Source organism: Barbus barbus, assembly GCF_936440315.1.
Source record: "Barbus barbus genome assembly, chromosome: 39".
Classification (NCBI taxonomy): Eukaryota; Metazoa; Chordata; class Actinopteri; order Cypriniformes; family Cyprinidae; genus Barbus; species Barbus barbus.
In genome coordinates, this window is record NC_136717.1 from 17251585 (window position 1) to 17395763 (window position 144179).

General features: G+C 36.2%; 5 protein-coding genes across 7 annotated transcripts; 3 read left to right on the forward strand and 2 right to left on the reverse strand.

Annotated features, from left to right (window-relative positions):
- Positions 1-3126: 3126 nt before the first annotated feature.
- Positions 3127-15101, reverse strand: LOC306858269 (NUAK family SNF1-like kinase 1). The gene is made up of 7 exons (XM_079398712.1): positions 14571-15101; positions 10157-10277; positions 8689-8840; positions 6979-7044; positions 6788-6907; positions 5001-5133; positions 3127-4908 (listed from the first exon to the last, which is right to left on the reverse strand). Exons 1-7 carry the CDS (start codon positions 14802-14804, stop codon positions 3872-3874), a joined length of 1863 nt encoding a protein of 620 aa, XP_079254838.1. The 5' UTR covers positions 14805-15101; the 3' UTR covers positions 3127-3871.
- Positions 15102-20102: 5001 nt separating this feature from the next.
- Positions 20103-31935, reverse strand: LOC306859009 (prolactin-like; the record flags this gene model as incomplete). Its single annotated transcript, XM_079399822.1, has 6 exons — positions 20103-20294; positions 20993-21172; positions 21539-21646; positions 22611-22789; positions 22918-23014; positions 31618-31935. The coding sequence occupies 6 exons, from the start codon at positions 31933-31935 to the stop codon at positions 20103-20105; spliced, it is 1074 nt and encodes a 357-aa protein (XP_079255948.1).
- Positions 31936-38820: 6885 nt separating this feature from the next.
- LOC306858209 (protein kinase C-binding protein NELL2a-like) lies at positions 38821-85046 on the forward strand. The gene is made up of 20 exons (XM_079398632.1): positions 38821-39145; positions 39975-40103; positions 47472-47622; positions 48740-48913; positions 49015-49111; positions 49206-49278; positions 49369-49451; positions 50169-50297; positions 52774-52876; positions 53428-53519; positions 54884-54986; positions 56107-56241; positions 60514-60639; positions 65812-65934; positions 66717-66812; positions 77442-77582; positions 77754-77947; positions 78034-78210; positions 82304-82531; positions 84321-85046. Exons 1-20 carry the CDS (start codon positions 39094-39096, stop codon positions 84360-84362), a joined length of 2448 nt encoding a protein of 815 aa, XP_079254758.1. The 5' UTR covers positions 38821-39093; the 3' UTR covers positions 84363-85046.
- A 41915-nt stretch (positions 85047-126961) lies between these two features.
- LOC306858232 (twinfilin-1-like) lies at positions 126962-138320 on the forward strand. Its single transcript, XM_079398661.1, has 9 exons — positions 126962-127080; positions 127778-127855; positions 128506-128684; positions 131126-131221; positions 131319-131423; positions 135288-135413; positions 135664-135814; positions 136445-136566; positions 136722-138320. The coding sequence occupies exons 1-9, from the start codon at positions 126966-126968 to the stop codon at positions 136887-136889; spliced, it is 1140 nt and encodes a 379-aa protein (XP_079254787.1). The 5' UTR covers positions 126962-126965; the 3' UTR covers positions 136890-138320.
- Positions 138321-139185: 865 nt separating this feature from the next.
- Positions 139186-143489, forward strand: LOC306858463 (pseudouridylate synthase PUS7L-like). Of its 3 annotated transcripts, none has more exons than XM_079399026.1 (9): positions 139186-139230; positions 139476-140244; positions 140326-140485; positions 141488-141683; positions 141772-141870; positions 141949-142030; positions 142207-142499; positions 142778-142831; positions 142927-143489. In XM_079399026.1, exons 2-9 carry the CDS (start codon positions 139485-139487, stop codon positions 143242-143244), a joined length of 1962 nt encoding a protein of 653 aa, XP_079255152.1. In that variant the 5' UTR covers positions 139186-139230; positions 139476-139484; the 3' UTR covers positions 143245-143489. The 3 variants fall into 3 exon arrangements, with proteins under 3 accessions (XP_079255152.1, XP_079255153.1, XP_079255154.1); XM_079399027.1 differs by having other exon boundaries at positions 139484-140244; XM_079399028.1 differs by having other exon boundaries at positions 139202-139236.
- The last annotated feature ends 690 nt before the right edge of the window (positions 143490-144179 follow it).

Consider the following 144179-nt stretch of genomic DNA (forward strand, 5'->3'; position numbering starts at 1 on the left):
CTATTTGGATTTAGATGTTCTGTTTGGTTGGACCACACACAAACCTAAACATCAACACATTTTCACAAAAGGAAATACGAAAGAGTGAATCTCTGCTCTTCTTGGCCTTTGTTTTGTGTAATTCTGTGCTGCCTTGGTTTCCATGCGGTCAGGATTCAAAGTGAGGCTCAAGTTGTCCGACTGGAAGCGCTTTCACCTTTTTTGTCTATTCGTCCTTCTTTTTTCCATCCCTTTTCTCCTTTTTTTTCTGTGGCTTTGTAGTGGTTCTTGCGCAAAGGCCAGACATTCCTAAGAGACAAGTAGCCTAGACTTCCAGAGCAGCTCATGCATTGATGCAAACTGTGGGCAGACGCTGAGCTAAAATTAGTTGAGATTTATGGGATGTGTGTTTGTATGTTGAGGAGGTGCCGACACGGAAGATTTTTCACAGATTCTTGCACAAACCCGCAAACATAAACACGCACACACCTACTTAGTCACAGATGGGAGGCATTAGGACGTAAATAATGAGTTTCATACCATGCATCAGGGTGAGTGTCCACTAAAACAATCAAACACATACACACCAACTGTGCTCTGATGGTTGTTGATTATTTTTCCTGCCATATGAAGAGACGGCCCAGTGTTCCTTCAGCCTAGTCTAGCCCATTATTTTAAATATATATATTTATATAATAAATATATATTTTTTTGTTTTGGAAAAAATATGGGAAAATGTTAGTATTTTTGTGATTTATGTGATTTATATTTGTGTGTATTATTTTATTGTGTTTTTTTTTATATAGTTATTTTTAGGTAGTAGTGTAGTTTTGGATAAAATATGTAAATAAATGTTCTCTTCATTCTGTGTAATTTATATTATCTATTTTTAAAATATATTTTTACACTATTAAAAACTATTATACTATTATACTATTATTATATTATATGCATCCCGGTTTCCACAACAATATTAAGCAGCTAATTTCTGAAGAATCTTGTGCCACTGAAGACTGGAGTAATGCTTCTGAAAATTCAGCTTTGCCAACAAAATAACATTTTTAAAATATATATTAAGGTAGACAATTTGTATTTTAATTTGTAGTAATATTTCACAATATTGCTTTTACTATTGTATTTTGATCAATAAATGCAGTCTTGGTGAGCAACAGAAACTTCTTTTAAAATATCTTCCCGACCCCAAAATTTCATTATTGTATTTATATGAAATGCATGTGTGTGAGAGACAGAATTATATTAAGAATAATGTCTATTGTAAAGCATAGTAAAAGTTGGCATAAGCTATTCATGTTAAAATTATTTTTACACTGATGTAGAGGGATGTAGCTGTTTTGGAAAATGTCACATGAGAAATGCATTACTTTGCACTGTGATCATGCGGGCTGAGGACCAAACAAAAAACAAAACGTACACTGTATGTGGCCTGACACGACAAGGTCAGCACACTGCAGCACATCACACAGCCATTGAGACCAGCAATCTTGGTTTTATAAATAAATATATATATATATATATATATATATATATATATATATACACATACACATTTCTTTATTTAATTACTTAATTTATTTATAGCACTGATCGTATCCTGGAACAGCTGGTTTGTTGAGTGAGAGGCTTTAAACTTTAATGAGTACTTTGTTTTCTACATTTAATGTAATGAGTGGAGACACACACACACGTCTTATTTAGATCAAGACATTTATTAGAAGAAGTGACAATGTTTTGCACTGAGCACAAACAGCTCAAGGTTTAATACACCATCTAACTGTGCTCATAACAAACCATACAGACAAACTTCTTTTCCATGGCCTATTTAAAAACATTACACAATACTGCAAATTATTTAAACTGAGAATAACATTAACATTATCAGGACAATCTTATGTCAATGAAGGCACAAATCAAGACAATCATAAGTCAGAGTTAAAAAAAAATGTACAGAGTAACAAATAACCATGGCAATGTACAGAATATAATATACAAGACACATTAAATAACACAATTTAAATATGTAGTATATCCAGTCAAGTTTTCTCAATGACCTATAACAGATATCCTATAGGATAAACATTCTTTTCCAGTTAATTTCTTATATATATATATATATATATATATATATATATTTAAATGGTTACACTGTACTTCATATAAAACTGCCACATTGATGCGTAGGTTTACAGAAATGCCTTGTACTATATATCTTAATGCAGATTTTAATATTGAGCACATGCTTAAAGTTTAAAGCTAGACTATAATAGTTCACGCTTAACCCACAGTAAAAATGCCGAATGCAACCAATGTTTTGAAAGCCTGTGTGAGCAATTTAGGAAATTAAACTAGAGGAACAACCAAAAATGAACAATGTAACAGAAAAAATGGCATAATATGTTCATTTTATTTTGACATGCCATTGTATGTTAAACAATAAAACAATTGCACATGCACAATATATACCACTTCCTGACGATTTTACAGTTCGAGACGTGACCTTTTGATTCCCATTTTTTAAGTGAAAACTTTTCATTCTTAATCTTTGTTTTCATAATCTACTGCCTTAAGAATATGTGTCTTTTAACACTCCACATTGTGAAAAGAATAGTTTGGCATCTCTTTCCTGTCTTTAAAGCCATGTGCTGTTGAAACGCGGGTCATTTCTGGACCAGAATTACACCGTAGGTCAAAGCTCGTCTTTCCACACTTTCATGCTTCAGTGAGCTCATATAATTGCCCGTGTGTGCTAGCATTGTGTGTGCGTGTCTGTGTGAGAGAGAATGTACGGTATCATAACACTGATACAACCTTTGCCCTTTGACCTTTCCTGTGCTTTGTGCTGCACTAGTTGCTCTCTAGCTGATCTCAGAGATATGTCAACATTTGCGTGGCTGTCTCTGTCACAACATTACAATGAGCTCTGGGATCATGATATCCTCTCAGTGTATTTTTGGTACCCTTTATAACATCTTATTACTTCCCGTACCATGGTACAGTGAAGGTAATCTCACTGCACTTTGATATATACCATAGTACATGCTGAAATTAACATTATACTCCAGAGTTTTTAGAATGTGGAATTTCATTGTATTTTGAATTTTCACGTTTGTTTAGTTTTAGATTTTTTTTCCGCATTTTTTAAATTAATTGGTAGTCATTATTTGTAGTATTTTAGGGCTGCCAAAGTTAACTAACTTTTTTTTTTAATAATAATAAATTAGCATTTTTTTACCAACAATACCATGGTAGTACCATGATACATGTTAAAAAAACCCCCCAAAAAACATGGTGGTACTGTAGTACCTTTTGGTACTTTTCTGTAAGTGTAGTCAAAACAGTTTACAAAAGATAGCCTAATAAAGACAAAATGCTCTTATTTTTTGTATATTAACCATACGTCAAAAACTTTAAGTTTTAGCATTACTAATGTACTGGTGTGCATGTACTTCGCTGAAATTGCTGGTATTATACAATGAGAATTTATTATACAGATGTTCAAATGGCCTTTATCTAACACTTTTCATAATGCATGACCTCTATCGATGAAAACGCTGAAATGGCCTTTCAAAATGGTTTTCAAAATGTCCAAACCATGAATGACAGATAAATACAGTAACTTAAATAACACAATCCCAGCTGTCATTACGTGCTGCATCTCGGAGAACAGCCGCTTTAAAGTGCTTCCGTTGTTCCCCCTCGACTGTCAAGTCTAAAACGAGAATATCATGAGAAATGCTCATCAACACGAGTTGGTGAATGGAGATTTGAAATGTCCCGCTTCTCGACCTGTAAACATTTACCCAGCAGCACTGTGATGAGAAGGACAAGCTGGGAATCATTCCCTCTTCCAGTCTCTCCGCCTTTTTGTCCAAGTCTAGCCTAGCTGGCTGCTGATGTCCAGGGCTTTCTGGTACACTTGGGTAACATCATCCAGATCGCCCAGCAAGGAGAAGCTCCCATTGTCTCCAGGGGAACCAGGAGGGCTGCGGACGCCCTTTCCACCAGGAAGGGGCGCCACAGTCTGAAGGCCCCTGAACCCAGCCATTTGCAGCAGGTCTTCGGCCGACAGCGAGCCCCGGATGTTGGGTTTCGGAGAGGCCGGCGGCCAGTCCAACCCCATGCTGGAAAGACCCGTCTCCTCGTACAAGATGCTGGATGGTCTGCTTTGACTCCGCGAGCCAGTTGAGTCTTCCTGGGCTTCTCCATGGACTCCCACGGCACTGTGTGTGGAATATTTCCCATTACGCTTCAGTATACCTTTCCTCCCGACAGTCCGTTTGGGTGGGGAGCTATTCGGAGGCTGCACATTAGTGCCCCCTATCAGTTCGGAGGATTCGCTGCGCTCCGGCGAGGAGTAATAACCGGACTCACGCTGCTGATTGTTTTTCAGAATGCCTTTCTTGGGTAACATGGACACCATTTTGGCTGGCGAGCCACCCAGGGTGTCTTCTCGCTCTGGACTCGAGCTGGACTCGACATCTTGGTAGCAAATGGACCTTCTGAGCTCTACTTCGCACAGACTCTGGGACCGCTGGTCTCCACTGGTCGCCCGAGTCTTCAGGATGCTCTTTGGTCTCTTGAGGCCTGGCTTGTCCTCTGCAACACCCCACATCCCACCATCGTTCTCCTTCATGGACTTTCTCAGACGCCGGGCTGGAGTCAAGGCTGTATTAGTGCCATTGTTAGTGTTACCAGGCTCTGGGCATTGAACTTTGCCAGGACGGACCTCAGTGCGGTTCTGCCAGTCAATGAAGCGGGCCAGCATGGGTGAGCTGTTCTCCCTTTGCGTTTGGCAGTCGCACACACTGGTCTTCCAGCCCCAGTTCACCCACCAGTGATTTGCAATGTCCTCAACTGTAGCCCTGCGATCTGGATTTACCATCAACATCCAGCGGATCAAACCACGAGCGTCTGAATGAGATGGAGAGATTTGAACTCGGTCAGGTATCTTAGTGACATTTGGGCTTAGATAACTTAGAAATGTCTAGTGAGATGAGACATACCCGATGACTGTGGCGGTTCTCTGTATTCTCCGTTACTGATCTGACGAATGAGTCTTTGGTGGTCTCCTCCATCGAAGGGCATTGTTCCGTACACAAGAGTGTATAGTAATACGCCCAGTGCCCAACTGTCAACCTGTCAAAACAACACCACACTGATAAATTGGAATACTGGGAGATAAAGTTTTGGAAAATGGTTTATGGAACATTTAAAATGAAAGTTGCATTTAAATAAATAAACACCAGTGTTAATTCTTACAGGGTTTTTTGTTTGTTTGTTTGTTTAATTAATAATATTAATTAATTTGTGAGTTTTAGTCAAACTATGATACTGTTTTAAAGTACTATTTTAGTTGATGAAATTACACAAAACTAAATATTATATAATACATATTTGCAATATATTAAAAATTAAGTCATAAATGTATATTCATTTTTATATTTAAAATATATATCTTATATTTGATATAACATTACATTTATATAAATGTTTAGTGCGTTATTAATTTAAATGATGATATTAATAATGTACTAACAATTATATATATATTATATAAAATGTTATATAAATGTTAATAAATAAAATACATAATGAAAAAAAATATTATATTACACAATTTATTATATTTATGTATTAAAAAATTATATTTTACATTTATATATAACATTTTTCAAAAACATATACCATTTATATTTTTACTCATTTTTCATCAACAGTAACTTTTAATTAAAACTGTTAATGATGCTCTTGTTTTTCTATAATTTTATATAAAATAACAGCTTCACAGACTGGTTAACCTTTGTATTAGTTGAACATTTGCCGGTAAACAGTTGTCGCCATTTAGCAATCGATTAAAAGGTTGTGTTATTTTATTTTCCTGCCTGGGCCACAAAGTCAACTCCACCTATATTTATGAACATTTAATCAAGCTGTCATTGTACACCTAATGTATGAGAACAATAGGTAATCTCACATATATCTGCGAAGTAACTGCCATCATAATTCCTGCTCGTTATTTAATCATTTCTCGTGCCGACCTTGTCTGACCCTGCTGCACCTATGCTGATTAGCCAAGGGTGCAGGCCAGGAATGAGGAGGTATCGAGGGGAAACAATGGCTGATTACAGCGCAGGAAACGTCCACTCCCCGAACTCCAGACCTGTCTGACCCTGCGTAGATATGAGGAGCTATGTGTTTGTTGGCCTTCATCCACTGATCTCTGACCAGCGAGAAGAAGAACGCTGCCTTTCCCATGGTCTCCAGTTATGTAAGGATGATTGAGGGACCAGGGGGATCATTGTGAGTGTGTATGAGTCTTGCATGTGTCATCGTAAAATAAAAACGGGAAAAAGTATGGTAATTTTGATATATTCCTGTGTTCCAGACAGGCTTTGTGTTTGGCTAAAAAATACTAGCAACCATGAAGGGGCAATAATAATGTTGGATATTCTGAAAATAGCTCTGAGATTAGTCCTCGTTCGTTTTGGCAAAGTCTTTGTTTCTCATTGGATTATGGAAGATGTTGGGTACACTGACTGACTTGGCCTGTTAAGCGATTCCTGTGGGGAGTAACTGAGTTTGGATGTGGAATGAGGGGTGGTCTCACCTCCCTCAGATAGGAGTGGAAATGCTTTCTCTTTGTTATCTGTGTTTTGTTCTCTCTTATCATTTCGAGACAGGAAAGATGTGATTGTGTTTCCTAGCCCACATTTTTTAAAGGTGAAAAATTAAGGCCTCTTCAATGCCAATATAGGGTTGCATAACTGGAGAATATTAGTTCATAATGTACCTCCGGGCCTCTATACGGTCGTCCGTTCACAATCTCAGGGGAGGCGTACAGCGGGCTGCCGCAGAACGTTTGAAGAAGCTTGTCTTTTTGGAAGAGGTTGGACAAACCAAAATCTGCAATCTGGAAGAAAGAACCGAATCAGAACAGGCTGATATTGAGTAATAAATCACTAGAGGAAAATCAGGACGTACCTTAATGTTACCGTTGTCATCTAGGAGGATATTTTCGAGCTTGAGATCTCGATGTACTACTCCGTTCTGTAAGACATCATCAAAACCATTGTTTTCAGATCAATTTCTGTCTCATAGGCATCATAGAAACATCACATTTTATGCTGCCACCTAGATTTGTCATAATTGATGTCCTACAAAACAGTAATGAACAATAAATACATTGCTATTCATTAAAGACAGCAATATTTAATGGAAGGGAAAAGTGACATTTCCCTTCATCCGCTGTCAAATGGCCTGATCTGTGTATCTCCTCCCTCCTTTCCGGGATGACCTCCTCGGAATCCCCCAGCTGAGTTGATGACATCATCAGCCCAGCTGTATAGAAACAAAGGCCAAGCCCAGGCTGAATTGCCCCGGGGCGTTTCATTTTCCAGCTGACACGGCCCCGGGTACCGGCTGACCCTTTGTACTGATCTAGGAATGGGATATTCTGCTTAAATCCTACCCTTAATCTTTATAAAACTAGAAAAATATGCTCTAAAATGTGAAATAAAAGGGAAAACAATGAAGAAATATGTGCTGGATCAATGTGAAAGGTCAATTTGAAGTATATCACGTTTGGAAAGTGGGAAAAATGGGAGACGAGGAGGGGTTTGGCACCAGGACAGAAGAACACAGCTGCTCTCTGGCTCCACAACCTTTCGCATTGAGACGTTCTTGGAAGTTTAGTTTATCCTTCTCATATCATGTCAAGTCCTCCATCATGCAGTAAATCATTTTATTTACTCTATAGAGAGCTCATGCACGACTGGACGTGAACATTGCACAGATGTCAGTTGTTTAGTTTGAGAGGTTTTAAGGTATGACACTGCTATAATGTAATTGTAGTTAAAGGCTAAACCACCTTAGCTGCATAAGGTTAAATGCAAGAAATGCAATAGAGCCTATACTTACAATATTCCAGTTGAAAACCAGTTTAAGCTATTTTGCCAGTTTTAGCTGGTTAAAGCTAGTCCCCAAACCTGCCCAAACTGGTCTGGCTAGGCTGGCCAAGCTAATGTTTATCAGCTCTATTCCCCTAAAACCAACTAAAAAACAGCTTAGACAAAATAAGACCAACAAACTGGCTTTGGTTTGTTTTTTCTTTCACCAAACAATAATTACATAAGTATCAAGGACACTTTTTTAAAAATAATAATTTAAGTAAAAATTTTAAACTAAAATAAATTTTTGTGATCAAACATTAAATGGAGAATATAAAATTTATAGTAGTATCATTCACGGCTGAATCTAGTTGTTTTATTATTTCTTGTTCTTCCATAATACAGAAAAACGCTGTCTTAATTTTTTCACCTAGTTTAAAAGATCATACATTTTGCATATGCACTTCAGTTTGCGCTCTGCTAACATATCTTCTATATGAATATATAGTCCAACCAAAAATGACACTTCTACCATCATTTACTCACCCTCATGTAATTTTAAGCCTGTATGACAAATGACTTTTTTATTTTTTTTTATGGAACACACAAAGACAGAGTTATTCAGAAGAATGTTTCAGATGTTTTTGCCTATATAATGAAAGTCAATGGGGTCCAAAACAACAACTTTCATTGTATGGACCGAAAAACCCACAATTTTCAGAATATCTTCTTTTGTGTTTGATATGATATATGAAGGTCAGCAAATTAGTTTTTAATTTATCTCATCACACATCTACACCCTCACCTTGTGGCAATAATGAACAGCAGAGACAATCTGTCTGAAGAAGTGTCTGGTCTCCCTTTCGCTGAGCCTTCGGCGCTCGCTAATGTAATCGTAGAGCTCGCCCTTACTGGCATATTCCATCACGATCACAATCTTATCCTTATTCTCGAACACTGCGAATAGAAGCAAATGCAACAGTGGTTGATTAGATTACTCAACATCATTGCATTATAGGCATTTGCGTGTTAAAGCTACAGCGCATGGAAATGAAAACAGCATATTTCCATTATATCCGGCTCTCTAGCTAAATCTCTCTGTCATTGACTGTTAACAGTTTGGCTTGAGCTTTCGTTGGGCTGTTGCCAGTATGTAGGAGTCAAAATCGCCAGCGAGTCTGGCTTTAGTCAGGGTCATGGCGATTAGAAGCTGTCTTTGCAAGTGAGACCACAACTGTTAACAGGTGTTAAGTGCAGAGAGAAAGCGATATTTGGTGTACGTGATCTTGGATGGGGGCGTAAACATTCCCGTTCTAAGAAAAGGTACGTGTTTTGCACAACACAGTATTCTTAGTAGCAGCTCTTAGATTAATAGCCATCATTTAAGCCAATCAGAGAAATGTTTATCTTGCGAATCTCGATGGAAAAAATGGGATCTCAGCAAATCTTTGTATTTATTTTGCAGGGGAGTGAAGCTGTTGCTCCATTCAGATCCTCCTCCACCTTCTGTTGATACAGCAGGAGCATCTCCATAGTGACTCTTCATTGTTTACCTCCCAGAAGCTGGTTGTCACAGTGATGGTCAGTGGACCAAATAGACAATGAAGGTGGGTTTCCTTTAACTCTCTTGGTGTCACTCTCAACGACGTGTCTTTGGACACCTGTTGACTGTGTAGGGCCCAGGACTAGCCAAGCTTGTTGGAATAACCTTTGAAAACCAGTTAAGTTCACGTTCAAGACATCCAAACCAGTGCTAGAAGCTAGCACTGAGTAATTACCTCTCTCGGCTAATCCGTATTAGACACAGCAGACTGAGCGCTCTCCGTTTTGGCACCGACTCTCAGACCGATCCAGGGTCAGTAATAATGACCCCTGGCTGAGAGCGCAGTGTGAGTCCACAGCCGTGGCGTCTCCCTCTGTCAGCGTGGAGATAAAGCAGCTTTGCTTTGAGTATCGCTGCATTCGGGCCTAATTTAATGGGTTTTTTATTTATGTTTTGAGAAGCAAAGCTACATGCGTGGGACATTTCAAACATGCTGATTGCTGCAGGACTGTAATAACTTCAATGCATTCGCTTCATCTTCATTAGAGAATTTACACCCCCAACAACGTTGTTGCCTGATCAACACCCTTGGGCTAGCAGGGTGCGGTCAGATCGCATAAATAAAACGTGAGGGCAACTGATCTAAAGATGATTGGATGTTGATACATTAAGTGGAGTTGTGGCGTCTCAGTGACGGTGTTTTACGACTAGCAGTGAGAAAAAGACCTACCTTCGTATATAGAGATGATGTGTGGATGGCGGAGAGAAGACATGATCTCGATCTCTCTGCGGATGTGCACCATGTCTTGTTCATCTTTAATCTTCTCCTTTCGGATGGATTTAATCGCCACCTGAGAACCAACAAACAAGTAGAATCAACTATGTGAATCCTATTTGTAGCACGTTAGCGTTTAGGCAAGGTACTATTAGTTATTATTTTGATTGGAGAAACTAAAAAACATTGGATTTATGGTTTAGTAGCTTGATTTTTCAGTTTCATTGAGCAGTATTGATGAAGATGAGGGTCAAAGGTTAAAAAACTCTGATTGATTATATTTGTTTTCCAGTGGCATCTTGACTCGGGGGTCATAGATCATAGAAACAGAAGAGCCTACTCCCTTTTATGTAGTACTTCCTGTCTTAGGCGGTCAGGTGACCCACAAATTTGCTGAACTAACAAATCTAGAAGTAGTAGCACTCTTTTTATTTAACCTGCAGAGCAGTTTAATATAGTGGGCTTAAACATGGACTTGGGTTATAACAGTTAACTAAAACTAAAAAAATACAACAAAAAAGTTTTCATTGCATGAATTAAAATAAAATAGAATAAAACTTAAACTTATTCTATTTCAGTTAGTTGCTATGTCAACATTTATCATTTCATTTAGTTTAACTTGAAGTACTCAAATAAACTAAAATCTATATAGACCTATTTAAAAAATGACAAAAATACACAGCAAAATTATAAAAATAAAATAAATTTGAATTCAAAATATTAATAAAAACTACAATAGTGTCTATTTTATAATAAAATATAAATTTTTCACAATAAATAATTGGCTAAACAACATAGATCACTATTTTATCTCAGTAGTGGGATAAAATACAATACAAGTAATTTAAATAAATAATGTAATATGATATTCTATGGTGATAATATGCTTTAATTATTATGAACTATGTAGATTTAAAAGATGTATAAATCATATAAATTATTTTATTCCCTATAAAGCCATAAACATTATTTCAGTACTTTCCAGTACTTTCAAAGTTCTGGAGAGAGATGTTTTTTTATAAGCTAAAGGCAATGACGGTCTAGATCTGGTGTTAACGGCTTAACCTTGAGCGAAAATGGGTTTCTGTGAAGGTGAATGGCTTTTTTGGGAGAAGGAGCACCACAGGAGTTATTTTTAAACGTCCCATTTATCAGCTCCCAAACAGGCTCTATCATAGAAATGTGTCAGCGCTCAAAGGCCTGCTTTCAAAGAACCTCTTTTTTAAATAAATTTTTAATCAATTTTTTAAGCATAAATTTTTAAGTTTTAGTGGCTAATGTTATTTACTTAATATCTTAAAGCCTTATCTTTTATATGCATGCTTGAGGATGCTGAGAAGATTTCAGCCTTGCTAAGTCTGAGTGGTCATGAGGAGGGATTAAACTTGCAGGAAGTTTGCAGCATGTTCCTCCACTGACTCATAAAACACGAAGAAGGGGAAGTGGCACTGACAGAGCTGACTTCCTGTCCACCCAGCGCACTGAGCGCAGTTCACAACCCTGCCAACCCTAGCCTTTTAGGGACAAAATGGTGTTCATGCAATGCATTGTTTTCTTGTCAAATGACATCTACAATGCATGCATTGCATGTTACAGCCTTATCAGTGACTTATGTACGACTCAGTGCAGCACTTGTGATAAATGTATTTAACGCGCCACTTGGATATGATCTGTCTGGTTACAGTCTGATGTTTGTCACTATAGGCTGGTGGATGGTTTTAAAAAGGCTGTAAGTTAGAGCCAGAATGAGTGTGAGTGCATGTGTTAAGAACCACTTTAGGACCTCAATGTGATATAATGTCTTATCCTTTCAAACTTTATCCTAATTACACTGAAAGCATAAACTCATTAAAATTGCATCGCAGCAGATGGCCACGCAGGTGATTTTTTGACCTCGCTGAAGGAAGCGCACATGGTTGAGCGGTGTTGTTACCCTGCCTGTGGCTACAGATCATTAAGCCAACCTGCGTTTGATGCCTTTGCCAGCTGGCTGTAGGCTTTGCTCTTCTCTAACCCCTGGCTACAACTGAAGCCTTCTTATTGTCTCCTAGACATAGACCAGTCCATTGTCTGAGCCTCACACAACAGCTGTGTTGTTTTACCTGTCCGCCGTTTAAGGGGGAAAAGGGAGCACCTTTACTCACCAGAGCACTCGTGCGGAAACAAAGTTTTTGAAAAATGCATCATAGAAAACTGAACACAATGAAGGAGCAAAAAAAGAAAACCAGTCATTGCATTTGTTGTTTCTTTGCAACTTCCAATGCCTTTTCCATTTTTCTATGTCTCCAAACGTATATGTCAGTGTCCTATCAACAAAAAAAAAAAAGAAAGAAAATAAATACAACACAACTCTTGTTTTCTTAAAAAAAAAAAAAAAAAGGAAAATTATTTTTTTAAGAAGAATGGAGCAAGGAATCCATAAACAATAAAATACAGACTGTTTCATTGGCATAGCTTGTAAAAATTATTTTAGTGTGTGAAAAAATGCTTCCAATATCCAATTTTACTTAATTGCCATGACAACGTAACTCCTAAACCTGTAAAATGACTACAAAAATTACTTTTTAATAATATACAACTTTTAACAGTGTTTTCACAAAATTTACATTTCCACTTTTAAATCATCTAAATTTTGGCCCCATTTGCTTCCAACTATTTCATGCCATGACCTAACCTAATTTTTTAATTTTTTATTTATTTATATTTTTTGGCGACTGTCTAAACATGTATTGTATCTAAATTTGTACTGAACATAATATTCCTTTATTAATGGTAAAATCCTGGTTTATGCCTGAGATAAAGTGTTTATGATTAAGAGGAAGAGCCAAGACTACACGGTTATAAAGAAGCACAATCAAACAGTAAATATATATGTTCTGGTTTAACTCATCCCACAAAGTTATGAATTCTTTCCTTTGCTACTAGCGTGAGTCATGCATTCCTCGATTCAGCCATTAGTCCATTCAGATAATGAGCATGACTGTGACCCCAGAATTTTTTCAGTACGTACGTACATGCTACTTTATCATCTGCCCCAGTCAACAATGTCTACCTGTATTTTTTTTTTCCATCACCAAACCCCCATTTAAATAACAAAGCAAATAACTAAAGCTCACTCACATGTGTTGGCAGGGAAAGCTTTTAAATGCACATGCTGGAACATTCTTTACTGGTGCCAAAGTCATCACCATACAAACACTCGAGTTTATCTGCACTGAGAACACAACCAGTTGTGTTGGTCTCCACAGAACCACACTGTCTAATGTTTCTGTTTAGTCGGACAGTGTTAATTCTGAGGAAACGCTCATAAGTGGTTTCCGTTATTAGGTTACCAAGTCCCGGACGTGACTCTGAGAGCATCCTGCGCTCAAGCAGCTGTTGACATCAGGCCACATTTTTCGCCCAGAGCTCTGACCCACTAGGTCCATATCTGCCCCACTCAAGATGCAGATCTCTCTCGGGATTAATGCATTGACCTAGTTCCAAAACAGAAGTGGTTTATCCTAGTTTTTCCAAGTTCCAATCTTGCTCTACAGATGTTACGCATTTCTTAGCAATGGTGGCGAGGCCAAAGCGATATGTAAAGGAGCTTAGGTTACTTGCGACATAAACATACCTCTCATGCTTTGAAACCTTTGACCTGCTCAACTTCTAGATGACCTAAATGAGCTGACCCCTGTTACTCATGGAAGGAAGACAGCACTTGCCCTGTGAAATTGTGCATGTAATGATGGCCATTAAGGGTGTATTTACTTTCACCAAAGTTTCAAAGGAATGTTTAATCAGGTCAACTGATATCAAGTGAAACCCACACAACATCTCCCACATGAAAGGATAATCACAAATGAGATCTCTTTAATATCTCTGTTCAATCCAATAGGACAATGAGATGAAACAGAAACATTCTCTTATCTTCTACTTCTCCATGATCACTCTTAAAAATAAAAGTTCTTTATTGACATTGATGGTTCCACAAAGAACTTTTAACATCCATGGAACCTTTCCATTCCACAAAAGGTTCTTTATAGTGAAAATGTTGTTTAGATTATTAACATGTTCTTCACACTAAGAAAAAAGCTCTTTGGGGAGGCAAAAATGGTTCTTCTGTGGCATAACTGTGAAAATCCCCATTTGGAACCTTTATTTCTAAGAGTTATGGGGAAAAAACACCACATTTTTCAAGACTTCAAGAAGCAAAACTCATTTAATTCTTCCAAAACCAAATGAACTGGTTCAAGCAACTCATCTGCATTTTATAGCTCTGTGTTTGAATGTCTGTTTATCTTAAAGAATTTCAAAGTAGGAGAAACTTAAGATCTTTTGAACTTTGAAAGAGCAATTTTGGGTCATTGCATGTTGGTCAACTCACCACTCGTCCAGTGTGCCTCTCTATGGCTTTCTTCACTTTTCCATATGTTCCTTTCCCGAGGGTTTCGAGCAGCTCGTAGCGGTGCTTCAGGTTGTGTTTGTGGTGATGTTTCTTCACGCTGGAACCTCTCCGTACACCGAGAGAGGCTGGCATCTCTCCACCGGGATAGTCCACCGGTAGAGGCTCACTTTCATTCGCTCCGTTACTCGCTAACTGGGATGATTCCGTCTCCATGGTTTCCTCACCGATGTGTCCCAGATGCTCGGTAAATCTTAAAGTCTTCAGCCGTTACAGAAAGTCAGAAATATCCCAGACTCGGTGTTCCGTCGTTAGTTAAGCTAATGAGTGGGGTCTGGGATTTGTAGGGGGCGTCTGAGAAGAGCGACCCGTCAGTCATTCATCGGTGAAGTGCTCGTCTCGCCTCTGGCAGCTCAAATATGCGCGACTCCATGCTTTACCCGTCCATCCCACTACCGGCGAGTTCCTCCTCCCCTCCTCTTCACTTTTCTCCAGAGTAAAGACTACAAGAATAAAGAATGCAGCCTGGATGAAGCCGGAGGCGGAGTTATAAGTGCAGGTCTCTCTCTCTTCTCTCTCTCTCTCTCTCTCTCTCTCTCTCTCTCTCTCTCTCTCTCCTAATGGAATAATGGCGTAATGGAGAACACTTAATAGCCTTTTATTAGGTTTGGTCAGTGCTTTCCCTTCATCACTCTTTCTCAATTATACTTCAATTTAATGTGCTTTATTGGCATGACGAATAACTGTACATTTCTAGGACTAAAGCATTTCCAGTTGCATGTAATAGCCTATACATGTTTTGCATCAATTTAGTAAAATGATTACAATATAACAATAGTTAAAAAATTCAAAGAAAGATTCAACTGAGTAGAGCAACACAGTATCGCTTATTATCTCTAATAAAAGCTTGCTATCATTGGCATAAGTATTTTAAATATTTAAGTGCTCAAGTACAAAAATAGACAACAGAAAATAAGGTGAGGTGAAAAAAACCAAAGTGAAAAGAGCGTCAAAGCAAATAATTAATAATAATGTCAAATAATGGATTTTTTTAAACAATCAATCAAAAAACAAGCAATGGATTTATTGCATAAATAAACAAATACAAAATATAGCATAAACAAATAGCCCAAAACAAACAAATAAAAATACATTAATGAACTTTAAGCACATTGTACTATATTTATTTCTATGTAAGCAAGCTCTGTGATAGATATTTGTGTACTGCATTGGGCAGGTGCAGTAATGGCTTTTGTAATGAAGAATCTATGGTTTTTATTTTCTTGAAATCCACCAGGTTTGTTTTTGTTAGCGTTGTGATCCTAACTTTAGCTAAATATGGCTCAACAGCGCCCTCTAGCAACAGCACGATATTTCTGCGGCTGTCATATACTGAGATCATTGGGATGTACTGCCACCGTACGGAGAATTTAAAGTAGCACTAAAATAGGCTTTGTTTTGATAACAACGCTATACCACTTGTTCTGTTTCTGAAGTATGTAGCCTGTACTGGATACTTACATTTGGCAAAACGTTCAGTGTGCAATAGTTCAACTTGATCTTAATTGGACTTCTGTTAGACATTTTACTCAAAACAGTAGTTATTATGCAGTATTTTATACGGTTTTCTGCCCTGTTATTTAAAAAAGCAAGTGTACATGAAGACATTGTACACAAAAGTATTTGTTGTCATATGACCTTACTATATTTGTCACATGACTTCTTCACATGATTCATCATCCATCATACAGCAAATGGAAGGTCAAGTTTAGCTCAAGGATTGTTCATGTTAACAAGTCATCTTGATTATATATGCATGCAACCGTATAAACATACTGTACTATATGCTTCAGCAATATTTAGAGTAGTACAATAGCCATAGATTTTCAGGGATTTTGATTTGTCACTTGAGGGGCTGGGGGGGGGGGGTTGTATTTCATCAAGTCTGCTAAGTATAATAAACAATAAGTGCATTAAAGATAAATATCAGACCTGAAAAACTTCTAGTTTACGGCTTAAGTTCTAGTTTTATTTAGTAAATGCTTACACAGTACTCTGCCACAGAAGTGGATCATTGTTCTTTGGTATTCTGGGCTATGTTTTGATGGACAGGCCCTAAAATCAGAAATGATGGCTGATGTGCAGCTGATGTTACCCACCAGAGTCAATCTGAGAGCTGAGCATTCTGGGATTGACAGTCAGATAGCCAACAGCAAAAAGACGAGTATGCAAGATCTTTTCTACCCTAAAAAGGTTAGTGAAAGGTCCTTGGTTAGAAGTCAGATCTGCATGATTCAATCCTGGTGTACAGGAAATGAATAATCATAGTATCTGAATGTACTGTGACTGTCGCTTACTGTCTTGCCTGTGGCGTAGCACATGCTGTACTGTACATTACTATGACATTCTTGACTTTCCTTTATATTTTCAATTCTGTCATCCTAGATTAGTGGTTTGTCTCCAGGGGTTGTGTCATACACACTAGCCGCACAGTCAGGCAATCTGGAGTTGCGCCATTTTATTTGATGTGACATGAAAGCCAAAGTATTCAGTTGCATATTAGTGTAAATTACATGATTGCATATACCATATATTATCTCTGACCGTGTTATGAATGGGAATGCCCTCTATGCTAGTAATTATCAGATTTCCTACATTACTGGTCAAATTGATTGGACATACTATACTTGAATTAATGTTTCTAATTCTGAAAAGCTTTGTAGAAAAATAAATAAATTATATATTTTATATATTATATTATTATTATATTCTACATATTCTTTGTTTATTAGATCAAAATACAGTAAAAAACAGTTATTTTGTGAAATGTTTTTACGATAAACTGTTGTATATTTTGCTTTGTGTGTGTTCATATATATGCAGTGGTGTGAAAAAGTGTTGGCCCCCTTCCTGATTTTTTATTTTTTTGCATGTTTGTCACACTTTAATGTTTCAGATCATCAAACAAATTTAAATATTAACCAAAGATAACACAAGTAAACACAACATGCAGTTTTTGAATGAAGTTTTTTATTATGAAGGGAAAACAAAATCCAAACCCACATGACTCTGTGTGAAAAAGTGCTTGCCCCCTAAAACCTAATAACTGCTTGGGCCACCCTTAGCAGCAACAACTGCAAACAAGCGTTTGCGATAACTTGCAATGAGTCTGTTACAGCGCTGTGGAGGAATTTTGTTCCACTCATCTTGGCAGAATTGTTGTAATTCAGCCACATTGGAGGGTTTTCGAGCATGAACCGCCTTTTTAAGGTCATGCCACAGCATCTCAATAGGATTCAGGTCAGGACTTTGACTAGGTCACTCCAAAGTCTTCATTTTGTTTTTCTTCAGCCATTCAGAGGTGGATTTGCTGGTGTGTTTTGGATCATTGTCCTGCTGCAGTCCCAAGTTCGCTTTTTCACACAGTGAATGTGGGTTTGGATTTTGTTTTCCCTTCATAAAAAAACCCTTCATTTAAAAACTGCATGTTGTGTTTACTTGTGTTATATGTGATTAATATTTAAATTTGTTTGATGATCTGAAACATTAAAGTGTGACAAACATGAAAAAAAAAAATCATGAAGGGTTCCAACACTTTTTCACACCACTGTGTGTGTGTGTGTGTATATATATATATATATATATATATATATATATATATAGTAGTCAACTTTTGTGGATCAACAAATTTGTCCTAAGATAAGAATGGGTATTGTTTTGATTTTTAGTCCACTTCAAATGTTGACTACTGTGTGTGTGTGTGTGTGTGTATATATATATATATATATATATATATATATATATATATATATATATATTTATTACTGTATAACTGCATCAGTATTGTAGTGTTACTGTAGGAAGTGTCCTCACCCTTAAAAGGAGGCTGTGTTTTGCCCTCTGACCCAGAGTCCCCTGAGTCACTGAGAGGCAGGTGAGACCTGAGCAGTCTGTCAGTAAGACGAATGGATGAACATTGCGCAGTACACACGCACAGGCCTAACTCAGCACCAAACACACTCACACACCCTCCTGACACACAGCAATATCCAGATGCGCTGATCTACATTTCTTCTATTCTTAGATTTCAAACAATTTCTTACATCATTCACATACGTCAGCAATCTTGCATCTTGCTTTAAATTCCACTTGAAATGACTTGTCAAATGCAGTTTTTCTTTCCTGTGTGTGACGTATTTCCTGTTGAAATTTGGGCAGGGCATGTCAAAAAGCTGGTTTTTATAGGTGGCCAATAGGCTCAAGCCACAAACCCATGTCATAAGTCACAGCCACAAACCATGTTGTGCTACTAGCTGTTACATGGTATTAAAAAGCATTTTATATGACAAAATCATCCCAGAAGAGAAGATCTCAAATCTGCTAAAAGTTTCATGCATATATGACCTTAAAACTAAAAGACATGGACTAAAAGCCACAAAAGTCCAGTTTTTGGTTCTTGTAGTCTTTACTGTGTTTCACAAATAATGCTGTTTTTCAAGGCAGAACCATTCTGTTGTTTCAAAGCTTTTTCCTCCTTGAACATGACAGCGCACCTGATTCTGTGACACATGGTCTGGTAAAATGGTAAAGTTCAGGCGGAAACATTGTCCCCAGGCTGAGACTGAACTCTAGCGTAATTGAAGGCCTTTCTGTCCTACTGTATGAAGATGAACCTGTCATTACATGCAGAGGGCAAGATAGAAACATACCAACAACTCCCATTCAAATTTCATATAAGAAAATAATTATTTAGCCCAAAACACGTGTAGTTTTGCCCAGCCCAGATTAGTCATGAGTGAAATGTTTGCTCAGCACATTATTGTTTTTTTGTTTAGTTTTTTTTTTTTTTATGGGCATAACAGAGATAATGAAATCACAAAGATATAATGAAATCAGAAAAATAAGAGATAATGAAATCATAATATATTTGTATGTGTGTGTGTATGTGTATATATATATATATAATTTTTGAAGCTCCAGTGTTGTGTGGTGGGAATTGTAGTTGTGATACCATTTAAAAAAAAAATTCATTCAAATTCTTTAATAAATACAGCAAACATTGCATCTGTGCTGAAGAATCTAGTTTTATTGTCATTTTGTGTTGTCAGCTCAGTTCATTCAGCGAAAATTTGCTTTGCCACTGATAAAATTTGAAAACATAAAATGAAAATATGATTCAGAGGAGTTTAACTTATGTGGAATTATAAATAGTAAGCACTTGGTACATAGAAAAATATTTTAAAGAATGTATTGACTTTTAAGGTGTTTAAAGGCAAAACAGTTCCCCCCTCTCATACTATATGCACATTTTTGATAATTACAGCAATGAATTGGTTTGGAGTGCTGGAGTATGAAGCAAAAAGATGCAAAAAGTCAGGTTTATTTACTGGGATCTGGTGAAGTCTTAATTCATGGCGCAGAGTCAAACATGCTTGATAAGTGTGGACCAGCACGTGTCCTTTGTGCTGTCCAATAGTGCAGGTGAAAGGCCAATGTTTTTTTGTTTTTTTTTTCCTAACAGTCATGTTCAGGTACGATTCTGCACTTAAGGATCTTTAAATAGTTCTGGACTTTGTTTGAATCACGCCGAAAGCAGTACAGGAGCTCGTAGTCGCTCATGGCCTCTCCGCTGTCAGAGAGAGGAAGCATGGCTTCTGCTGCTGACAGACCTGTCACAGAGTTGCCGAGCATTCCCAGTACTCGCATCTGACAGAGGACAAGAGAGAAACAATGACTTAATCACAGCGTTTCAGGCATTTTACACAAATAGGCTACAGAAAGTTCACAAACCGTTTATTGTTAACCACAGCAGGTCTAATGAAAGTTAAATATTTTGAGAATGCACTTTTCTCTCCCCTTAGATTCTGGTAATAGTCATAATTTGCAAGTCATATAGCCTACCATTCATTTTGCAATGTGATCATACTTATGATATATGAAAATATGTGGGAAATGCATATTTGCATTACAAAATTGAGATATAAAACAGTATTTAAACCTAATATTTAACAGAGCTGCTAAAGTAAGTAAAACGGATTTAAAATGGTTTTGACCATAAATGATGATATATTAATTATAATACAAATATATATATATATATATATATATTTACATTTTTTCTTAAAGAGTGTCAAAATGATCACTTTCATTTATCGCTTTAACTGTTGCTGCATGAAAACAAAAAACAGATCAAATGTGTTACCAACTACTATTTATAATGTTATGTTCAATGATAGTTGATCCAATATATCTAATACTCCAAAACATATACTACTCAAAACATCTCTAATGCTTAGAATAGTTTGAAAACCAAAGATCTTGTGGAAAGTGCCTGCAGTAACTCATAAATGCAATCACACAAATGTCTTACACCTTTTCTTATCACCTGATTTGATGTGACTCACCTTCTCAGCTACTTTCTCCACCCCTTTCCTCAGCTCATGAGCCATGTCCCCCATCTCCAGGGCTTTGTTACTGCTGAAGCTGTTGAAGTCCTGCTGGTGAGCCATGCTCTGATGCAGTTGGAACAGGGGGTCCCTCCAGGCCATCAGCAGTTTAAGAATCACCTCTGTTAACTCTTCACGCTGACACACAAGAGTTTAAAGAGTTAAAAGCTACAGGTATGCAGGAACAGTAGTGTTGATTTGTCTGAAACTATATATAATATACTAATGAGGTTTGAGAGTTTGAGGAGATGGTTGCTGGGTTACTTAATTTAGCAGATGTGACTTTAAGTGCATTAATTGATGGGACAGTTCTCTTGGGACGGGCTGCGGTTAAGTGCTTTGTGCAAGGGCACAGAGGTGATAAGACAGCAGTGGGACCAGAGAATACAGTCCATTAATGACTAGCAATGGCAGCAGAATCACAGATGCTCTGTGATAAATGGAGCTGAACTTGGGGATGTTTTTTAGGAAGGGGTTGTTGGCTGATTAGGATGTTATACTCACTGCTAGTTTCTGTGCATTCTCTTTGCCGTTTGGAGTCAAAATGTTGGAGGTGTGACACTTGCGGTAGATCTTTCCAATATGGTTTTTGCTGGGCAGGAAATACTGTTCCTTCAGACAAAAAGAAAGAGAGAAGATGAGAGGGAAAAACCTGAAACTGTTTCAAGAAAAGTTTATTTCAGTTTGCAGTCAACATTATTTAGTTTATTACTTTTGCAATTTTATAAATATAATTAATTTAAATGTTAGTCAACTTTTAAATTGTATAAATTAATCATATAGATTTTACATTTAAATAATTACAATTTTAGTAAAATGCTGTTATGCAGTTTATGACAATCAAATATTTAAAAATAATCTGATGCACTTTTAAAATATCTAAAATGTCTATTATTTAAATTCATGCTTTGTATTAGCAAAAGTAGATCATTTCAAATTCATGCATTTTAAATATCTGAAAGGATATTCATATTATTTTTATTCACACTAGACATTAACAAAAATAGTACATTTTGTTGTTATGCTTTTTATTATGCACTATACAATATCTAAAATGATATCCTGCATTTCTAAATGTCTATTATTATTTATATTCATACTGTTATGCTTTTATGCACTTTTATTATGCATTTTAAACATATAAAGTCTATTACTTTAATGAATTATTATTTAATGAATTAATATTCATTAAAAAGAATGAATTTTGTTTCTATGCATTTTTAATATGATAAATATCTAACTAAATATCTCAAAAGCCACACATGATATTAGCAAAAAGAGATGATTTTATCTGTATTATCAAGAAAAAAGTTTAGTTTATGCAATTTATGCATTTTTTTGTGCAAGTAGTTTTTTCTATTTTGAGATAAGTAGATTATTTACTTCAGATAATAGCTTTAGGTAATAGTCATACATATTTGCAATTCATATAGCATGGATTTTGATGTAAAAAAAAATACATTCTTTAATGCATTCATTACAAATACTGTAGCTCATGCAGAACATTTTACAACCTCCTCACTTTACAAAGACAGTTGCATTAGCACATTTAGAAGAAGAGATAGACGCGACTCACAAACTCTGAGTGCAGATCGTTGGAGAGGCTGTGCATTCTGGCAGAGTGCTGAATGACCCTGTCGAAGAGATCTGCCAGGGACGGGATGTGGCATCCTGATGGCCCGTGTGCACAGATGGGTGCGGAGCCGACCCGGCCGTGAGGATCCAGGCACAGAAGTGCCACAAGCAGCACAGCCCCTGCCGGCAGAGACAAACCCAAAAACAGAGAGAGAAATAGAGGAGCAGAGGGTTAGAGAAAATCTGAGTTCCTCCGAGAAAAACAGGAGAGTACATCCACAGATGGAGAAAGAGATTTGATTTCTAACTGTAGACAGCCACATGGGCTTCAAAAGCTAGCCGGTCTCCTTGAATCAGAGCCTCTGTCAGTTCATAGAAATACCTTGCTTCAGGCTCCTGGACATTCTGAGAGGAGAGGAGAGGTTGTGGAAAAGCAAGGGGTCGGACTGCTATTTAAAGTGCCCGGAGTTTAGGTGCTGAGGGACGAATCTGCCCATTAAAGAGAAGGGAAGAACAGAGGGGGCGGGCATGAAAAGTGTGCGTGCTTGATGATGCCGTGATTGTCGTAGTCCATTGTGTCCATTCCTTCAATCAGGTGGTGACTAATGCCTATTCCCCCCTACCCAAGTCCCTGTAGGCTGCCCGCTTCGATTTTGCGTTACCTTTTTAACCCTCTCTCTGTCCTGTCATCTGCCCCACCAGAATAACCTGGGTGATTGGTGCTCTTGACTTCTGACCCAACATGACCCGAAATGCCAGTAAGTCATGCACTTTAAATAGTCATCGTAAAGAATAAGTGGTTTACAGAAATGGACCGAGTAGCTTTTAGAGTTTTCAATTAATTCTGCCCTGTCAGTGTTCAGTAAAGAATTGGTGTACTTACAATGACTGGAAAATGTTATACATGAAAATAAAAATCAGTTATAAAATAGATGCATTTTTCATGCATTGTAACTTTAAATGAATTAGACCAAAAATTGAATTGAGATTTATATTCATATTCATATACATAAAAGTTAATTAAATTATTATATTATATGTGTTGTATTATTCATTATATTATTATTATTATCTTTTGCATATTTTGTATTTTGCAATTAAAACAATATATTAAATGTATGAATATATTATAATTACATTAAAACAATAAAAAAAAATTCAAACTGATTGGGAGAAAAATAAAATATATAAAAATAAATATTTAGTAAATAAAATAGATGCAGTTTTCCTGCATTGTAACATTAAATGAAGTACTTAGAAATGTATATGCATTATATTATATTATTAATTAGAAGACATTATTATAAATTATTGCATATTTTGTGTTTTACCATTAAATGAAGTGGTTAGGGGAAAAAAAAAAATAATTTATACATTTATACATGTACATATTATTACATTATACTGTATTATATTATATTATATATTCTATTCATGAGCATTCTATTAAAATATATATGAACTATGTTAACTATGTATATGCTGACAACAAAATAGAGAATGTTCATGAGGTATGAAATAGGAAGAGAGTGAAAATAGATTTTTTTGTGTGTGTTTTTGAGTCACAGTGAACACCGTTTCTGTTTTTTAAGGCTCAGTGCACTTGAGGTGAACACACCGATCTCACAAAAGCCAACAACCGTTGGAATTTGATGTTTGATGGGGCAAATATGATCTTGCTTTTTTCCTTTATCCCCTTTGTGTTTGAATTCAGCATGTCTTGCTGCATGTGCTTGATAAGAGACATTTGACCTCAGACATTCGTGTTAGTGTGGTTGGATGTTCAGTACCACTGTGACGGCCATCGTACTCCACCCGACCCTCAAGGCACGTTATGTGTAGCTATGACAAGTCGACGTTAAACTAGATGGAACTTTGTCGTCAGACAGCTGGATATGGGTCAAACACAGGGGAACTATTATTAGATACCAATCCTTACAAACTGTCATAAAACAGTGAGTTGTTTTCTCAAATGCAGGGATGAAAATAGTATGCGGACAGAATGCCACTTTATATGATGATATGCTTGAAACATGCTGACAGAAGCGATAGAGATCAGGTGACTGGATAAAACTCTGTCTACAACTAAAAATAGTTTTCTTTACTCTTCCATTCAAAAGTTTGGGGTTGGCAAGAATTGTTCATGTTTTTAAAAGAAGTCTCATTAATTTGATCCAAAATACAGTAAAAAAAAAACAAAACAGTAATATTTTTAAATATTCTACATTAATGTAAAAAACAGTAATATTGTGAAATATTCTACATTAATATATTTTAAAATGTAATTTATTGCTGTGATGGCAAAGCTGAATTTTCAGCCATTATGAAAGTAATGAGCTCTGCCATCATTAATGTGTTTAATTAATTGATCCATAAAACATGATTTTTGCCTGTGGGAGAAAAAAAAATCTTGTGAAAAATTTCTTAATTAGGTTGATGTCAGCTTATATGTCAACTTATTTCATTACTTTCATAATGTTCTTGAACAGCATTGAAAAACACTGTATAGTTTGGGGTCAAAAAGAAGTATGAACAAGATCTGTTTTTTTATGCTGAAAAGTCCTACCCAGTCTTTTTTATGCTGACAGTTGTTGGGTTTGGTTATAGAGGTCAAAGCATATATATTTCATGTATTTTGTCTCCACGTGAGGTTAAGTAGAAATAATGAGTCAGTCTCTGTTCACACGCAACACAACGTGGCTGTAAAATCAGACCCAAACACCCGGCAGGGCTCCACGCGGACTATTCAGGTTATGCAACATTTGTTTAATGCAAGACAACATTCCACATATTGTCTGTCTCTCTCAGTCCCTTTTCATCATTAGTTCATTATTAATCCTGTAAGTATTAATGTTTTAGCATTTGATTATGTAAAAGTACTAAAAGTTGTACATCTGTTAAAAAAAAAATCACAAATACAAAAGTGAAAAGAAAATAGATACTGGAGTTATTTAGCAAATTGTTTAACTTAAAAACAGAAATTCCCAAAAACTACATTTATCCCATGACCCTACATAGGACAAATGGTTTGGAGGTTGAATGGATGTTATTTAACATAAACAGGAAAGCAAAGAAAGGGTTTGGCAAATTAACCAGAGAAGTCCCATTTAGAATTACTGGAGTATTTATTATTTTATTTTATTTTATTTTATTAAGAATAACACTTCAACAGGGAAATCAAATGCTACAAAACTGAGATTGTTGGATTCAGTTCTGATATAATGATACACTGAACAAAAACCTTTCTTATATTCCCAAAGGTCATTAGTGCTGTCACCGTTACAATAGAATAAATGGGTTGATTAAGGAATATTTTTCAGGTTTTTCTGTTCTGATGGGACGCAGAAGGCTAAGAGGATCCAGCACCATGGACAGCAACTGCATGTCCATATCCAATTTTTTTTTGGTAAACTTCTTTGAGACAGTACATGTGGAGACTTCTCTTGAAAACGTGAACATCATTGCTTGATGTCCATTTGAAGTGCATGTAAATATGTGTCAAGTCAGTGCCATCATATGCTTTACCAATGATCTAATGATAATTATGAAGCATTTATTTCATACTCTGCAGAAGTCTAAATGGGAACTTCAAGCACAATTCAATCGCAAAGAAAGTACTTTTAAAAAGTCATTATGAATCATACTAAATGGCTAAATGGCTAAATGCCAGAGTAATATTTCTACCCATTAACACACAAAAAGATGGACAAATGCACTTTGAAGTATACTGTTGACTCTCAGTATAGTCCATATATGAACATAAATAGCATTAGAGCATTTTGAAATCTTTTACACATGAGAACATTCCAAAAACTACTTGGAATGATTTCTTAGAATTATCCGGCTAATTACACATTGTTGTTTCCTGACCTCTTGAAAACTGCACATGAACTGAAGGCCAGGCTCATGTCCGGCTCATAATAGATCAACATCCTCGCCTATATACCTCCTTTGCCGTCTTTCATGGGCAGTTGCTGTAAGTTCTAAAAAATTATATTTCTGTCCAAAAATGATGTCAGGTTTAATATTACAATAAATTGGGTATGACACCATGGTGTAATTGTGTTCTATTAAAACCTTTAAATGAAAATGAATGGGCAGAGCAGATGCAGATTTGGGACTACAGTGTGTTTATAAAATATGAAAAATAATTAAATGTACCTAATTGTGATGCACTCTAAAAAGATGTTATCACATTTAATTCTCTTTACATGTGAAATGTACTATTAATTTCTGAGTGAAAATTGTTTCTACACCAATTTTATTTTCATTTTAATCTTTTGATAATAATAGTACTAATTAACTCCCATTTAATACTGTACAATGTAAAAAAGATAATTTTAACAGTAAAAACTATAAAAATGCTGTGTTAAAATTAATTGGTTAACAATAAATTCACTTACTACATATGGTAAAAAATATATATATATAAATCGAATGGGACATTTAAAGGAATTCAACTACAACAGGAATTCATTTTTTTAAATTTGAATAAAATGAAAACTAAAAGATTTTCAAATCACATGAGCCTGTATTTTATTCACAATAGAACATAGACAACATAACAAATGTTTAAACAGAGAAATCTTACATTTCTATCCACTAAATGAGCTCATTTCAAATTTGATGCCAGCTACAGGTCTCAAAAAAGTTGGCACAGGGGCAACAAAGGGCTGATTTTTAAAAGATTCAGCTGGGAGAACATCTAGCAACTAATTAAGTTAATTGACAGCAGGTCTGTAACATGATAGGCTATAAAAGGGATGTCTTAGAGAGGCAGAGTCTCTCAGAAGTAAAGATGGGCAGAGGCTCTCCAATCTGTGAAAGAGTGCATAAAAAGATTGTGGAATACTTTAAAAACAATGTTCCTCAACATCAAATTGCAAAGGCTTTGCAAATCTCCATCTTCTACAGTGCATAACATCATCAAACGTTTCAGAGAAACTGGAGAAATCTCTGTGTGTAAAGGACAAGGCCGAAGACCTTTGTTGGATGCCCGTGGTCTTCGGGCCCTCAGACGACACTGCATCACTCATCGGCATGATTCTGTCATTGACATTACTAAATGGGCCCAGGAATACTTCCAGAAACCACTGTCGGTAAACACATTTCGCCGTGCCATCTGCAGATGCCAACTAAATCTCTATCATGCAAAAGGGAATTCTATTTTATTCAAATTTAAAAAACGTCCCAAAATTTTCAGAATCCGGGTTGTAATTTTACAGTAAAATTGTAACGGAGCTGACGAGTCGAGAGACGTGTGGATCCATTTGCAAGCTTTTATTAATAAACAGTCAAATAACAGGCAGGGTCAAAACACCAGCAAACGAGTATGGCACACACAAGACACAAGAGTAATCCTAGGGCATGCGTGGGTCCTCGATCGGCGAACAATATCCAGAGGGCTTGAGAAGAGGGGTAGTCCGATAACCTGAGCAATAATCCAAACGAGGTAAACACAGAGTCCGAAACTGTGAGACAAGGGTAAATACTAGGGCGGGAAACAGGAAACGAGACTGTAAACAAAACAAACTAAACTTAGACTTAGAAAACACAGAATGGCTCGGTAAGGCAGCTAACACTAGGAGAATATTATACGCAGAAGCAGACTCAGAGCTAGACATGCACACAGAAGGCTCGGTAAGGCAGCTAACACATGGAGAGTGTTATACACGGAACAATACTCTGCAAAGACAGAGAGGAAGTTCAAGGCTTATAAAGCATGTGTAATCAGTGCAATCAGCTGTGTGATCAGAGCAATGTGAAATTGGTGACAGCTGTGTTGTCAGTGCAATGGATGATGGGAATTGTAGTCCGTGGGTGAAGAGCAACAGTAGTGTGGTGCAAGAGTCAATATGATGGAAGGGCGACCTCTGATGGTGAGTGTGCGGAAGACCATGAACCGGATTCCATGAACCAGTTAAAATTACAGTATTTGGAAGTAAAATATCAAATCCTTATAATTTTTTAATTGAAAAACTGTAAATTTACATTCCTAGAATTCCCTTCTTTTTTTTTTTTTTTTTTTTTTTTTTTTCTTATTAGTTATCTACATTAGGTTTGATTTTATAAAATAATATCATGGTAACAAACATTATAATGTTATCAGCAATACTGTAAATACATGAAAATACATGAAAATAATGGCCATAATGGACAGCTTCTGAATTTTAATATCTGTGAATCTCTAGTTATAATCCTTTTTATCTTTAATTTTGGTGAAATCTTTGAAAGGCTATAATTCTTTTAAATAAATGCCAGTCACTTTGATAATAATAAATGCCAGTCACTTTGATAATTTAGCTAATGTGATGACATTTTAAAAAATATTAAATTTGTGTTTAATAATGTCCACATACTATTAGAAATGGTCTGTAATGCTCAGCAGACACGCGTGGCCTTTGTCTGATATTTCCATCACCCAGAAAGGTTGTGGGTGGACAGTCCAGCATAGCATTCTGTACACAGTTCAGATTTATTTGGCAACATTGCTTTTTACAGGGTCTGCAGTCAAGACACTGCTGGTGGGCCAAAAATATATGCATACATATGCATACAGCTGATCTGGCAGGCTGCATATGTGATCTTACGTAGAACCTTCCTGCAGCGTACGTCTCCAAAGTGTCTGGAAAAAATCTATGTATTATAGCAAAACAGTTAGTTAATATGACATGACACAGGGTGGCAGAGGTCTTCACGTTTGGCTGCATGTTCATGTAGTGTGCAGCATGCTGCTGAATCACTGAATCACGCTAATGTTGTGGCAGCAATGAGACTCTCCTTTGACCGCTTGCACTGGCTCACATGGCTCATCATGATGGCGTACAGTGAACTGATGTAAACAAACATGGACAGGAAATATATTAGAGAGAGTGTTCCTAACAGCTGGGCATTCGTTACAGTCAAGTTGTGGATTTTGTGCAGTGATTTTAAGATGAGCAGTCATTGCTAAGGTTATGTGCATGTGAATCATTTTGGGCTTTGAGTGCCTAATTATGCTTTTTTTTTCTTATTTACTTTTTTAGCAACATGGAAAATTATGCAAACTTTATGCTTTGCAACTGAATTATTTTGCAAAAAAAAAAAAAAGGAAATTGAGGCATTTTTGTTGACATTTCACAGTTTTTGTTTTGTTTTTGTTTTTGTTTTTGTTCCAGCAGTATAACACCTTGTACTGGCACTTCTGTCTGGTTTGTGTTTGTGTGTGTGTGTGTGTGTGTGTGTGTGTCTTGGTCATTTGTGTAACACAGCTGGTCCTGTGATTAATGAGCACACCTTAAGAATAAAATTTATTCACACACAGACTCTGTAACGGCACTGGTCAGACACAGAAGGTAATTGAAATCACAAGGAGTTTATTTACAGGGTGAACAGCAAACAGCAATCGTGCGGATTGTTCGGACTTGGTGAGTGTCAATTCGTGAGGTTAAAGGAATAGGAATGTCAATCACAATCAGTCTCTCTGTCTTGACAGATCCTGGAGTTTGGCAGCGTCAGAGAGGCAGAGACATCCGAGGATTCGACAAAGCCACCGGGGACAGACGAGGAGGAGGACTGGAAGAGGACAAGGCAGAAGGTAAGTAAAGACAGGTAAGTATTCGCAGGTAGATATACTCAGCTTATAGGAAGCAGAGACGGTCCATGTAGTAATCCGGCTTTGCAGTGTGGTAACTTCAAGAACGGACGATCGTGGTGACTGAGGTGAGTGCTTATATCCAGTTCTGAATGGTGGTGACAAGGATCAGGTGCGCATGATTAGTGATGAAGTGCAGGTGAACGTGATTAGTGAAGGTGGAGACGGGCCATTCTGTGACATTACCTCCCCTTCCCGGACGGCGCGTCCCGCGACGTAACAATAATACCGGGGAGGGGGGGTGGGCGCCCTGGAGGCTGGAGCAGAACCAGGACAGGACAGGGAAGCCTCCAGGGCGGATCAGGAGCCTAGGGAGACCATGGCAGGACTGGAGATTCGGGAGGCCATGGCGGATCTGGGAACTCGGGAGTCCATGGTGGATCCGGAGCCTTAGGAGGCCATGGCGGGACTGGAGATTCGGGAGGCCATGGCGGGACTGGAGATTCGGGAGGCCATGGCGGGACTGGAGATTCGGGACGCCATGGTGGATCTGGGTCCTTGGACGGCCATGGCGGATCTGGGTCCTCGGGAGGCCATGATGGATCTGGGTCCTTGGACGACCATGGCGGATCGGGGTCCTCGGGCGGCCTTGGCGAATCGGGGTCCTCGGGCGGCCTTGGCGGATCGGGGTCCTCGGGAGGCCATGGTGGATCGGGGTCCTCGGGCGGCCTTGGCGGATCGGGGTCCTTGGGCGGCCTTGGCGGATCGGGGTCCTCGGGCGGCCTAGGCGGATCGGGATCCTTTGTGGCCTTGGCCACCTTGGAGGAGCGGGTTCTTGGGGGCGCTCTGGAGGAGCGGGTGCTGGAGGGCGCTCTGGAGGAGCGGGCGCGGGAGGGCGCTCTGGAGGAGCGGGCGCTGGAGGTCGCTCTGGAGGAGCGGGCACTTGGGGGCGCTCTGGAGGAGCGGGCACTTGAGGGCGCTCTGGAAGAGCGGACTCTTGGAGGCGCACGGGAGGAGCGGACTCTTGAGGGCGCACAGGAGGCGCGGAGCTGGACGAAACCAGCGGAGACGAAGGAGAGCTGGACGGGACCAGCGTAGATGCAGGAGGGCGCTCTTGCAGCGCGGACTTTAGAGGGCGCTCTTGCAACGCGGACTTTAGAGGGCGCTCTTGCAGCGCGGACTTTAGAGGGCGCTCTTGCAGCGCAGACTGTAGAGGGCGCTCTTGCAGCGCGGACTGTAGAGGGCGCTCTTGCAGCGCAGACTGTAGAGGGCGCTCTTGCAGCGCGGGGCTGGACGGGACCAGCGGGAACTCAGGTGGGCTGGACGGGACCACGATCGGCGGCGTGTTTGAGAAAATAGGGGCAGACTTCAGCGCTGACCGGACAGATGTTAAGCATGGGTCAAAAACTTTCGCCCCCAGAACTTTCGGCTGCACCCTCTTGGTCACGATCAGGTCTGAGTGGGACTTTAAAATGGAGATTCCTTCAACTGGAAGAGAATTAGCGAGTACGGAGTCCTCTCCGGCTCGGGATCTAAGAAACTCCAGACACCGGATGATAGTTTCCTTCCAGTTTAGGTTGGTGGTGTCTGGCAGCTTCATGGGAAGGTTAGATATGATCCCGAGCCGGAACAGGGTTTTGAGGACTCGATCCTCTAGGGAACTAGAAAGGGCGAGGGGAATGAACGCCTTCGTGAACTCTAGTGGGTCCAAAGACGAAGAGGCAAGGGCAATGAATTGCATCCTGTTCTCCATACTGTTGAGTGTCGGTCCGTTCTTCTGTAACGGCACTGGTCAGACACAGAAGGTAATTGAAATCACAAGGAGTTTATTTACAGGGTGAACAGCAAACAGCAATCGTGCGGATTCTTCGGACTTGGTGAGTGTCAATTCGTGAGGTTAAAGGAATAGGAATGTCAATCACAATCAGTCTCTCTGTCTTGACAGATCCTGGAGTTTGGCAGCGTCAGAGAGGCAGAGACATCCGAGGATTCGACAAAGCCACCGGGGACAGACGAGGAGGAGGACTGGAAGAGGACAAGGCAGAAGGTAAGTAAAGACAGGTAAGTATTCGCAGGTAGATATACTCAGCTTATAGGAAGCAGAGACGGTCCATGTAGTAATCCGGCTTTGCAGTGTGGTAACTTCAAGAACGGACGATCGTGGTGACTGAGGTGAGTGCTTATATCCAGTTCTGAATGGTGGTGACAAGGATCAGGCGCGCATGATTAGTGATGAAGTGCAGGTGAACGTGATTAGTGAAGGTGGAGACGGGCCATTCTGTGACAGACACACACACACACACACACACACGCACACACACGTTGGTTTTTGTGGTTTATGGGGACTCTCCATAGGCGTAATGGTTTTTATACTGAACAAACTGTGTGTGCTATTGCCCTACACCAACCCTACACCTAAACTTAGCCCTCACAGGAGACTTTGTGCATTTTTCGATTTTCAAAAAAACACCATTTAGTATGTTTTTTTAAGCCTTTTGAATTACGGGGACATAGGCAGTGTCCTCATAAACCACCTTCATATTGTAATACCTCTGTCATACCCATGTCATTATACAAATTTGTGTCCTCATAAACCACATAAACATGCGCGCACACACACACACACACACACACACACACACATATATATACATATATATATATATATATATATATATATATACAGTATATATGTGTGTGTGTGTGTACTTGTTTATGCTACATTGTGGGGACCAAATGTCCCCACAAAAATAGTAAAAACCTAAATTTTTGACAATAAAAAAATAAAGAATAGCAAATGATGTTTACTTGAAAGTGTAACAATGCAAACATGTTTTCTGTAAGGGGTAGGTTTAGGGTTAGGGTTGGGTTAGGTGATAGAAAATATTCATTGGTCAGTATAAAAGTAAAAGAAGTCTATTCACAATTCACAAAAACAAACGTGTGTATGTATGTGTGCAGAGGTGGGTAGTAACGAGTTACATTTACTTCGTTACATTTACTTGAGTAAATCTTTTGGGTAACTAATACTTTTAGAGTATATTTTAAAATGGGTACTTTTACTCTTACTCAAGTATATTTTTAGAGAAAAAACGGTACTTTTACTTCGTTACTGTGGGCGACTCTCCTCTCGTTACTGTATCTTAATGCAACACAAGTTAAAAATGCTTCGGTTTATTCCAAACGCGCCGTCTACTTTTCTCTGTTCAATGAACGATGCCCATTCGCAAATGATTCATTCTTTTGAGTCGATTCTAAAGGCTTTATCAAACCAGTTGGCAAACCAGTGAATCGGTTCGCGAATCGGTTTGAATGATTTGTTCAGTTCCCTGCCGCACGCGCTGAGTCTCTGAAGCGGTTCTCACTCAGATAACAGAGAGTTTAAGAACATCAGGAGCGCTGAAGACGTGGCTTTGGATCTACAGTCAGGTGAAAGCAAATCTGCAAAGGCTTGTTTGCTAGAGCTATATGAAGATCTTTATTAGATGAACACCGCGTGTGCTGTCTACTGTTCCACAGGTATAGGCCACGATACCACTATGACATTACCAGTTTGTTGTACATGTACCTTACATTAAATACAATGTATAATTTATACATTAAATAAGCTGTCACAGAGTATGAAATGAACACCTGCGGTACCCGCGTTAGCTCTGTGCAGTGGCGCGCGGCCTGTTCTAGACACAATTATTCATATTTTTACAATATTTACTTGCAAAAATATAGGCTACATTTGTTTACATTTTGCAGAACAGAAGATCCGTCAATATGCATTTGTTTCGTTATGTTCAGAGCACTCATGTGAGGCGTTTTCAGAGGTTTCAGTGTCAGAGGTTATAGGATAATACATAATTAATTTACTTTAAAATATAATTTAATTCAGTGATGCAAATCAGAATTTTCATCAGCTGTTATTCCAGTTTTCGGAGTCATATGATCCTTCAGAAATCATTATAATATATCGATTTATTACCAGTGTTGGAAACAGTTTTGCTGCTTAATATTTTTTGGAACCTGTGACATTTTGTTCAGGATTCTTTGATTAATAGAAAGCAAAAAAGAGCAGCACTGATAATAAATCAACATGATTTCTGAAGGATTATGTGACTCTGAAGACTGGGGTAAAGGCTGATGAAAATTCTGATTTGCATCACTGAAATAAATTACATTAAAATATATATTTTGAATTGCAGTGTGTGTGTGTGTGTGTGTGTGTGTGTATATACATATACACATTACATAAATGTAATCTATATATCTAAATAAAAATAGACTATATTCAGTACCTATATGATCCAAAGTAACTAGTAACTAACTACTTGAGTAGTTTTTTTATCCGGTACTTTTTTACTCTTACTCAAGTAACTATTCAGACGATTACTTTTACTTTTACTTGAGTAAATATTTCTAGAAGTACTTTTACTTTTACTTGAGTACAGTTTTTGGGTACTCTACCCACCTCTGTATGTGTGTTCCCATTTAGTCCAAGTATGTATCGCTCATTTAGTCCCATAAGAAATCTAAGGAATTGTGTGTCTGTGTTCCACTAGATGTCAGCATTGTATGTCTTTTTATTGTTGCACAGCCAACTTTGCTTCTATTTTACTTATTGCTTATCAAGCATTAATAAAAAAAAAATCACGTTTTGAATATTTGCCCCTTATTCTATATACAGCATTGTTTGATATTATCTTTTGATCTTAAAATTAAAATAACTGGTTTTGTTATTATCTTATTATATGGGTAGTACCCTAGTAAAAAATTAATATCTTTAAAATACACTTATTTCATACTAAGTATAGTTCAAATCTATTAACATATTTGCTGACAGACAGGTCGAGACTTAATGATACAAAACTTAAAATTAAACTTTATTTGGCGAACTACTTGTGCACAATGCACATTTCTTAAAATTAAGTCTAAAATGTTTTAATGATGTATGATCTTTGAATAATATTGGCATTTAAAGCAAAATATTTAAAGTGTACCTGAAGTATACCTGTAGTAGTTCCACATCAGCACAATCAAATATACTAAGTATATCTTTAGTTGGACTTCAGCACTACTTCCGCTCAAATAAAATTAATTAAGTACAAAATTAGTTGTTCCAATTTAGCAAACTTTAAGTATACCAGTTAGTATACTAAAAGTACAATTGCAGGGTATTTTATTAAGTACATAAATATGAATATGTCTTTGTTGTATACTTAGAAATACATTTAAGTATATTTATTTTTCCCCAGGGTACATTCAGAGCATTTTATAATTTATTGCAGTGCATAATAATGTCTGAACCCTAAATAGTATACAGTTCAACCATTTTTATGTTCTTATGTTCTGTACTCTTTATGAATGCTAATAAAGCAGCCTGCATTGTAACAGTCATTAACAGTCGCAATGCAATTTGTCTTTGTATCATAATGACACAGACTGCTGAGGAACACGCACTAAGCTTTAGAAGATGAGAAATACTCCACCCTGTGATATCAAAATAACACTCCATCCTCTGTGATTGCACTTGTGCATCAGATAAGTGTTTTCCTGCTGCACTTGTAGAGCCGCATGTTCCTCTCACAGGTTTAGAGAGTCTCATTCTTTAGTGAAGTGGAGACAGCAGCGAGTGGTTGTTTGGGTGAAGAGTAGTCATGTTGGATCTGCAGTCGTTTTAGAGTGGTTGCTTAAGTTAGGTGGCTTTGTGCTGATTAATAAAAAAAAAAAAAAAAAACAGACACGACAGCGAACCTGTCAAGCTCTTAACAACATATAAGATTGAATTTTAGTCATTTTTTGAGGTGTGGATAGTGTTGGTACATATTGTGCTATCTTTTTATTATTCATTTTTTATTTACTCTTTTACTGTCTGACTGTTGTTGTTTCTGTGACCAAGAAAAATTCCTACTCATCCGGTGGTGGTGGGGGGTAATATATAAAAGACGGCCTAAGCTGGTCTTAGCTGATTTGAGCTGATTTTAGATGGTTTAAGCTGGTCTTCCACTAAAAAATCCACTAAAAGGTTGAGAGACCAGCAAACCACCACTGGTTTAAGACTTTTGTTTTTTAAGACTTTTTTTTTCGGCAGGATTTTTTCAGGGGTCGCTGACAAAAATATTTTCTAAAAATATTTTACTGACACTCTCATAAGGGTTCTCAAATGTTCAAAACTCTCCAGTTTTGAAAATGTCCAGTTTTGTTTTTTTTGTTTTTAGTAATAAAAAAAAAAAAAAAAAAAAAAAAACTTGGTTATGAGAGCATTCCATTTTACCATTTTGCAAACTTAAGAACATTACTTATGAATGTTCTTAGAACATTCTGAAACAAGTACTAACATTAAAAAAAAAAAAGATTCAAAACTAATACATTGTAGACAAACATTCCCTGAACAACTTAGATATCACATTTTTGTGCTAAAGTCCTGAGAAGTTACTGGAAGAATGTTTGCTCATAACTTTGAGAGAACCTTGCCAGAACGTTCCCTGTTAGCGGAGTATCAGGAAAAATACATAGGCTACAGAGTGACCAACTAACATCACCACCACCATCCAAAGGGGACTGAAGAGGTTGAAAGGCTCAAACTAAAATATAAAGCATTTACAAGCCCTAACTATTGGCGATATATATATATATATATATATATATATATATATATATATATATATATAAGAAATATATTTAAATAGCACTCCCTTAATTGAATAAAGCCCTATGTAGTTTGTATTCTTCTCTAGTTAAGAGAATGATCACAGCACTCATACTGCAGTCCCCAACTGCTGCTTTTATTGGAGGCCATAAAAATTGTCATGCAGACAGGCTTTTGTCTGAAACACTTGTTGTTATGTAGTGACTGAACTGATATGGAGGACAGCTACCTCCCTGTGAATCACTTTTTAAGCTGCCTTCTGTCTAACTGATGCCTTGAGCTGTCATTGTGGAAACTGAAAGGTGCGCATGACGACATCCAGCAGTTTCTCGCTCTCTTTCTCTCTGTTTTCTCCACTGGTTTCTGGTTTATATGCATTTAAATTAATATCATGCACATAGCTATAGTGTTCTAATAAATAATAAGTGATGGTAGGATTGTGTAATCAGATTTATAGGTTTGCCATCCAAATGATTCATTAATAATGCATGAGCTATCACAGCATAGGTACATGCATACACAAACTCCCTACTTTTTTCTTTTTTAATGCAATGTGTTGGAGCCACATTCACATGGACAGATAAAAGATGCAACTAGCATTTTTGGAAAGCCAACCATTTTAACACAGTGCTGTATGTATCACTAGTGCAAGTCTGCCACACACATCGTAAAATGCACATTGGATGCACGATCTGTTTGATTGGTCGAGCAATTATTAATTCTGCCTCACATGACCTTCTTTGACCTTTTTCCATGTGCAAATGCACTGCAGATGCCATGGCAACGTGTCTTAATTATCTGAGCACCATAATTCTGGATATCAAAGCAACAAAATATTGTCCATATGCCTTTAGTGGATGAATATTTAATCAGTTCATCTCCACTGGTTTACATGAGATATTTTAGTTTATTAACATGTTGGGAAGGATTTAATTCATCAAAGCAGCACATTTTTAACCAAGATCTTGATAGCACACGTACATCACGGAGACGCCTATTTGACGTCTGCATTTACATCTGCAAGACGTATTTATTAAAGTATTTGCTCATCTGCAATACATAAGACGTTTCCTTTTAGATGTCAAATTGGTGTTTATTAGATGTCTTTAATAAGTTTATGATTTAGATGTATGTAACACTGACCTCTTACAGACGTCTGTCAGATGTTTGTACACAGCAGATGCTTTCCAGAATATTCAGTCTTTAACAGACATCTTGCAGACGTACATGTGCTATCTTATTATAAATTTGATAAAGAGTAATTTTAAGAATCCTTAATATCTTATAACTTTATTCTTACCTGTGTTACGCGGCCATTCGTATCTTGAATGTGCGAGACTTCCGGTGTCTATATGGTTTCCAGTTATTTTAGGCAAAGACAGGTGAACAGAAACAGTGCATTATCCTGCTGCTTGATATTGCAAACTGGTATTTGTTATCATATTACTGTAATTTATTTATTATCGTAATCAGAAACTCACTGGTTTGTAGCGCAGATAGTTTTACCGTTTATTTGTTATTCTTCTTTAGCAGCTAATGAATGGGAAGTCTCGCATTCAAAGGAAATAATTTAGGCTATTTAAGCGTTAAGAAAAAAAGGTGATTTCATACATTTCAGACAAAATAAGAAATAAGGTTTTATTGCTTTTTAGCGAAATGTAAACACTTAAACAACTGTTAGAACAATATGAAACAGCAAAATGTGAAACAGAAATACACATTTAAAGCCAACAAGCTGTCTCCCATAGGAAAAATCATGAATGACAGGTTATGTGAGCTATTTGAGCATGCAATGATGTTAAAGTCTTTAATAAAAGCTATTATTGTGGTATTGTATGTATATTGTATTGTACTGTATGTATTTGCAAACTTCAAATGTTATATTCATTTTTATAGGCTAAACATGTTCATGTGCATGACCAGCAGATGGCAGGATTTTTGAGCTGCAGGTGCGTTTCTTCAAGCTCTCTCTCTCTCTCACGCTCGCTCGCTCGCTCGCTCGCTCTCTCTGGTCGTAGGGAGGACAAACGCACCTGCATCTCTCCATTGACCGTTCATTCACAAGAGTACACTACATCTCCAGAAGCTGAATTTTCGCCTGATGGAGTTTTCACTCTTGCTTTAAATCTCCGTGTTAATTTGCTAAAGTTTTGGCCAAGTGTAATGAAGATTTGAGGATGCGTTTATTGGAGATGTATCACTGATGCGCATCTCGCTCAGTATCCAGCAGAACATCAACATGATGGAATAGGCGTTTCTCTCACCACCTTCACAATGGGATTATTCAAACTTTATTTTGTGCTTTGCACCCTCGGACTTTTCTGCGGTAAGCTTGTATTTGCCAGACGTCTTATTGCCGGGGAATTTCGGCAACGGGATGGGTGCTTATATGGTTATATGGGATGCTTATATTTTGCATAGTGGGTGGTTACACCTATATTTAGAGTGTTTGAGCAACCGAAATTTTGAGATGTTAAATTTTTGGTATAAATATGGAAATATTATATATAAATGTGTTCTAGGTTATTTAAAATGTGTATATTTGACGTAAAAAAAAAAAAAATAAATAATAAAAATGCAACTGTGAATACCTGTTAACTGTTAGTTAGCTTACCATAAATGTTAAAAAAAGTTATGCATAATACTGTAAAACTGTAGTTTTGAATTAGTAGCCTATATATATTATTTATAATTTAATCAAGGATGCATATTTTAATATATATATATGTATATATATATATATATATTAAAATATTTTAATATGTATTACATTTATATTTTCTGTAAGTAAAAAAAAAAAAAAAAGATATTTCAGTTAAAAAAATTGTTTCTTATTGTAAATGATCAGTTATATAAATTTGGGTGTTTTGATCTACAGTAAATATAGCATTCATTTAGCTTTGTCTGATGGCGTTTGTGTGAGTAAAACTGAGCACTGAGTTTATTATGCTCTGTGTAGATTAACTTGCATGTATATTAATATATTATGCGGTCTTCTATTTTACCAGATGTATTATCACGATGGTCATCTGTATATGTAAATATACAAAAGCAGATATTTATATTAAAGTGTTTTTATAGTCAATGACTGACTATATTTAATTTCTTTTATTCAATTCTGTTTGTAAATGACTGCTTATGTTTATTGTTTTTAGTTTCAGGTTTGGGGGTCGATCCAGCATTACACGTGGATATCTTCCAGGAGTTTGATCTTGTGAGGTCAAGTGTTGGAGTTTCCCAGGTCCAGGGGTTCCACAATGAGAGTAGAGCATATCTGTTTGAAGGTGCGTGTAACTGGCATTTAACAAGTCAATCGAGCTGGCATGTGATTCTTTGCTTTTGTTTTAGTATCAGAGTGTAACTGACATCACAGCAGCTTTTCAGAAAAAAAAAACGCATTCACTGTGAACTTCATCAATTTAGAGAAATTGGAATCCATTGTCAACATCTGGTGAGAGGAAACAGCCAAGCAGACAGCTGGTTTAGAATGGCATATTTCCAGATCCCACTTAATCTCTCATGAAAAATGGATCAACCCAACAGTGAAGCATCAATCCCAGGAGTAAACAGGCTCCTGTGTTAAGCAGCAAGTTCTTGCCCTTCAAAGAATTGTCATCCCATTCAAGAGATGTAGTTAATGAGGACAGCGAGTAGAGAAGGGAATAACATCTGGCTCCATGGCTCATTCTGAATGCCAGGATGATGCTGTTTATGGCTCTAGAGGTACAGTATGATAAATAGAACCAGTTACCAAAGAAGTCGGTTTCTAGGGCTTTCATGTCATTGACTCCTATTCTTTCCAGTCTTGTATACTCTTTTCTTCTCTCTTCTACTGTACTCTTTCTAAAGAATTACTTAAGTATTAGTTACCAACTAAAGTATTATGCTAAGTTTTGAAATCAGATTTTTGACATTCTTTTTTGTTATTGACTGCCGGTCATTATTCTATTCTATTCTATTCTATTCTATTCTATTCTATTCTATTCTATTCCTGCTCTATTCCTGCTCTAATGTATTCTGTCCTATTTTGTTCTATTCTTTGTCTTTTCTATATATGCTCTACTGCATTCTATTCTATTCTATTCTATTCTATTACTGCTCTAGTGTATTCTGTTCTATTTTGTTCTATTCTTTGTCTTTTCTATATCTGCTCTACTGCATTCTATTCTGTTCTGTTCTTTGAATGATCTACTGTATTCTATTACTTCTCTAGTGTATCCTGTTCTATTTGTTTCTATTCTTTGTCTTTTCTATATCTGCTTTACTGCATTCTATTCTGTTCTGTTCTATGTGTGATCTACTGTATTCTATTTCTTTCTCTATTCTTTGTGTAGTCTGTACCTTCTCTAGTGTTTTCTTTTCAATTCTGATGTATTCTACGCCTTTTCTATTCTATATCTTATCTGTTCTATTCTATTCCATCCTATTCTGTTTTGTTTTGTTCCATTGAATTTCTTTGTCTTTTCTATATCTGCTCTTCTTCATTCTATTCTATTCCATTCCATTATATTCCATTCCATTATATTCTGTTCTGTTCTATTCAATTCTGTTCTGTTCGGTTCTGTTGTATTCTGTTCTATTCTATTCTGTTTTATGTTTGATCTGCTGTATTCTATTACTTTATTCTATATTCTTTGTGTAGTCTGTACCTGCTCTACACCTGGTCTGTTCTATTTCTGCTCTATTCCATTCTGTCCTGTTCTGTTCTGTTCTATTCTCTCTACTTTATTAATCTATTTTTGTTTTGATATTATTTGTGTATTCTATGCTATTTAATATTTATTCTATTCTATTTCTGATCTACTGTATTCTGTTTCTATTCTCTATTCCTTGAGTAGTCTGCTGTATTCTGTTCTATTCTTGTCTTCTCTTGTATTCTGTTCTGTTCTATTCTATTGTGTTTATTCCATTCCATTTCTGATCTACTCTACTCTGTTCTATTCAATTCCGTTTCTCATTTTTCTCTCTTGCTCCATTATACTGCTTCTGTTCTTTGTTCTGTTCTATTCCATTCTGTTTATTTGGAGGGCTGTTTTAGCAGATGTGTCTACAGCATTGGTGTCCCTCTGGTGATTTATAGCTGGTTGTTTAACCAGATTGACATCCCGCTTTGAGCAGTTTGGGGTTAAGTGTCTTGCTCAAGGGCACAATGGTGATGGTCATTCTATGCTTTCTGGCTCAACTGCTCTTTGGCACCTTAGGATAAAACCACCCTTTTAGTTACTCAAGCGCTATGCTGTCACGACTCCCATGACCTCTGATGATGACAGATTTTTATGCGTACTGTAACGTTCTAGGTTTGGAGTTAGCCAGCATCTGTGTCATCACTTCTGTTTCGCACTGCAGTATGAATAGTGTATAAGACATTGCTGCTCTGGGGAATGTATTCATACTGTATACATTGTGCGTGTGAAACTGTACACCCATAAACACATACACATTGCATTAGACAGACTTAGGGATGCACACATATTTGGTAGAAAAAAAACAAAGTCTGATATTTTATGATAAGCAGAAGCATTTGATATCTGTGGAGGCAATAGTCTTGTTCTAATTTGGGAAGATGGCACCTCCACCATATTGATTGGCACTCCAGTAAATGCCAGTGGGATTGCGGAATTGGGATCTAACAGACAGGCTTCGAGACAAGGTCATAAATGTGCAGAATGCAGATGAGAGACCTATCAATGTCCGTCAATGACATCCATGCTGTGCTGTTTATACAGGAGAGGAGAGGAGAAAAGGGAAGAGGGGAGGAGGAGGGGGAGATATTCAAGATAATTCAAGGCTAAACATGTTATAGTGCCACTGTAGCCAGACATTGTGCTAAGTAAGTGCGGGTGGGCGGTATGAACAAAATCTTATATCTTGGTATGACTAATTTTCTATCACAGTTACATATTTTTCACAGAATGCTCACAGAAAAAAAGTACAGACCTGTCACTGAGGTGGTACCCCAAAAGGTACTAATTTATACTTGTAAAGTACTATGATACAAAGATGAAAGAGATCCACACTCGTCCAGATTCAGCCCAAAAGGCTTATTACATTTATTGCTCAGAGGTCACAAAAATATGTGCAAAAAAGTGCAGAACGTTTTTGGGTATTAACCCTTCCTTAGTGCCATGTACTTTTGTTGGAGTCATGAGATTTTTACTGATATATATTTCTATATATAATTTCTGGATATACGCACCCTACAGTATGTTATTTGTCTACTGGATTTTTGGATGAGTGTTTGGCGCTATGATCTTTTCTATTTGTATTTGTAAAGTACTAAAATGATACTAATATGTACCATTTATAGGTAAATAAGGTACAAAGATGTAAATTTTTTGCTTTTGTACCTTTGTACTCCAAAGACAGTTTCACACCTTTTTTCTGGGAGTGTTGTCATATTTGTTGGGAATGCAACAAAAATAGTTGGTCTCACTTTATATTAGGTGGCCTTAACTACTATGTATTTACATTTAAATTAATAATTTGATACAATGCAGTTTTTGTGTACATACATGTTTTTACATTGTACTTATATTTTTAAAAATACCTATATACCTACATTTATGATTACACTGTTGACCCATCCCTTACACCTTTACCCACCCTTAAACCTACCCATACCACCAAACCTGTCCCTCCTTACCCATATCCCACCTCAATAGCAGCAAAAGTGTTTTGCAATACAATATGACCACGATAAGTACATTGTACTTATTTATGTAAGTACATAGTAATTAAGGCCACCTAATATAAAGTGTGACCAAATATTTGAGGTCAAATTTAAAGGTATAGACCAAAAATTAAAATTCTGTCAATTTTTACTTATCAGTATTATTAACCCATATGACTTTTTTGGAACACAAAATGTGAATTTTGAAATATCCTTCAATATAATGAAAGTAAATGAGAACTGAGGCTGTCAAACTCCAAAATGGTATCATAAAATTGGTCCATATATATTGTAGAATCATATGAAAGAATGATGAGTTTCTTTTCAATGAATCTGTTGATTCAGTTCACAAATCCTGAATGATTCATTCATGAATTAAACTAATCAGGTACTCATTTTTAATTTACTGACTGAATCAGTTACAGCCCACTGGATTTTAAGATTATCAGTGAATAATAACTAACATTTTGGCCACATGAGATGTTTGGTCCACTATTAATTATATACTTATATAGGGAATTTGCATTCAAAATGTCTCCTTTTATGTACCACAGGATATTATGATTCACATTACAATTTTTGGATAAATACTTTATTAAGATTACTTTATTTCTATTTGATTGTTTCCTCTTTTAATTTTAATCTGATGGACAAAACTGCAAAAATAACCTATAGCTGAATCTCTACCATTGAACATGATATTAAACATCAAAATGTCTAATATGCATCTGTAAGCGTATTTTGCTGAATAGCTTGTTCTGACTGAAGGAATTAATGAGCAAAGGGATGGAGCAGGGTGGAAGCAAACAATAAAATAAGTTTAGCACAATTGTACCTCTTCTACCAGACCTGGTGCTGACTAGATCTTTTAAATGCCAGGATCAGATTCCTGCTCATTCATCAGCTATTTGAGCATGCAACTGCCAAGAGAGACATCAGCTAATGTTTCTCCTGTGCACACTGATGCCGTCTGGACCAGAAAAATACTCTACGAAGCTTGTATCCCGCATTCACCAGCTGAGATTCCATGTCTCGACTTTGTGTCTGCAGTACGATGACACTTTTTGCAGAGGCTTAAAGGGATAGTTCACTCAAAAATGAAAATTCTGACATCATTTACTCACCCTCATATCATTTCAAACCTAACTTTCTTTCTTATGGAAAACACATGGTGATGTTTCGCAAATTAAAGTAACACAGGTATGAGAAAATAGTGAACTATCCCTTTAAGTCTCTCCAAAGGAAAATGTGGAAAAAATGCAAACCGTTACTTTAATTCATGCATCTGTGGCATTTCTACCAACAAAACCACTGCTTTGAAGCACTGAATAATGGACCTATGTCTTCTGATTAATGCGATGTTAACTTGAGGAGAGACATTGTTCGTTTTGTCATTATAATTGGCCTTGAATAATTCATCAGTTGTAAATGAGTTTTTTTTACACTGGCTTTAAATTTTCATTAAGGTACGTTAGGACACACTTTTAAGCGCTTGCATCATAAGTAGCCTGACTCGTGATCAATTTAAATGCTTTTTTACATGTAATTGCTCATATTATTGGTGGCACTGATACTCAGCATCATTAGGAAAACTCACCAGCAATCTTCTTAAAGGTTTTTAATTTCAATTCTGCCAGAATAGTGTCACCCGAGTTACATAATTTGCATCACACTGAGTTTCTCGCTCCCAGGAGCCCAGTTCTCGTTTATCGTTATTGAAGTTATTGGTTCTCTTGAGGCGTAGCAGGGCTGTGGTGTTTGATAACTTGATTACAGATTCAGATTACTGATTACCTCCTTGCTCTGTGGTGATTGTGTCCTCACGACCTGGAAATTAGGAACTTAAATGTTCCTTAAATGAGATGAATAAAGTAGCATTTTTTATGTTTATTTAAAAACTGATATATAAATGTTTATATTATATTATTAAATACATTTTATGTGTTTATTAAATGTTTAATTTATTATTTATATATTTATATTTCAATATTTAGCTAACAATTTTTTTTTTACTTATTTATTCAATTTCAACATTTTGCTGACTCTGTACAAATCTGTACATATTTGTAACTATTTATTTAACTTTTATTATGTAAAACATTTTTACTGCATATTTTGCTAACTGTCTGCACATATTTGTAATTTACTTGTTTATTTGTTTCTTTATATTTAATGATTAGCTGACTCTATCTGTACAGATTTGTAACCATTTATTTATTTAGCTCTTTTATTATTTATTTAAACTTTTTTTCTGTACAGTTTTTTATATTTAATATTTTGATAACTGTCTCCACAGATTTGTAATTTACTTGTTTGTTTAAATTTAATGATTTGTTGACTCTATCTGTACAGATTTTTAACCTTTTATTTATTTAGCTAACCATTTATTTATTATTTATATTTATTTATATTTCAATATTTAGCTAAATCCTTTTCTGTACAGATTTATTCATTTATATTTAATATTTTGCTAACTATTTATCAAAACAGATTTGTAGCTATTTTTTTTTATTTTGTATATTTTTTTATATATTTATTTAAATTACTGTAATCTGCATAATTTCCAAGAGGATAGCCCTTAGCTGTTCTCTGACCTTTAAATGCTGCCATCGAACGACAAGCCTTTGATTTACAGCACATTAATACAACCCTCAATGATGAGAGGGATAGAAGAATAGCACATCTGAGACAAAGTGTCGATCCAAAGGGAATTAATCGGAGAGGTGTCCAGGAAAAAAACCTTTTTTCCTAGCACTTCCCCAGAGGACTTTATTGCTGATACTTGTGAACTGTCCTGGAATCCATTAGATCAGCTGCGGTGTCCTCTGTGGATTGTGGAGGTTACCAGGTTATCTTCAGCTCACTGTCGTACAGTGTATTTGATTAACGAAGGTGCTGAAACTCCGCCTCATTCCTGGCATACAATAGGCTCATGGCTGCAGTTTACAGCTCCCCTGAGCTTTACTTGACAATAGCTACAGAACATTAGTGTTCCCCGGTTGGCCTTATGTGTGTGCGAGTGTGTGTGTGTTGCAATATTTTTACCCTGTGAGAGGACCAGACCCAGACATTTCTTATGTTTTGACAGGACTGATTTAAACATTCATCCCTGAGGAGAGAGTCAACTTCCTGTGTCCTCCTCAGCCAACTCATCAGCTCTCCCAGTGTGTTTCCTCCTTCCTTCTGTCACTTTTTAAAATTTCTGTTCAATGCCACTCACGTCAGTATCGCGACATGACCTGCATGTCAGTCTACCATCCTCATTTCCTTAAAATTGTCCTTTGTATGCTCCAATGATATCTTTAATACTTAGAGAAAGCTATCTGTTAGAATTCCCATTCATTTCAAAGGTTGTTGCTCAGCGACTGCCTTCTTTGCTCTTTATTCCTAAACCCTTTAGCAACTATCCTTCTTTGATGTCACAAGGCAGCAATTCAATAAAATATATGTAATTTATATGTTGTTTTTGGTACAAAATTGCATTAATGGCAAAAAAATGCTTTTTGAGTACAGATGGTATAGTTTACCTGCCGAGGCTAATTGGTTTATGCTAACTATTCAAACTTTGACACCTTGGTATTTATCATGCTCATTTATTCTGCTTAGTTCAGTATTCACACCAGCTTCAGAGTGGATATTTAAACATAAATATCACCAGATGGTCCCGTTGGCTCAAAACGGCCATGATAGTTCCATAGCTACATCATGGTCTGGAAACTAAAGACTGTTTCTGCCTCTAAACCACTTTTGCTTGGTACCAGTAGATAAATGTTTAACAAATTCAATTACTGAAAAGTTGATGATTGTGTTGAATACATAGCTTGACCACGCAGTGATGGATGGATCAAATACATCAGTGTGACCTGTTCTGGGATCCTTTGAATATATAAAGCTTATAAGATCATATATTCAGTTGATCCAAGTTAAATGAGCAAATGCCTCAGAATTTCTCCTTCACTGATTTTGTCACTCTCTCCATCAGGCACATCAAGGAATGCAAGAGCTTCCTTCAAGGCAGCAGAGAGAATTCTTCACAAGCTGAGAGGAAGAACTGAGTTCACTCTTCTGCTGACCCTCAAACAGGAGAAATTCAGCTCTGGAGTGCTTCTGTCCATCCACTATGGAGAACAGAGGTATCTATCTATCTATCTATCTATCTATCTATCTATCTATCTATCTATCTATCTATCTATCTATCTATCTATCTATCTATCTATCTATCTATCTATCTATCTATCTATCTATCTATCTATCTATCATCTATCTGTCTATCTGTCTATCTGTCTGTCTGTCTGTCTGTCTGTCTGTCTGTCTGTCTATTTGCCTATATGTCTGTATGTATATTTGTACTGAGAAGATCTGTCTGTCCATCCGTTCATCATCCCTCCATCCGTCTATCCGTCCATCTGCCTGTTGGTCGGTCTGTCTGTCTGTCCATCTGTCTATCCCTCCCTCTATTCATCCATCCATCTATCTATCTGTCTGTTTGTCCCTCCTTTTTTCAATTCATCCTTCCCATCCATCCATTTTTCCATCGGTCAGTCTGTCTGGCAATAGATTGATCTATCTTATCTATCTGTCCGTCCGTAAGTAAGTCCGTCCGTCCGTCAGTCAGTCAGTCAGTCCCTCCCTCCCTCCCTCCCTCCCTCCCTCCCTTCCTCCCTCCCTCCCTCCCTCCCTCCATCCCTCCATCCCTCCCTCCCTCCATCCCTCCATCCATCCCTCGCTCCCTCCATCCATCCCTCCATCAGCTTGTCTATCTATTGGGCTGTCTGTGCATCCATTCTTACGATAGGCTTTTGCTCCAGTAAAACCTTCTTTCTATTTTTTTTTTCTGTTTAATTTACTGTTCCTCAGAGGAACACATAATCACTTCTCCTGATGGAATGTCTGTAACACTTCTGATTGGGGTGTCCACTGACATTTCTTAAACACACACAGTATTGATTCTACCACCTCTTTAAGGTCAGCACTCGGAGTCCAGGCTAAGAGATTCACGGATCACTGCTCCTCTTCACATTCATTCAAAATTCCTACATTCCCTTGAGCCACATTATTCCCTGCTGCTTTGGCACATACCAGAATTTAATAACGACCGCTTGGCACCTTAACCTGCAGAAGCCTTGTGTATGGGAAGATTAGACCTAACAGAAAACATTTTGGCAGAAGTTATTTCCTGCATTTCTTAGATTTCAAGCATGATTATGACTTTTCACAAGGATAAATCAGTTTTCTTGGCTTTCTCCTCAGGTTTCTGGAGGTAGAGAGCAGCGGTCTGCGAAATGAGATCCGTCTCTTCTTCCAAACCTCAGATCAGCGGCAACAGAGAGAGGTCTTCCCCTATAGTCTAGCAGATGGACATTGGCACAAAGTCTCCCTGGCATTCAGTGCCACCCAAGTGGTGCTCCATATTGACTGCAACAGGTGAATGGCTTGAGAACCACCAGAGATTGATTTGAATGCCATATAGTAGTCCGTATCAATGTCCACTCATGTGTTGCTTTTTATTTTATGCTTACTTTCAGAATTTACGAAAGGATTGTGGAGACGCCATCTATGGACTTTCCCAGAGGAACAAACATCTGGCTTGGTCAAAGAAATGATGCCCATGGGTTCTTCAAGGTACAACATAATCTTGTGCATTAAAAATAGTGCATAAAACATGTAAAATTGCAGGTTTGTCTTGTCTACATCTCTGTGACTTTCTTTCTGTCAGGGAGTGATGCAAGATGTTCAGTTGGTTGTCATACCCCATGGATATGTCATCCAATGTCCAGATCTCAACCGTAGTAAGTGCATACTTTCAGAAAAAATTAACTTTGCACTTTGTTTACTTACTGGTCTGGAAATGGCATTAATGTACATCCACCAATTTTCAGCTTGTCCCACTTGTAATGATTTCCATGGGCTGGTTCAGAAAATCATGGAACTTCAAGATATTTTGGCTAAAACATCAAGCAAGGTGAGTACATAAAAAAATGTTTAGCATTGTGGTATCCTGTGTTTAAAAATTATTTTGCTGCTTGCTCAGTTTTATTATTCTAAGCTAATGCAGAACAGCTGTTGAATTTTGTCACAGTTTCATTAATTTCAATCTGTGCAATGAAATGTGTAATATAGAAGGTTTTTAAATCCATTTGCATTGGGGCTACATGAATAATAAATAAATCATTTGAGCAGGGAATTTTCAGTTCCCAGCATGTTTTGCATGATGAGAAGTTAAATGTTGAATTAAGTGTCATTTTATGTGTTTTGAGCAAAATTGCTAAATTTTGTTAGATTTTAAGTAGTTTTTGAATTTTTGGGTTACCTGTGTGGTGAAAAATATTGCTTTTAGCATGCTAATGTTGCTATTATTAGCTGTTAGTTTATAAAAATTGATGCCATTAATTTGATGCGTCTCATTTTATTGAGAATTATTCAATTCTCTCTCCAGTACACAAAGTTTATAGTGTTTGTGTTGCATGTCAATAGGTTTTCTTGTGTGTGTGTCATGGTCTATTTAATGGCCTTAATAGTGAACACCACAAATGCTGCCTTCATCATAAATCTCTTATTTCCCTCTCTTTCTAACATTTATTGTTTTTGCTTGCTCTTCATTTTTTTATCGCCTCCCTCTATATTGATTCATCATTCAGTCTCACCCTCTCTTCTTCCTCATGTCTTCATTGTGCTGTAGTTGGCACTTGCCGAAGAGAAGATGAAGTACTTGGATGGCTGTTACTGTGAGAGGACATGTACCCTGAATGGAGAGATATACAGGGACGATGATGCTTGGATAGATGGATGCAGAAACTGCACTTGTTCAGTAAGTTTATGTATTGCCAGGACGGAATGACTTAGTTTTGTTTGGGTGGGAATTTAAACAAGAGATGGCTTTTCAAACTACAAGCTCAAGGGCCATTCACAATGACAGCAATTTTCAGCGACGAAGCAACTGGAAGTCATTCTTTTCAGTAATAGTTGAGAAGACATGAGTGACAGTACAAATTATGCAAATGAGTAGTGATGTGACTACTACTATTACTATACTACTGCTGTGGGAGCTTGTTTCCACGATATCCTACAGAGCCTCTAAGGGGACATGGGGATGAAATATGAGACGGGAGGAAGAATTATATTTCAATGCCTTTGCATTCTTTCATAAAAATATTGCATTTCCTTTCGAAACATTTGTGCTCTCTTTCCAAAAGTATTGCGTTCCCCTAAGAAACTTTGCATTCTCTCGCAAAAGTATTGTGTTTCCCTGTGAAACTTTGCATTCTCTCTCAAAACTATTACGTTCTTAAGAGAAACTTTGTGTTCTCACGCAAAACATTTGCATTCTCTTGCAAAACTATTATGTTTCCCAGAGAAACTTTGTATTCGCTGGCAAAACATTTGCATTCTCCCGCAAAACATTTGCGCTCTCTTGCAAAACTATTACGTTCCCCAAGAAACTTTGTGTGTTCACTCACAAAACATTTGCATTCTCTCGCAAACCATTTGAATTCTCAGTAACACTTTAGAATAGGGAACACTTATTCACTATTAAAGGTGGACCTATTATGCCCCTTTTTACAAGATGTAAAATAAGTCTCTGATGTCCCCAGAGCGTATATGTGAAGTTTTATCTCAATATACCACACAGATACATTTTTATAGCTTGTTAAAATTGCCACTTTTAGGGTATGAGCCAAAACGCTCTGAATTGGAGTATGTTGCTTTAATGCAAATGAGCTGGTGCTCCCGGAGAAGAGGGCGGAGCTTCAAGAGCTTCAGCTCCACATTAGCAGTGCTAGCCTTTGCAAATAAACATTCTCCTATTAGTACAATCCTGTTATCTTTACAGAAAACATACTCGGATTCAAAGTCAGTCATCTGATTATACTGTGCATAATAAATTTGTGTTTATGAATTACACAGACGGGATAAAAATAACAACATAGCTGGTCTCATGCTATCACAAACTTTATAAGTCCCACTTCTGATTATGAGCTCAACAAACTCAAGCGATCGACTCACGTTGCTTTCATATGCAACTTTTAACTACCACATTCCTATTCATGATCATTCATGGGCAACACCAGTGAGAACAGGCAGAGACAATTATAGCTTACATTTACATTTATTCATTTAGCTGACGCTTTTATCCAAAGCGACTTACAATTGCTATATATGTCAGAGGTCGCATGCCTCTGGAGCAACTAGGGGTTAAGTGTCTTGCTCAGGGACACATTGGTGTCTCACAGTGGATTCCAACCCGGGTCTCTCACACCAAAGGCATGTGTCTTATCCACTGCGCCATCACCACCCCTTTAGCAATTAGCCTTACAGAGTGCCAAGAGGCTCTTTCAGAAAACAAATGTGTGATACTTTGTCTGGAGCTGATGTTCGTGCACAAAGCGTTGGTATTGATTCATAAACATTTACACACGTTACCGATTTAACCACAGTGTCCTCGGCTCAGGGGAGATTATGGCGACTCCTATGTTTATTAGTGCATCCCAAAACACAACACTTGTAAATCCGCTTTGGTGCTGACATTGTATATATCTCCAACTTTGTGTTCTCTCACAAAACATTTGCATTCTCTTGCAAAACATTTATGTTCTCTTGCAAAACTACTACGTTCCCCGAAAGAACTTTGCGTTCGCTCACATTTGCATTCTCTCGCAAAACATTTGAATTCTCTCGCAAAACTATTACGTTCCCGCCAAAATCTTTGTTCGCTCGCAAAACATTTGCATTCTCTCGCAAAACATTTGAATTCTCTCGCAAAACTATTACGTTCCCGCCAAAATCTTTGTTCGCTCGCAAAACATTTGAATTCTCTTGCAAAACTATTACGTTCACATTTATGTTCAGAATATAAACTAAAAATTCAGTTTATAATTAGATTTTTATTGACATTTTTGACAGTAATATGCATTGATATTAATATCTATATGTATTAATATTATTTATAGTAATATGTTTATTTATATATATTTTTTATTATTATTTGTCTTAGTCCATTTGCATTTTTGTAGATATTTTGGCATTTTTGTAGAAAACAAAAATACTAATTTTGTAGTAATAAACAGTACAGAAAGTTGGCAAGTCAAGCTGTTTTGTCGCTGTCAGTGTGGGAACGCACCCTCAAGATCAGTTTCTTCACACCAGAGTATTTGTTGGGCTTTGTTTTAATTGTGAAGATTTTGAAGATGTGACAATCTGATTTGCCATCAGCATTCATGGCAGTCACTGTAATTGTGAAGCTCTTTTATTGATGATGATGGTGTATGTGTGTTTTCTACCTACAGAATGGGACAGTGGAGTGCGAGAGTATTTTCTGCCCACCACCTCAGTGTCCCCCTGATACAGCTCCAATCTACATGCCTGGAGCTTGCTGTAAAGAGTGCCAGCGTCAGTATACACACAAGTACACACACACACACACACACACACACACACACACACAAATAAGGCCGTGTGTTTATAGAGGTGCATATACTTGTCAACTTCTCTCTCCCTTTGTCTCATGCTCGCTCCCTCATATCTCCAGCATCTCTTTTCGCTATCTTCCTTTCCACTAAAATCTTTTATATAATCATGCCGCGGTCTTGATGACAAACTGACCACATCCCTGTGTTGCTAGGTTACCGCTGCCACAAATGTGAATGTCAACACACACAACGCAGTCACACGCTTTCTCTGGTATCATTAATAATTCAAGGCCAGTGTGCAGTGTCTTGTGTTTGAGTGAGCAGAGCTAATGTGCAGAAGCTAATAGCAGTTTGACTGATGACCAGGGCTTTATTTAACACTGCACTCTGGTAGGCTTAATCTCACATGCTCGTCCGATCGATGCTTTACTGGTTCACATTCCAAAGTGCTTTGTTTTGGCTCTGTCCTCTTAATTTCTTGTCTGGGTCTCATTTTTGCTTCTTTTTCTCTTTATATCTTTTCGGCTTTAGCTGTGTGTCTGTTCAGAGGAAGAGTGTATGTGGAAGGTGATCGTAAAAGCATACACGATTCTGAGGGAAACTGTCTGCTGTTTGAATGCAGGGTAAGTACAAGTGTAACTTCAGGCCATGGTCTGAAGATTTTCAATGGACCCAGACAGGATCTGACTTTTTCCACATTTTTGTTTTGCACTTATTTTTGGAGAAAATCTTCTGAAGTCTTTTGGGTGGATGTGTTAATTGGATTACCTTGAATGATGGAAGGCTGAATGATGTATGATGGAAATTCTGCAGAAATCTGAATTCTGCTGGCGAAGATTTTGCTTAGGCCTGGTTATGACTTGCAGTCCCAAGCAGCATTTGAACCTGAATATGAATTCTCTCTGGGCCAGGCAGAATAAGAATTCTCTCTCGGGCTGGTTATGAATTTGAATTCCAAACAACGGTTCAATTCCAAGCAAATTTTGAATATAAATTCTGTATGGGACTGCTTATGAATTTAATTTCCAGGCAGAATTTGAATTCTCTGTCAGCCTGATCATGAATCTGAATTACAAGCAGAATTTGAATTCAAATTATATCTGTACCTGATTAAGAATTTGAATTTCAGGCAGAATATGAATTATCTCTCTACCTGATTATGAATTGTAGAATTCCAAGCAGCAATTAAATTCCAAGTTAATTTTGAATTTAAGTTCCGTGCTTGCTTATGAATTAGATTTCCAGGCAGAATTTGAATTCTGTCTGAGCCTGGTTATGAATTTGAATTCCAAGCAGCATTTGAATTTGAAATATTTTTTGGCCTGGTTATGAATTCAAATTTCAAGCAACATTTGAATTCAGATTATGTCTGTGCCTGGTTATGAATTAGAAGTTCAGGCAGATTATGAATTCTGTCTCTGCCTGGTTATGAATTCAAACAGAATTCCAGGCAAAATTTGAATTAAAATTTTGTAGGGCCTGGTTATAAATTGGATTTCAGGCAGAATTTGAATTGAGTCCATCTATAAATTTGAATTTCCAAGCAACATTTGATTTTGAAAATCCATCCTAAGCTCCTAACAATGTTCTGGAACATGATAGCTGGTTTCTAGCTCATCCAAGCTGGTCATTAACTGGTTTGTCCAAATGTTCCCAAAACCATCTAGACCAGGAGTGCCCAACCCTGTTCCTGGCGATCGACTGTCCTGCAAAGTTTAGCTCCAACTCTAATCAAACACACCTGCCTCTAATGTTCAAGCGATCCTGAAGACCTTAATTAGTTGCTTCAGGTGTGTTTGATTAGAGTTGGAGCTAAACTTTGTCAATCGCCAGGAACAGGGTTGGGCACCCCTGATCTAGACCATCATGGAAGTTGTTTTGTTTCTTGAACCAGCTTAGACCAGCTTTAAAACAGCTACCGTGTTTCAAAATCATATGTTTTACTTACAGGATAAATTAAATTAAAAACTTGTTTTTGTGTTTGCAGGATCGAAGTATGCGTAGGGTTGAGATCACTTCTTGTCCAGAGCTAAACTGCCCGGAGTCAGAACAGATCACGCTCACAGACCGCTGCTGCAAAGTGTGCAGAGGTGCGACACACTCAGACACACGCAGAAACAACACACACCCTCTACACTCTGCTGATTGGAGTCATATTAAGGGCAACCACCTTTGACCACTGCGCACACAAACTAGATTTGTGCTCAACACCAAGCCATGACTGTGCATGACAGCACTCATCTATTTTTACCGCCTTCACACATATAACTGCACACACATAACACCCTGTTTAACAGTGATACTTTAAAGGGCAGCATATGCTCAGCTTTTTCACACCTCATAGTTGAGCCACAACATTTTTTTTATGGTTTTTTTAATTGTTTTATTAGGGTTGTTTTGTTTTGTTGTGTGTTTTGTTTTTCATTGTTTTGCTTTGCTTTGTTTGGTTTTGCTTGGTTTGTTTTGTTTTTTTATTTTAATTGTTTTGTTTAATTACATGAATATATAAGTTAAAACATACATCTTGGTTCCTTGGTAACATTTTATTAACCTTTTTGCATTCACTAATTTTTGAAGGGTCCTGTGGTGGGACACATTTTTAGAACTACAAACAGCCTATTTGTACTCTTTTAAGAAAGATTAAAGATAAAGGTGTTTCTAATCTGAATAATTGAAATAAGATCAGTTTTGGACAAACAGCACTACATAATTAATTATTTGCACTTGTTTTAAGTATAAACAAGTAAAAAAAAAAACAATCCCAGTAGGACAAAATGCCCTGAAAATCAAGATATAATATATGAAAACAAATCTTAATATGTTATTCAGAGTTGCTTCTCAAGTAAACTGAGCTTGTTTAAGGGAGTTTTGTTGGAAAAGAAGTTTAAAAAAAGAACCAATTAAAAACTCATTAAGAAGTCATTTATTAACAATTATAAAATCATTTGTAAAATGCTATTGAAAATGATTTTAGATGGTGTATATCCTGTCACACCGCAGGGTATGCAATGTCCCACAAGTATTTCACATCGACTAGACAGGCGTAGGTGAACAAGAAATCCTTCCAATTCAAAGTAAAGTGTCTTTCAACTATTAGTGCAAGCTGGAAATTTGTCCACACTGGGAAAATTGCGTAAATATAATGCATTAATTAAAAATGTCAGATTTATGCATTGCATCGCACTTCTGCTCTATATGTCTCACTCCCAGGGCATGATTTCTGTGCTGAGGGTCACAGCCGCAATTGTGTGGAGAATTCGGACTGCATTAACCTAGAAGCAGGAGCTTTCTGTAGCTGTAAGGAAGGATACCATGCGCTCAGGGACGACAGTGCCTACTGCCAAGGTATTAAAATTCCCACAGGCAAACATGCCAATCATTGTATGTATGTTTCTAAACACTATACAAACAAATGAAACTCTAAATCCATAAAATCCTCCATAACACCTGTTATTTGACCCCCCCACAGATTTGCTTGCTGGAAATTTCTGTTTTGTATAAGCAAATAACTGGGCTTTCACAAATCACTAAATTGCCCGCAATCACAGATGGAGGAGGTGCCGCCAAAAGCTGTTGACTGGTGATTACTTAGTGTCTCGCTGAATGAATATTTCAGCACCGCTATTATCCTTACAGCTGTAATTAATGCATTGTAAACCCTAGAGTTCATGCTGTGTGAGTGTGTGTGTACAGATGTGAAGGAGGGTTCCTGTGGCTCGCTGGCTTTTACTTTTAGGCTGTACCCTTGTCTAAACATACACGGCAGCCCAGTGAGAATGTGACAGATATCTCTTTTCACACATCAGTCCAATGACTATTTATAGTTTTACCTTAGTGTTGTCTGCAAACGTGCTTCTGTGGTTTTCTTTTGATTTTTAAGTCTTATTAAAGGAATAGTTCACCAAAAAAAGAAAAAAATGCTGCTGAAAATTTACTTACCTTCAGGCCATCCAAGATGAAGATGAGTTTGTTTCTTCATCAAACAAATTTGAAGCAATTTAGCATTACATCACATCAATGGATCCTCTGCAGTGAATGGGTGCTGTCAGAATAAGAGTTCAAACAGCTGATAATAACATCACAATAATCTACAAGTAATCCACATGACTCCAGTCCATCAATAACTGTCTTGTGAAGCAAACAGCTTCATGTTTGTACAATTTTTTTTTTACCTTCAAATCATCACTTCAGCTAAAATACGAGTCCTCAGTCCATAATATTGCTTTCTCTAATGAAAAAAGTTGAGAGAAATATGCATAATCAAGTACCATTTACAAACAAAAACATTCCAAAACAGTTCTAAACAAACAGCCGTGTTTGTAAGTGGATTTTGATGTGAGAGGACAACAGAGGATGGACTTTTTCACTCGAGGAAGCATTATTATGGATTATAGAATCACACTATGGTCAAAAGTGACTGATTAAATTTTAAACACCTTAATGATGGATTTGTTTCATGCAGATTTTCACTTAACAGCATGTTAATTGATGGATAGGCGTTATGTAGATTACTTGTGTCACAGGTTGTTTGGGTTAGAAAGATGAAGGAGGCAGAGATCAGACAAACAGAGTCTGTTAATAAAGGTAAATCAGGCGAAAACAACCACTTAAAACGACATGAGACAGTACAAAGAAACACAGGAAAGGCAGGGCTATGAATACTGAACCAAACGAGGGACTAATGAGTAGATTAACAAGGAACATGTGATCAGAATGATAATCAAACTAAACAAGGAGAGGAAAATGACCAAATAAGGAAAACCAGGAAGAACAACGAGGCAAAACAGAATAAAAAAACTGTAAATTTGGGGATTATTTTGATGTTTTTATCAGCTGTTTGAGCTCTCATTTTGATCATGGCACCCATCCACTGCAGAGGATTCATTGCTGAACAAGGGATGTAATGATACATTTCTCAAAATCTCAAAAACTCATTTACATCTTAAATACATCTTGGTAAATTCTCAGCAAATTTTCATTTTTGAGTGAACTATTTGTTTAAATGAATTCCCAAAAATGAAAATTCTGTTGTCGTTTACTTATCCTCATGTTGTTCCAAACCTTCCTTCCTTCCGTGGAATGGACAAGAAGATATATTGAAAGTTGTTTCAACTGTTTTTGCCCATACAATGGGGTCAAAAACATATTTTGCCCTGCAGTAAAAAGTATTAACAGTTTTGACTTCCGTCTAATATTTCAAGGCAGTTATCTGAAAGCATCTTAATTTAAAACCTTAAACTGTGAACAATGAATTGTAATGACTGTGCTTTAAAGTGATGTGGAGGTGATCAACTTGCTTTGTCTTAATGTGACTCTCACCTTTATCACTGTGAGTCACAGTAGGATGCCTCTGGGATAGACAATCAATAGAAAATTTTGGGGGAAGTGACAGAAGAACTTTTACCCACCTGAAATGACCTGAAAGCTTCTGAGAGTGTCTGAAAGAATTACCGCAACACAGTTGTTACAGTAATGTGGCTCCAAGACTCAGTATGACTTGATAAAATCTGAGACACATCTGAGAGGACCTGCTGGGTCATAATAGCACTCTTTATCAAGCGCTGTTGGACTCTTTTAGCATTTGGAAATACAGTATGTTGATTTTCCCTGTTTTGATAACAGTTAGAAAAGAGCCACAGAAACAGGGGGAAAACTCTTTGTTTATGTGTTTATGCTTCTTGCTGCAATTAACCAATGAATTTTAGTTCACTTATAGTTGTCTCTGCGCATTGAGCTGGTATAATTGGAAGTGTTTTAACATAAAAAATACACACATCAGCTTTAAATAACTGACAGTGGCCTCTATATGAAAGTTGTGTTAGTGTAAGCCTTGATAGCTTGTGAAAAATTCTGTTTGCATGGACTGTGCAGTCGATAGTTTGTAGCAGCCTCAGGGTTATGAATAATACCAGTGCCAGTGTGGCTCTGAAATAAACTTTAATTTATTAATTTGGGATTCATATCTTCTAGAACAAAAGCAGCTGAAAAAGGCATTACATTTTCAATTACAGCAGTGATGAGTGAGTTTTTTCTCCTTATTTTAAGCTCTGAATCCTCCACAGAAGACATATTGGGACAGATAAGACTTTGCAGACATTCTCCCCACTATTTACTTTTGAACCAAACACACTGCAAACACATTTATATTGTGTTCACACCATGTTCTTAAAAAGAAAACTTAAATTTATCAGTCCATTGCTAAAGCAAGTGGTGGGCAAAGGTTATTATTATGATTATTATTTCTCAAAAAAGTGGTTGTCATGCCTCTTCATAAATTAAGACTTATTTTCAGAGAATATATTTTAAATTATTTTATTTTATTTTAACCTTTGCTGACCCTAGATAGGACAATTTGGTTGGTTGGATTTTTTTGTTTGTTTTTTTATTTGATTTGATTTGATTTGTTTTTGTTTGTTTTGTTTTGTCGACCCTGGATTGGAAAAGATGGATAGATGGATGGATGAATGTTAACTTTAAGCCTGAACCTCACAAAAATCTGTTTCCTCACAAAAATCAGTTTTATACTGACATTTGCTAATGGGGTAATAAAGATCAACCTCAAAATATTTTTTTTTTGAAAACTAGTAATATCTCAAGCAACTTTTGTTTCTTTACCAAATCTTCTAAGGATATTAAAACAATATTTTTGTTGTTAATAAGACAAAATGCTGATTAAGAACATGAGTGTGTGCTGTGTAGATTTAAACAGAGAAAAGAAATGTGAGGAAGATTATATAAAGTGTTCTTGAGGAGAAGAGTGTGGGAGGACTGAAGGACAAGTGTGTATGAGAAGTGAAAAGTGTAAAGAGAAAAAGCTGGAGGCTGAGAAAGTGAAGGGGGTGGAGGAAAGGGACAGAAATGTCTAGAAGTGCTCTGTGTTTTGTTAATGCAGTTTAAGGACTGAATTGAGTCACACATACACTACTGTACATTATTTTCAAAAGATATTCATTTCCATTTATTCATTTAGCTGACGCTTTTATCCAAAGCGACTTACGATTGCTATATATGTCAGAGGTCGCACGCCTCTGGAGCAACTAGGGGTTAAGTGTCTTGCTCAGGGACACATTGGTGTCTCACAGTGGATTCGAACCCGGGTCTCTGACACCAAAGGCATGTGTCTTATCCACTGCGCCATCACCACCCCTATTCAAACCCCTTTCTCTTTATTATAGATTTATTTTGTATTCTTTCTATTATCAAAGCTGCTAAAGTTTCCGGTAGATGTACAAAAAGTTTAAAGTATAAAGTATTTTTTCCCCATGGAAGACAAGGTGTCATGAGTTTTGAGGTGACAAATGTATGATTAAATAGTCATAATTAAATTTTTCATCCTTCCCCTTTTAATATCCATCGAAACATTCAAACATGTTGTTGGTGTTCCTGTTGTTTTACAGTCTTTACTGTTCACACTGCTGCAGGAAACTGTTATGTTCTTCGTACAACAGAGTGCTTATGATGACTGGATCTTCCAGCACCCTTGACAAATGCTGCTAATTGATCACAGCTGCAGTGTGAATGATGGTTTTTGGCACTGCTTCTTCCCAAATGTTTTGAAAACCGTGTTGTGTTCTGGTCATAGTACAGAGTGTGTCTTGTGTTCTGCTGTGGTTGCAGATATCGATGAGTGTGCGGAGGGGAAACACTACTGCAGGGAGAACACGATGTGTATGAACACACCCGGCTCCTTTATGTGTGTCTGCAACACCGGCTATGTCCGGATTGATGATTACTCCTGCACAGGTGAGTAAAGAAGTCATTAAAATGTGCTTTTTTGCCAGGGGATTATTAGGGTGGCGAGAAGGGGAATGGGGCATAATGCAGGCTAGATTCAAACCTGAATCTCTCAGATGAGCACCATGGCTTAATGTGTCTGGAGTGTTTATAATTAGGTCATACATACAGTAGCTCCAGGCCATTAAAATATGTTTAAAGACCCCATAAATGAATCTAATATGCTACATTTGGCATATTTTCTGTTAACAGATTTTTTCCCTCAAATAAGCTATTTGTCCCCACTAATTTAATATGATTCACATTTGTTAATAAGTAGATATCATTTAAAAATCATAATAAATCATAGAAATAAATGTAATTAAATTATTTTTATAATGTTATATGTTAATTAATATTTTATTATGGATGCACTATATTTAATAGTTTATTACAATAAATATTTTCATATTTAATATTCCCAAATGTTATTAATATTTAAATAAATACAATTATATATATATATATATATATATATACACTATTATATATTCTTTAATAGTGCATGCTTTAATGAACAGAGGGAGCAATTTAAGAAAGCGAATTGGGGGAAAGAAAAAAAAGAAAGACGACATATGTGAAAGTTTTCATTGATGGAAAGGACAGATGGTACGTGCTCCTGATCTTTAACTTAAAAAAGCAATTAAATCTCTTCAGGAGTGCAGGATAAGGAAGCAAAACACAACGCAAGGGAACAGCTACGCGATAAATGAGCCTTAGTCCTTCTGTGACCTACTTTAAAAGTGAATTAATTACAACGAAGAGGCCAGGAAGGTTTCTGTCTCAATAAATACACAAAAGCACAAAAAACTGCACCGGGGCTGCAAGGTGCAATCATGGGCAACAACAATTCAGCTTTTATTTTGGAAACTATTCAAGGTTTTTTTCTGCTGATCATCTTAGAAAGTCGTATCTGCTCAAGGCCAGCTGCATTGTTATTATTTATTGTCATTATTTTTCAAGTAGTCTGCAATGCTGCATGTTGTTGTTTTCTAATGGAAAGGGCTGGACCGATGGATGAAAGCAAACTTCTAATGGCCTGGTAATATGGTTATGCTCAGTGATTGATGAAAAAACATGTATAAATTGAACAGCATCGAGTCCCAACCTTATGTAGACGTCAATTATTCTATGGTTACATTTGCATATCTAGACAATTATTTTAGAAACTGATCCATAAATGGTTGAAATTCTATTCTAGAATCGCAGAAATGGTTCAGAATCAGATTTTGTTTGTAATTTTTAAAATCAATCCTCTAAGTATGTGTCTTTTTCTTGTAAAGGTAAGAGATGTCCTTTCATTTAAATGCACGTCATGCTGCTTTCATATGCATTTAATGAAACTATTAATTGCAGCAGTTATCAGTTTAATTCTATGTGTTTAATCCCTCGTTCTTCCCTCTGGATCTGTTCCCCATTGATGATTGATTGAAAGCTTTGCGTCTGTTGTTGATTGGCTCAAAGCTGTGTATTTGCTTCTGTAATTACCGAGGCTGAATTTCTGATGGCAAAACATTATTATTTTCAATTATTCATGTGTGCAGTCTCACAGAGAAAAATATTGTGTATTTGTTGCCTGTGGGATTATAATGAGATAATCTACAGGCTTCAGTCACATCAGTCAAAACTGGAATTCATTTCATATGAAGCTGCAATAGACGTTACCTGAACTTTTAATCAGCCGATCTTATTTTAATTTAAAACATCAGAAGTTATTGGAATTACCGTAATTATTTTAATTGCGCTCCACTGTTTCCATAGCTGTTCATTAAAACTCTGTCATGCCTTCATGATCGGCTCACTGATATTTACTAATTACATACTTTACCCAGCGATGAACAAACTTGGCGGCATAAGAGGTTTTGTCAATTACATGAACAGTACCAGTTATTAGTTAGTGTTTGTTGTCAGACGAAGAAGAGAATATATGGCGTTAATAATGGACATTATGGGGTTTCTATTTCTCCTTTCTTTCTGTGTCTCTCACGGAATACTTCATTAGTTCCCCTTGAGCAGTCAGCAGATGTTAAGCCTAAAATGATGTTAGTCTCCAATCGGTTCATTTATGTGCTGTTCTGGACAGAGCTGTCCATGTAAATGTTCCTTAAAAGATCAGAGAGATTTCACTTCATTAGGTTTCTATTTTTCAAGGAATAGTTCATCGCCAAATTGTCTTCATTTACTCACACTCACGCCGTTTCAATTCCCTGTGACTTTCTTTGATCCAAAGGAGATTTTGAAGGAGCTTTGAAGAACATTCATGTTGTTCTACAAGTGATCCAAATGCATCATTCACTATATTCAAAGTTTCGTAAAGCCACATGATATATTTGCGTGAGAAACTATCAGCAACCATGGTCACCATTCACATACATTGTGGAAAAGAGCAGCTTGGACATTAAAATGTTGTCTTTTGTGTTCCACAGAATATAGAAGTAATACACATTTCAAAAGACACACGGATTTGTAAATGATTTTAATTTTTGGTTCAACTATCCACAAACACAATGCACAAACACAAAGAATCATCTAATCCAAATGCAATTTTGTTACATGCTTGAGAAATAGCATTTCTGTCGGTAAGAACGAATATGATTTTTGACACCGTATTAAAGCATTCAGACTGAATATGTGATCTGCATTGCACTGGTGAAGCTTCTTTAATTCAGCTGCAGATGTATCCTGAGGTGTTCATAGATGAGGAACCACAGCATAAAAACACAGCCGATCAGTATCATTCATTTGTTAAAGTGCGTTTTAATGAGATGATTTAATGACAGTTTAATGAGAGTGATTTAAAGATGTGTGTTGTAAGACTTACTTTTATGACTAAAGTTGATTAGGCAGTTTCGCTTCACTGGATGATGGTTTTGAGTAGATGGAAAGTGACGCGTTTAAGAAAAAGACACCAGACAGGTGTAAACACTGGGATTTGGAGAGATAAATCAGTAGAGAAGGAAAACATGAAGTGGAAATTGTCTCATATGTATATATATATATATATATATATATATATATATATATATATATATATATATATATATAGAAGCACAATATGAGTCTGTTGTTACTGGCATTGCTTATGTGAGTAATTTGAGAAGTAGAGAAAACATTTTTCACCTGGTGGAAACTGATAGATCTGCCCATCTGGAAGATAGAAGGTAAATGAGTATGTGTGAGGCAAGGAGAAAAAAGCTTTGTTAATATGAGTAATTAGAAGGATAATTGGTGTCGCTTTAGCTGTCATGGGCAGATGAGTCAACGCAGATGAGAAATCAGACCATACAAACACGTCCACTGTGAGGGATTCATCTCAGTCAAACGCTGCTTGGCATGACTGTAATATCACTGATTGAGGTAAACAGAGCTTGCATCAAGGGAGCCAATGGAGCTGATATTGGAAGAAATTGTGTATTGGCTTTGATTTCATACTTTTTTTCTTTTGGATCTTCACATCAAATCAATCATTTTAAATGCTACAGTTGAATTTAGGCATCACAGCAATATAATGTGCATGAAAAATGAATATTCAGTCTTAGATTATCTTAAAATTGCATTGGAGTCATTGGTGTAATTGTTATATTAAATGAGTTTAATATTAAATAGGGAAGTTGCGATGGCACCGTTAAATATCTAATATAGACCAACATATACATTGACCAATACCAATAAATAAATAAAAAATCTATAATATCGGCAGATAACCGATATGGTATCAGCATTAATTGTGCATCCCCAATACCAAATATAAGGCTAGATTTTTAAGTTTTGTTTTACACAAAATACTTACTTTGTTTAAAAACTTTTGATTGGTCGGTATATTTAAAAGGTTCACTGAAGTTTCACCAACATTTTCACAGTAACTTCACTATTCTCTGTGAGTGTCTGTCCGATTCTCCTTAACTCCTGGCTGCTGTGGGAACATTTTTCCCCAAAGAGAAATATTAATGACAGAGGCTCTGCAGCGGAGAACCTTTCTTTGACATTTCAAGCAGGCTGAGTGAAGCCTTTCTTTTAGTATGGGGTCATCTGGAAGTCATTGTAAAACTGTAACATTGTGAGATATTTGCTGAACTTTTCATGAGAAATTTCAATGGAAAAATTGATTGTTGTTGTTATATTGTAAACAATATATGGACTGGTTTGCTTTCTTCATTGTAAATCATATGTTTCAATCCAATAATTTAGATATTTCATTTAGTAATTTACAAGAAAATTAAAAATGACTATTAAAAATTAACGTTTTTAGTATTTGTGACAAAAAGAATTAAACCTTGATTTTTAAGTGACAGTCGAGAAAAAATAAAAAGGCAAAGGTTCAAAAAACTGAAAATGGATAGTTTATTATGTTCAATTAAGTTAAAAATAAATAAGTTAACACTTCAGTATAGGGACCAATTCTCACTATTAACTAGTTGCTCATTAGCATGCCTATTATTAAAATATTGACTGTTTATTAGTACTTATAAAGCACATATTCTGCATCCCTAATCCTACCCAATGCCTAAACTTAACAACTACATTACTAACTGTTAATAAGCAGCAAATTAGGAGTTTATTGAGGCAAAAATCAAAAATCTAGCAAGAATTGAACCTTAAAATAAAGTGTGATCAAAGATATAATAAGAAATAAAAACAAGAAATAAAGCAATGTCTTTATTCAATATGGATGTATTACACTGATCAAAAGTCACAGTAAAAACATTTTTAATATTACAAATGTTTCTACTTCAGATTCATGCTGTTCTTTTGAATTATTTATTCAAAGAATCATGAATTTATTTATATGTTTATTTATTATTTATTTATCTGAACATCATAAACTTCAGCCCTTTTACAGTTTTTTGAGTTTGCTTCCCAGATAGAGAATCTCAAAAGTGCAGACAACCTTCAACAAAGACTGTGGCATATTATTTTTGTACAGTAGTGTCAGTTACTCCCTAAGCACCATGCTCATGCGCACCTGACTCCTACTCCTTTCCCAGTTTTATTCTTTCTTTCTGTCTGTTTTTCATCTTCGAGATGGAATTGCATGCCCTCTGAGAGAAACAGCAGCAAGGAAGATGGAAAGTGCCAAATGTGCAAAAAGTTTGAGGAAAGTGTGCAAACACACACTGATGCACACTCTTCTTGTGTTTTCAGAGCACGATGAGTGTGTGCATGGACTGAATACCTGTGATGAAAATGCGCTTTGCTTCAATACGGTTGGCGGACACAGTTGCTCCTGTAAACCAGGGTACGTCGGTAACGGAACCGTCTGCAGAGGTAAGCGCAAACATCTGAACTCTACACTATACATTAGTCTTGCTACCAAAATTACAGTGAAAATTTGAGATTTTCTATAAAAACTGTAATTAATGTCAGTGTAAATAATAATATGGATGTTTTTGTAAGGTTAAAAAAGAAAATTGAGTCACTTTATTTTAAGCTTCAATTCTCGCTATTAACAAACCATTAACTACGACTTTTTCCTCAATAAACTCCTAATTTGCTGCTTATTAATAGTCAGTAAGGTAGTTGTTAAGTTTAGGTATTGGATAGGATTAGGGATGTAGAATATGTGCTTTATAAGTAATACTAAACAGCCAATATGTTAACAATAGGCATGCTGATAAGCAACTGAGAACAATAATCAGCATTTGCGCTGCTTGACCTAATGCATGATCCAGACTGTTACATTTTCTTGCCACGATCAACATTTTGAGAGAGAAGAATAATTACAGTGTGTATATATATATATATATAAATTGGCATCGTTTTTCACTTTTTCTCTCAATTGCTAGTAAATTTCACAATTAATTACAAAGAAATGGCAAGTAACAAATAAACTTGAAATGTTGAAGTAAAAATTCTGAAATAGTATTTCCTTCTGAAGTATACTCTAATAATTTGTTTTATTGATGAAAAATCTTTGTTTTGTGGTGTACATGGCTATACTGCACACATGCATTAGCTCCGCTTCTAGTTTTCAGAGAGCAGTTTTTATTGGTATGGTGTAATCCTGCTGAAATGTGTGTTGACCCCTGTGTCTTGTGTTTGATGTGCAGCGCTGTGTGAGGGCCAGTGTCTCAACGGAGGCTCCTGCGTCTCTCCAGATACCTGCGTCTGCCAGCAGGGCTTCACTGGAAAGAGATGTGAGACAGGTAAGACGCAATTAGGCCAGTGGAAGGACATTTCCTGTAACCTTTCAGCAGATGCCAGGGCAAGAAATTGGGAGTGGAGAAAAGTGTACGACATATTCTCATACTGTTTTCATATTATACTGATGGAGTGAGTTGGTAGTGCTGCAGGAGCTGCAGAAGCCATGAGGTGATTTATTTTTGATATTTTCCAGGCGAGTGAGATACTTATCTCAGATGATTTCTAAGAATATGAACATGATCAAAGATGTCTCTCTGTGGACTGTGCAATATTTCATGACACTGTGGATATGCATATTTATAGGCAAGGCAAGGCAAGGCAAGTTTATTTATATAGCACATTTCATACACAGTGGTAATTCAAAGTGCTTTTACATAAAAGAAAGTGAAATAGACATTAAAATCAATAAAAACATGGAAATAAAAATAATAATAATATATACTTTATTAATATAAAGTACTGCTAAACTTATTCACTTAAGTGTTGCTAAGATTATTCTCTATATTTTGCTGTTTGCATAACAGAAGAATATAGTTCTGTTACAATACAGAATATAAACGAATTACATTTATTTTATTATAGTTAGAATACAGATTATTATGAAAATGCTATTTTCATTAGTTGAAACCTCGATACCAACAAATTAAAAATTAAATGTAACAAATTTGATGATAAATTATAGTCATTTTTAGAAATTATTTAAAAAAGAAAAATATAATTACTTGGTATAACTACTTTTTACAGTTGTGTGAATTATAGTAAAATGGTTCATTTGAATTATAGTAAAAATTAAATATTATTATTTTTTACTTTTTTAATATGTTGTAATATTAATATAATTTAATATAAATTAATACTCATATAAAATAATATAAAAATATAATAATGCAATTCTAAAAATTCTAATTATATTAAAAGTTAAATATTAAAATATTTTCAGTAGTTACTATGCTAGTGAAATTCTATGAATTTTGGATAACAATTTAAACCTCAATTTTAAATACTAATATAAATTATTAATGAACATTTATATTAATTATCATAATTAATTATCATACATATGAATAATTGTTATGTTTATTAATAATATTATACAATGCAATATTTAGTTGTAATGTAATATTAATATTAATTATGTTTGCTTGTTATTAATATTTATTATTATTTTGAGGGTAGAATGGTGAAATTGATAAAGTTTTTTTCATTACAATGACAATGAGCTTCACATTTTTTATATTTTATTTACTTATTTATTTGTTGGTTGTTTTAAGTTGTTAATGAACTAAATTAACAAAAGACAAAGACAAAAAAATGGCAGAGAAAAAGACCAAAAATATCTATCTATCTATCTATCTATCTATCTATCTATCTATCTATCTATCTATCTATCTATCTATCTATCTATCTATCTATCTATCTATCTATCTATCTATCTATCTATCTAATCCAATGCATCTTATCCTCATATATGTGCTATATTCTGTCATCAATGCAGCTTTTATTCATGAAACCCCACATACTGAATACACAAGTCAACCAAGTGTCATTGCAGTTTAAATACATGTCTGATTCTGAAGATAGATGTCACTGTTTCTCCGGCACCATATTTTAACCAAATGTGACATGAGAGCATGAAGTTATAGATCACATCTCTTCCATGTAATTTCAGTTTGTGTCCTAATCAGTCATGACAAGTGACACACAACAAGACATCTTGTTTGTGTTTTATCATGCTGCACGACAAGCCCTGCCAACATCTCATAGCTTTATATTAAACATTAAATATGTTCTGAAGAACTGAGATTTTGTGGCTTCACACAGTATTGCACTTTTAGTGTTGACAGGAAAATTACTTTTACTTGACATTGAAAACTTGTCATGTCTCTGGATTGGTGCATGCAAATGATAAATATATATATATATCTTCTTAAATCATTTACATGAGAAGCATGTCTGTGATTTTTCTTTCAGAGAATACACACTTCCAATTTGACAAACTAATTTTACTTATGATTTACTAATTTCACTAATGTTTCTTTGTAATTATCTGTGAAATTATAAATTTACTAGCAATTTTTGAGTGAAAATTGTTTCTACAACAACTTATTTCCATGTAGTCCTAAGGATGTTTCAAAATTTGAGTCAAAAACAACCCAAAATGCTGATTAAGAAATGGATTTTTTTGCAGTACAGGCTTCTGTTGGCAGGTACAATTTCAAACGAGCCACTGAACTCTGGAACAGCAGAAAAGAGATGGACATGAAGCTTTTTTATGGCTCTGGGGATTGGTGTGTGTGTGTGTGTGTGTGTGTGAGATAGGGAGGCAGAGACCTCAGAACCTTTTGCTCAATGTTACCCAGTAGGGTATCTGCTGGTGGTTTTTTACAAACCGGTCCAACACCCACTCGCTCCTATGTGTGAGTGACAGAGGGATGATGAAGGGAAAGAGAAAAAGAGGAGTGAGGAGAGAGGAAATGAGGAGGCATGGGGACTAAAGGAGACAGCTGGTGGAGAGATAGAGAGAAGATAGAGTGAGGTGTAGTTTGCGAGACTCTGTGTGTTCTGAACGCCTGACTCACCATTCTTGGAGGCAGAACTGGCTGACACACAGACAAACTCACAGCTATGTTACGTGGGTCAGGTTTTGTCTACATTGCAGGGACCAAATGTCTCCACAAGAATGAAAAAAGCTTAAAATATCTACATAGGAAAACAGCTTAATAAACATGCCAAAACCGTTATTTCAAATTTTCAGCTTTGTTTGTTTGTTTTTGGTTGTTTTATTTATTGTGAATTACTGAGCTAAATTTGAAAAAGAAAATGACAAAGATAAATACAAACATTTTACAGAGAAATAAAGACAAAAAATTTAGAGAAACAATTTAAGACCAAAAAATTACAGAGGAAAAATCCACTAAGATCTCAATATTTATAAAAAAAAAAAAAAAATCAATCAATCAATATGATAAAAATAATATATATTTATTATTAATTTTCTCATTACATTTGTTTGTTTAAAATTTTTTGAAATCCTAATCTATATTTTCACATTTCATTTTTTAGTTTTTTTATTTTATAAAAATTATAAATATTCATAAAGACTTTGAAACCCAGATTTAAAAATAAAGATTTTTATTGCAATTTCAGACTATTTATTTATTTTTTCATTTGTTTGTTTATTTGTTTGTTCGTACGCATGTTCATTTGTTCATTCATGTATTTAATCGTGATATACAGAGAACAATTACCAAAAGGAAAAGGACAAAAACGTTTTTTTACAAAGATAAAAATGACAAAAACACCAATTTATACAGATTTATTTATTTCAGAAAAAAAAAAAAAAAAACAACAACCACAAAAAGATTTTTAGTGCAATTTCAGACCATTTGTTTGTTTATATATACAACATTAATTTGTTCAAAAAATCATCAATTACAGAGATAAACTATCAAAAGAAGATTTTTACAAAGAAAAAGAGTAAACCAAAATAATTCCATTTTCAGAAACCCGCATTTTTCTTGAGTGCTTTGCCTTTTGGACACCTTGTACTGTATGTCAAAGAGGTCTTATCATTTTTGTGTGTTGTGGTATTTTCCTGTATATATGAGCGATAGATTATGCGCTTTATGCCTGTTTTGTGCGCTCAACCGTCTGTAATCCCTCACGGTTTCTCCCTCATGTTTTCTGTCTTCCTCTGAGGGGAAATATAATGTTATGACAAAAGCAGAAAGAGGATAAATATTGCACAAACAAACATGAGAGGCAAAGAAACGTCTGCTCTCCAACCCTTTGAAACCTCCTATCCCTCCACTAAAAGAACTGCATTATTAAACTCTCCGTCTTTATTAGTAAGTCTCTCTCTCAATCTCTCTCTCTATCTCTCTCTCTTTTTTATCTATGCCAGCTTGACGTTGGCACATATGGCCAACTTCGGTAACACTCCCCACCAGTTCTGTAAATACAAAGCAATCCATTAGTTCAGGGGATATTGTTCTCCTGGTAAAATAGAGAAATGATTTGATAAGAGCTTTGTGTTTTTATTGTTATTCTGTTCTTTAATGAGTGTAATCGACTGAAGCACAAAGACTCAGAATTATCTTTTCCATCAAATATCCTGTCGCAGAGATGCTTTCTGAATAAAAATGCTGTGAGGGAAGCTCTCTCTCGGTCTCTTTTTATCTTCCTCTGAAAAGGAAGCTGCAGGGAGTCGCATTTCCTTTCATATTCCAGCTCTTACCTCTGAGAAGATTGGCAGCATGTATTATCCATCGGATTGGCTCAGATGCTTCACACATGCTCTGTTCATAAAGGAAACCCAATTACAGCAGGTCCTCAGGGGTTAAACGCCCTGGGCTGGGGGTCCTTCCTCTTAAACAAGACGTTTCTGCGGGCTACTTGTTAATTCTTTATGTGATGGTGTATAGCAAGGGGGCGTAAACTCGCAGTCTTGCAAAAAAATGGCTGTGATTTGTCGCTGAACACCTTAACTGTGTTTTTGCACCAGGATGGGAGTCTCGAGAAGTCTTTACTCATAAAGCTAGAACGGAGCCCTACCCCTATCAAATTTTAATGAGAATATCTTCAGAAGCTCCTAGTGAGATAGTCCCACAGGGAGGAGCGTAACATTGTGTGTACAAAGAGGTTCAAAACAACTGCTGGTTGGGTCTTCCGATAAAACTCCTCCATGTTTATTTAAGCGCTCTGATTATGTCTGCTTCATTGGGTTCATGTATTCCAAGGCATTACTCATCTTGTCTAATGAGGTGGAGCTAATTAGTGTTTAGCTGTTGAGCGTCTTCCCTTATTGTGCAAAACCGATTTCAGTTTTAGCACAGAGTAACACTGAAAAACTAATATGTAATGTTGTATAATATAATATGAAATAAGATATTTTAGACTTTTCTCTTATGTTTTTATACATATTATATCGTCATATATTATTGTGCATTTTAATTTATAATACAACAATATTTTCTTTTTTTAATGCGTTTATTAAATAAAATAATCAATCAGTCTAATTAGGTTGAACTAATGTATGTTTAGTTGTTGAGCATCTTTCTTTCATTATTTATCCTGCGTAACACTGAAAAATTAATGTATAATATTATGTAGAATGCAAAATAATTATTATATATTTTATATGTATTACATATTTATTTTGTATTATTTTAACTTATAATACACTATATTTAATATTTCCATTATAATTACAATTGTTAGATATATATTTTTTAAGTTGTTAAATGTATTATGTCATATATTCGTGTACATTTACATTTACATTTACATTTATTCATTTAGCTGATTTATACAATCGTGTGTATATATATATATATATATATATATATATATATATATATATATATATATATATATATATATTCTAATTTATTTATTTTATAATTTACATAATTTTTCATAATTATTATATTTGTTATTAAATGTTATATATGTAATGGATGTATGTAAGTAGTTATTGTTTTTATAAATATACTTTGATTATTAAAATTAAGTTAAATATTATATATATATATATATATATATATATATATATATATTAGTTTTTTTTAGTGCTGTCAAACGATTAATCGCACCCAAAATAAAAGTTTTTGTTTCCATAATATATGTATGTGTACTTATTATATTCATTATGTATATATAAATACACACACATACAGCATATATTTGGAAAATATTTACATGTATACACATTTATATATTTATATTCTTATATTTTATATTATATATAAATACATTTTTCTTAAATATATACATGTATATGTTTGTATTTATATATACATAATACATATACACAGTAAACACATATATTATGGAAACAAAAACTTTTATTTTGGATGCGATTAATCACGATTAATCGTTTGACAGCACTAGTTTTTTTATTTTGATATTTTTTGTCAAATTTTATAATACAACATTTTAATTTAGAATTTTATATTTTATATAGTTTTATATACAAGGAATTTAAAATGAAAATGTCGTATAATAAACTGAAATGTAAATTTAAAAAATATATATTTTTATATTTTTTGTCATATTTTATAATAGCCTATATTTTAATTGATTAAAAAACAAAAAATTGGTAATGGGGTCAGAAAAATAAACAAAGAGAACCAAGTTAAAATCAAGAGTATTTACTTTCTAAGGGCTCGTGTTATTCCAAAGAAACTTTTTTTCTCACTGAATATCTCTAAAATACATCACCATCTCCAATAAAATGGGTTGCGAACAGCAATTCACATCGACTTTAAATATAATACTTTCCTCTGAATTGCCACTTTTATTGGGGAAGCTCTGAGAATCTGCTATCTGCCTTCTCAATAAGAAAAGGTGCACGTTTGAACTTCCTGTTCAAAAAAAGTGCCAGACTTTGTTTGAGAATGGGACCAGGCTTTAATGCACACACTCTCGTTTGCATCGAGGCCCTTGTAGAGTACCGAGCTCCCCAGTGAGAACCAGCAGTGGGTGTGAATCTGTTCATTAGTGTGAGGATGGAGGGGGAGGATGAAGGGAAGGGGGAAAAAAACGAGAGCAGGGCAGATGAAGGAGATAGCTGGGGTGGGAACAGCCGGGACGTTAAGGGACTGAGTGGATTGATGACTTACCATTTGAAGAATCGTCCCTGATGAAATTGACTTGAGGATTCCACTGTGGACCCATAACTATTCCCGTCTGCGCTCATGGGATTGGATAATCTGTTTTACTTGGCATTTTGACTCGGGAAGTGTTCGGCCTGTTCTGGTTGTAAATTATATACCCTTATCCTCTTGATTATCTCAAAAAGAACTGTGCCCTTAAAGGAATAGTTCACCCTAAAATGAAAAAATATGAAATTTAGCATTACATCACTTAATTGCTCACTGATGTGAATGGGTGCCGTCAGAATGAAAGTCCAAACAGCTGATTAAAAACATCACAATAATCCACAAGTAATCCATACGACATCAATTAATGTCATGTGAAGTGAAAAGATATGTGTTTGAAGACGTTTTTATCTTCAAATTATTGTTTCCTACTCCTCAAATACGACCATAATATTAAACATATTGCTTTCTCCAGTGAAAAAGTTGTCTTATCTGAATCTGGAGAGAAATATGCACAAGTACCATTTATAACCATCCAAAACAGATGTTGGATGTTGGGTGGATTTTGGAGTGAGAGAACAACAGGGAATGGACTTTGTCACTGGAGGAAGCAATATTAAGAATTATATACTTGATGGTCTAATGTTCAAAGGCCTTGATGATGGCTTTTCCCATCACAAGACAATAATTGATGAACTGGAGTTTACTTGTGGATTATTGTGATGTTTTTAATCAGCAGTTTGAGCTCTCATTCTGACAGCACCCATTCACTGCAGAGGATGATTTGATGAGCAAGTGATAATGCAAAATTTCTCCAAATCTGTTCTGACGAAGAAACAAACTCATTTACATCTTGGATTGTCCGAGGGTGAGTACGTTTTCAGCAAATATTCATTTTAGAGTGAATTATTCCTTTAAACTGACCTTGAGCAAAACTCACTGCTGCAAACAAATGGAAATGTATGAGGATCCCAAATGTTGAAGATGGAACAAATGAGATGGAGACTGTGTGTTGTGCCGTCGACTTGTGACATTCCGTGACAAATTAGTGGCAAGGCTGCAGGACAGCGGGAACCCTGGGGGTTTACCCGTGAATACACAGTCAATCAATACTCGCTACTGTTTACTGACAGCACAAATGCCAGCTGTTCCTCTGAGGGAGATGAGTGCAGTATGTGTTTGTGCTCAAGGAAGAAAATGAATAAATGTCATCAGCACTGCTTACATCTATGTATTATTCAGCACTGTTTGTGTTATTTTCGCCACTCTTTGTTTTTGAGGGATGGGGGATTTAGTGTTAGGCAAGTGAAATCTTTAGAAAAAGTGTGGGAATCTTAGTCAGAGGAGTGAAAAATATTCAGAACCTTTGCATGAAAAATTCTCACATCAGACATTCCGCTTCTGATCAAATGTTCCGCAGAAGGTTCTCTTAAAGGGACAGTTCATCCAAAAAAAAGGATGTTCTGTTATCGTTTATAAACCCAAATTAACAATAACCCTATATGATAATGACCCCAAATTTAATTAATATAACATGAATTTTGTAAATGTGCAAATGTTCAGGGTTAAGCATTTTAATGTGCAACATTTGAATAGACACAAATGTGACAGTCAAGGTTAAACGTTATAATATCTGTATTTTTTTTTAAATGTAATGCTTTTATTTAGCAAGGATGCATTAAAGGTATAGTTTACCCAAAAATGAAAATTGTGTCATTAATTACTCGCCCTCATGTCGTTTCAAACCCGTAAGACCTTCATTATCTTCAGAAAACACAAATTAAGATATTTTTTAATGAAATTTTTTAATGAAGCTTTCTGACCCTCCATAGACAGCAAAGTAACTACCATGTTCAAGGCCCAGAAACCTAGTGGACATTGTTAAAATAGTTCATGTTACATCAGTGGTTCAACTGTAATGTTATGAAGCTACAAGAAGCTCTTGGATTTCATCAAAAATATTATGTTTTCAGCATTTATTATAATAAGTAAAGAGCACAGCATATCAGAATGATTTCTGCAGGACACTGAAGACTACAAATTCAGCTTTGCCACCACAGAAATAAATTACATCTAAAATCTTTTAAAATTTCACATTTATCTTCAATAGTTTACAATATTATTATTTTTACTGCATTTTTCGGACTAATTTTTGGTTGTTTTATGCTGTGTTTTGTTCGTTTAGAACAACATGAAGGTGAGTAAGTGATGTCGAAATTTTCATTTTTGAGTGAACTATCCCTTTAAAGATTTCTCAGCCCATGCAATACTAACATGCACACTTGCACACCTAATTCACAAGCTCCTTTAGGCAGTTTCTCATATTCTGTGCTCTTTCACAAAGACTCTCAAGGCTACATGCATTTTCTCCCTCTCTCTTGCACACCCACAAACACACAGTATTCGTCAGTTTTTGTTTTACCCTCTCTACTCAGCCTTGCCTATGTATTGTATAATACACAATATAATGAGATGGGTGAGGTGAAACCCATTTGGTAACCTAAGGTTAAAGTCACAAAATCATTTCTCTCCCAGTTTGCCATTGTGGTTGAAGTTGTCATTGAACTGACTGGGTCTGAGGGATGCTCAGCGTAGCTCTCTATGAGAGTGTAATCCAAGGACAAGCACTGAAAGTTGAATAGATTCTGAAGAGCATCATTATCAACAGCTGTTGGATACGCTCCTTTCAAGACGCCCATGGCAGAAGCTCTATTTGTCTCCCTTTCTTTGTGTCTGGTGTGAGGACAGACATCAAATATACTTATGTTGATTTGTATCCATTTAGGAATTTGAAAAGGTTGTGGAAACAGGATAATACACTCTAGCATAACTCAACATTGGAATATGCACTTTATGTCATTTTTAAAAATGAAATTATGGTGATAGATTAACGTTGTAATTGAACATTTTCTGCTTTGTTATTCTTGTTTGTGAGCATATTTCACACACACACACACACACACACACACAAAGAAGCTTCGTATGGTCACCATAGCTACATTTATTTGATCAAAAATACAGTAAAAACAGGATTATTGTGAAATATTATTGCAATTTATTGTCACATCTATTTTAATATGTTTTAAAATGTCATTTATTTCTGTGATGCAAAGCTGAATTTTCAGACCATCTTCAGTGTCACCTGATCCTTCAGAAATCATTCTAATATGCTAATTTGGTGCTCAAGAAACATTTGTTATTATCATTAATGTTTTAGGATTTTTTGATGAATAGAAAGTCTAAAATAACATTTATTTGAAATGAAAATCTCTTAATGATGTAAAAGAAAAAGTAAATAAATAAATACAAAGTGTGTGTGTGTGTGTGTGTATTGCCAGTATACTTCAGCTATACTTGAAATATCTTGCATTTAAAGTCTGATATTATTCAAAGATCATACAATCCTCATCAATAGTCACATTAAACCACATGTTAGGCTTAATATTAAGAAATGTGCATTATGCACAAGTAGTACTCCAAATATAGTTTAATTATCATTTTTATATGAGCAAGTCTCAAGCGATATGTCAGTAAATAGATTTGAACTATACTTAATATGAAATAAATGTATTTTAATTATATTACTTTTTTTACTAGGGTGTATACACACACACACACACACACATACACACACTTTAAATGTCTTTCTGGCTTCAAATGCCATAACCGATCATATTAAATAATATTGCATGCTATTTTTACAATTTTTTGGTTGCACTTTATTTTACAGTACGTGTACTTACAGTGTACCTACCTATGAAAGTACTGGTAATAAAAGGTAACTACATGGGGTAGAGTTAGGTTTATTGTAAGTACCTACTTTTTACCTAGTTATTGTGATTACTAAAAGCAGACCATAGTATGAACATCAGTTACAGGACTGTAAAATAAAGTGCTACCATTATTTTTCATGATATGTGACAACTTTTGACGTCATTCAGGTACAGTTGTGCTCACCTAGAGTGACACTGTGCTTTTTCCATACACTTCTTGAGTTTTCTCATGCGTGTCTCCACCTTGTCTCTTCAGACATCGACGAGTGCTCCGATGGATTTGTGGAGTGTGACAGTCGAGCCACTTGCGTCAACCTACCTGGCTGGTATCACTGCGAGTGCCGCGATGGCTACCATGACAACGGAATGTTCTCAGCCAATGGAGAGTCATGTGAAGGTAACTTGTTTCGAATTAAACTGTGCTTCTTTTGAATGGAAGTCAATGGAGAAAAATGTATTTTGCACTCAGCATGGTTGTAATTAACTAGATCATGGTAACCAGCTAAACCATGACTCCTCGGATTTAACAAGTGATTTAATTGGTGTCTTCTTTGTTTCTGGTTGGTAGACATTGATGAATGTGAGATGGGGCGGCACAGCTGTGCTAATGACACAGTGTGCTTTAACGTGGAAGGAGGTTATGACTGCCGCTGTCCGCACGGTAGGAACTGCACGGGCGACTGCGCCCATGACGGGAAGGTGAAACACAACGGGCAGATTTGGGTGCTGGATGAAGACAGGTGTTCGGTCTGCTCCTGTCAGGTGAGCCAAAGGGGCTGATGGGAATTGTATTCAAAGGAAACCTGATTTTTTTTTTACTCAGACTCTCGTCTTTCTCTCCTTTTCAGTCGGGGTTGGTGATGTGTAGACGGATGGTGTGTGATTGTGAGAATCCCACGGTGGATGTGTTGTGCTGTCCTGAGTGCGACCCTCGTCTGAGTTCTCAGTGTTTGCATCAGAACGGTCTGCTGGCGTACAGTAACGGAGAGACCTGGGTGGAGAACTGCCAGCAGTGCCAGTGCATGGTGAGTGGCAGCATGTTTCGCCAACTCGATGTGGTAATGCATTATGATTGCCAGTATATATTTATAAACTAGTATGTGGTACATGGTTGACATTAGAAAGAGCTATTGCCAGAGAACATGACAAAAGATTCTTTTAAATGATTTCTGAAATATCTTAGCATTTAGAGATAAACAGTGGGGCCCAAATGTCTAAAAACCAGTAGTAAAACTGTATTTTTAAAAATGTATTTTGCATACATTAGGGGAAGTCGTGGCCTAATGGTTAGAGAGTCGTACTCGTAATCCAAAGGTTGCGGGTTCGAGTCTCGGGCCGGCAGGGATTGTAGGTGGGGGGAGTGAATGTCCAGCGCTCTCTCCACCCTCAATACCACGACTGAGGTGCCCTTGAGCACCGAACCCACAACTGCTCCCCGGGCGCCGCAGCATAAATGGCTGCCCACTGCTCCGGGTGTGTGTTCATGGTGTGTGTGTGTTCACTGCTGTGTGTGTGTGCACGTTGGATGGGTTAAATGCAGAGCACGAATTCCGAGTATGGGTCACCATACTTGGCTGAATGTCACTTCACTATGTCAATTCACATTCCTATATATTTTTTTGTCATTGTAAAATATGTTAATGAACCTGATATATTATAAAACCTATGCAGTATGATCTGAAAATGATCTGAAATAGCATCTTGGGTATTTCAATGAAAGTAACAATAAATTAAATTTGTTAAATGTCATATTTTATATTTAGTGTTATTTTATACATATTTTAAATATAAAAAAATCTATTATAAATATGTATTATTTAATTATTTTTAAATATTTAAAATAGTGTATTTTTAAATCATTAAAGAAAATTCTTAAATATATTATCATACTTTTGATTTGTTTTTCAAAATCTGAATTTAAATACAAAATTTAAATATTCTCAGACGTTTGGATATGATTATATTTGTACATTATTTCATTATAATTTAATTATTTAATATGAAGTAAATGTAACATTTTTATATTATTATATATATTATATTTTATTCTATATAAATATATTAAATATAATATAAATATATATTTATATATTAAATATATATTATTATATAAATATAATTATTTTATATAAAATATATTTTAGATATTTTATAAAAATATATATTATATTTTTTATAATTTAATATACCTTTCAAAGATTACATATATTTTTTAAAATAATAAAGTAATTTATTTAAACATTGTTAAATATTTGTTATCATACATTTGCTTTGTTCTTAATTTTTAAAATCTACATTTAAAAATAGTTAAATTTAAAATTAACATGTTCTCAGACTTTTGCATATGATTATTATTCGTGATAATATATTATATAAATGATTTAATAATAATAATAATAATAAACTATTAGTAGTAGTAGTAAAAATATAATTTTATCTAGAAAATATCTTTTTGGAGTGTTGGAAATTATTTAAAATCTATTTTTACAAAACAATTTAACATCAATGAAATGAAAGCACTTTAACTAATGACCACCCACATGAATATATCAACAGCTGTTCAGTATTAAGCAGGACTTCCTTGATGAAAAATTGTATGAATCTCACATATGAGGAGATCAGCTAATCATAGCATAACTTATCATAGTCTTTCAAGTACATTGGCAAAAACAGCCTGAGAGTCAGAGTGAAAATGGTCACGTAAAACTGAACTGGAACTTTTTGGGTTCAAGCAACCTTGACTACCATTATAACTGGACTCGAGGGAAAGAATATGATGCAAAAGTGTGAAATATGTCCCCTTTAGCAAACAGTATGCATTTACACATGCACAACGCTCAGAATAAACTCCACTCTCATTCTGTTCCCTGTGTATTAGATTCAAATTCAGAGAAACTTCTGGTCACAGTGGAACTTTCTGCAATATCTCAGTCAGGAAGCTTGCGCCAAAACCTTGAGCAATGCAGTTTTCAGCCCCTCTGGTGTTTTTCCCTCCTGTGTGCTGTGGTTCAGCACTCAACTTTCATCCAGATGCCATTTTTCTTTCTTCATGCAGAACTTTTTTTTACTCTGTGAAGAATTGAATTATAAAGTCCAGCTAACTCTTAGTTCTATGTTTCTCTCTAGTGAAAATCCTTACTACAGTATTTGCTGAGTTGACAATGGGTTCAAACAGGGCTCCTAAACTTGTCAGAGGTTCTTCATATGACATGCCAGGCTCCCAGCTCACATTTTCTATGTCTGAGAATGAAAACGAGAATGAAAGAGAATGAAACCTTTTCCTCAGAGTTTAGGACTGCTGTGGGTCTGTAATGAATTAAAGACCTCTGGACAGTTGTGGATGGTTTAACAAACGAAGGGCTTGTTTTCCGGGCTAATGCTAAAGCCTGGCTCTGGATTCATTGCTCAATAACTGACTTTCAACTAAAAGTCCTTTTTAATCCTAGACAAGTGTAATCTGTGTCCGAGAAAGGAATATGGCCATATTGAAATTTCATTAGGTTTTAGTACAGCTACTTTTTGTTTGTCTCTTATATGTGCTTCTTATACTGTTATCACATTCTCTTTCAGTCTGCACTTTCTTTTAGTCGTTTTCAACCCTCTTTACTCTTCGAATCCCTCTTCTCATCAGTTTTTTCCTTGTTCCTTGTGAAGTAAAAAGAAGACAGAACTTGAAAGAGAGGAAGAGACACCGAAAAAGAGAGAATGGGGCAGGAAGAATGCTTTGTGTTTTAAGAATACAAAAGTGTGAGGAGTGAAAGAACAAAGAATGTTTCCGGAACGGAAAACTCCAAGAGGGGAGAGAGAGACATTCAGAGAAATATCTGCATTCCCTTTGTAATCAAGATCTGCGTAACCCGCTCGGTCTGATTCAGGATCTAATCTGAAAAATATGTTGTCTTGCAGCGAAATACAGCAATCGTTTCACCCAAAAAATGAATCATTTATTCACCCTCATGTGGTTTTGAACTTGAATCTTCTCGGAAACACAAAAGGAGAAGATTTTAATAATTCACAGATCATCTGTAAAATAATATAAAGACTTTTATGATTCAAAACCAAAAAAGTGTCCATTAAATGGTGGTGAGTCCAAATTTAAGTCATTATTTACTGACCAAAACATTGAGTCAGTGAGTAGAACTCGAGAATTGAGTTAGTCCAATCTGTAACTGAATCATTTAGACCAGAACAACAGATTCATTAGAGTAAACCAGCAGATTCATTCAAATGATTTGACTCTGTAGAATGATTCATCCTTGATTCACTACTTGATTCATGAACTCTAATGAAATTGTAAGCAAATAAATGCTGTTCTTTTAAAACTATCAAATGAAAAATATTTTAAAAAAATGTCAAGCAGCAAATCAGCATATTAGATTTCTGAAGGATCATGTGACACTAAAGACTGGAGTAAAGTCTTCAGGGATAAATTGCATTTTAAAATGTATCAAAATAGAAAATAGTCATTTTGAATTGTAATAATATATTACTGTTTTTGCTGTGTTTTTGATCAAATACATGCTGTCATATGCACATATACATATACATAAATAGAAATACACATCTATACATATATATAACAAGTGATACCTCACAAAGTGGTTGGACCTCCTGCCTCCATATTAAGCAAATGATCTCCTCATACTGTCCCTATACACACACACACACACTAGAGTTTCTTCTCTGTCTGTCTTATCACACTTACCTTGCAGTGTTTGTTCGGACTGACCTTCACACGCTTTTATGTTTGTCATTCTAAGTACACCTTCACTTTATCCTTGCACCTGTGGAAAGCATCCAAACAGGATCAAAGCTTTGATATATTTTGACACATCACCTGCAGTCCAGCAGATGTTACACAAAGTTTTAAAGAATGCTGGAGGAAACAGAGCCCTGCGTGTGACTATATTAAAGCAGCTCTGACCTAGGAGTGTCGTATCGATCCTTCATTACACGCTCCTCTCTGGATCAGTGAGCGCAACACACTAATAGTTATTTGCAGCATGTTAAAGCAGAAGTGTGTAATTTATATACTACTAGCCTCACTGAACGCAATTGCGAAAATATTGATTCTTTTCTGTATAGGACTTAATATATGTCTCCGTGTGTGTTTCTCAGAGGGGTGAGGTGGACTGCTGGCCGATATCGTGTGCGCCGGTGGCTGACTGTGAGTTTACAGTGGTTCCGGAGGGCGAGTGCTGTCCACGCTGCGTCACGGACCCCTGTCTGGCCGATACCGTGCGGAATGACATCACCAAGACCTGCGTGGATGAATATGGGATCACTCGCTTCAGCGGCTCCGCTTGGACCAAACACGGCACGGAGTGTTCCCTCTGCCAGTGCAAGGTACTTAACACTTACGTAACCACTCACAGACACACATGTTGCAACTCACCAAGATCAAGAACTTTATTTATTATTGAGTATTTAGATGCAAACCCCTGTGCTTGTCATTATTTTTAAGATGGATCCTTTCACATAAAACAAAGGCATCTTCCACAGGCCCACTAAGGGTTTCATGGACATCTGGCTAATTTATTTTTAAACATTTTAATGCCAATTCAGTCAAAGGCAAAGGCTTTTGGTGGTGCGCCCAGTCACAGCTTTGATTTTATTGTTTTGGTGCATATAAATATTATTCATAAAACACTTACAGTGAGATCCAAAAATCAGAGACCCCATTGAATATAGACCATTAGAACGCAATTTAAACTTTGAAAAAAACAAAGATCAAAGAAATCAAAGGAACTTTATGATAAATTAGCATTAATGGATCTTTTTCACAGACATTGATGACATGTTTCCATGGTTATTAGCATTATAAATCACTAATGCATTATAAAGCATTATACACATTTATAACACTATACTTTGTGTTTTTAAGCCTTAGAATTAAATAAAACTAAACTAAATCATTATAGAAGCTTGTTTCCACCACAGGAGTTTTATTATTGTTTTTTTAATTAATTGCAACCTTTTTTCTCACAATTCTGCATTTATGTCTCACAATTCTGAGTTTATATCTTGCAATTCTTTTTTTCTCAGAATTGCAGGGAAAAAGTCAGAATTGTTACAGTTCTGACTGTGAGATGAAAAATTAGCAGTTGTGAGAAATTGTGAATTGTGAGATAAAAATTCAATGTTTTGCACAGTTGTGAAAATACATCTTGTTAATTTATAAATTGTGAAATTATTAATATATTGTTCATTACAGATTATATTTTCTACGAAGCCCCACTAATGACAATTAAAAAAAATATGTATAGAAACCCATTTCTCCCATGGAATGGAAAAAAAAAGGTAAATTTGTCTTTATCTCATAATTAATATTTTTTCCTCACAGTTCTGAGTTTTAGAATTTTAAGATGTAAACTCAGAATTGTGAGATATAATCTGAGATTTCTGACTGACTTTCTTGCCGTTTCCAAATTTACATCTTGAATGTTTTTTTCAGAACTCAGTTTACATAGCACATTTTTTTCTGCCACTGAATAAAAAAAATATAAAAAGGTATCTGTGACTTTTTAGCTCACAATTTGGACCTTTTTTCATTATCTTGCTATTCTGAGTTTATATCTTAAAGTTCTGAAGTCACAAAGAAGATTAAAGTCACAATTAACTTTTTTTTTTCGTTCTATTGGAGAAATGGGCTCCTATGCATATTTTTTAGCATGCCATGATTGGGGCTTCTTATAAAATATAAATTGTAATGAAAAAAATTAAATTTCATAATAAATAAATAAGATATATTTTCACTAGTGGTCTCTGACATTTGGACACCTCTCTAAATGATGGACAAAGTCATTTACAGATAAATAGCTAAGAAACATGGACAGTAGAAAATGGTCCCGGATGCTGTGAGATTTGTCTGTGTGAGATGAACGAGATGAATGCAGGAATAAAGAGCAGAGCTCAGGGACAGGAGAGAATTCATCTACTTATTAAAGCACCTTATGTGACTGGCCAAAGTCATCAGCATCATTTGAGCTGAGCGATGAATCATGAGAGGCTGTACTGATGCGTTACACACATACAGTATGGAAATGCTTGAGTGAGTGTTAAATTGGCTACTTTCCTTTTCTGACTAATGTCTCCTTCCTTTTCCTTCCCTCCCTCCCTCTCTTTTTCTCTACAGAATGGTCACATCTGTTGCTCTGTGGACCCTTTGTGCCTCTAGTCCTATTCAAAGACAAAATGTCTGACTACTTTTCCTTTTCTCTCTGTCCTTTTGTCCGTTTTTCTTTCCCCTTCTTTGTCTCGGCTCTCTGTACAGTTTCATCCCCTTCAGAAGATCATTTTATACCAAATCCTCACATGTATTATAACATAAACAATATACAGATAGCTCAGTCATGCATAACAAAAGATAAAGCAACCAATCGTTTTAGCTTTGAACGGTGTTTCAGATTTGCTTGACGCGTTTGATAAGATGATTATTTGTCGTTTAAAAATTATCATCGGAAACCATGATCAATATTCAGATAAAGAGTTCAAGATTTGCGAATTCCATTCAATTTTCAGGTTTCAGTATCCAAAGTATGTTGAAAAATAAAGGTTAACTTGTCAGTGATCACAGTGTTTTGTGCTTGATGGGTTCAAAAGACTGCAGACATGGTCAAATCCTTTGTAAATGACCTTACAGTGTTTACTTCTTTCAGTATTAATGGTTGTTCAGCTCCCTTCTAGGGCAAATATGATATTGATGTTGTGAATAGTTTATTTAATGTGTTTGTTTCTCACGTCTTTTGAATTCTGTTTTTACTTTGATGTTTTCTGTTGCACCTCTTGTCAAATTGATGTTTTGTTTCCTTTAATGGCTCGGTGCACTATTGTGTCATGGTGAAATAAAAGGTTTCCATTGAAAAATATGCAGATGCATTGTTGTTCTTTTTTATTTATTTAACACGATAACAACTCTAATTGAACCATTGGCAGTTGTGTATCAGAAAATCTCACATGCTGAACTCCATCTGAAACGTTTATTTATTTATTTTGTATTTAGCTGTATATCAGAAAATGTTAGTATTACATTTATTCATGTTTTACACATTAGACTTTTCAATACTTATTATATGTTGGATGCAAGTTGAAATTTAGTTTATAATAAATAATATGATTTGTAAAATTCAAAGTATCATTTATATGAATTGCAGTTTGTAACCTACTTTACTTCTAAGATGTGAAGTATTTCAGAGTGTTATTATATTTTGATTAGTTTTTGACTAAAGATTACAGATTACAAAGATTTTCCTTTGGAATAACACGCACAGATGAATCTTTCACAATAAGACAAGATAAGATTTTGATTTCATCTTAAGTATATTTTTTGAGAGTCTTTGGGATCTTTGAGGCCACTGAGGGTTCGAAATAGACAACGGAACATCAGAATAATGTTGTTTTCTTTTCAACATCATTATTTCGTCCACTTGTTTCCATTCTTGCTGATTCATTGTCATCTTCCGTGTATCTTTTCCCTTTCAAGTCTCTATTTAATAGAGCTTTCTGTCACTTTTCATCAGTCTGGTGTCTGGATTGTTCTCATGCAGGCTGAACTTGGGTTTATTTCAGTGCCAGTAATCCTGTGCAATTACACTTGGTTTGAATAGTTGGTTGATAGTGGCTGGTTCTGTTTTTCTGGCCTCTACAGCCTCTCTCATCTCTTTCACACGCACACACAGTTTTCCCGATGCAGGAGATTACTGCAGTGTGATGCCTCTCATTTCCGTGATTTTACTGATCCCACAGATTAGGGACCATACTGCAGATCTGATGTCACTGTGCCAGCCCTCGCCTTCTGAGAGCCTCGCCATGTGCCAACTTTTATCTGACCTATAGAGTATGCTTGTATGTGTGGACATATGGGTGTGGGTATGTCTCTGTTTTCTCTTGATTGAATTCATGTCTAATGTAAGAAGCTATTAATAGAATCAGCATTTGGGATCTTGACCTGAAATACTTTTGGACAATTGATGTGCTGCAGTGTCACAGGCTAAACTCCATCTAAATATTTTAATGACATTTACTATTTATTGTATTTATTTTTGGTGGGGGTTTTTTCAGTGAACAATTAATTGAAAAATTAATTCCAATTAATTATTTTGCAATATTGTTTTGACCCCATTAGTAATAATTAAATAATAATAATAATTATTATTATTATTATTATTATTGGCACTTAAGATTAATTAGTGAAGGCATATTAAGAAATGTTGCTGTCAGACTTTACAACCAGATATTAATAATATGAATATTTCTAATTATTATTATTATTAGTATTGTTGTTATTAATATAATTAATATAGTTATTGTTATTATTATTATTTGTCTAACAGCAGGTGCACTTAAAATGAAATAGAAAGCTGAAAACATGCTAAACTCCATCTAAAACTAGTTTAAATCCTGTTTATTACCTGTTTGTTTTTATTTGTTAGTTTAATATTTTTGTTAAATTTTATTTTATTCCTGTTACTATTGTTACTATTTTTTATGTTTATGTTTATATTTATTTGTCTCATGCAAGAACACTTTAAATGTTGGGGTGGGGGTGGGGCATTCAGACGATTTTCAAAGAAGTACTTATTTATTTATTCATTTATTTTAAATAATCAATCAATCAATCTTATTGAACACATCATGGTATTCAATACTTGTTAAAATGCCATTCGGTGCTATAATCAGCCATGTTCAGCTTATTCCATGAACGAAATTGTCCGATAACAAAGATAAAATTAGTTTTTACTGCCATAACATCTCGTTTTTACAGCATAATTGAGTGGAAAAAAATAATGTGTGTGGCAGCAATGCGTCACCATACATGTGAGCAAAAGTACCATTAAATTATTGATTTTTTTAAGTAGGAAAAATTATCGATTGCACCTTTGACCTATAATCATCAGGCTGATTACAATTTTTGTAGCCATGCTTATTATTCGTATCTTCTCTTTCTCACCGAGTGCTTGTTTTTTAATCTCTTGCCCTTTTCAGCACAGTGTGTAATCTTGCTGAAGTGGTGAATCAGGTCCCTGCCAAAACTAACTGGCAATGTCTCTTTCCCCGTTCTGTTGGACACTTTGGCTCTATATTTGTCTGCTGGACTCTGCCGGCTAATGGAGAGCCAAGAGTCTGACTAGTGCTTCCTCATGCCTGTGAAGAGCAGAGAGGAAGAGAAGGTGGGGGGTGGGGGGAGACCAAGTGACCCGGCATGGTGTCTGGTTATCCAGCTGGCTCTGAAAAGCCTGTAGCAGAGAAGAGCCCCACGCTTGAGCGGAAATATCAGCACCACGGAGAGCTCCTCTGAGAGCTTCTCTTACGTCAGCGCCGGTGGGACAGACTGCCAGCAAATCTGACTCTCAAAGAGGATAGATCGTCTCTTTATGACGGTTTGACTAAGTTTTACAGGCTCAAAGGGATACTTCACCATTAAATGAAGCTGTTCCAAACCTTTATCACTTTCTTTTTGACATGGAAACCAAAAGAAGAAATTCTGCTAGTTGATCTTTTTTATCATGAGTGGGAACTGAAGCTTACAAGCTTTGTGAAGGATGTAAAAGCACCGTAAAAGTGACCCATATAAAGCCATGTGATAGTTTGTATGAACAGACTGGTATTTCATTATTAACTGATGATAGGACATTTTTTTAATTTCTAGAAGTGTGGAAGACATATGAACAAGAGTTCATTTGTAATGCCCTCATGTTCTGGCAAGATTGACTTTATTATTTTGGGGATTTGTTGGCTGTATAAAAAGAAAAATAATAAAATAGCAGAATAACAGAATAAATTATGGAAAATTACTATGGAGATTATTAATATTGCTGTAAATCAGCTCTAAAATACAATACAGACAATAGTATTTTCCCTTTAGTTTCTTTTTATATGTTCCTTTGAACCAGAAATCTCCAAACTTTTTTTTTTTTGTCAACTGAACCCCTTTAACCAAATAAAATTACCATTATTATACTATTATTGAATATTTTAAGTACACCAAGGTAATATTTCAGTAATTGACATTTTGACTCAATTATTATTTCATCTTTATATAAATATGTATTTTTATTTATTTAATTAGTTGCCATTTGTTACTCATTATCCAGTTTATTTACTAAGAATTTGATAGTTTTTCTGTTTTTAACTCACAATTTCTACACAATAAAATATTCTATGAGCCTAAAATATTATATGAGCTTGGCATACATGAAAAATGTATTTTAATTCTAAAAATGCATCTGGATGTTATGAGTTGCTGAGTAGGAAAGCAGGACGACGAGGGATTCAGAGTAATCAGGTACTTTAATGGTGCAAACGTATTCAATAACAGAATAATAAGGCATAAACATAACTTTAAGACACGACGAAGACAACAACAGAACTGAAGGCTTATAAAGAAGCCAAACTAATGAGCAAACGAGATGATTAACACAAAACAGGTGAAAGGACTAAACGATGATTAACTAATGACTGGAAACAAGAACAGGAAATACCAAATAAGGGCAAAACAGAACTAAAAGGAAACCAAACCAAACCGTGACACTGGAATTTTACCATTTTATTAATTTACATGTCTTATGACTGAGAATTCTGCTGAGGGGGTGAAAAGGAATAACTTGATTTTTAGTTTTAACTTATTTTAATGTTTTTTAATGTCTTATTTTAAGTGATTTTAAGTAATTTTGAGGCTCCTTTGTAAGTCTGCTAAGCCCTGATTGAGAACCACTGCTGTACAGAAATACAACAAAAGCTATCAAAGCAAATAACTGCCAACTGTCTGACTTCCACAGTATGCAAACCTAGCATGTTCTAATGTTACACAGTTACAAAAAAATATCATAAAGTATCAACCTAATAATTCAATGCAAAGTATGTTTTTTAGGCTATTAAAGCGATGCTGGGGTTTCCTCAAACCCTGAGAGTTATGCTAATTTTCCATAATATGTGATGATGTACATTTCCTAATATATGAACTGTTTCTGACAGGAGGAAATGTTCACTGAGGTTAGCGAAGTGTGTGTTGCTCTTACCAGTCATATCCAGTTCAGCAAGACAGCACTTTAGAGAGGTGCAGACACATTAAAAACCTCTGATCCACCAGAAGAAAAGGAATCATGTTACCTTTGATCTTCACTGAATGAAGGAAGTCACGGTGCAAAATCTCCGTCTCGCTCTCTTTCACTCTCCCTTGCTTTCGCTCTCCCTCTTTCCTTCAATCCCACCTTTTCAGCTCACTTCAGTCAATTGAAATTAAGAAGATCTGTGGCGAGATCCATTTTCTCAGCCATATTATTTTTATAGACCTATAGAAGCGGCTTGAATGATCTAATTTCACTGCGTGGAAAGTGAAGTTTCCTTTTTTACTTCATATTTACTGGCGCTTTAATAGTTACACTGTCGCCAGCAGCACAACGCCTGCAGTTTAAAGTCTTTTCGAACCAATCTGAAGTCAGATGAATCATTTCGATGGTGGAGAACCTCTACTTTGATATGATTTTACTCTGACATAAAACCACCTAAGCACTCAGTGTGTGAAAAGCATGAATACTGAAGTATGGCAGAAGGGGGATTGGTTATGCTGTGTTGAAGGTTCAGCGGATCTACGGCCAGGGCTTTTGCTTTGATGTCTGTGCCATCGAGCGTGTTCATGCAGTAATGAACACTCTTGAATAGCATGAATATTTTGAGCCGCCACTTTTTATTTTATTATTTTTCTCTAATAAAGCTCGGCGATACACTCAAGGGACTTAATGCAGAGTTTAAAAGCAGTCCTTGTCACTAAGAAATAAATCCTTTTTTATTCCTGCTACGAGTCTCTTTTCATACGCTTTGCAAAAGAGATTTATATTCAATTTATGGCTTGAATAATTTAGGCCTAATAGACTTCATCATTCATAGTTTTGTATTCCGTAGAAAAGGATAGTTTCCAATTACAGGACCATAATGGGAGATGATGTAGGGGGTAAGACTCTAATACACCCCTAACAGATGTAAACCTGAATATTTTCACTCCCAATTATGATTATTAATAAGGCTTAATAATCATTATCACCTCTCACCCTGGGTGTCATCATTTGGAGAATGAGATAGGGGAGGGAAGGGGGTCCCATGATACTCTCTGAGACACAGATGTACTGTACATTCTTCTTGTACACGTATATAGAAACAGAGCTTATATTAAATAGGCTGATCAGTAGCTATTATGCTGGCATTGTTCTAGGAAAGCAAGATAAAGGGTTCAGATGAGTGAACAAAGATGATAAAAACATGTATATAGTCCTAATAGTTTGGACTTTTGATAGTCAAGCTTAGTTTAGTACATTTTTTTATATTTTAAATTGTTTAACATACTGTAAAAAATACTGTGATAAAAGATTTGTTTTTTCAAATAATTTTTTTTTTTCGAATTCTTTTCAGTTTTCAAATTTTCCTCATCACAAAAAAATAAATAAATATTAAAAATAATAATAATAATATTAAAATGTTTCTTGAATGATTAATATTCGAATTAATAATATAATGATTTCTGAAGGATGCTGAAAATTCAGCTTTGCCATCACAGAATAAATTGCAGTTTAAACCATATTAAAAAACATAATAGTAATATTTTACCATTTTGACTGTATTTTTGGACAAATAAATGCAGTCTTGGTGAACATGAGACTTTTTTCAATAAAATATTACTAACTCTTACTGACCCCAGACATATAGTATATGTGACCCTGGACCAGAAAACCAGTCTTAAGTCGCTGGGGTATATTTGTAGCAATAGCCAAAAATACATTGAATGGGTCAAAATTATTGATTTTTCTTTTATGTCAAAAATCATTAGGACATTAAGTAAAGATCATATTCCATGAAGATATTTAGTAAATTTCCTCCTATAAATATGACAAAACTTAATTTTTGATCAGTAATATGCTTTCCAGAAAACTTAATTTGGACAATTTTCTCAATATTTAGATTTTTTTGCACCCTCAGCTTCCAGATTTTAAAATAGTTGTATCTCGGCCAAATATTGTCCTATTCTAACAAACCATACATCAATGGAAAGCTTATTTGTTATTTTGAAAAATTGACCCTTATGATGGTTTGTGGTCCAGGGTCACACATGTATTTTAGCCCAGGTGTGTTTTAAAATGAAAGACATTTTTGTTGGATTATTCTGCTGTTAAGTGACAGAATCTATGTTTTATAGCTGAAAACAAACCTCTTTTGAATGTAGTTATTCCAGTTTCTTCTTGGCGATGAGCTGCACATTGATTTATTTTATGCAGTATTTGTCATGCTTAAAAAAGTAGGACATTAACTATTACTGACAGTTTGTAGAAAGACTGTCATATTACAGATATTAATGACTACCCAGGCTGTGTCATATGAGTAATCTGTCAGTCGGCCTTGGTAGCTGAGGACTCATGGGACGAGACACTAATCAAGAAAAGGAGGTTTCAGAGTAATACTATTTTAATACCATATCACAGTCACATGGGATTAAAAGAGAGCTATTTGATTATACATACGCAAATGTATGATTTGCGGGTTTTAAACTCAAACTTAGACTCATTCAACTTTAGCATTAGCATGCTAGCACCTACTAGAATCGAGCATTTTTCCCCTTACAAAAATTAAACCGTTTTATTATAATAAAAGTGTAGTAACCATGGTTTTTGGTTTATTGATTACCGTTTTTATAACCATAATTTTATACAGATACCATAGTTAAACTATGGTTAGTGTAGCAAAACAGTGGTTAATTTGTAGCTACCATGGTTTACCTATAGTAACCATGAATTTTTTGGTTTTATTTGTAGTAAAAACCATGGGTAATTTTCTCAAGGGTCAGCCACTGTGAGGTCTTGTGTTCTCCGTAACCTATATTCATAAATAACCTGCTTTATCTTCTAAAAATAAATAAACCATTCGGCAAAACCTGCTTGAACAGCAAGGAAACGCTGAGCCATTAACGCAGCCCTGCATTTTTCATCTGTTTGAAATGTCAATAAACCCTTAGAACAAAGGTGATTCTGCACCAAGTGTTTATTTCCCCCCAAGGACAAAATGGAGCCTGAGTGCGTGTGCGTATGCGTGAGGAAAGTGAATTTTCTCACAAAAAGGCTACTTTTGAATAATTTGTGCTTAAAAAGCCTTCTTGTAATATCAGCAGGATTCAGCACTCTGTCCTGCCCTTACATGCATTCTCTCTCTGCCCGCTGAATGCTAATGCAGGTGTTTCACTGAGCTGTCAGGCCGCTCTCTCCTGCCGGCTATCAGATAGCTGCAAGACTGCAGTGTAAGGTCTTGACAGATGGCTGTTCTCTCTCTCTCTCTCTCTCTCTCTCTCTCTCTCTCTCTCTCTTTCTGTTGAAGGAAGCAGAAAGGGTGTTTTAAAGGACACTGTCAGAGCACTTTCAAACTCAGTCTCATCATTATCCTCCCAGCCCATCTCTCCATTCTCCTTCCTTTATCAAAAACTCGTTTTTTTTTTTTTGTCCTTCTCCCCTTTAAGTTCCATCCATCTACTTCTCTCTGACCTTAAAGTATCTCATGCACTCATGTCATTCTTTTCTCCATCTTGTATTCTTTTTTATCTCTTTTCTCTGAATGGCTTGTTGCTTTCTATTGTGTGACTGAAAATTCTGAGCACTTCTGATGGAGCTTTTTCTTAGACACATTGTGCATGTGGCAGTAAGACCGCAGCTGTAAATGGGGTCCGAAACATTTTGTGTGCATTGTTCTTGTAATGTAAATGCATCAGTACTGCTTTAACATAATGTTTTTTAACTGCTTGTCATACAACATATGACTTTAATAAAATAAGTAATTTCTTAAAAAGAAAATTTGTTAAAAATGTACACACCCTCAGGCTGTCCAAGATGTAGATGAGTTTGTTTCTTCATCAGAACAGATTTGGAGAAATTTAGCATTACATCACTTACTCACCAATGGGTGCCGTCAGAATGAGAGTCCAAACATGCAGCTTTTTGCTTCACAGGACATTAATTGATGGACTGGAGTCCTGTGTATTATTGTGATATTTTTATCAGCTTTTTCTACTCTCATTCTGACGGCACCCATTCACTGAAGAGGATCCAATAATGTAATGCAAAATTTCCCCAAATCTGTTCTGAAGAAGTAACAAATTCATATTTATTTTGGACGCCCTGAGAGTGAGTACATTAGCAACAAATATTCATTTTTGGGTGAATTATTCCTTTAAATAAAATACAAAAAATAATAATGATAATCAAACTTCAGAGCTCACTCCAAGTATTTCTGTCTTATATTCCAGTTATAATATCCTTCAAACAAAATTCATTTTCAAAACACTATAAAATAGATGAAAACAGGCTTTAGAATTTATACAGTGCTTACATACATTTTTCAAGGATTTTTAATTATTTTATTTGAAACCATTTCTAAAAAGAATAATTTCAAACTCATTAAAAATGTATTTCTTCTGCACTGACTTCCATTCAGACTGAACAACATTTGCTGTCCCTGTTCAGCAATTTTTAAGATAGCTTTCGGGAGATGGTTCATGCTGGTTATTTATTTTCAATGTTAAAATACATCTCCTAGCCCAACTTGGAAATACACTTCCTTGTGTGTGCGAGAAAGGGAAAGGGACGTGACATATGGTCAAGTATGGTATATGACCCATACTTGGAATTTACCCATCCAAAGTGCATACACACAGCAGTGAACACACACCATGAACACACCTGGAGCAGTGGGCAGCCATTTATGCTGGGGCATCCGGGAGCAGTTGGGGGCCCTTGCTCAAGGGCACCTCAGTCGTGGTATTGAGGGTGGAGAGCGCTGTACATTCACTCCCCCCACCGACAATTCCTGCTGGCCCGAGACTTGAACTCGCAACCTTTGGATTACGAGTCCGACTCACTAACCATTTGGCCACGACTTCCCCGTGTGTGTGCGCGTGTGTGCGCGCGCGTGTGTGTCTGTGTGTGTGTGTGTGTGCGTGTTCGTGTCTAGATCTATCTATCTATCTATCTATCTATCTATCTATCTATCTATCTATCTATCTATCTATCTATCTATCTATCTATCTATCTATCTATCTATCTATCTATCTACCTACTTACCTACCTACCTACCTACCTACCTACCTCTCTCGCTCTCACTCTCTCTCTCTCTCTTCAGTCCTAGCAACCACTAGGATGTTACCGGTTGTAGAGGATATGTAATATTAATTACCTTATGTCTGGGAGCTTTCTTAGAATCAGATCCACCTATCCGTGTTTTCACTGACAGACAGATGGCTATACAGAACATAAATCTATCCAAGCGCACTCCTCTGTGGTCCAAAACAACCCCATTTAACATAAATTGCTTGGTGAACACAAATGCCGATCTTTTTCTAGAGTATTTGTATGACTGACAACAGAAGAGAGAAAAGAGAGAAGAGTACCAGTAGAGGAAAAAAGAAAATGAGTGGGAGAAAGTGTTACAGAGTGGATGTGTGAATGAGTGAATGAGTGCCAATCAGCATGCCTAAGTGTGACTGCCGTCAGAGTCTCTCAGTGTGTGTGTGTGTGTGTGTGTGTGTGTATGTGTGTGTTTTAAACAGAATGAAGGATTCAGTCCCACTCACACAGTCTGTTTGAACAGCATCCATGTGCATTATGTAATAGCTGTTTGACCAAACAAAACTGATCCATCATCATTGCTGTAGTCATTTGATGAAATTTACATTTATGAGATTTAAAAAACATTCTGGAATGTAAGTTTGTTTGTTTATATTGTACTATAATGTATGTATTTTTATTTATGTATATAATTTTGAAGAAGAAAGGTATAGTTCCCTAATCCTATCCCATACCTAAATTTAATAACTACCTTACTAACTATTAATAAGCAGACAATTAGGAGTTTATTGAGGCAAAAGTCATAGGTAATGGTTTGTTAATAGTGAGACTTGGACCTTAAAATAAAGTGTGATTACCATTCTTTATTTACTTACTTAAAAAACATCTTATAAATGCATTCAGAGTAATCCAGATTCAGTCTACTGTCTAAAATTAGAAAACTGATCCAGTGTCTTGATTTTAGTGTTTTTAATTGTATAATCCTTTAATAAAGACCACACTATATTAATTATTGGTTACACTTTAGAATAGGGAACATGAGATTTCTCTCAATAAACTGCTAATTTGCTGCTTATTAATAGTAAATTGTAATAAATTTAGGTATGGGATTGGATTGGATTAAGGGATCTAAAATATGGTCATGCAGAATAAGGCATTAATATGTGCTTTATAAGTACTAATAAATAGCCAGTATGCAGGTAATTGTCACGGTGCACACAGCAGGGAGGAACGAGGAGCACGCAGACGAGGACGTAACTCAAAATAACAATCTTTAATGAAGACATTACGGCAGGGCAAGACAAGGCAAGGCTGACACAGACAGGAACACCGGGGAGTAACGAGTAGACCAGACGAAATCAAACTGAACAGACAGGACTATAAATACACAGGATAATCACAGATAATGAGACAAACACAGCTGGACAAGAATTAACTAATGATCACATTAAACAAGGACAGGAAACAATCCAAATATGGACACAAGAGGCGGGAACACATGACACACACGACAGATGACTGACAGTAATATGCATGCTAATAAGTAACTAGTCAATAATGAGAATTGGTCCTTAAAATAAAGCGTTACCTTATTATTTTGTTTGTCTGCTTTATATCAAGAAAAGACTAATTAGTAAAAATCTACACCATCCAGTCCTTTATTCAAGCCTGTATTTCGGTCAGCATGTATCATTGATTAGTAGGTGGGCTTGTGTTGCTTGTATATGGGCCACACTGAGTCTGTAGTCTCAGTGATATGACCAGGGAATCTGGGTCAGTTGCTTTCCCTTGACTGAATCTCGACTAGACCATCTTGTAAGTCAATGGATGGAAAGCCAAAGCTCTAGAGATTGTAACACAGTTGATAAGTGCATGTGTGTAGTTTGGGTCTGGCTTCAGTGTTAAAGGTCTGAGGGGTGGTTCAGAGTTTGCATCTGGTGCTGCTCTGGAGCTGTTTAAAGGTGTAGAGCTTATATCATTGAATGCAATTACAAAAATCATGATTGTTTCCTGAAAACATTCTTCTCGTCTGCCATAAGATTTAAATATATATAAATAAATTAATTGAAAAATGTTCTATCAACAAACACATAAATCACAAAAAAATGTATTGATGTTAATTGTGAAATAACACAAACATCTTTATTAAATAACATTAGCAGAAATGAATAGAGATTGTAATTTAATATGCATTTGCAACTTGGCATGTGATTTTATCATGTGACTCACAGGATCACGTGACCCCATCATTTCACATCGCTTCTTGATTGCATTGAGAAATATTTCCATTTTCAGTCAAACATTACTTTTTAATCTCACATCTAGGGGTGTTTTTAATTTAAATCTCAATTCTACAATATGCAAGTTTGAAATTGCTCATTGGATTTTTGCGTCCAACCTATTAACCTTGTTTTAACTCCTTTTAATGTGCAGTGAGTTTCAATTAAAAACGCAACTCACAAAGAAACACGACTTCAAAGTTTAAAAGCAATTTATTCTAACTCCTTTTGCATTGACTCAGCTCTCCCTGTCGCACTCATGCCCACATATTGCCTCCATACATATATACAACATATATTTACCACTCAGGTTCAGCGAGATCATTTACATCTAGCTCGGTGGACCTGTGTAGGTGTAGGTAATGTACAAACCACCACTGAATGCCGTGCAAATTATCGCCACGTCATTCCCCTCAAACACAACAGTAATACTATTCACTCAGTATCGGCCGTAACGAGAACTAAATGATCGACTCCTGATACAAATTCACTCCTGCCTGATTCTCAACGCCTTGTTATTTTAAATGTCAAAACATTGTGAGCTAACTTCAGCCCACACATATCACAAGCCTCTCGTCGGGACTGCACTGCTTGTTCCTCCCGGATTGAAACAATTTTTCTCTCACGTTCTCTATCTCCTCTCCTCACTCGCGATCACAAATTGAGCCAGGAAATTGAGAGAGGAAGGCAGAAAGAGAGAGAAGGGGAGAAAATGAAAAGCCCCTCACTGCTGGACCTCCTGCATATTTCCTTTTGTTAAATAGTTTTCGGCTGACTCGCTGCAGGAAATATTCTCCTCTCCACTTGCTTCCTACACAGCTCATTAGACCTGAAGATCCCCATCGTCTGTCAAACCCACAGTAGCCCGGGAACCTCTCGTGTCCTGAATCCGAGCCTCATCCACCTCCAGAGAGAGGAGGCCACTTTTGTGTTATCTATTGAGTGCAGGATTGCAGTTCAGTATTAGAATTTATATCCAAAAATCCATTTAAATCAAGTTAATGCACTTTTTAGAGCTGGTCCAAATGGATTTGTGTCACATAAAAACTATGGAAGACATATTTGTTTAGTCATATTCCTACAATCTAAATTTAATTGCATTAGTCAGACTCAGGGCTCACCTTGTGACATTTTAGACATATTCTTGTGTTATTCTGGACAACAATTGCTCGGTTTTCTAAGATGTGAAGTGACCAAAAACAGTTTCTAGGTGGCTTTTAAATGAAGTAATAAAAATAGATTATTTTATTTTATTTCATAAATATTTAAATAGAAATATTTAAATATTTGCTTTATTTTTTGGGAAAAATGTAATAAATGGTAATAAAATATATGAATAATATCAAATATTAAAATAAATGTATATTTTATACACATATAAAATAAATCTTTTGTATTTAAAATTAAATGTAAAAAAATAAAATAAAATAATTGCTATATGCAATGGCTGTAGCAAAATGAGTAAAGTGTTTAAAAATATGGAAAAAATATGCATATGCACCACTGAAGCTGAGACAGCGCTCACATTTGCTCTTACATGTTGATATTACAAAACTGAAAATCATTCAGTCAGTCATGTTTTATTTGATCCTATTTCATTTGCTATAATTCATGCATGCTAAAACTTGAAACAGACAGAATGTAAGATAAACATTTCTTTTTGGCTTTATTTTATTTTATTTCAGGTTTTATTTATTATTTAAAATATTTTAATAAAATATTTTAAAATGAAATATGTATGTGATACTTATATATGACTATATATATATATATATATATATATATATATATATATATATATATATATGATAATATATAAGTATATATACATGAAAATAATAAAATAAATATGTATTTTATACAATAGAATTTATAAAGAATATTTTCTATTTAAAATTTAAAAAATAAAATAAAATAATTGGCTATATTTAATGGTGTTACCAAAACTACTAAAATGCAGTAATATGAAGTAAAATGTAAAAACTAGCTCAATATGCATATGCACCACTGAAGCTGAAGCAGGGCTCACATTTGCTCTCACATGCCCATTTAAAAAATTGAAAATCATTAGTTCAATCATGTTTCATTTGTTCCTCTTGCATGCTTTATTCATGTGTGCTAAAATTTGAAACGGGCAGAATGTAGGACACCTGTCAGAGCCAGTGCGGCCATCAAACCCGAGTCTTCTCCAGCTACTGTGAGTTAATCTTTGAACTCCGTCTGAGACTCATTAGCCATTTGAGTTCGCTAGTGCTAATTATGAGTTTGTGAGGGTGGCGGCATTTGCGAAATACAAACTGGCCGCCCCTGCTGGGCTCTTGCCTTTCCATCAGAACGACCCACATTCATACAGTCGCATCGGCACACTCATGAATATATACTAAAAAACTCTGAAATGCATTCAGCCCACCTGTGCTGCGCATCTGTTCAGCAGCACACACCTGGAGAGAGACCCCCGCACTCGTCTGGCACAGAGGAAAAGATGTACGATTATGGAGTCTTACTTTTTCAAACAGACTTTAGAAAACCTTTGCTCAAGACTCATAATAATTCACTGAGAAACTTCAGACTTTTTTCACTGTGGTTTGAGAGTATATTTGATCTTACAAAAGCTTTCTGTGCTCGAGTTTGCCTTCAGCAATGAATATTAATTTAGGGATCCATAATTCCTTTGTGTTCCAATAATTGTTGGCGTGGCTCACTTTTAAGTGGCCGAATGGACTCAGGTGTTCTGGATTCACCAGCTGCACCTCTGGACCCCCATAAGGCATCATTATCATACTAAAGCAATGAGAGACTAGCAGATTCAGCCATTCGCTCTCCACTGAGAGGTCATGAACAGCATGGCGGCCCCTACAACCATTCGTCATTAAATTACTGTCTGCTCCAACGTCCTCCAATCACCAAACCCCCTCAGGCTTAAAACGTACCTTGTCCAAAAGGACAAATCACATATTTCCTCTTGAAAGCCTCACATGTTCTGTTACTGATATTGATTTTATGACAAAGCCAAAGGTTATTTGCGAAATATGCAAATGTACCATCTTATATGCATTTGTTTAACATTGTCCTAATTTCTCACACTGCAAGCAAGTATTTTTATATTGCTTTATGGTAAAGATGTCAAAACAAAATAATTTATGATTTCAGATCATTTAATTTAGGTTTATTTTTCTTTGTGCGTTGGTAAATACATTCAGGTTTCTTATTATATTAAAAATTACAAAAATTGTTAAGAAACTGTTTGTAGTGAAAGACAAAAATATTTTAATTATTTCTTTGTTTGTTTGTCTGAAAAAAAAAGCAAAAATTACTGGTGAAGGAATTATTTGTAGTGCAAGGCAAAAAAAATATTTAATTGTATTTTCATGTTATTTATTTTAAACATATTCAGGTATTTTTATAGGAGAATAAGTCAAAAAGACTGATCATACTGCAAGACAAGAAAATATATATATATTTTTTTAACATTACTGAAAAACTGACCACTGAAGTCTGTCTGCTGCTTCTGTTCTTACTATAGGCAACAGATTACATTAATTTATTTACCAAATCCCTGCTCATGTCCCAGCAGCTCTGACTGAAGAGCATCAAGCGGTCATGAACAACAATCATCTTCATCCATTAAACAGCTCCTCTTTGCTTCATTCCTGAGAGAGGCAACATCTTAATATTCCCCTCAGCAAACTAGTGCACAGCTCTGGACTAGCTTGTAGAAATGTCATTAGCAAGCTGTGGGGGTCACGTTCCCAGCCCTTTAATCGTTTTTCAGTGGGCTGCTCTCCTACCCGCTACAGCAGCATGAAAAGGTGTCCGTTCACATGATGCCATGTATCACTCTGATAGCCAGACCCCCTGGGCTCTTCATTAGACCTCCGTTTCCGGCCAGATTGTGTGTGAGGGCCAGGGCTTGAATACGCAATGGACCTTCTGCGTAGATCAGGAACGAGCCGAGCTGATTGGATGGCATGAACGGAAGTGTAGGATCCTTTGCATTGGCTGAAATGCAAGAATAGTGGCCATATGTTTAATATGCTGCTTAGAAGAATTATGTGTCTGATACATGCCTTTGAAAAATACCAAAAATAGTAAACTAAAAAGAGAGAGACCACTTAATTTAATTCAAAATGTCAAAAAGCAAGCATTTAAATATGACTAATTTAAATAGACAGATCGATAGATAACGTAGATGAATATAATAGAATAGAACAGAACAGAATAGAATAGAATAGAATAGAATAGAATAGAATAGAATAGAATAGAATATTGTAACCAAACAGTTTCAGAAATTTGCAGAGTTTATTGTTCTTAATCCATTGGCAAATGCATTGTTTTTTTCTCTTACTGTATTAAAATATATAAGTACACTATTATATTAAATATTTAATTTACAAATGATATTACATTTTGATTTATGCTAATTTGTTTTTAAAATATTCAGGTATTTGTATTGGGGATGGGTGGTTAGGAAACAGTTTGTAGTGTAAGGCAAAAAATATATATATATTTTATTTATTTATTTATTTGTTATTGTGCAAAGCAAATGTGCAGAACAATACCTTTTTTGTGTTTACTCAAAATATTTGGTGCAATTTAATAATTTGAGTATTTTTCCAGACCTGAAAAACTGACCACTAAAGTCTGTTTTGGGTCAAATTGACTTCCATAATACTTTTGTCCATACTATGGAAGTCAGTGGACCATTTGGTTACCAACATTCTTCAAAATATCTTCTTTTGTGTTTCACAGAAAATAGAAGGCCGTACAGGTTTGAAAAACATGAGGTAATTTGCGTTTTTGTGTGAACTATGCCTTTAAGAAAACATACTCATATAAATTTGTTGTGGTATTTTTTTTACACATTTTATAATAATATGACATGCATCAGAGAGCTAAAACTCATCCCACACAGTTTGTGGATGTAAATAATGCCTCGAATCCCATCAGATTTAGCCTGGTGGACAATAAAATGTTGGAAAAGGTGCCTTAAACTCAAGCCGTATATGGAACATTTGTGAATTGCTTAATTAGACTACCATTATATACCAATTTAGGTTTTCTAACCCATCATTAAGTGTAATATTAGCCTAAATAGCTGCAAGGTTGTTCATAGTTCACAGTGAATTTGCTGAAACAGTGAATGGGGTCAACAGGAAGAAGGATAGAGAATGGAAGACAATGAAAGGGAGGAGAGGAATGGAGAAGTGAAGTAGCTGCATGCTGTAATGCAGCTAAGCAGGCGTTTCTAATGGCCCTCTCAGTGTAAGACATTTACCGCCTCAAAATCCCCCCCACAATAGATCATTCTAAATAAATCCCTCTGCAGCACTCCCCAACACACACACACACTGCGCTCTAGCAGTGCTTGATAAATGGCAGTGTGTAAACTGAGGTGATGTTAATTGAATCTGTGAGAGTTATTCATGCTGAGAGAAGCATTTTCAGCGGTTTGACTGGAATTTTCACGGTCAAATACATTTCTGTACAATTAAGCCAGTTCATTAGTATTAACAGCACAGCCTTCTGCTACTCATAACAGAGGAAACCCCTCTATAGGGCTTTAGATGAGGAAATCAGCAATAAGGGGTAAATATGTCATGATAATGAGATCCTAATACAGGTTCAGTCTAATTAGGTACAAGGATAATTTCTCACCAATTCTGGCCATTTATTGTAATGTTGAGCAATGCAATGTTGCTAATACACTCTTAACAATAAAGGTTCTTTATTAGCATCAATGGTTCCACAAAGAACCTTTACCATCCATTTAACCTTTTCACTCCACAAAAGGTTCTTTACAGTGGAAAAAGGTTCTTTAGGTTATTAAAATGTTCCGTTCACTGAAAGGTTCTTTGGGGAACCAAAACTGGTTCTTCTATGGCATCCCTACATTATTATGGTATATGACAACTGATCTTCTCTAGGTTCTACAATTGCTTTCAAAACATCATATACAGAGATTTACAGAGAGAAAATTGCATTTATTCAGCTGAAAGAAAGAGGGAAATAACAGGTGAGATATTTCTTAATGGAAGGTGCTGTCAAAGCTGGATGGTACCATCTAAATTTGGGGCTTCAAACCACACCCAACTCTGCAGCCAGAGAACAATGAACAAAAGCATTTGGATGGTTCACAAAAACACAAAGAAAGATGTTTATCTACATTTTTTTTCTCTCTTCATTTTTTCATCCAGTCCAAAAGATTCATTTGCTATTGCTACTATAAGTGAAATTAAATTACAAGATAATTGAGACATGTCAAAGAGATTTCTCTCTTCCTGGTCCAGAGGATGTCCCTCCCCCATCCCGTGACTGATGTCTCCACCACCTTTCATGACCCGAGTAATGGATGGGGTGATTACAAAAGCATGTACCCTGCCCCCTCCCAAAAAAAAAAACACGAAGAGAAATATTCTGCTGTCCTCCAGAGTCGCTCCTAATGTACGCACATCATGAGTTGTTGGCTAGCATTGGTACAACTATAAAATATGAGTTTAATAAAATAGGCAGTGTAGCACTGGGGCGCCGTTGTGTCACCCATCATATCTTGATTCATTGATAAGTCAGTGCTGTGAAATGGTGGAAGCCAGTTGCACATCCCAAGGGCAGCCTCGTGTTTCATGTAGAGCAAAATGTGGAGTGTCATTAGGTTAGCTTGAGATGGTCTTGGAGAGAATGCCACAAAATATCATTTGGAGCAAAACTGTGCCTCTTGGTTACTTGTTTGTAGCTTGTTTCATAAGGTTTTCCAATAACGTCAGGAGTGCAGCAAGGGAAAGGAAGGGAATTATTGGGGTCATGCCATGTATTTTCATGTTTATCGCAAATTGGACCCAATATAATGCACAAATTTTGAGTTTCAGAGAGTTATACGCTCTTAGAAGGTTCTCGCAAAGAAATAACAGTTTTTCCAATGTTAACAGAATTGATAAAACGCTATCATGAAAGCATTATTAACTTTTTGTTATTGTAACATTACTAAAGGCAGTTTGACTGTTGTTTTACATATCTGTAAAGATTCGTTTAAAAATGATTAGAAATGTCTTACTATATGCTTAAAAGTCAAATTATTCTCCATTAAGGAAAGAACACTTTTTTGCCATTAAGGAGATGCCGAAAGAACACTCTAATAACATTAGCGGAATTAACTCAGTTATGTTCCTGTTTATTACAATGAAGCAATTTTGAAACAATCTGTATTGTTATTGTAAAGCACTATGTAAATGCATTATTAGACTTTAAATACTCAATAATACTGAATGGAGCACCCATTCACCCCATATATACAGTAGCCTATATTCATAAGTTTATATAGCTTAAACGTTTATTCTTCTAATGTTATTTTTATTATTTAAGTATTTTTCTAATGTTCCTGTTAAGTTATGTAAACCTTCAAATGTTTCAGTTTTGAAAAACGGTCTTTTAAGTGTTCCTGAAACATTGAAAACAGTGAATAACTTAATGAGAATATTAAAGGGGATGTCTAATGCTATTTCATGCATTCTAACTTATTTACACCATTAAAAAGTTGAGTTCTCATGCTAAACATGGCCAAAGTAAAAAAAAAAAAATATATATATATATATATATATATATATATATATATATATATATTGTGACGAGTCGGCTGCCTCCCCCCTGTCAATCATCACCACACCGTCCCGTATTCGCCGCCCTTCACCAGGCTCCCGACGGGAGTGGGTGTGTGAGAGAGGAGGGGCGCTGAACACCTAGGGCTGGCGGCGTGTGATGAGGCGCACCTGATGTGAATAGAGCCTCATCACCGCCACCGTTTAAACGCCGAGCGCGCCTCTCCTCGGGAGACCGGTCTCTATGGCGTTCCGATCGGCTCTTTAATATGGCGTTCCGATCGGCTCTTAATATGACTTTGCTACATGCACTCGTCTCAATGAACGTGACGTCTGCGTCTGCCGAACGTCTCGTCTGCGTCTGCCGAACGTCTCGTCTGCGTCTGCCACATCACTCGTTCGTGTGCCGAACGTGACGTCTGCGTCTGCCGAACGTTACGTCTGCGTCTGCCATAGTCTGCTGCAAGGGCGGTTTCTAGCACATTCCACTCACTCATTCTTTATAATTTTTTCCCACTGATCTTCAGTTGTATTTAATTAAGTGATTTTAATTGTATAGCTTTTATTCCAAATAGTAATGAATTTACACAAATGTTCATGTTAAAATATTTGTTTGCCATTGTTTCTTGTCAACATATGCACAGATAGCCTACTTATCAAGAAATCATGTAGCCTAGGCTACTATTCATGAACGGTGCATTTCTATCTAAAGGCGCATCCGCTTTACAGCAGAGATGGAGATATGTTTGCAGCCGACACTGATTTAGAAAATACTAGTTTATTAATAAAAACAATTAAAATGCCTCGTTATTTTTTCAGACACATTTATTATCATTAGCCTATAAACCACCTATAAATCAGCTCTCTGTATGGTTCCAGAGATGGCTCTTCTCATTCAGCACTGCGGGAAAATAATTTGGCCTTAGAAATCCAGTAAAATCGAAAAAAAAAAATCCATATTAATTTGTGAATATTTTAAATGTTTAATAAAGGGGCAAAACGTCATAAACAAAAGTCAAATAATAGTTTACAAACTATTTAAAAAAAAGTTTACAGTCGTTTTTTTTTTCACCACAGGTGACTTATATATAAAAAATAGTAGCCTATTTTTCAATTCTATTCTTCTATTTAAAGGATCTACAGAAAACGCGATCGAGTTGTCTGTTTTCTACCAAAGTGCTGTAGCCTAGGCCTTTTAAAACTATATAAAAAAACACAATAACAACCCCAACAATAAGCTATAAAAATGCAATAGCCTATATCAAGTTTGTTTCTTCATATTTCTATCTTTGTGGGGGCATTTGACCCTCAAAATGTGGGTTAAACAACACACACACAATATCCTATATATAAATCACAGACGCAGACATCACGTTATAAGACAGACGCGAGTGTCACGTTCATTGAGATGAGTGCATGTTGCAAAGTCATATTAAAGAACCGATCGCAACCGCTGGTACACTGCACTGAGCCGTGTTAGAGAAAAAAATAATTAATAACTTCACTGCCACACGTGAATGACGCGTGACGTCTGACCACGCGTGATTTACGTATGGAACGCCGAATGGGTCATAATTCGCCATTAACCAGGCGCCTGGTGTCCCGAAAGCGCCTGTTTTTACGGCGTTCTACTCGAAAAACCGCCGTACATTACGGCGTTTTGTAGTACAGACGCCGTAAATTACGGCGTTTTCACGGCAGAACCGCCGTCAATATCGGCGTTTATTGATGCAATCCAAAACGCCGTTAATTTCGCCGTTTGGCCATCCATAATGCGCCGTAATTTACGGCGCTCCTCTGACAAAGACGGCGTAAAAAACGGCGTTTTCTCTAATATTAAAATCAGCCCCTCCTTTTCTACACAGTCCAGCCCCTTTAAGGAAGTAGGCAGTCATGACTAGTAGAATGTGGAACTGAATGGCGATCTGCTTCATCCTGTTCAGTAATGTTAGTGTGACCAATTTGGACTTTCATCATGTGATATTTTTACTTTTTCATTGGGTACATGTGTATCTTCGTCTTCTTTATCATATGTACACAAATTGTACAATTGTATTATCCTTTGTGTATGTTGATGTTTGTCAAATACGGTGAGCATACGCTTGTAAGTACTGTTAGCTGAAGAGCAGTGGTCTGGTTCATTGTAACCTATGTTGCTTTAGTGAAGGGAGTTCAAGTCTGAGCTCCGATGCTCGTTTTTTCACCTTTTGGTTTGTTGTGTATTACAATGGCTTTTCAATTTTGGAGAAACTACTTTCTGCAAATAACAGGAATAAAGGGAAAAGTTATTATTCAACATCTTATATGAATCAGTTGAAGCAGTAGCATCGGTTTTTATTGTTGATTAAATTTGATTTGCCATATGAAGGCGCTTGTTTTGCTCGTTTAGCTATAGACTTGCTTGCAGTTATGCCTTGAGTACAATATAAGTACATTTCTGTTGAATAAAAAATGTCAAAATTCTGGCCTTTTTTCTACGGTGACGCACTGCTGCAATATTATTATTTCCACTCAATGAATAATGCTGTCATTAAAACGACATCATTTTCTCATTAAAACGATATATTTCCTCGTAATAACAATATATTATGTCATAAAATCTATTAATTTTCCCGTTATAGAGATTACATGTGAGCCAGCTAAGGATTGTCGCTGCTGTCCCACAGGATCTGACTTGCTGAAGATGATCAGATTAAAACAGTTATTTTGAATAGCCGACTCGGGCTTGGGATATGTCGAATGATTCAAGTTTGATTTAACACCAAATCGAAATGAGAACAAACAAACCAAATAAAGATAACTGACAATGATAATTGATAAATGACAGTGGAGCGCAGCATTCCTACAGTATAAAGCATGGAAGTAAGCCTACAAAATAGCATTTAACACAGAATCAATCAGATCTGCTGAACAACAAGTTACAAAATGAAATGGCAGTGTTGGAACTATACCGTGGACTTTGGGGGAGCCCACCTTTTTTTATTTTCTTTTACTGGGGTCTATGGGATCGTGCGCAATAGACCTAGCCCGGCCCACGTCCGACAGCTTATCAGAATTACCGGCCCGAGCCCGTCTTTTTTTCCCTCTTCTCCTAAAACAGTTTATACTACTGTTTCGGCTATTAAAATAGTTCATTATTATATTTTGTTTCGTTTTTTTATTAAGTTAATTTAGAAAAACGTTTGGAGCATTTTTGTTCATTAAATAGCCTATAAGTTTTTGTTTTTTAAAGTAACGACCAAGCGGCCAGCGGCATGAGCTGATCATGTTTGATCAATTTAGTCTTGTCATATCATCACGACTTGCCTAAAATAAAATCTATAGATATACTAAAACAGTTCAAGCATATAACAATGTTTAAACCTTAAACCTGCACTATAATAATAATGTGCTGCTAGCCTATATCTGAGTTTGTGCGGAGAGTGGACGCTAAAGCGCGCTCTGCAGGACATGGAGGCACCAGCGCAAACACTTTCAGTGGAAACAAATTAAAATAGCCTACACTGTCATTTTTTTTTTTTTTTTTTTGATAAAGGCAAGAGTAATACATCATTCGGACCTGTAAAGGGTCTACTTGTATTTGTGTGCACTCACAATACCAACAAAAGGTAGTTATTTTATAAAACAAATAAAACAAGCATGATGCGCTTTCTGCGTCTTGAACAGGTGCGCTTCACAAAAATGAACCGAAGCTGAGCGAAAACATGCCTCACAGACATGATAAATATATCTATAGAAAGCTTTAAATTATCACTTAACGAAATAAAAAAAAAATGAAAACAAAAACTCTTTTATTATAATTTTAATCATAATCAATAAAGATGCATTTCTCTCTAAAGGCGCGTCTAATGAGGAGACGGCGAGTCAGGATCAGCAACTTCATCCTGCCACACAGACTCAGAAAACATTAGTTTATTAGTAAATAATTCAAATCTCTCCTTACTATTTCCTGCAGACACATTCTTGGTTATGTTTGCTGGGGTTTTGCAGCAAGCTTTAGCCTATTGCATGCATTTGAACGCAGAACTATTCAGCTGCGCTGAAGTCGTAGTTCGCACCCTGTGAAATGGAATATGCAAACCATGAAAATGTCTATGCTATTTCATTCAGTACAGCCTAATAGATACATTTTAACAAAATCATGCTAAAGACATACATAAGAGCACCATAGGAATGGTTCATGAAAACTGGCAAAATATGGTTGCATGAATAATAAATAACTGATAAATTTATCCACCCCTATAACCTAAAATATTAAAAACTTTTGAGGCAATAAATATTGTATAAATTTTACAATGTTCTAAAACAGAAAAGAAAACATCTTTCACAAAAGTCTATCTCTTTTAAAGTGTTTACAATTTATTCGTAAGGTTATTAGTACAATTTCTCCACCAAGATCTCATAATGTTTTAAAGCCTGGTTATTTAAAAAAAAAAAAAGGCTACAATCTGTACTATAGGCTAACCAAAGGCCTATATCTTTAAACTGCTGGCCACTTTATCACCAACCCTGCGGCGCTCTTTGCCACTTTAAACGCCGTTTATTGCGGCTCTCTTTGCCACTTTAAACGCCGTTTATTACGGCGCTCTTTGCCACTTTAAACGCCGTTTATTGCGGCGCTCTTTGCCACTTTAAACGCCGTTTATTGCGGCGCTCTTTGCCACTTTAAACGCCGTTTATTGCGGCGCTCTTTGCCACTTTAAACGCCGTTTATTGCGGCGCTCTTTGCCACTTTAAACGCCGTTTATTGCGGCGCTCTTTGCCACTTTAAACGCCGTTTATTGCGGCGCTCTTTGCCACTTTAAACGCCTTTATTACGGCGCTCTTTGCCACTTTAAACGCCGTTTATTGCGGCGCTCTTTGCCACTTTAAACGCCGTTTATTGCGGCGCTCTTTGCCACTTTAAACGCCGTTTATTGCTGCGCTCTTTGGCACTTTAAACGCCGTTTGTGGGCCGGATCTGGGCCAACACTATGTTGCTGTCTGGGCAGGAAGGCAAACTTATTAATTTTCTCACGTAACACAAGCAATCAAACCAACATTAGGCAAGTTGGTGCTTTGAAGAAAAACAGACAGGCAGCATAATTAACAGAAAAAAAGAGGAGAAAGCACCTTTCTGTTAAAAATACAAAAGTTGCCCTAGCATCTTGTGATCACTGCCAAACTTTCAAACAAATAAATATGCATAGGCTAAATCACATCATACACGCTTATAATTCTTCATGAATAAAGAAAATATCATATTCAAATGTGAGCTTTTAAATACGATTGCCGTTATTATTGAATTTCATTCGTCTCAGTTATGATTTATGCGCCAGTGCGAAAGACACGGGAGTTTCAATATCATCATGATTATGGTTAAATAAAAAAAAAGACATAACTAAATTACTCTGTTTATTTTCATATTAAACATCTCAACACACCAGATATGACATTAAGCGCAACTTGTGAAGATTTATTTAGTAAAAAGACTTGCTTCCTTTGGTGTATATTTCTATACTTTTATCTATCAATCTCAGCATGGGTTCATTTTGTCGCTAAACCTTTGCCTCACTAATTAAGTCTTTCTTTGGCCTTCGCTCTGGAGGTGATCTGTTGATTCTGCTAAACTTTAATTAAAACTGAAACCAAACTATATAAAAACTAAATACAAATGTGATAAAAAACTAAACTAAAACTAACAAAAATATTAATGAAACGAATAAAAACTAAACTTAATTTCATAGCAAATTTGAAAACGATATTAAAATAAAACTTATTTAAAAAATCAAAACTATAATAACCTTGCAGAGCTACATATAAGAATTACTGTGAGATCGGCTGATAGTTCTCACGCATGCGCAGCGCAGCCTATTCAGTATTTGGTAAATTTATCAATCAGAGAATGTTGATTCCAAAAAAAAAAAAAAAAAAAAAATTAGAAAAAGGCTGTTGTCACACCAATTTACAAATTAGGAGATTCTAATATGATTTCAAATTATCGTCCAATATCAATTTTACCAGTTATATCTAAGTTTTTAGAGAAAGTTGTGACCGAACAATTAATATACATTTAGAAATGAATAATCTCTTTTATCAGCATCAATTTGGTTTTAGACCACATCATTCTACAGAAATGGCTATTTGTTATTTTTTAGAAAAGGCTCGATCTTCTTTGGATCAGGGGCATGTAATGGGTGCTGTATTTATTGATCTGAAAAAAAGCTTTTGACAGTTAACCACATCTTCATATCTAAATTACATTTAACTTTAGTAAACAATCAGTTGAGTAGTTTAGCCCTACCTCTTATCAAAGCAAAGGGAACAGTGTGTTTAATAAGTTTAATAAGTAGGCCTAACTAACTCGGAGCTGACGGTGTTTTGGGTGCTGAAGAGACGTTTAAAACGCCGGACGGCGTTTAAAGTGGCAAAGAGCGCCGCAATAAACGGCGTTTAAAGTGGCAAAGAGCGCCGCAATAAACGGCGTTTAAAGTGGCAAAGAGCGCGCAATAAACGGCGTTTAAAGTGGCAAAGAGCGCCACAATAAACGGCGTTTAAAGTGGCAAAGAGCGCGCAATAAACGGCGTTTAAAGTGGCAAAGAGCGCGCAATAAACGGCGTTTAAAGTGGCAAAGAGCGCCGCAATAAACGGCGTTTAAAGTGGCAAAGAGCGCGCAATAAACGGCGTTTAAAGTGGCAAAGAGCGCCGCAATAAACGGCGTTTAAAGTGGCAAAGAGCGCCGCAATAAACGGCGTTTAAAGCGGCAAAGAGCGCCGCAATAAACGGCGTTTAAAGCGGCAAAGAGCGCCGCAATAAACGGCGTTTAAAGCGGCAAAGAGCGCCTCAATAAACAGCTTTTAAAGTGGCAAAGAGCGCCGCAGGGTTGGTGATAAAGTGGCCATCAGTTTAAAGATATAGGCCTTTGGTTAGCCTATAGTACAGATTGTAGCCTTTTTTTTTTTTTAAATAACCAGGCTTTAAATCATTATGAGATCTTGGTGGAGAAATTGTACTAATAACCTTACGAATAAATTGTAAACACTTTAAAAGAGATAGACTTTTGTGAAAGATGTTTTTTTTTCTGTGTTAGAACATTGTTGAATTTATACAATATTTATTGCCTCAAAAGTTTTTTATATTTTAGGTTATAGGGGTGGATAAATTTATCAGTTATTTATTATTCATGCAACCATATTTTGCCAGTTTTCATGAACCATTCCTATGGTGCTCTTATGTATGTCTTTAGCATGATTTTGTTAAAATGTATCTATTAGGCTGTACTGAATGAAATAGCATAGACATTTTCATGGTTTGCATATTCCATTTCACAGGGTGCGAACTACGACTTCAGCGCAGCTGAATAGTTCTGCGTTCAAATGCATGCAATAGGCTAAAGCTTGCTGCAAAACCCCAGCAAACATAACCAAGAATGTGTCTGCAGGAAATAGTAAGGAGAGATTTGAATTATTTACTAATAAACTAATGTTTTCTGAGTCTGTGTGGCAGGATGAAGTTGCTGATCCTGACTTGCCGTCTCCTCATTAGACGCGCCTTTAGAGAAAAATGCATCTTTATTGATTATGATTAAAATTATAATAAAAGAGTTTTTGTTTTCATTTTTTTTATTTCGTTAAGTGATAATTTAAAGCTTTCTATAGATATATTTATCATGTCTGTGAGGCATGTTTTCGCTCAGCTTCTGTTCATTTTTGTGAAGCGCACCTGTTCAAGACGCAGAAAGCGCATCATGCTTGTTTTATTTGTTTTATAAAATAACTACCTTTTGTTGGTATTGTGAGTGCACACAAATACAAGTAGACCCTTTACAGGTCCGAATGATGTATTACTCTTGCCTTTATCAAAAAAAAAAAAAAATGACAGTGTAGGCTATTTTAATTTGTTTCCACTGAAAGTGTTTGCGCTGGTGCCTCCATGTCCTGCAGAGCGCGCTTTAGCGTCCACTCTCCGCACAAACTCAGATATAGGCTAGCAGCACATTATTATTATAGTGCAGGTTTAATGTTTAAACATTGTTATATGCTTGAACTGTTTTAGTATATCTATAGATTTTATTTTAGGCAAGTCGTGATGATATGACAAGACTAAATTGATCAAACATGATCAGCTCATGCCGCTGGCCGCTTGGTCGTTACTTTAAAAAACAAAAACTTATAGGCTATTTAATGAACAAAAATGCTCCAAACGTTTTTCTAAATTAACTTAATAAAAAAACGAAACAAAATATAATAATGAACTATTTTAATAGCCGAAACAGTAGTATAAACTGTTTTAGGAGAAGAGGGAAAAAGACGGACTCGGGCCCGTAATTCTGATAAGCTGTCGGACGTGGGCCGGGCTAGGTCTATTGCGCACGATCCCATAGACCCCCGTAAAAGAAAATAAAAAAAGGTGGGCTCCCCCAAAGTCCACGGTATAGTTCCAACACTGCCATTTCATTTTGTAACTTGTTGTTCAGCAGATCTGATTGATTCTGTGTTAAATGCTATTTTGTAGGCTTACTTCCATGCTTTATACTGTAGGAATGCTGCGCTCCACTGTCATTTATCAATTATCATTGTCAGTTATCTTTATTTGGTTTGTTTGTTCTCATTTCGATTTGGTGTTAAATCAAACTTGAATCATTCGACATATCCCAAGCCCGAGTCGGCTATTCAAAATAACTGTTTTAATCTGATCATCTTCAGCAAGTCAGATCCTGTGGGACAGCAGCGACAATCCTTAGCTGGCTCACATGTAATCTCTATAACGGGAAAATTAATCGATTTTATGACATAATATATTGTTATTACGAGGAAATATATCGTTTTAATGAGAAAATGATGTCGTTTTAATGACAGCATTATTCATTGAGTGGAAATAATAATATTGCAGCAGTGCGTCACCGTAGAAAAATGGCCAGAATTTTGACATTTTTTATTCAACAGAAATGTACTTATATTGTACTCAAGGCATAATTGCAAGCAAGTCTATAGCTAAACGAGCAAAACAAGCGCCTTCATATGGCAAATCAAATTTAATCAACAATAAAAACCGATGCTACTGCTTCAACTGATTCATATAAGATGTTGAATAATAACTTTTCCCTTTATTCCTGTTATTTGCAGAAAGGGTAATTTCTCCAAAATTGAAAAGCCATTGTAATACACAACAAACGAAAAGGTGAAAAAACGAGCATCGGAGCTCAGACTTGAACTCCCTTCACTAAAGCAACATAGGTTACAATGAACCAGACCACTGCTCTTCAGCTAACAGTACTTACAAGCGTATGCTCACCGTATTTGACAAACATCAACATACACAAAGGATAATACAATTGTACAATTTGTGTACATATGATAAAGAAGACGAAGATACACATGTACCCAATGAAAAAGTAAAAATATCACATGATGAAAGTCCAAATTGGTCACACTAACATTACTGAACAGGATGAAGCAGATCGCCATTCAGTTCCACATTCTACTAGTCATGACTGCCTACTTCCTTAAAGGGGCTGGACTGTGTAGAAAAGGAGGGGCTGATTTTAATATTAGAGAAAACGCCGTTTTTTACGCCGTCTTTGTCAGACTGAGCGCCGTAAATTACGGCGCATTATGGATGGCCAAACGGCGAAATTAACGGCATTTTGGATTGCATCAATAAACGCCGATATTGACGGCGGTTCTGCCGTGAAAACGCCCGTCTGTACTACAAAACGCCGTAATGTACGGCGGTTTTTCGAGTAGAACGCCGTAAAAACAGGCGCTTTCGGGACACCAGGCGCCTGGTTAATGGCGAATTATGACCCATTCGGCGTTCCATATTTACGTGACGTCTGCGTGACGTCTGCGTCACGTCTGCGTCTTAAAATGAATGGAATAAATAGCAGAAAAAAAAAATAAGACGTTGAGTGAGACGTTCATTGAGACAAGTGCATGTAGCAAAGTCATATTAAAGAGCCGATCAGAACGCCATACTTTAATATGACTTTGCTACATGCACTGGTCTCAATGAACGTGACGTCTGCGTCTGCCGAACGTCTCGTCTGCGTCTGCCACATCACTCGTTCGTGTGCCGAACGTGACGTCTGCGTCTGCCGAACGTGACGTCTGCGTCTACCAATAGGCTTGTTTGAGATGAGCAAAATCTGCGCAGAACCGATCACCGGTGATCAGCGCGAGATGCATGCCGGTTAGAAATGTGTCCGAGGGCGGTCCGCCTTGCTCTGATGTCATGCTGACGTATGTCAAAAATCTCTCGCGAGCGCAAGGCGCACGTGTCGGATTCTGCAGTCGAGCGCAGTTGCTCTCTATGGCGTTCCGATCGGCTCTTTAATATGACTTTGCTACATGCACTCGTCTCAATGAACGTCTCACTCAACGTCTTATTTTTTTTTTTCTTTCTGCTATTTATTCCATTCATTTTAAGACGCAGACGTGACGCAGACGTCACGCAGACGTCACGTAAATCACGCGTGGCAGTAGGTGCGTTCGACTTGAAGCACGGCTACAGACGGTGGTCAACGAGAGTAGCCGCTTGCAGTCAGGGGCGGAGTTGAAAACGGAGTCGTCAAGTCGGACACTTCGGGGCTCTCGTAGTTTGCTGCATCTACCTCAGTCATGGCAGATCACGTGGCGTTTGCTTGCTTTATTGCAGACGAACTGGAAGCTATAGAAATGCCGTTATTGTTGCATGAAATTGAGCACAATGAGCAACGAAAGTGAGTAAAGGTTCAATGTAATAAATATTGTTTTAATAAACCTTTAAGATGTATGTAATATTTTGAAAGGGTGTCATCACGACAGAAACAAGTTTTAAGTAAATAAACAGAACATATTGAAAATTTGACTTGTGCAGTATGATTCATTACGTGTGTTTTTGCTACTGCAACTTAATAAAAACAATCTATGAAGATAATAATTGTATGTACTAAATGTGGTTTTCATTACAGATAAAAGAATTAGGATGTTACATATTTGTTTACTTATTTTACTATTTCTCCAGTTAGGTAAGCACATTTTAGTAAGACAAAACACCATGAACATTCATACGTGAACACCATGAACAGGCCTACGGATAAGCCCAATTTATTTGCCTTTCTATTATGATTTATACCAGCTTATGAAAGTGATCTGAATGTTGTATTAAGTTGACATACAGCCAGAGTTGTTGGCAGTAATCACATGCAAGTGAAGATGGATGAACCCAGCAACTAGACAATTAGTATCAATCAGAATCCATGATGACCACATTATATTAAGTCTGTAAGATTGACATTTGATTTATTCCATAACAAAATTATTATCTAAATAGGTTATGCAGCTTAATACTGTAAAGGGTCTGTATGAAAAAGGTCCAAAATAAACCTATGCTATACGAATTAACAAAAAAGTGATTGCAGTAAAAATAATTGTAATCTTTTAATAAACATGACTTACAAGATGAAGATGACATGAAAAGTTAATTTAATTAAGTCCGTATATGAGCATTAGTGGGACTGAAGTTGTCAGAATAAACCCGAAATACACGTCGTTGTTGTCATGTGGTGAATTTGGCCAATCGTGAAACAGCTGTGTCGTCATCAGCGCTCCCGCAGTCGCTCTGGAGAAATTGCGCCGGCTGAGTCAACCGGCTGCTCTCGAAACGCTATCGCGGTACTTTGATGCCACACGTGACAGTGACGTGTGGTCGGCGCCGGTTCAAGTCGGACTAAATTTCTAACCGGCATGCACTGCTTCAAGTCAGCCGCCGATCGGTCTGCTAAGTGCTGCATGAAGTCGAACGCACCTAGTGAAGTGTCGAGTCAGACGTCACGCGTCATTCACGTGTGGCAGTGAAGTTATTAATAATTTTTTTCTCTAACACGTATTTAACACTCTACTCAACATGGCTCAGTGCAGTGTGCCAGCGGTTGCGATCGGTTCTATGGCGTTCCGATCGGCTCTTTAATATGACTTTGCTACATGCACTCGTCTCAATGAACGTGACGTCTGCGTCTGCCGAACGTCTCGTCTGCGTCTGCCGAACGTCTCGTCTGCGTCTGCCACATCACTCGTTCGTGTGCCGAACGTGACGTCTGCGTCTGCCGAACGTGACGTCTGCGTCTGCCATAGTCTGCTGCAAGGGCGGTTTCCAGCACATTCCACTCACTCTTTATTATTTTTTCCCACTGATCTTCAGTTGTATTTAATTAAGTGATTTTACCTGTATAGCTTTTATTCCAAATAGTAATGAATTTACACAAATGTTCATGTTAAAATATTTGTTTGCCATTGTTTCTTGTCAACATATGCACAGATAGCCTACTTATCAAGAAATCATGTAGCCTAGGCTACTATTCACCACTAGGAGTCTCTTGACCAACACAAAAGAGTAGTTGTAAACATTTGGGCTGATTTAACTAACATTTAACTAAATGTTTAATAAAGGGGCAAAACGTCATAAACAAAAGTCAAATAATAGTTTACCAACTATTTAAAAAAAAGTTTACAGTCGTTTTTTTTTTTCACCACAGGTGACTTATATATAAAAAATAGTAGCCTATTTTTCAATTCTATTCTTCTATTTAAAGGACCTACAGAAAACGCGATCGAGTTGTCTGTTTTCTAGTCTACCAAAGTGCTGTAGCCTAGGCCTTTTAAAACTATATAAAAAAACACAATAACAACCCCAACAATAAGCTATAAAAATGCAATAGCCTATATCAAGTTTGTTTCTTCATATTTCTATCTTTGTGGGGGCATTTGACCCTCAAAATGTGGGTTAAACAACACACACACAATATCCTATATATAAATCACAGACGCAGACATCACGTTATAAGACAGACGCAAGTGTCACGTTCATTGAGACGAGTGCATGTTGCAAAGTCATATTAAAGAACCGATCGCAACCGCTGGCACACTGCACTGAGCCATGTTGAGTAGAGTGTTAAATACGTGTTAGAGAAAAAAATAATTAATAACTTCACTGCCACACGTGAATGACGCGTGACGTCTGACTCGACACTTCACTGCCACGCGTGATTTACGTGACGTCTGCGTGACGTCTGCGTGACGTCTGCGTCTTAAAATGAATGGAATAAATAGCAGAAAAAAAAAATAAATAAGACGTTGAGTGAGACGTTGAGACGAGTGCATGTAGCAAAGTCATATTAAAGAGCCGATCGGAACGCCATACGGTTCTTTAATATGACTTTGCAACATGCACTCGTCTCAATGAACGTGACACTTGCGTCTGTCTTATAACGTGATGTCTGCGTCTGTGATTTATATATAGGATATTGTGTGTGTGTTGTTTAACCCACATTTTGAGGGCCAAATGCCCCCACAAAGATAGAAATATGAAGAAACAAACTTGATATAGGCTATTGCATTTTTATAGCTTATTGTTGGGGTTGTTATTGTGTTTTTTTATATAGTTTTAAAAGGCCTAGGCTACAGGACTTTGGTAGACTAGAAAACAGACAACTCGATCGCGTTTTCTGTAGATCCTTTAAATAGAAGAATAGAATTGAAAAATAGGCTACTATTTTTTTTTATATATAAGTCACCTGTGGTGAAAAAAAAAAACGACTGTAAACTTTTTTTTAAATAGTTTGTAAACTATTATTTGACTTTTGTTTATGACGTTCTGCCCCTTTATTAAACATTTAAAATATTCACAAATTAATATGGATTTTTTTTTTTTTTTTGATTTTACTGGATTTCTAAGGCCAAATTATTTTCCCGCAGTGCTGAATGAGAAGAGCCATCTCTGGAACCATACAGAGAGCTGATTTATAGGTGGTTTATAGGCTAATGATAATAAATGTGGATATGTAAATAAAATCAGGATATGTTGTTTAAGTGTGATGTTAAAAACCATGGGAGACTTGAAAGAGAAACTCTGGGTCTATGTTAATTCTCTTCCGGCTTTTATGACTATTATGCCAAAATATTTCTGTACCTGATACAAATCTAAATGTTTTTATGCACAAGCAAAGACATTTAGGCTAAATAATAATAATAGCTTAATACTAATAAACTGTGCTCACCTTTCTCTTTTGAGGTGTAGGCCTAACTGTTTTTAAGTGTAATTCTGTTAACTGTCAGATCGCCTGTCAATCAAACTTCGGCGAAACTCGAAAACGAAATATTTCTAAACTCTAAAATTAAACATTACATAGGCTATTACAAATATTATTTATGTTAGTTAAATCAGCCCAAATGTTTACAACTACTCTTTTGTGTTGGTCAAGAGACTCCTAGTGGTGAATAGTAGCCTAGGCTACATGATTTCTTGATAAGTAGGCTATCTGTGCATATGTTGACAAGAAACAATGGCAAACAAATATTTTAACATGAACATCTGTGTAAATTCATTACTATTTGGAATAAAAGCTATACAGGTAAAATCACTTAATTAAATACAACTGAAGATCAGTGGGAAAAAATAATAAAGAATGAGTGAGTGGAATGTGCTGGAAACCGCCCTTGCAGCAGACTATGGCAGACGTCACGTTCGGCAGACGCAGACGTCACGTTCGGCACACGAACGAGTGATGTGGCAGACGCAGACGAGACGTTCGGCAGACGCAGACGAGACGTTCGGCAGACGCAGACGTCACGTTCATTGAGACGAGTGCATGTAGCAAAGTCATATTAAAGAGCCGATCGGAACGCCATACGAACGCACCTACTGCCACGCGTGATTTACGTGACGTCTGCGTGACGTCTGCATCACGTCTGCGTCTTAAAATGAATGGAATAAATAGCAGAAAAAAAAAAAAAAGACGTTGAGTGAGACTTTCATTGAGACGAGTGCATGTAGCAAAGTCATATTAAAGAGCCGATCGGAACGCCATAGAGAGATGGACGAAGCCGCGCAAGAGACGCCGCCGCCACTCGCTCCCGGCCCGAGAGGGGAGGGCGTGCGGCCACCGGACTCCGCCCCTTCCCTGGACCCTTCCCTGACGAACACTACCCTCCTGCACAAGCCCCGCAGCACAACGAGGACACCAGATTCCCCGTTTATTTGGACACTTTTCCCCTTGGACACTTTATTTTCCCTTTTTATTGTTGAATAAAAACCTCTCCGAGGCTTGACGCCACGCCTACTGTGTCTGTCGTTGGCTCCTCCCGCCACAATATATATATATATATATATATATATATATATATTTGGATGATGGAGTATTTCTGTGCCAAATACACTCCTTCTGGGTTTCTATGAGTTTAGGATTTTTATTTATTTATTAATTTTTTTCCAGGAGATTGACTAGTTTTGGACAGAAACTTAAAGCTGTATCTGTCTTTTATAAATCTGATCAAACTAAAGACTTTTCTGAGATATGAAGGATACAATACCACTCTATAGGTTCTCAAGATTAACATGCGGTTAGCTGAAACTGTGTGTGTTATGTACTCTTTTAGAGAATGATCTTAGAACATAAACTTTTTAGCTAAGAATTGTGTTGTTTCAGAATGTTCGAATAGCCAAGAAAAAAACATTCTTAAAAGATTTTAAAAAATATCTAAATGTTTAAAATGTTCACAGAAGTTTCATTCACATAATGGAAATGTTAGAAGCACATTTTTACAACCCGAATTCCGGAAATGTTGGGACGTTTTTTAAATTTGAATAAAACGACGAAAACTAAAAGACTTTCAAATCTCATGAGCCAATATTTTATTTACAATAGAACATAGATAACATAAGAAATATTTAAACTGAGAAATTTTACAATTTTATGCATGAAATTAGCTCATTTCAAATTTGATGCCTGCTACAGGTCTCAAAATAGTTGGGACGGGGGCATGTTTACCATGGTGTAGCATCTCCTCTTCTTTTCAAAACAGTTTGAAGACATCTGGGCATCGAGGTTATGAGTTTCTGGAGTTTTGGTGTTGAAACTTGGTCCCATTCTTGCCTGATATAGGTTTCCAGCTGCTGAAGAGTTTGTTGTCGTCTTTGACGTATTTTTCATTTAATAATGTGCCAAATGTTCTCTATAGGTGAAAGATCTGGACTGCAGGCAGGCCAATTCAGCACCTGGACTCTTCTACTACGAAGCCATGCTGTTGTAATACCTACAGTATGTGGTTTTGCATTGTCCTGCTGGAATAGACATAATCCGGAGGGGAGCATATGTTGCTCTAAAACCTTTATACATTTCAGCATTCATAGTGCCTTATAAAACTTGCAAGCTGTCCATACCATATGCACTTATGCACCCCCCATACCATCAGAGATGCTGGCTTTTGAACTGAAAGCTGATAACACGCTGGAAGGTCTCCCTCCTCTTTAGCCCGGAGGACACGGCGTCTGAGATTTCCAACAAGAAATGTCAAACTTGGACTCGTCTGACCATAGAACACTTTTCCACTTTGAAACAGTCCATTTTAAATGAGCCTTGGCCCACAGGACACGACGGCGCTTCTGGACCATGTTCACATATGTGATCCTGGACCACAAAACCAGTCTTAAGTCACTGGGGTATATTTGTAGCAATGGTTAAAAATACATTGTATGGATCAAAATTATTCATTTTTCTTTTATGCCAAAAATCATTATTATATTAAGTAAAGATCATGTTCCATGAAGATATTTAGTGAATTTCTTACAGTAAATATATCAAAACTTAATTTTTGATTAGTAATATGCATAGCTAAGAACTTCATTTAGACAACTTTAAAGGCGATTTGATTTTTTGTACCCTCAGATTCCAGATTTTCAAATAGTTGTATATTGGCCAAATATTGTCCTATCCTAACAAAATGGAAAGCTTATTTATTCAGCTTTTAGATGATGTAGAAATCTTAATTTCGAAAAATTGACATGTATGACTGGTTATGTGGTCCAGGCTCACGCATATGGCTTCCTTTTTGCATGATAGAGCTTTAGTTGGCATCTGCAGATGGCACGGCGGATTGTGTTTACCGCAAGTGGTTTCTGGAAGTATTCCTGGGCCCATTTAGTAATGTCAATGACAGAATCATGCCGATGAGTGATGCAGTGTCGTCTGAGGGCCCAAAGACCACTGGCATCCAACAAAGGTCTTCGGCCTTGTCCCTTACACACAGAGATTTCTCCAGTTTCTCTGAATCTTTTGATGATGTTGAGATGATGAGATTTGCAAAGAATTTGCAATTTGACATTGAGGAACGTTGTTTTTAAAGTATTCCACAATCTTTTTATGCACTCTTTCACAGATTGGAGAGCCTCTGCCCATCCTTACTTCTGAGAGACTCTGCCTCTCTAAGACATCCCTTTTATAGATAATCATGTTACAGACATGGTCAATTATCTTAATTAGTTGCTAGATCAGGGCTATCCAAACTCGGTTCTGGAGGGCCGGTGTCCTGCAGAGTTTAGCTCCAACTTGCCTCAACACACCTGCATGGAAGCTTCTAGTATGCCTAGTAAGAGCTTGACTAGCTGCTTCAGGTGTGTTTAATTAGGGTTGGAGTTAAACTCTGCAGGACGCCGGCCCTCCAGGACCGAGTTTGGACAGCCCTGTGCGAGATGTTTTCCCAGCTGAATCTTAAAATGTCTTGCTTTTTCAGCCTTTTGTTGCCCCCGTGCAAACTTTTTTGAGACCTGTAGCAGGAATCAAATCTGAAATTAGCTCATTTAGTGGATAAAATTTCTCCGTTTAAACATTTATGTTCTCTATGTTCTATTGTGAATAAAATAGTGGCTCATGTCTTTTAGTATTCATTTTATTCAAATTTAAAAACGTCCCAACATTTCCAGAATTCAGGTTGTATAACTTGTTATATCTGTTAGTATGAGATGCTAGGCTTGCTTCTCGATAATTTAATTAATTCTGAAAGATCTACTTCGGTGCTGGGATGTTTGAAATCCCATGGCTTTGGGGAAAGCTTATAAATTATGAAAATTTGTGTTCCCTGCTTGATTCATGGTCGAAAAAAAAAAGCTGTACAGAAGTCACAACTGGGAAATTATTTCATAATCGAGAAGCACTCATCACAATGCACAGTTATAACACCTCATGTAAACACACAGTTTGGCAGATGAACGTGTCTTAGAGAGACAATAATTGCCTTGGTTGGTCCCTCTACAAAATACATTGAGTCACATTGTGAAATGAAACTCACATTCATGTTGATTATAAATTCAAGTGGCTTTCCATGAAGCTCCTTTATAAATGTAGCACTGGATGTCGTGCGGCAACCATAAATCTCCTACTCTGCTGCTGAAGGTCATGAAATTTTAAGCACCAAAAGTTAGTGATGTCCATCTGGATATGAGCTATAAAGCAGCCGGGCTGTGCCAAAGCCACTAAACCCAGAGCCAGTAGACGGATGAAGGCACGAGCGCTATCAGTAGCGATAAAATGAGAAAGCATTCATACATTTTATGACTAATGCATGTGAATTTTCCTGCAGATCTTTCAAACACAGGTAATAACATCATCTTTGGGGTCTAATTTGTTTTTAGTTTGGTTAAGAGGATGAATGGTGGGATTTTCCTGTGGTGATGTTTTTCAGTAATGACATTTTAAAAGGAGCTAACAGTTGGATCCATTATAGCTCATATTAAGCTAAGAGTGGGCATACAATATGCATCATTACAGTAGGTGATTTTATAAGCATATGCATAATTTTGTACACTAATATCATGAGCAGAAATATTTTTTCAGGCTCTATCTATTCTGTTCTCTTCTCTATCTCCCTCCTACGCACACCAACAAAAAACATAAGCCTACACATTTTCATTCTCTTTCTCAGTCTGTGGCGCCGCCACACGCACGTACACACACTCAAACAAATGAGACAGCTTGAGTTATGGCCTCTATATGTATCTTGATATGGCCTTTCAGCTCTGGACAAACACCTGATGGCAGCTTTGGATGGGTCTATTTATTTTCCCATTACAGAAAGGCCAAACAATATTGGGCCTATTGTGTGTATTGGAGGTTTTATTATGTGTACTTGCATGAGAACATTCCTGACTGAATATGTGTCCCATGACAGCTTGTTAACTTTGTCCGGTGCATTTAAATAATTTTTTTTGTTTGTTTTGTGTCACTGCTGTGGTTCAGAGATGGATTTAAAGAGTAATGAAGATTGACTCCTCTGTTAAGTTTATAAAATGACAGCATCTGGAGAAAGCAAATACTAATCTGCAACTGCTTTCCTGGATTTATATGTCATATTTAATCTAAACTTGTTCATGAAATAAAAAATTCAAGTGAGGAGTCTAGAGGAGCTCCTAAAATAGATAGGATAATTGCGCCACCTTGTGGTTAAACCAGCAGACCTTAGTCAGGGTAGGGACAGCGTTCTGTGGATTGTACTGTTGTTTAGCAACATACTGACAAACTATCTTTCTGGAAATACTTTCAGTATAGACTAATAAACCATGAAAAAGTTTTGAAAGTTGTGAACTGTATTGTGAAATTACAGGACCTTGATATACAGTACTGCCATTATAAATACTGTAAATATGTTCCTTCCAGCCTCGTTTTGATCCGTATTTAAGTTCAATATGGCGTCTAACCTGATTGCAGTCTATTGCCAATATTTGAAACAGAATACTAATTTACCTCTTATTTAAAACTGCAGAATACACTGTAAAGCCTACTGTGGAAAAAAAAGAGTTACAAAAGCATCAAAAGGTATAAGCTGCCATTTATAGGGCTAGATTTAGCTTAACCTACTAATATGTACCTTTAAGTTCTCAATATGTACCTTTAGGGGTTAATAAATTACAACCGGAATTCCGTAAATGTTGGGACGTTTTTTTTATTTGAATAAAATGAAAACTAAAAGACTTTCAAATCACATGAGCCAATATTTTATTCACAATAGAACATAAATGTTTAAACTGAGAAGTTTTACACTTTTATCCACTAGATGAGCTAATTTCAAATTTGATGCCTGCTACAGATCTCAAAAAAGTTGGCACGGGGTCAACAAAGGGCTGCAAGAGCAAGACATTTTGAAAAGATTCAGCTGGGAGAATATCTAGCAACTAATAAGTTAATTGACATCAGGTCTGTAACATTATTAGCTATAAAAGGGATGTCTTAGAGAGGCAGAGTCTCTCTGAAGTAAAGATGGGCAGAGACTCTGCAATCTGTGAAAAAGATTGTGGAATACTTTAAAAACAACATACCTCAACGTCAAATTGCAAAGGCTTTGCAAATCTCATCATCCACGGTGCATAACATTGTTCAATCATAGCATGATTCTGTCATTGACATTACTAAATGGGCCCAGGAATACTTCCAGTAAACACTGTCGGTAAACACAATCCGTCATGCCATCTGCAGATGCTAACAATGCAAAACCACATACTGCAGGTATTACAACAGCATGGCTTTGTAGTAGAAGAGTCCGGGGTGCTGAATTGGCCTGCCTGTAGTCCAGATCTTTCACCTATAGAGAACATTTGGGGCATCATTAAATGAAAAATATGTCAAAGGTGACCATGAACTCTTCAGCAGCTGGAAACCTATCAGGCAAGAATGGGACCAAATTCCAACACCAAAACTCCAGAAACTCATAACCTCGATGCCCAGATGTCTTCAAACTGTTTTGAAAAGAAGAGGAGATGCTACACCATGGTAAACATTACCCCGTCCCAACTATTTTGAGACCTGTAGCAGGCATCAAATTTGAAATTAGTTCATTTTGTGCATAAAATTGTAAAATTTCTCAGTTTAAACATTTATGTTTTCTATGTTCTACTGTAAATAAAATATTTGCTCATGAGATTTGAAAGTCTTTTAGTTTTCATTTTATTCAAATTTAAAAAACGTCCCAACATTTCCAGAATTCGGGTTGTACAAAGGTGTATACTTTTGACAAGGTATCGCCCTAGTGAGTGTATATAAAAAAAAAAGGAAACCATAGACATTACTCCATAATTACTGTTTTAAATAAACCTGTATGCTACACATAACCTCATCACATTGCATTTGAATAGCATTCAGTTATAATTTTAGAAATTAAACTAAACTTGTTTACATTTCTTAACTTTGGGTAAATAATGAGTCTGATGTTACTTGTTCATTAATCACAATAGAATTGGAACGTTAAACTTGAATGCATTGCATTATAGAATATAATTTTTTTTGCATTGTGCTCTTTTGTAGGCCTATACTCCACTTTTTGGCAAATATAGTGCTTTCTTGCATGCACTGAAAAAAATTGCATACTGTATACTGCGGATTCCAGAAATTGCTTAGGATTCATGTGCATTTGAATGCTTGAGCTTCTAACTTTATTAGTCATATTGGACAGTGTCCCAGTTTGCTATGATTGTAAATGATCCCCAAGGACGTGTTGAATGTGAGTAGTTGTGAAAATCCAGGTACTCTTCACAGCTGTGAGCTGTTGTCCTTTGTGTGCTTCACATAAATAGATAAACAGGAGCTGCTCGAGTAACAATGACTGTTGCATGAATCAGGTATTCTGACAATATTACAATTCAAATAATTTTATCGTTTACTGCACTTTGTTATTCTAGTGCTAATGAATCACTGAATTAGGTCTTGCACATTCAAAGAAATTAGTATATATTTGTATTACAAAATAAAGGTAGATATTGTAAGTTAAGAAATAAATGATTTTTTAGTAATTAACCAACAGACAAGTTTAAGTAACAATACAAATGTCTTCTTTAAATAGAATATGCTATTACACACAGAACTATTGCAGAGGATCTTGATTAAGGCCTTTGGCAGTGGGGTGTGTGGCCCATAACCTCTAATTCACTAGGAAGTTTTAGTCTGCTTTCACCATGAATTGCCCTGCCATTGCTCAGTGCCACTCCTCTGTGCTGTGTCTGTGGTTCATTTAACACATACACAGACACAGCAACTCAATCAACACTATAGTCTGGCAGTATATTTATATAGTATGTCTGTGGGATGTTCGCAACCCCACCCTGCATTTGAGAAATTCCACCGCTTCCAAGATCTGTCCGAAGTGCACAAAGCCAAGTGCCCTGCTTTTCGCAGCATGAACTGCAACGTGCAGGGGTTTTCAATCATTTAGATGCCACGGACCTTTAGATGCTGAAGCTTAGCATTACATGTGGATGTATAAAGACCCTATTTATGTCTAAAATATTATTTGCAGTTTATTATATTGTTTTCCTAATTATAATGTTGTACTATAAGAATATTTATTTATTTATTGACTTGTTTGTTTACTTATTTTAATCTATTTGAATTTTTTTAATTATTTGAATCTATTGTTTATTCGTTTATGTATTTATTTATTTTACTCATAGTAATGTACTGTTAAATGTATTATTTATGAACTCTTTTAACTCTAATTTATTGACACAGTTTTCCTATATTGATATTGTAAAGTTCCTTTAACACAATCTGTATTGTTAAAAGTGCTATATAAATAAAGGTGACTTGACTTAACTCATTTATTTTAACCTAAATTTGATTTTTATTATTCATTAATTTTATACACAGTTTTTGTCTAAACTTTTTCATGGACCCCCTAACACTGCATGCGGGCCCCTTGAGGGTCCCCGGACCCCCGTTTGAAAATCCCTGGTGGTTTACTTTCAATCAAGGTAATTTCAGTATTTGATAAAAATGTGACCATTATATAGCATAAAAAAAACATGATTTAAAAACTATTGACTTTACTTTTCTAGGTATTACCCCCAAACCCTTACTGTATAATCCCGCAAAATCAGCAAAGAAAATATTACATTAGTCTCTTTTCTTTTTCAGGACGTCTTAAATCTGTGATTTTTAAATTTAGTTAACTTCTGTAATCATTTTTATTTAGTACATAGTTTTTGTCTCTAAAATACACACGCACACCACGCCGCAGTGGGCGGGGCCACGTAATAGCGTCACATGGCATCTCAAATTACTGTAGTTCATTCTCCGACTTCCGTGTTCTTTCACTACTACCATCTACCAACCGGCCGACGGAAGAGAGCCAGAATGTCTCATCAAACCGGCATCCAAGGTAAAATCCTTAACAACCTTTTATTGTCGAGTCCAATAACCCGGACGGAGTTTATTATGTCGCTATAATACACGTTCCTTGATTTGGCGCTTGTTTGTAAACAGAAGAACTTGTTGTGGTTGTCGCTGAGACTGAATTACCTTATAGAGTTTTATTGCGCGCTTTCAGTAAACAAACCAGAGCCAGACAGGGAATCTGTGTCAAGTGTACTCTGCCTTTTGTTGCACTAATATGGTCATGCAAATAAACTCGGATTGGTCTTCCAGTATCAGTAGGCTGTTTTCAGACTGGAGTTGAGGATCAGGCAGGAAGGCAGCAGGTCTCAAAGGTCCAACTGTAATAACCGTGTCACCTTTATTCAAAGGTGTTGCTAGGCATTATGCAATTGACATCAGTTTACATGTAGTGGCGTTGTGTTACCATGACAACAAGTGTATCAAATCAATGCAGTCATGCTGAAGTTTTAATTAAAGATCACCTTGCATGGTCATATTGTGTTTTCTGCAAAAAAAATAAATAAAATGGAAGCACATACTCCAGGAATGGACTGCAGTCTCCAAACTGTCCCAAACAATGCCTCTTTAGATTTCTCATTTTGGTTCATCAGCCAAATATCAATTCCGTTGTCCAGAGATGGTCAGTTTTGTTTCGCATCAGAATAAATGGTCTCATTGTGTCCTGTGCTTTCTCTTCTCAGCCACCGGTGAAGTGAAAGAAATCTTTGCGAAGGCCCGGAACGGAGAATATCGGCTCATCAAAGTAGTGATTGAAAATGGTGAGAGTGGAAACATTTATTAAATATCTTTTTAAAATAAATATACTTAAACTTAAAATTGGCATGTCAGAAGACTTTAAAAGAGCTTTAAATTTAGAACCTTATGAAATTTTACTTTATTTACAAAACATCAACTTCCCAACAGAATTGCTTAATTATTTCAGCAGAATGTCAGGAATAGCAATAAACAAAACAAAACATATATGGCTTTCTGTAACAGATATTAAGATAACCTTAAGATAACCTCATATAGCAATTTCTGTTACTTGAAATAAAATAGACTTCAACTGGATACATATGTTTATTTATATTTCCCAAGGCAACATTTCTTATTTTCATTTAGTTTATCTTCATAAAACTAAAAATTAATGAAAACGCATAACATACATAAACATATAGACATTTAAACAAATAATTAAAATGACAAATCATAAAGGCTAAAACTTTAAGTAAAATGAGTGGGAATAAATTCAAAATATTAATAAAAAGTAATAGTATCTCAGTTATCCTAAAAAAAAATCCTCTCACATTTTCCGTGCATCTTTTTTTTTTTTTTTCTGTTTTTGACAAAACTAAATACAAATAATGATTTCCAATGTATGACCAAAGAATCATATATCACTTTCCTTTCTTCTGTTGTGTTCCTTTAGAGAAGTTAGTTCTTGGCGGAAGTAAACGGGCTGCCAAGAAATGGGACCAGGAATGGGACAGCTGTGTTCTCTCTCTTCTAGAGGATGACATGCCCGCATACCTTCTCTACAGGTTGGATACCACCAACAACCAGGGTTATGAGTGGGTATTTCTGGCCTGGTCTCCGGATCACTCTCCAGTGAGTTTGTTTGTATCCTGTCGCATCTTCTTTCAGCTTGTACGAGGCCACAGGACATCATGAGATGACATTGCTCAGTGCATTTTAATCCATCCACTCCACATATAGTGTCCCTGGTTTAAAGCTCTTTAAAAATATCTGGTTGCCAGTTAAGCCTGTCCATATCAAAACAGGCTATAATAAGAGGTTTTTGTAGTACTATGTGGAGATGATCATCAAGGATATTGTACCATTGTTATAACAAACAAATGTATCTTAAGTGAGTGGATCTTAACTGTGGAGATCCCCTTGTAATGTGATCTTTTACCAAAAGATAAAGTATCAGGTAAGCTAATATAATGGAGACTTTGTGCATTCAAGCAAAAGAGTTTGACATTAATCTACTTTCACAGTATTTTTTTTTTTTTTTTTATGAAAAGCACGGTTGACCTGATACAGAAAACAGACAGTTGTGGTTCTGTGCTACAGATTTGCAATTCTAATTTTCTCCCTCAATGTTCAACAACCAGAGGGAGACTAAAATGGCTAGAGTCCCAATCGCACCCGAATCAGGCGTTCTTTCACGCTGATCTAAAGCCAGCTCAAATTGCTCAAACCAAGAGCTTTCCTACAGCAAAGCAACTTTAAAATTGAAATCCAGAAATTCCTCATGGTTGGATTCAAGTATTAAAGGAATAGTTCACCCTAAAAATTTGCTGACAATTTTTTTTCACCCTCAAACCATACAGGATGAATATGAGTTTGTTTCTTCTTTGGAATATAATTTATCATTACATCACTTGCTCATCAGTGGATCCTCTGCAGTGAATGGGTGCCATCAGAATAAGAGTCAAAACAGCTGATGAAAACATCACAATAATACACATGACTCCAGTCTATTAATTAATGTCATGTGAAGTGAAAAGCAGAAAGTTTTATAAAACCTATTTCCTTTGTGCATCACTGCCATTTTACTATAAATAAAACGAGAGCATGGATGCACATGAATTAACAGAGATCTATCTGCTCAAAATGTTGCTTTTCTTATGGTAGTACCTCTACTACCATAAGAAAACCATTAGGAAGTCGTGGCCTAATGGTTAGAGAGTCGGACTCGTAATCCAAAGGTTGTGGGTTCGAGTCTCCGGCCGGCAGGGATTGTAGGTGGGGGGAGTGAATGTCCAGCGCTCTCTCCACCCTCAATACCACGACTGAGGTGCCCTTGAGCAAGGCACCGAACCCCCAACTGCTCCCCGGGCGCCGCAGCATAAATGGCTGCCCACTGCTCCGGGTGTGTGTTCACGGTGTGTGTGTGTTCACTGCTGTGTGTGTGCACGTTGGATGGGTTAAATGCAGAGCACGAATTCCGAGTATGGGTCACCATACTTGGCAGTATGTCACTTCACTTTCACTTTCACTTTCACTAATATCAAGGCCTGATATCTAATTTAACAAATCCTTTGTGGCGGCACAGAAACCATGACATGAAATGGGCTGATGGCATAAAATTTGCCAAGTTCAAGAGTCTATAAAAAGACTGATACTGTAAAAAAGTGTTTTAAGGTTTGTCTTTCATTGGGGCAGTATGCCATATTTCAAGGCCTTAGGTAACGCATACTATGTGGCGGCCAAGAAACCACACCGTGAAATGGGCTGATGGCACAACAGGTGGATCAGTGTGCATCGTCCTATATGCTAAATTTAATGGTTCGTTTTGTGCACATAAAAGTCTGTATATTTTTTTATTTTTGCAAAGGTCCTTGAGGTTATGTAATACGGTGCTAAGAATATAGTGTGAAGAAACCCAAAATGCTTATAACCTGCATTTTGCATAATAAAAAAGTGCACCTTGAATTCATTCAGTCATATTTGGTGATCACTAAACAGCTGCCATGAAACCTCACTTCTTGTACGATAAATTTATTTTCATTAAATTCTTAATTTTCTATTATAAAAAAACGAAATGGTGTCAAAAGTCTGGAAACATAAAAATCTTTCCATACTCCGCTTTCTTTTTTCCCATACATTTCCAGACCTGGAAAATACTTAAATCAAATTCCATACTTTTCCAAACCCCGTAGGAACCCTGATTGTAATATTTTTATCAGCTGTTTTGACTGATTCTGATGGCACCCATTCACTCACTGCAGAGGATCCATTGGTGAGTAAATAATGTAATGCCAAATCTGTTCCAATTATCCTATTAAGAAATAAACTGATCTTGGGTGGCCTGAGGGAGAGTAAATTTGTATATATTTTGGTTGAACTATTCATGAACTTTTAAATAGTACTTTTATATGTTGTTTGTTTTATATGTTTATGATTATATGATTATAGAAGTATGCTGCCCTAAAACAAATTCATCTGATGCATGTTCTTGTTCCTAAAATATATTTTATTTATTTTTTTGTTTTTAAACATCCAGATCCAGAAACTTATATTGAAACAACTTTTCCTTTCAGGTTCGACAAAAGATGTTGTATGCTGCTACGAGGGCCACGCTGAAGAAAGAGTTTGGTGGTGGTCACATTAAAGAAGAGATTTTTGGCACAGTGAAGGTATGACCTATATCATCTGCCATTCTTTAAATCAAACATTCACATGCATGGATGGCAGCCATAGGTTTCCCCACTAATGCATCTCTTTCTTACTCAGGACGATGTCTCTCTAAATGGCTATAAAAAGTACCTCAGCTCCCAGGCGGCGCCTCTGCCTTTGACTGCAGCAGAGGAGGAACTGAGGCAAATCAAACTCAATGAGGTAATGCTGACATCAACATAAACACAGCATGGGTGTACACCTTAGTCAGGCTCTGCTGAGGTTTTAGGGCAAAACTACATCACTCCAACAGTTCATATCAGGCATTTTGTATTAAGTAACTTCATGAGCTGAACAAAAACACTGTTTCATTACATTACGCACAACATTGTCTCAAAGCAATGGGTCCTTGCTCTTTAGAAGCTATTTTTGCATTGTGAACTGAAGCACACAATGTTGTTTGCTGAGCCGTAGGCAAATAAAAACTATAAAGGATATCCCAAATCACCATGTGTATGGAAGAGTCTTTGCAAAAATATAAATGTAATGTAATATTTAGCATCAAACATATGCTGACTAAAAATAGAGAAGCTCAGTCCCATGCACTCTCTCATTTAAACCAGCTCCTGGAACCAATTGCAAAGGATGCTGCTGGCAACGCATACAAACCTCCCCTCATACCATAAAAGGATATGCTCTGAATCTTAAATGCATCGTTGGGTGTTTCAAAATGACAGGCAGCGTAAATGAACCAATCAAAAGGCACTCTGAACTCCCCCTAGAGCAGCAGCAGCTGTGGGAGGAAGATAATGCTACACTAATCTACATGTATGAGAGGAGAGGAAAGCAGCTTTGTGGTTCTTTTATTTTTTTTAATTTGTTGAAAGAGAGATTTTATTTAGTAGATGGGTGGATGAAATGCTGGTCCCAATCCTGGATGAAAGGAGGAAGAGAGGCAAAGCAGGAGGTTTATTCAGTGGGTGCGGCACAGAATGTGGTGTGCAGTGTTGAAATGTAATTTTGATTATATTATAAGCGTACCATTCAAAAGTTTGGGGTTGGGAAGATTTTATTTATATATATATATATATATATATATATATATATATATATATATATATATATTAGTGCTGTCAAACGATTAATCGCATCCAAAATACAAGTTTTTGTTTACATCATATATGTGTGTGTACTGTGTTTATTTATTATGTATATATAAATACACACACATGCATGTATACATTTAAGAAAAATGTTACGTTTATATATTAAATATATTTATATGATATACATTAGGGGTCGACCGATATGTGTTTTTCAGGGCCGATGCCGATATCGATTATTACAGACCAAGTAGACCGATAACCGATATATTGAACCGATATATATGCCTGGTGTAAAAATGAAAATGAATGTCAAAATTAAGAATAACAAGGGCTCTGACAAAAACGGCCTTCCCTAGTGTTGGTTGCACTTCTTACTCTTGTCTTCCCCCATGCATCCATCTACAATAAGGGTAATATATAAAGAGAGAGTTAAAAGTGGGGCCACTGCATGCTTCAGGATTAAGCCTATGAATACTAAATACTAAAGCTAAACAGCTTGGGGAAATGTAAGTATTTGGCTTCAATAATTTACATGTTAGAAATGTATGTGTAATAGCATAACCTCTCATAATTCTTCATTAATTATTTTCGGTTGACTAAATCATAACCTACAAGAGGTGACTATTCAATTCATCATCTAATGCACATCAGTTGATTAATTTAAAAAGCGCAATGTATATAATAAGTGTAAATAATTTAATTGTCTTCATAGCTCCATTGTAGAAGTTGCGAAGAAGACCGCAACTATTTTAATGAAACTATAACACTAATGGCCTGTTATAGGCTCACTTGGTTCAATAGCCTATTGAAATGTCCCAATTTCCGTCATCATAATCTTGGCCTATGTGACAGTATCTTAATCTTGGCCTATGTGACAGTAACTTAATCTTGGCCTATGTGACAGTATCTTAGTCTTGGCCTATGTGACAGTAATTTCCATTAGTTTTCATTTACAGAGCAGTGCAAATGAAGGCATAAAACATTATTATAAATTTAATTTATCTTTTAATCAAATGAGAGTTGAACTCTATTTTTTGGCAAACAAATGTTTACTATTAAAATTAAAACATGTAAGAAATGGCGTATTGTGTGATTGTTCTTTTAAACAAAAGTTGTAATAATTGTAGTAGCATTAGTAAATAAACCGAACTTTTATTTTGACGGGTTGCCATGAAGACCTCTTAAGTTTCTGTAGCCTATTTATGATATGACGATCGTTTTACTCAAACGAAACAGTCAAATGCTCATGAAGTAACTCTCAGAGCAGTTCTGGGGATGATGTTCATGTATTTATGTCCTCATTTAGTGACATGGCAGATGCGGAAAACTCCGCGAGCGTCGCGCACTTCAGTGTGTGTGTGTGTGTGTGTGTGTGTGTGTGTGTCAAAACCGCGCGTCTGTGCCTTTCACATATACAGAGACACGCCGAACATGCAGAATTAATATTTAAATAGTCTTTTAGCAGCTTAATGTTTACAGATAGTCCATATCATGAGTCGATTTAAGTGTACTGACCTACTTTTGATTAATTCATCCAAACTTTGACTAATTCCGTGACTCCGCGTTATACAGTAAATTCCATATGACTGGATTCCGCGATTCCCCCTGCGTTTCCCCCATCTCGGAAAACCTAAATAGATAAAATTGAGGTTTTTACAACTTTTGTAAATTTGTAATTTATTGCAACTTGAGCAACGTCTGCTGCTGCCTTTGAGAGATAACTGATGCGTGATGAAGCAGCACCAGTTAGCAAGCGCTTTCGGTGTGAGAGTGCCTTTAGTCTTCCACCTTGATTGGTCGGACTCCTGACTCTCAACAAATCAGATGCGCGGTGGGTGGAGACTGCTCTAGGCCACAGAGTGGTGAGTTCCGACAGGCTGCATCAGAGCCAAATAGCGCGTTTCAAAATTAAATAATTTTATCGGCACATCGGTTTTGAAAATGACCGATGCCGATTATCATAAAAATGCTTAATATCGGTGCCAATAATCGGCCAGGTCGATAATCGGTCGACCCCTAATATACATTATATGAATAAAAATATATCCATGTAAATATTTTTAAAATATGCTGTATGTGTGTGTATTTATATATACATTATAAATATACACAACACACACACACACATTATGTAAACAAAAACTTTTATTTTGGATGCAATTAATCGTATAAATATACACACACACACACGTATATATTTACATATACGTATACATACGTCTCTTCTGCTCACCAAGGCTGCATTTATTTGATCAAAAATACTCTCAAAGAGAGTACTATTGTTAAATATTATTGCTATTTAAAATAATAGTTTTATATTTAATATATTTTAAAAAGTATCTTATTCCTGTGATGGTAAAGTGGAATTTTCAGCAGCTATTCTGTGTATGCAGAATTACATGATGCTTCAGAAATTATTCTAATATGCTGATTTGGTGCTCAAGATACATTATCAGTGTTGTAAACTAGTAATATGTCTTTGATTAGAAACAGCATATATATAATATATATATATTTTTTTTCTTTTAATAATGTAAATAAAAAAAACTATCACTTTTGGTAAATTTATGCACTCTTACTGAATATAAGTATTAATTTCCTAAAATATATATGTTCAATTGATTATATTAATATAAACAAAACAATAAATGCATAATAATTCATTCATATATAATAGTACCGGCACAGCCCACAGCCTTGCTCATATTGAAGCAATAAAAATGCTTTAGGCTTATTTTGGTGAGTCAAGTTGCTTATTTTTTGGATGAGATTTGGCAACACTAGTGACATGCTAATTTATCAAGGGTCATAGACATAGTTAAACATAAAACATTCTCAAATCTCAACATGCAGTGTAACGTTGCTGCTTTATAAACTACAACATTAATTGCAAAAGAATCATTTAACAGCCGTTGTGACTGCTTTAGTGATTACAGGCCAGTGCAAACACATTGTTAAAGGCTTGTATGTGTGTTTTCAGTTGCAGACAGACATCCATGTTGATACAAAGCAGCAGACTCTTCAGGGAGTGGCGTTCCCTATGCAGAGAGAAGCTATTCAGGCTCTGGAGCAGTACAAGGAGAAAAGGATTAACTACGTTCAATTGGTACTCAGGCCTTTTTCCCCTCCACCACTCCCAGCAGCTCAGTACAATAGCATCTTATCCCTCCTTTTCATCCTGTATATTGCATTCAAAGAAAACACCTGGAATGCATAATGGTACTGTATGTTTACTGTTAGAAGACAGACTGGTTGGGTTGACCCCTACCCACAGAACCACCAATATGTGACAGAAATACATGTTGTAGACCTGAGTAATTATTCAAAAACATTAATTATGTCCATCCCATTAACAGGAAATAGATTTTCCTAAAGAATCCATCAAGTTGTCCAGTACGGCTCCCACAGAGCTGAAAGATTTGCCTAAAAGGATCCCAAATGATGCAGCTAGGTATCACTTTTTCCTCTACAAACACTCGCATGAAGGAGACTACCTTGAGTCCACAGGTAAGAGTGGCATATCATATGTTCATTAAATTTATATATACGTTATGAATACAGAATAATGTGTATATGTGTTATGTAATTATTAAACTAACACATTAGTAATTATTAAAATTAAAAATAGGGCTTTTGAACTTTGTTGTATTTTATTTATTACTTTTGTTTGTTATATATGTTTGCTTTTTTTGATAATGTCTGTTAATAGTTATTGATTATGCAAGTAAAGTGGTCTGTTTAAATTACATAAATTTATCTCATTTATGTTCCAGCTTATGCCTAAAAATATAAGAACAAAAAAATGTTTTTGAAAATTAGGACTATTGAATTGTTCACAAAACAATATTTTTTTTTTTTATAAAGTATATTTTCAAAATTACCATGGCCAGTTATGCATTTTTCTTTTTCTTACATTTAAAGGTGTATTAAATAAAATGATGAATTATGTATTAAGGACATCTAGTTATCATCTGATTACCTTTAAGTTGTTAATGTTCAGATTTTAAAATCTAATTGCCATTAGCAATTGTTGGGCATGTTTTGCCTTGTATGACAATAGTTTCAAAAGTGCTTATGATACACATGTATAATGCATTTTCAAACAGTTTTATTGCTTTTTTGTGTTTGTGTTTGCAGTGTTCATCTACTCTATGCCTGGTTATAAATGCAGCATCAGAGAGAGAATGCTGTATTCAAGCTGCAAGAACCCTCTCATAGACACAGTGGAGAAAAACTTGGGCATTGAAATTGCAAAAAAGGTATTACGTGTTATATATGTTTAGTTTTCACTGTAGTATTAAATACAACACACACCATTCTGTTAAATTCCTGGAAGCAAGTGTCATTTTAAGATTATCAGACCATTTACAATAATGTTAATGTTAGAGTTTTCACATTTGATTCTTCCTTTCAGCTGGAAATTGACAATGGTGATGAACTAACCAGTGACTTCCTGTATGAAGAGGTTCATCCCAAGCAGCATGCGCACAAGCAAGCTTTTGCCAAACCCAAGGGGCCAACCGGGAAGAGGGGGGGTCGTAGAATTACACGGACGCCAGGAGATGGCGGCGATGACGATTAAACCTCTTCCTGTTCTGAATCTGACAGTGGTACATTCCACTTAGTCTAATGAATCCCGTCCTCGAAGTGAATTCCCATTTTTACCTTGACTCATGTAGACCACAGCCCTATAGACTGATCTATGCACAAAGTAAAACACTAAGCCTGTGAAATTACATTTTGTAGCTTGCAATATGATACGCTATGTGGAAGAACACAGCTTGAGGTAGACGAGAATGTTTTTTACTAAGCTTCACCTGCATTCAAGGATGCCGTCTGTGATGTTCCATAGTTTTAACACTATTATGCTGTTTACTTGTATATTAGTCAAGATTATGATATAGAGTGCAATACTGTTGAAATCGACACTCCATTTAGTGCTCGTTGTCCAGAAATAGATATTGATTTTCAAACTTTGTTGAAGATCATTTTTGAGAAAAAGAGATGGTTTCCCATAAACAGATATCTAGTCAAGGTATAAATTGCACTTTCAGTGGTAGCTTTCCAGCTTTCCATTTTAGCTGAGGAGTAACTTCAATATTTGTCCAGGAAAATGGCTGTGGAGATTAGGCATGATTTATGTTTGGAAAACAAGCCCGGAAAGTTAAACAGTCCACAAGAAGGTCAGAAGTTCAGATCTGTTTTATGAGGCCATACGCATTATTAATTAACTTTGATTGATTAGGCTTGAAAATTTTCTTAAAGAGCGACTACGTAAATGATCAGTATTTTGACAGCCACCGAAGCTTGTAGCGATAGGGTAGGGATGATTTCAATGAAGGATTTGCCAAGAATATTGTGCTGAAAATGTTCCAATACCTTTTTTTAATGTTTTAATTCTTAAAAATTGCTCGTCTTTTTTTTTTTTTTTAAATGTAGTATTGTTTAATTATAGGGATATGATAATAGATAATAGAATCCGTCATAACACAAATCTGAAAAAGTGATGCCTCTCTGCATCTTAGATATTTTTCACATTCTTCTAGTGAAAATTAAACCCGCAGAGATATTATTTTTCTAAGCCTGTACAACTGTTTGTCCACATGATATCATTGTCTAACATCTTGAAGTGAGTGTCCATGTTTTCAAGGGTTTAGGGGTTTAGTTCCTGTCTGCCTGAACAGATGTTTTACATGTCATCTAATGGCCAGCCTGCATTTCATGCCATTTGCAACCACACTAATGTATAAGTGCTTGGAGTTAAGTTCACTCAGCATCTCGCTTGGGATGCTTTTGAAAGCACTTATAAGGGAAGGGACTGTAAGTTCCATAACCTCTGGGACGATCCATCTACTGATTCACAACAGGCGAACCACTATTAACATGTCTCCTATGTAAGGGTATTGAAGTCTGGAAAGGAATCATTGAGTCTTAAATGTCTTTTTCTATGCATTGTATAAGATAGAGGAATAGAGGAGAGAGAAAAATAAAAAGATTTGAAAATTCTTTCTACAGTTTCTGTTTTTCTCACAATTAAAAACTTTTAACAAAGAATAAAATACATATATATTATATATAATAAAAATTCTATACACTGACACACACAGAACTGGGTAGATTACTTTCAAATTGTAGGCCATTACTGATTGCAAATTACATGACAAAACTTGTAGTTAGTAAAGTAATCCATTAATCTCACATAGGGTCAAATAATCATACTATTTTTGATTGCTTTTAGATTATTTCTGACCTAACTTGTTTATAACTTTGATTAAATAGGATAATCTTCAACCATAATACAAAGAGTGCATTTCTTAATTAACAACATGAAGTACATCAAACATTACGTGAAATAAGAAATAACGTGAATTTGTTTGAACACATAGTCATAAATGGTTAAATAGCCTACTGAGTGACAATTCGAATAAAAATGAATGTGTTCATCAATAGTTGATGTAATGTTGAAACACTTGAAATGTCAACCAGAAATGTTTTTGTAAATCCAGTGTTCAAATGCTGTGTAGCCACTTGACTGTGTGAATGTCCACAAAACTAAAGACTTTCAAGCGGTAGGCTATTTTAGAAAGGATTATTTAAAAGGTGAAACAGAGGAATTGGGGAGAATCAATCAATTATGAATAATGCATTGCTATTGTGTGAAGAATAACCAATATAATATGTACATGTACACACACACACACACACACACACACACAGCCCCCTTACCATTTAATGTTTTGTTGTCATTACGACTTAATATGACTACATGCCTTACACATTTTGTATAAAATTTGCATTTTAGGTTGAAAAAGTACTGAATCCTCGCTAAACAAGAATACGCTATTGCACGGTTTTTGCGCTTCTGTGCCTTTAAGAGCGGAACCACGTGCTGCGGAAGAAGTGAATTGACAACAAACACGCGGGTGAGTGTAAGCACTATTTTCAAATATTAATATTTTGCTTGCTTTGCATTATTACGCAACAGTGTTAAGCGAACGTGCTTTGTAATGGTGATTCAGTTGTTTTTATGTAATAGTGTTAATGTTAACACGATAAATTCTATACATTTCATTGTAAGTTTACAGTACATGTCTATACAAATTAATAAATCACTAAAACAATAATAAAATGATTGATTGACTTAATCGCTAAGTGCATTTTCGTTTAGGGCTTCAGAATGGAGAGGGACACTCTCTCTTGCTTCATATCAGACCATGAAGGTTTCCATGGGACCATAAAAAACTCACCCCAAGACTTTGTGGTTATTGAGATAGACATCAATGGACAACTTGTTAACAGTCCCAATGTTCAAGAAGGACATACAAAAAGACCTTCTCCACCAAGTCAAGCTATTAAAAGGGATGATAAATTAACACAATCTAAAGCAGATGACACTGACATTTTAAATCAGGATTGCTTTGATCTGAATGTAATCCTGGGTCCAAGTGTGAATAAAGAGTTGGAGCATTTCACTAACAAAATGAGAGTAAGAGCTGGTGAGCAAGAAAAGGTGGAACTGTCAGTGGGTACTTATCCTGATAAACACCAGAGAGCAGTTGTCCACAGAGCAGTACGATACAACTTCCCCTTCCTCCAGACTGTGACCGACCAATCAGAGATCCGGGTCAGAGAGGACCCAGACTTCAAGGAGCTTGCTAGTTTAGCCTCTGAAGGAGAAGCTGAGGAGTTCTTCCGGTTCATCGATGCCAAAGTACCTGGTTCTGTGTTTACCTTCCTCCCCGATGATAGCAAGGAACACCGAACTTCAGTTCACCATTTTGTTAGCAGGCGGTTTGGGAAGCTTGTGGAAACCAAGAGCTTCACCGACCAGCAGAAGACTTCCATTACAGTGAGACTAAGAGAGAGAAGCAAACAACCCAAGAAGAGAACACTAGCAGAATGTCATGAGGAGGAAGAAGAGGTGACATTATACACATGTGAGCAGAGAAGACATTTCTTATTATCATGTAAAGCTGATGGACACCTGCCTAAAATGCAAGTCTTTTTTCCCCCCTCAGCTTTCACACTGAGGAAAGAGAACTTGGAGACTTTGGAGGCCATCAGCTATATGGCTGCAGTACTTGGAGTGCTTCCGTCTGATTTTACCTATGCAGGAATTAAAGACAAGCGAGCCATCAGCTACCAGGCCATGGTGGTGAAAAAGATCTCTCCAGAGCGGTAAACTGACAATTAGTCAATTAGTCCATTATCTGATGTTCTGTCCTTTCCCAATGTTTATTTTCTTCTCCTTTCTCAATTAAATTAGTAGTAAGTGGAAATGGGGGGGGGGGGGGCACAAGGGGGTGCTAGGGTGCCTGCGAAAACAAACTTTTAGGGCTGTCAAAGTTAATGTGTTAACTTCAGACAATGAAACACGTGAAACATTGTGATTTTAATATTCACATTCAGCAAATTTGATAACATTAACCATTTCATTCTGATTTTTAGAACTGACCATAAATCAAGAAATTAATTGCAAATATTTTATTCCCCAAAAGTGCTATATGTAATTTTTTGACGGCACTGAAACATAAAAAGACCATAATACATTTGCAAATATTCAGGAAACATGCTAAGTTCACATACTAGTTTCTTCAAAAACCAATGCTACAGCCAGTTATCATACTTTGAAAATGTGCTTTCCATATCGGAATGTCTGTTTTTGTTTTGGTCTGTGTGATTCCGCCCACTTGTGATTCAAGCAAACGAACTGTATACTGCATCTTTAATTACAAGAAAAAAATCAGCAAAAAGATTAAAGATTAAATGCATTGCATATGAAAGTGGGAAGCGAAAAATTAAAAATAATCAAAGCTACCTTTTAACTTTGGAGTCATCCGTTATCTTTCGCATTTAGGAATTTGGGTCCTGTAATTAGCGCAATTAATGAACTATGATTTTTTTAAATTGCAAATATTTTATTCTATTTCTTACCTTTATCTACTAGCTAAATAAATATTTTAACATTAATATGAAAGATTATTAATAAAAGTAATATATTTTTCATATTCTATTTTAGCCGCTTTTTTGCTGTTTGCTATTTTTTGTATTTGCTGTTTAGTACAAAATTATGTAATTTTTCTTTATAATATCAAACCTTTTTTTTTTTTTTTTTTATAATTTACATGGAATGGTTTACTTGACTCAATTTGTAGATGCATATAACAATTCTATTGGCAGGTTGCTGGACAAAGTCTCAGCGTTTGAGAGGAGGGGAATGCTGATCTCTCATGTCTGTCCTGTTTCTGAGCCCCTTAAGCTCGGCAGACTCCAGGGAAATCACTTTGATCTTGTCATCAGAGACCTGAAGCCTCATGGGAAAAGTCAACTTACAGAGCTGCAACATCTTGTAACAGAGTCAGTGGGAAATGTGAAGGTAAATATATGTTCACCAGTATGTAATTAATAAATGGCATAGACACACACTGCTACAAAAAAAGATATATCTGTTTTTGTTTTTATAGAACAGAGGCTTTGTAAATTATTACGGACCCCAACGTTTTGGAAGTGGATCATGTGTCCAAGCAGACCAAGTAGGGCTTGCGCTCTTAAAGGAGAAAATGGTACCAGTTTAAGCCATTCATTTCCATTTAATGTCTATATGTGGTGCACCGTCTTAAAACGCTGTGTATTTTGAGCAGGAGGCTTCTGTTAAGCTGTTCTTCACTCCAGAGGATGGTGATGATCTCCAGAACAAGGCAAAACGTCATTTTCTTCTAACTGGTGTGTGCTGGGATTTCTCTGATAGTGAAGTTTGTTATAGTTCACCAAAAAATTTAAATAAGGTCATCGTTTGCTGATCCTTCATGTCGTTCCAAACCCATTTGACTTTCTTTCTTTGCATACAGTTCCTGTTTTTCCAAGAACAACTAACAGTCTCCGTGTATATCTCTCTTCAGGGAATGCCAAGGAGAGCTTTGCTCTCATGCCAGCTTACAAAGCCAGAGAGCGCCTTATGCTCCGTGCACTTCACCGGTACGGCAGCAGACAGGAAGGTTGCATACGTGGCTGGCTCAGTTTACCCCACAGTATGAGGGTCTTCTACCTCCACTCTTACTGTAGCAGAGTGTGGAACGAAGCGGCCAAATACCGGCTCCAGACACTGGGCTTTAAGCCTGTCCAGGGAGATCTGGTTTGGGCTGGATCTGAAAAGGGACTCAAAGACACCACAGAGGAACTGAACACTCCACAGGTTAGGAACTTGGTTTAGTTAAAGCTGTGGAGAAAGAAAAAAAAGTGATGGGCTGTAGCTATGTATATATAATTGATTGCAATAATTATATTTATTATATAATAAATAATTATTATATATAATAATTGCTAATTGATGGCAATAAAAATATGTAAAATGTTACACACACACACGTGTGTATATGTGTATATATATATATATATATATATTACACAAATATATACTGTGTGTATATATTTACAGACATTTGTAGTAATTGCTTTATTTCTGTGTTGTAGGTCCATGTTGTGACCTCTGTGGAGGAAAAGGATGAAGTTTTTTCATTAGACCAGGTACTATGTTCAAATGTCTCCTTTTTTCTGACTGTGTCTACTCTGCTAACTTGACCCATCAATCCCCTATAATGTTTCTTCTGAATTTCTTCAAGGTAATTCTTCCGATGCCAGGAAATAGTGTCAAGTACCCAGAAAACTTGCTGGGCCAGTGGTATCAAGACCGATTGGCTCAGGATGGCTTGGGGTCATCCCGTTTCAGAGTGACATCCCTTAAACTCAACATCCCGGGATGTTATCGCCTGCTGCTCGCAAAGCCACAGAACATCACGTACAGCCTGCAGACCTCAGAGAAGCCGCAGGGTCAGTCAGACCAGACTTGTGTGCCCAGTCTATCAGTAACCTTTGACCTGGATGCATCCTGCTATGCTACTGTATGTCTCAGCGAGATTATGAAGTGTAATCTCTCATAGTTTAATGACAGTGATCAAAAATGCTTACAGACTAAATAATGTGGATCTTTCTTAACGTCAAATATGAGGGGCTGTTTTGTGCCATTTTATGTAAGCGATGTAAGAAGTTTCTGTTATAAAGCATTTGTGCCTTCACTTATGGGAAAAGAAGAGAATTTTCTGTGCCAGTGTCACTGATGAGGAACTCTGGATGGGTCTTAAAGTTGTTGCAAAGATTTAATAAAAAATCTTCTTGACAAGTCTGATTGTTTGGTTACGTGTTTCAGTATGTGAATATTTAGGCTCAATGCATTTAAACATGATTTCAGTATTTCACCTTTAAAATCTCATGGTAAACACAAAGTTCTGGGTGTCTCTCTGTGGTCCTGATGTGAGGCTATAGCACAGAATGAGATGAGTATTGATGAAGCCTGTGGATAGTGACTGACATGCTCATCTAGAAGTGATACTGTAGATCTCTGCACTAGTTTTCTGTACATGAAAAAAGAAGACAAAAATGTGAATTCTTTCTAACATTAAGCCATTAATGTTACCACAAATGAACTCCCCATTATCTGTAGCTCAGGCTATTAAGCACTGCATTTTTATCAGAGTTGTGAGATTAAATCCCACTATCACTTAATTTGAATTTTTGTCACCATATCTAGCAAAACACCATGAAACAACAACAAAAACCCCACAGGCAAATAACTGCAACTCGGACGATAACTGTTTGACTTTCATATGTGAAAGTCCTTGTTCAATTCCGATATATGTATTTTATTTTATTTTCATCTCTAATACTACAACAACTGTCCAGGCTCAGGAGACAAAGTGATGCGTTAGGATTGTGAAGACCGAGTTCAAATCCTGCTTTTGCTTATATGTTAAAGCTCATGCATTACATTATATTATAGAATAAATTTAAATCCAGCTAATTTGTCAGAGGTCTCCGT

What these genes read in the sequence shown, in the direction of transcription:
- LOC306858269 (XM_079398712.1), bottom strand. Translation starts at nt 14,804, where the DNA reads ATGGAGACGGAATCATCCCAGTTAGCGAGTAACGGAGCGAATGAAAGT. An exon ending in CTGTTCATTATTGCCACAAG is followed by an intron (nt 7,045 to 8,688) that starts GTGAGGGTGTAG and finishes GATGTCTTACAG; the next exon opens with AACGGAGTAGTACATCGAGA. An exon ending in AGAACCGCCACAGTCATCGG is followed by an intron (nt 4,909 to 5,000) that starts GTATGTCTCATC and finishes CATCTCATTCAG; the next exon opens with ACGCTCGTGGTTTGATCCGC.
- LOC306858209 (XM_079398632.1), top strand. Translation starts at nt 39,094, where the DNA reads ATGGGATTATTCAAACTTTATTTTGTGCTTTGCACCCTCGGACTTTTC. An exon ending in ATGCCCATGGGTTCTTCAAG is followed by an intron (nt 49,112 to 49,205) that starts GTACAACATAAT and finishes TCTTTCTGTCAG; the next exon opens with GGAGTGATGCAAGATGTTCA. An exon ending in TGGAAAGAGATGTGAGACAG is followed by an intron (nt 66,813 to 77,441) that starts GTAAGACGCAAT and finishes TTGTCTCTTCAG; the next exon opens with ACATCGACGAGTGCTCCGAT.
- LOC306858232 (XM_079398661.1), top strand. Translation starts at nt 126,966, where the DNA reads ATGGCATCTCAAATTACTGTAGTTCATTCTCCGACTTCCGTGTTCTTT. An exon ending in TCATCAAACCGGCATCCAAG is followed by an intron (nt 127,081 to 127,777) that starts GTAAAATCCTTA and finishes TTCTCTTCTCAG; the next exon opens with CCACCGGTGAAGTGAAAGAA. An exon ending in AGATTTTTGGCACAGTGAAG is followed by an intron (nt 131,222 to 131,318) that starts GTATGACCTATA and finishes TTTCTTACTCAG; the next exon opens with GACGATGTCTCTCTAAATGG.
- LOC306858463 (XM_079399026.1), top strand. Translation starts at nt 139,485, where the DNA reads ATGGAGAGGGACACTCTCTCTTGCTTCATATCAGACCATGAAGGTTTC. An exon ending in AGTCAGTGGGAAATGTGAAG is followed by an intron (nt 141,684 to 141,771) that starts GTAAATATATGT and finishes TTGTTTTTATAG; the next exon opens with AACAGAGGCTTTGTAAATTA. An exon ending in CGCTCTTAAAGGAGAAAATG is followed by an intron (nt 141,871 to 141,948) that starts GTACCAGTTTAA and finishes TATTTTGAGCAG; the next exon opens with GAGGCTTCTGTTAAGCTGTT.